This window comes from Clavelina lepadiformis, chromosome 9, assembly GCF_947623445.1.
Source record: "Clavelina lepadiformis chromosome 9, kaClaLepa1.1, whole genome shotgun sequence".
Taxonomy (NCBI): Eukaryota; Metazoa; Chordata; class Ascidiacea; order Aplousobranchia; family Clavelinidae; genus Clavelina; species Clavelina lepadiformis.
Window position 1 is genome coordinate 11,445,615 of NC_135248.1, and position 127,930 is coordinate 11,573,544.

General features: G+C 38.1%; 15 protein-coding genes and 1 long non-coding RNA gene across 19 annotated transcripts in view; 11 read left to right on the top strand and 5 right to left on the bottom strand.

Annotated features, from left to right (window-relative positions):
- The first annotated feature begins 4,078 nt into the window (after positions 1–4,078).
- Positions 4,079–7,260, top strand: LOC143471040 (uncharacterized). Its single transcript, XM_076969366.1, has one exon. The coding sequence runs from the start codon at positions 4,452–4,454 to the stop codon at positions 6,375–6,377; it is 1,926 nt and encodes a 641-aa protein (XP_076825481.1). The 5' UTR covers positions 4,079–4,451; the 3' UTR covers positions 6,378–7,260.
- Positions 7,261–11,449, bottom strand: LOC143471041 (uncharacterized). Its single transcript, XM_076969368.1, has 4 exons — positions 10,227–11,449; positions 9,644–9,870; positions 9,115–9,284; positions 7,261–9,026 (listed from the first exon to the last, which is right to left on the bottom strand). The coding sequence occupies exons 1-4, from the start codon at positions 10,421–10,423 to the stop codon at positions 7,881–7,883; spliced, it is 1,740 nt and encodes a 579-aa protein (XP_076825483.1). The 5' UTR covers positions 10,424–11,449; the 3' UTR covers positions 7,261–7,880.
- Positions 11,450–17,542: 6,093 nt separating this feature from the next.
- Positions 17,543–23,238, top strand: LOC143471392 (low-density lipoprotein receptor-related protein 2-like). Its single transcript, XM_076969853.1, has 16 exons — positions 17,543–17,574; positions 17,792–17,910; positions 18,190–18,406; positions 18,901–19,131; positions 19,235–19,375; positions 19,567–19,690; positions 19,808–19,982; positions 20,090–20,224; positions 20,292–20,399; positions 20,620–20,754; positions 20,841–21,006; positions 21,113–21,246; positions 21,330–21,483; positions 21,698–21,867; positions 21,951–22,094; positions 22,981–23,238. The coding sequence occupies exons 1-16, from the start codon at positions 17,543–17,545 to the stop codon at positions 23,034–23,036; spliced, it is 2,241 nt and encodes a 746-aa protein (XP_076825968.1). The 3' UTR covers positions 23,037–23,238.
- Positions 23,239–25,918: 2,680 nt separating this feature from the next.
- On the top strand, positions 25,919–29,111 carry LOC143470621 (mediator of RNA polymerase II transcription subunit 17-like). Its single transcript, XM_076968872.1, has one exon. It carries the CDS (start codon positions 26,639–26,641, stop codon positions 28,649–28,651), a length of 2,013 nt encoding a protein of 670 aa, XP_076824987.1. The 5' UTR covers positions 25,919–26,638; the 3' UTR covers positions 28,652–29,111.
- LOC143470622 (DNA repair protein complementing XP-A cells-like) lies at positions 29,108–31,272 on the top strand. Its single transcript, XM_076968873.1, has 5 exons — positions 29,108–29,572; positions 29,858–30,092; positions 30,195–30,314; positions 30,531–30,662; positions 30,881–31,272. The coding sequence occupies exons 1-5, from the start codon at positions 29,133–29,135 to the stop codon at positions 31,019–31,021; spliced, it is 1,068 nt and encodes a 355-aa protein (XP_076824988.1). The 5' UTR covers positions 29,108–29,132; the 3' UTR covers positions 31,022–31,272.
- Positions 31,273–31,439: 167 nt separating this feature from the next.
- On the bottom strand, positions 31,440–34,799 carry LOC143470623 (uncharacterized). The gene is made up of 4 exons (XM_076968874.1): positions 33,300–34,799; positions 32,904–33,127; positions 32,323–32,742; positions 31,440–31,820 (listed from the first exon to the last, which is right to left on the bottom strand). Exons 1-4 carry the CDS (start codon positions 34,775–34,777, stop codon positions 31,564–31,566), a joined length of 2,379 nt encoding a protein of 792 aa, XP_076824989.1. The 5' UTR covers positions 34,778–34,799; the 3' UTR covers positions 31,440–31,563.
- A 2,002-nt stretch (positions 34,800–36,801) lies between these two features.
- On the bottom strand, positions 36,802–40,636 carry LOC143471006 (lipopolysaccharide-binding protein-like). Its single transcript, XM_076969322.1, has 12 exons — positions 40,250–40,636; positions 39,960–40,056; positions 39,703–39,849; positions 39,390–39,489; positions 39,076–39,219; positions 38,898–38,961; positions 38,658–38,784; positions 38,330–38,474; positions 38,087–38,187; positions 37,814–37,955; positions 37,191–37,653; positions 36,802–37,038 (listed from the first exon to the last, which is right to left on the bottom strand). The coding sequence occupies exons 1-11, from the start codon at positions 40,371–40,373 to the stop codon at positions 37,585–37,587; spliced, it is 1,260 nt and encodes a 419-aa protein (XP_076825437.1). The 5' UTR covers positions 40,374–40,636; the 3' UTR covers positions 36,802–37,038; positions 37,191–37,584.
- A 1,709-nt stretch (positions 40,637–42,345) lies between these two features.
- On the top strand, positions 42,346–46,185 carry LOC143471007 (lipopolysaccharide-binding protein-like). Its single transcript, XM_076969323.1, has 13 exons — positions 42,346–42,565; positions 42,758–42,854; positions 42,953–43,099; positions 43,372–43,471; positions 43,667–43,810; positions 43,977–44,040; positions 44,121–44,247; positions 44,427–44,571; positions 44,726–44,826; positions 44,982–45,123; positions 45,247–45,409; positions 45,574–45,650; positions 45,831–46,185. The coding sequence occupies exons 1-13, from the start codon at positions 42,442–42,444 to the stop codon at positions 45,864–45,866; spliced, it is 1,467 nt and encodes a 488-aa protein (XP_076825438.1). The 5' UTR covers positions 42,346–42,441; the 3' UTR covers positions 45,867–46,185.
- A 4,823-nt stretch (positions 46,186–51,008) lies between these two features.
- On the top strand, positions 51,009–53,746 carry LOC143470382 (uncharacterized). Its single transcript, XR_013119358.1, has 3 exons — positions 51,009–51,486; positions 51,989–52,055; positions 53,530–53,746. It is a non-coding gene; the product is annotated as an uncharacterized LOC143470382 (long non-coding RNA).
- On the bottom strand, positions 51,625–57,441 carry LOC143470381 (solute carrier family 22 member 21-like). 2 transcript variants are annotated; one of them, XM_076968487.1, is made up of 12 exons: positions 57,391–57,409; positions 57,180–57,309; positions 56,924–57,039; positions 56,686–56,856; positions 54,724–54,827; positions 53,960–54,114; positions 53,556–53,745; positions 53,049–53,285; positions 52,722–52,942; positions 52,392–52,600; positions 52,142–52,305; positions 51,625–52,041 (listed from the first exon to the last, which is right to left on the bottom strand). In XM_076968487.1, exons 2-12 carry the CDS (start codon positions 57,304–57,306, stop codon positions 51,981–51,983), a joined length of 1,755 nt encoding a protein of 584 aa, XP_076824602.1. In that variant the 5' UTR covers positions 57,307–57,309; positions 57,391–57,409; the 3' UTR covers positions 51,625–51,980. The 2 variants fall into 2 exon arrangements, with proteins under 2 accessions (XP_076824602.1, XP_076824603.1); XM_076968488.1 differs by having other exon boundaries at positions 53,960–54,021; positions 57,180–57,441.
- Positions 57,442–60,675: 3,234 nt separating this feature from the next.
- Positions 60,676–64,224, top strand: LOC143471216 (solute carrier family 35 member G2-like). 2 transcript variants are annotated; one of them, XM_076969616.1, is made up of 8 exons: positions 60,676–61,039; positions 61,179–61,279; positions 61,936–62,276; positions 62,363–62,493; positions 62,725–62,876; positions 63,139–63,288; positions 63,393–63,561; positions 63,652–64,224. In XM_076969616.1, the coding sequence occupies exons 1-8, from the start codon at positions 60,993–60,995 to the stop codon at positions 63,863–63,865; spliced, it is 1,305 nt and encodes a 434-aa protein (XP_076825731.1). In that variant the 5' UTR covers positions 60,676–60,992; the 3' UTR covers positions 63,866–64,224. The 2 variants fall into 2 exon arrangements, with proteins under 2 accessions (XP_076825731.1, XP_076825732.1); XM_076969617.1 differs by having other exon boundaries at positions 60,678–61,039; positions 61,966–62,276.
- A 1,107-nt stretch (positions 64,225–65,331) lies between these two features.
- On the bottom strand, positions 65,332–66,462 carry LOC143471218 (uncharacterized). Its single transcript, XM_076969618.1, has 3 exons — positions 65,981–66,462; positions 65,701–65,868; positions 65,332–65,599 (listed from the first exon to the last, which is right to left on the bottom strand). Exons 1-3 carry the CDS (start codon positions 66,450–66,452, stop codon positions 65,532–65,534), a joined length of 708 nt encoding a protein of 235 aa, XP_076825733.1. The 5' UTR covers positions 66,453–66,462; the 3' UTR covers positions 65,332–65,531.
- A 1,918-nt stretch (positions 66,463–68,380) lies between these two features.
- Positions 68,381–72,923, top strand: LOC143471247 (uncharacterized). Of its 2 annotated transcripts, XR_013119518.1 has the most exons (5): positions 68,381–68,515; positions 71,272–71,465; positions 71,700–71,767; positions 72,114–72,214; positions 72,504–72,923. XR_013119518.1 is itself a non-coding variant. In XM_076969655.1 (4 exons), exons 1-4 carry the CDS (start codon positions 68,429–68,431, stop codon positions 72,143–72,145), a joined length of 381 nt encoding a protein of 126 aa, XP_076825770.1. In that variant the 5' UTR covers positions 68,381–68,428; the 3' UTR covers positions 72,146–72,923. The 2 variants fall into 2 exon arrangements, 1 of the variants encoding a protein (XP_076825770.1); XM_076969655.1 differs by having other exon boundaries at positions 72,114–72,923.
- A 22,488-nt stretch (positions 72,924–95,411) lies between these two features.
- LOC143471288 (uncharacterized) lies at positions 95,412–97,559 on the top strand. The gene is made up of 5 exons (XM_076969724.1): positions 95,412–96,129; positions 96,365–96,478; positions 96,563–96,660; positions 96,921–97,058; positions 97,125–97,559. The coding sequence occupies exons 1-5, from the start codon at positions 95,977–95,979 to the stop codon at positions 97,189–97,191; spliced, it is 570 nt and encodes a 189-aa protein (XP_076825839.1). The 5' UTR covers positions 95,412–95,976; the 3' UTR covers positions 97,192–97,559.
- A 1,997-nt stretch (positions 97,560–99,556) lies between these two features.
- LOC143471189 (uncharacterized) lies at positions 99,557–102,585 on the top strand. The gene is made up of 5 exons (XM_076969581.1): positions 99,557–99,733; positions 100,319–100,432; positions 100,500–100,597; positions 101,179–101,316; positions 101,398–102,585. Exons 1-5 carry the CDS (start codon positions 99,584–99,586, stop codon positions 101,456–101,458), a joined length of 561 nt encoding a protein of 186 aa, XP_076825696.1. The 5' UTR covers positions 99,557–99,583; the 3' UTR covers positions 101,459–102,585.
- A 2,617-nt stretch (positions 102,586–105,202) lies between these two features.
- Positions 105,203–127,930, top strand: part of LOC143470243 (uncharacterized) — a 23,416-nt gene continuing 688 nt past the window's right edge. Inside the window, exons 1-51 of the mRNA XM_076968249.1 lie at positions 105,203–105,333; positions 105,565–105,612; positions 105,706–105,799; positions 106,131–106,320; positions 106,432–106,560; positions 106,751–106,942; positions 107,116–107,253; positions 107,561–107,687; positions 107,770–108,034; positions 108,322–108,535; positions 108,645–108,807; positions 109,084–109,262; positions 109,395–109,521; positions 109,636–109,741; positions 109,884–110,112; positions 110,252–110,470; positions 110,677–110,814; positions 111,102–111,313; positions 111,625–111,807; positions 111,940–112,054; positions 112,236–112,382; positions 112,597–112,899; positions 113,018–113,143; positions 113,346–114,788; positions 114,872–117,747; positions 117,883–118,908; positions 118,984–120,588; positions 120,692–120,958; positions 121,048–121,375; positions 121,482–121,637; positions 121,740–121,848; positions 121,995–122,184; positions 122,294–122,416; positions 122,495–122,696; positions 122,822–122,950; positions 123,087–123,213; positions 123,310–123,541; positions 123,715–123,834; positions 123,917–124,100; positions 124,303–124,458; positions 124,534–124,684; positions 124,925–125,121; positions 125,206–125,313; positions 125,410–125,539; positions 125,676–125,849; positions 126,001–126,206; positions 126,322–126,483; positions 126,581–126,812; positions 126,934–127,082; positions 127,170–127,427; positions 127,802–127,930. The exon at positions 127,802–127,930 is cut by the window's right edge and continues 4 nt beyond it. Coding sequence (XP_076824364.1) covers positions 105,267–105,333; positions 105,565–105,612; positions 105,706–105,799; positions 106,131–106,320; positions 106,432–106,560; positions 106,751–106,942; positions 107,116–107,253; positions 107,561–107,687; positions 107,770–108,034; positions 108,322–108,535; positions 108,645–108,807; positions 109,084–109,262; positions 109,395–109,521; positions 109,636–109,741; positions 109,884–110,112; positions 110,252–110,470; positions 110,677–110,814; positions 111,102–111,313; positions 111,625–111,807; positions 111,940–112,054; positions 112,236–112,382; positions 112,597–112,899; positions 113,018–113,143; positions 113,346–114,788; positions 114,872–117,747; positions 117,883–118,908; positions 118,984–120,588; positions 120,692–120,958; positions 121,048–121,375; positions 121,482–121,637; positions 121,740–121,848; positions 121,995–122,184; positions 122,294–122,416; positions 122,495–122,696; positions 122,822–122,950; positions 123,087–123,213; positions 123,310–123,541; positions 123,715–123,834; positions 123,917–124,100; positions 124,303–124,458; positions 124,534–124,684; positions 124,925–125,121; positions 125,206–125,313; positions 125,410–125,539; positions 125,676–125,849; positions 126,001–126,206; positions 126,322–126,483; positions 126,581–126,812; positions 126,934–127,082; positions 127,170–127,427; positions 127,802–127,930 — 14,880 coding nt within the window. The 5' untranslated portion in view covers positions 105,203–105,266. The remainder of the gene's footprint in view (positions 105,334–105,564; positions 105,613–105,705; positions 105,800–106,130; positions 106,321–106,431; positions 106,561–106,750; positions 106,943–107,115; positions 107,254–107,560; positions 107,688–107,769; positions 108,035–108,321; positions 108,536–108,644; positions 108,808–109,083; positions 109,263–109,394; positions 109,522–109,635; positions 109,742–109,883; positions 110,113–110,251; positions 110,471–110,676; positions 110,815–111,101; positions 111,314–111,624; positions 111,808–111,939; positions 112,055–112,235; positions 112,383–112,596; positions 112,900–113,017; positions 113,144–113,345; positions 114,789–114,871; positions 117,748–117,882; positions 118,909–118,983; positions 120,589–120,691; positions 120,959–121,047; positions 121,376–121,481; positions 121,638–121,739; positions 121,849–121,994; positions 122,185–122,293; positions 122,417–122,494; positions 122,697–122,821; positions 122,951–123,086; positions 123,214–123,309; positions 123,542–123,714; positions 123,835–123,916; positions 124,101–124,302; positions 124,459–124,533; positions 124,685–124,924; positions 125,122–125,205; positions 125,314–125,409; positions 125,540–125,675; positions 125,850–126,000; positions 126,207–126,321; positions 126,484–126,580; positions 126,813–126,933; positions 127,083–127,169; positions 127,428–127,801) is intronic.

A 127,930-nucleotide genomic window follows, 5' to 3' on the forward strand; every position in this document is an offset into this window, starting at 1 on the left:
GAATATACCTAAGCTTTGGCCTAAGAATATTTTTGCCTGGGTGTCTGTGGTTGAAAACATCTTTGTCGAACATAACATTATATCCGAACGTTCAAAATTCTTACATGTTATTTCGGCTTTGGATTCTGGGCATATAGATCGTGTCAACCATGTAATTTTGCAACCAAACGCCGAAGCACCGTATCAACATCTGAAACATGAGTTAATCAAGCAGTTTATGGCCAGTGAAGCTTTGCGCTTGAACAAGTTATTGTCTGATACGGACATAAACAGCACGACTAGGCGTCCTAGTGATTTGCTGCGCGATATGCGAAATACACTTAATCAACATGGTCAAATTGATCCGATGGTGGAAACGCTTCTCAAAAAGCTTTTACTCGATAGACTTCCAGCGGATGTTCGCAAAATTTTAGCGGCTTCACCACAATTGACTTTGAGTGAATTGGCGGATAGAGCAGATAACATTTTGCAAGTATCTAACCCACACATGTTTGCGGAAACGACAGAAGGCAAATTAGACGCTAAAACAAGGGTTCATCAACCTCCACGGGCGGATGCTACGCAAATGCTTATTAATGACAATTTTGAACAACGTATTACTCAACTTACTACTGCTCTAAATCAAAGACAAAACGATACAAGAGGTTCAGCAGCAGATAACGTGTACCGTTCAAATCCGTCTTATCGTGCACCACAAAGATATCGACCTACGCAGGACCATGCAGGTCATACAAATTTTCGTCAGAGAGTTCCGTTTGCGCACCAAGCAACATTTCGTCCAGCTTTTCGTCCTGCCCAGGACGGACGTAGGGCTGGAAGTAGTCACTTCAACAGACCAGTTGCGCAACAGCATAACCAACCACCTGTATGCTATTATCATGCTATGTTCGGCCGAAATGCTTACAAATGCAAGGAACCATGTGTCTACCATGCCAGATTTGCAAAAAACGGCCAAGGTTCTCCTCCCGGCCCTTATTAAATTCGGTGGAGGAGAACAGAAGTCAAAGAGCTACCTTTTATGTATATGATTGTAATTCTGCCCTTTCATTTTTAGTAGATTCCGGTAGCGATGTCAGTGTCTTACCCAGTAGTTTTAAAGGCACGGGAGCCCGACATCCAATCACGATGCAAGGCCCCACTGTACACTCCAGCATCCGTTGTTCTGCGACAACCAAGCTCAAGTTGGATTTAGGTTTTTCTTTCTGCTGTCCATGGTCGTTTTATATTTGTGATAAGTTACGCCAGCCAATTTTGGGAGCTGACTTCTTACGCCATTACGGTCTTTTGGTAGATGTTAAGCACAGACGTTTACTCCATCCATATTCTCATGAACAGGTTTCCGCCCAGTATTGCGGAGGAATCAGGAAGAAAATTGGCATATCTAGCACTGCTCTGGATCATATTATCAGTGACGATGACGTGGGCATATGTGGACCACTTCAAGCTTCAGCGGCGAATACGTCACGTTGCGACCGAAGCACTTCAGAAGATAAGGACCCTTCGGCGACACAACCCGTTCTGGACGCGAACAACAGCGATTCTAAGCCACCTTTGGCGCTCCTGGAGGAGTTTCCAGAGATTACTGCACCCTTACGGCTAAAATTAAACCCTAAACATAACATTAAACATTATATCAATACAACAGGACCGCCTGTTTTCAGCCGCTGCCGACGCATGTCACCGGAACTGGCTCGCGTACTACGAAAGGAGCTGGACAAGCTGCTGGAAGCTGGAATCATCACACCCGTTTCACAGGAATCCCAATGGGCATCACCCATTGTTCTCGTCAAAAAGAAAACCGGTTCATATCGTCTTTGTACAGACTTTCGTCAGGCGAACCTTCAAATTCCGAGAGACACATACCCCTTACCTCATCTGCAAGATTTTCTCAATGAACTCGATGGTAGTACCATATTTTCGGTTTGCGATTTAAAGGCGGCATTTCATCAAATCCCCGTAAACCCTGCAGATGTCATTAAAACTACCTTTACTACGATTTTTGGGAATTATTCCTATAATTCGCTTCCATTCGGGATCAAAAACGCGTCACAGACTTGTCAGCGCTTAATGAATCATGTTTTTCAAGGTGTTTCCAACGTGGCAACCTTCATTGATGATATTTTGATCTTCTCCAAATCGCCGGAAGAGCATAGGGAGCATTTACGCACTGTATTTGAACGACTTTCCAGATTCGGACTGGTGATCAACAGAGAGAAATCCATTTTCTTCCAGGAGGAAATTAAGTTTCTGGGTCATATGGTGAGCAAAAACGGGATTCTTCCCTTACGAGACCGCGTAGCTGTTATTCGGAAATACCCATTGCCCGACACGGTAAAGGAGCTTCGCCAATTTTTGGGTATGTTTGGATTTTATAGACGCTTCATTAAGCATTGTGCTGCCTTACTCATTCCCCTTAATTCGATGTTGTGTAAAGTCAAACGGCCCAGTCAGAAATTGGCATGGTCTGAAGAAGCTCAGCAAGCTTTTCAGGACTGTAAAGAACGTTTAGCTTCAGCGACGGAGCTCTGTTTTCCAAAAATCAATGCAAATTATGTTTTGTCATGCGATGCTTCGGGAAAAGCAGTTGGTGCTGTGTTAGCTCAATGCATTGACAATAAATGGCAGCCTTTGGCATTCTTTTCAAAAGCGCTCAACTCAGCACAAAGAAACTATAGCACCTTTGATAGAGAACTAACTGCTTTGTTTTTGGCCACCCGGCACTTTGCAGATATTCTGATTGGCAGGTCACTTACCCTGGTGACCGATCATCGCCCCATAACACAGGCTTTCCAAAAAGCCGGCACATCAATGTCCCCGAGACAAACCCGTCAGTTCAGTTACTTATCTCAGTTTACCGACAAGCTCATTTACCAAAGTGGACTTAGTAATGTTATAGCGGACAGTTTGTCCCGTATAGAAATCAATACTTTTCAGTTACAGGACTATACTATCGACTATGAACAATTCGCTCAAGATCAAATGGCTGACGCATCTGTAACAGCACTGCTGACCGACCAAACTGGCCTGAAATTGGAACGCCGTAAACTCCCGGATTCGGACCTCTCGATTCTGGGTGACATTTCACAGAAGAGATTTCGACCGATCGTGCCGACCACGTATCGTGACGTCATTTTTCACAACATTCACTCGCTCTCACACAGTGGATACAAGAGCACACTCAAACAGATTGGCGAACGCTTTGTATGGAGTGGTATGAAAACGGATGTCAAAAATTTTTGTCGCACATGTTTGCCATGTCAACAAAGTAAAGTTAGCAGACATAACAAAACACCTTTACAGCCGCACAGTGAACCCACAGAACGATTTCGGTTTATTTTGGCAGATATTGTTGGACCATTGGTGGAAAGTGACAATTGTCGTTACATTTTAACATTTGCTGACAGGTTCACGAAATGGGTTGAAGCGATTCCTATACCAGACGCCACTGCAGCAACCATTGCCAGAAATTTCCTGCTGCACATTGTTGGACGCTACGGAGTACCTGAGCAACTTCACACCGATCGTGGTCAGGTGTTTATGAGCAAACTTTTCACAGGCGTATGCAGGACCCTTGGAGTCAAGCTTGTTCATTCCCTGTCATTCCGGCCTTCCTGTCTTGGATTTTTGGAACGCACCCACCGAACGTTGAAAGGTGCCTTGAGAGCGTGTGAATTTCCGCAGAATTGGACGGCCAACTTGGGACTAGTTCTTCTAGGTTTACGGACATCGCTGAAGGAGCATGTAAATTGTTCCCCAGCTGAGCTTGTGTATGGCTCTACCTTACGAGTTCCCGGGCAGTTTTTCGAAGCCCTGGACGATGACACGCCTTCACCTTCTCAATATGTGCAACATTTAACGGACTTTATGGCTACCTTGCGGTGCACACCGCCAGTACATCACGATACTCCGCCAGTGTACATAGACAAAAGTCTTGCGGACTGTACGCATGTGTTCGTTCGCGTTGACGCTTCTAGGCCTAGCTTATCTCCTCCGTATGCAGGACCTTATAAAGTTTTGGCCAAATATGACAAGTATTTCACCTTAGCTATTGTACGACAGCATCCTAATGTGTCAGTAGACCGTCTTAAAGTAGCTCATTTGCCTGTTTTTGATTCTGTAGATATAAGCATTCCGCCAATGAAAGAGACGGATATAGTTGATGAAGTGGTTCGTGATACTAATCATTTGCCTGTTTTTGATTCTGTAGATATAAGCATTCCGCCAATGAAAGAGACGGATATAGTTGATGAAGTGGTTCGTGATACTAATGATATCTCTATCGCTGCAGATTCTAACGTTGAGTTGAGTGGACTTCCGACCTCTCCGGTAGACACTGCGGAAGACATTGCAGTCGACGACATATATCGGGACGCCTTAACCGACATTCCACCTTTACGCACCACAAGCCGAGGACGTCAAATTCATTTGCCGAAGCGTTTTCAAGACTAAGCATGTACGTGCCACTTGCCTTGTACTTGATTTGCATAGTTGTGGTCTCCCAACCGACAATTGGCCTACAAACCTTTAACCTGTGTCAACCACATTACAAAAAGGGAGAATATTTTATACCTCCGCCGGAACCATGTTTGCATAAGAAACATACTGCAATTCACCAATGCACAGCCAAAATTTATGATCCTAGTCACCGCCTAATCGACATCGAGGTTTTTGTATGCCGTACGTTTATAACTACCTCAATAGCAACCCATTATTTCTTTGGATCCAAAAGTCACGATGATAGTACAGTCGCAGGACCTGCACCTAACCCGGATGCTTGCGATCTTTGGAGAAGAACTTTTCAAGCACCAAATGTTGGAGAGTTGAAGCAGCAAAACGAATTCACATGGGCGACCAGAAACAAAGTCAAACGCAGTTACAGCTGGCCCTCTACTACCACTACACGAACAATCAATGGCATCCTGAACAAATCGATTTTAAAGTATGATCCGGTAACGCAGAAACTGATGTCGAGTATTGCCACTTTATCGAAGTGCCAAGTGTCTTCGGGTTCCTGTATTGTGGGAGCCAGAACATTTATATGGAAATTCAAACAATCGTTTCAATGTCCTCAGACTGTTCTTCAGGGAGTCCATAAACTGTTACTACATTACCACAAAGAACATTTATACCGAGTGCAAATCAAAGCTCTTGGGATTAGTGTGCATCATCGTGCAAAGTGTGCTGAAAAGACATTTCAATGCTACAGCCAAAACGCCATTTGCACGCCTACAGGATTGATTCTGGTTCCGCAAAATTGTTCGGAGCTTGCAGCTTTAGACTTTTACAAACCCGCGACAATCAAACAGCAATCCAACGACGTACATAGCCGCTCGTCCAGTTCGGAAGCCGGTGCCCTTGCAAGATTCATGACGGAAAGCAATGACAATATGGCTGACCATGTGTCTAATCTAGTGGACGATATACATTACCTAGAGTGTCAAGTTGAAACACTCGTCTCATCTCTTTATGCGCTGGTCGCACGTCAATACCCCGGGGAAACTTTAACCGCAATTAGCGGACAGAAAAAAGCAGCCGTCACCATAGGTGATCTTATAACAGAAATTCAATGTTACCCAGTATCGGGAACCGTATTACGAAGTCTGGTATATAAGGGTCAGTTTTCTGCTAGGCCCTTAGTTGAATTCTTCTATAATAATGGTACCAAATCGCTCGGTCAAATCTACCGAGACGGAAATCTTTATAGAGGAGTTCGATATGTAGAATCCTATGTTCCTGGTCGCATATTCTCATTTAACATTGGTAACCAATTCTATCAATTTGAGAATTACTCTCTGAGTCAAATAGACTCGGATGTGCAAGCTTTACGGCCGTCTTTCGTACCAGTGAACTTTACAGAACCAGACATTGATTTTGAAACCTTTATCGATGATTATCCTTCAGAAGAAGACCAAGGATTTGAAGACATCCAAAATATGTTAGTGTCGATGAGCCATTTCAAGCTCGCACATGATAAATTTTACCATTTTCTAGATGCCAATACTGATCAAACTAGGGATTACGATTTCTCTAGCGTCAGACACACAATCGAGAATACCTTCTCCAATGTATTTTTGAGTGTTTTATCTTCTATCACAAATCCTGTTTTAGGCGGGATATTGGTTATTTTACTATTCATGGCAATGTTTTGGGGCTTTGTCTTAACTATTTGGGCAATTAAGTTTTACAGAGGACATGTAGTCGATTTGGCACGATCTCTCATCTCTCGTGTCCGTCGCATCCGTCAGCCAGCCATGGAAGAAAACGTCCCTCCCGACGATGCTCCAGAAAACAGAGAGGACTTAGTTGTAACGCAAGAGGTCCGGCATACCGATGAAAACCCCAATGAACCGCTATACCCCAATTTACGTCAGCATTAGGCCTTGTCGCGGCGTTGTCCTATACGGTTATGACGTAGGTACAGCGCGAACGTATTACCTGTTCATTTGCGTTTCCTCTGGTTCACATAGCTGATTCATACCTTGTGTTTGTGTGTTATTTTTTATATGTAGGTGTCTACTTATATGTAGTGTGGTATTAGGTTTTGTGTGAAATTACAATTACGATTCTTTTATGTTACTTTGGTTTGTGGTAAAAGCTATATATATAAAAAAAAAATAAAAACATAAAAAAAAAATATATCAAAATATTAAAAAACCCTTCTATATAACATAGTATTAGTGAAGAATGTTTACTGCTATTTTTTCTATTGCATGTATCAATTCGTGTGACCTGTGATGACTGCACAAATATGACTGGAGGGAAAACAAATTCTGCATTCACATTGCAAGCTGCCAACAACAATCTTGCAACCTGCCAACGCCAGTATCCCTACCTCGAAGCTTTTTGGGTTGGGGGAGTTAATTGTGGCGTTCGGACAATTTCATAATTGCAATAATTATATATATTGGCATTGCATAAAGTTTGATTTTTCTCCAGTCTAGATAATGTAATAATGTGCAAAGCTTGTAGCGTGCTGACATAGATTGAAGTGTTTCAAGTACCTTGTTTTCGTGGTGTAATATGCGACACGTGGTTTATGGTAGCAGGTATTGTTCTAGTATCTTTAATCACAAGCGTAGTTTTAAACCAATATGTGATATAGTAAGTGTGTCAAGTGGTTTTTCTGTACTGGTGTAAAATCGATTTGAATTCTTTGTGATGAAAAGCTTAGAATAACATGGACACATGTACACGTGTGATAGCAGTTAATTTGGCACTCGCTCATTGGTCAATATTTTAGTATATAAAACAAGTGTTGGATTTAAATCCCTCTCTTGGAAATTCTCTCTTCTCTGAGTTATTTCCCTTGTTCTGCTGAATTGAAGTTATTACTGAATTATTATGAAAGTGGGATCATGGTGTAAATATTGCTAATTCGATACAACTTATTCGGACAATATAACAACTAAACTTTATGAAGTTGGTGTTGATTTAAGAAGCAGAATAGAGAGAGCAAACGCAACGGAGTCAAAGACAATCATAGGAGTCAGACAATAAAACTGAAAGACTGGGTTTGGCTTAGGCCATCCCAAAACCATTACCACACCACGCAATCCCATAGTGTTATCATACGTTAGAAAGCGCTTAATTACGTCAGAATAAGAAAAAAGCGCCCTTAAATTGAAGTAGGCTGCAAGGAAACAGGATTTTACAGTGTTCATTAAACAAATCGCTTAGGAAATGTTGAAGCAGTGTATGCCTAACTGATTCATTCAGTTTAAATAATATTATCAAGCTGGAGCTATTGCAGTTGCGTAGATATTACACTCATGCACTGGAAAAAAGTAATCGCACAAAAGTATCACACTATAGGTTATGTTCATTCATATGTTACCGTCTTGCAAACTGGTTGTTAAATGAATATGCCATTCCTAGTAGATCTACTGAACTCGTTCTGTGCTATCCCGGTCGACTCCGCAGCAGCAAAATTTGCGAGTTATCCAACGTAGGCACCCACTGAAGGTTTTCTTTTTGCTCATGGTATCAATGGCTGTAGGCACATTGGAAACTTGACTGTTCCCAGGGACAGCTGGGCCGCTTGAGATGTGATAATTATTAGCTTGCATCACTGTTGCTGTTGGTAGGTGGCGACGCTGAGCAGCAAAGGGCAATTCGCTTGAAACAGATGTGTTTTGCTGGCTTGGCTTGTTATTGAACTGGTCCGCTGACGAAAAATTTCTTCTCAACGCATAACTACGGCTTCCATGTCTGGTGCGACTGATCTTGTTTCCTGCTTCTACTTGAATGTTGTCCAAATCGGGTTTGATCAAGTTATGAGGTAAGAAGTTTGCTTCATGCGTTTCACCCAAAAAGGTTGTGGGTGAACTATCAGCAACAGATCCCTCATTGAAAGAACGCAACTGCTTTCTTGTTGATTGTGGCGATATGTAATTCTCTATGTCAGACTCGTTATTGGACGATTTCGTAATTATCTGACGATGTTGATTGCCATGCATAGACTTTGGAAGTGAGTAGATGGCGTCATTGGAGATCTTGGGTAATTCCGCCTGTTTTTGCTGGCGTCGAGATATTTCCGCGATTCCAGCTTCGTGGCGCCTGGGTACTCCTTGGAATTGCTCAAGCTGTTGATTTATTTGCTGATCTATCTTCCAGTTATAGGTTGCTGAATGTACATCCACATCGGATTCGTTATCAGACGATTCCAAACTTAGAGCTACAGCATTGACGTATCCTTTCGGTTGTCGAGTTTGGATGTCGTAAATTGACTGGGAAAGTGAGAAGATGGTGTCAATGGAAGTTTTTGGAGGTCCTGATTGTTCTATTTGGCGTCTAGATGCGTCGGTGATGCTATCTTTGTTGCGATGGACCAATGCTTGGTCTAATTGTGGACCCATTGGTTGATTTATCTGGTTGGGGGTTGCAGGAGACGTTTCATTTCTACGACGCCCAAGTTGCACTTCTGTATGGTTTTCTTGTTGCCGATAAATCAAGCTTCTTTGATTTTGAATCTTCTTATTGCTTTCAGATTTCTGCATGACCTTAGGATCCTGACTCGTTTGCTGATCCTTAAAGAAAATTTCAAAAGTTGCAACTCACAACATTCAGGCTCTTAGCTTTGAAAACTTGAACGCAACGAGAGCTTAATACACTTACCATTTTGCTTGTACTGCATGCGACTGTTGCTTTAGATAAACCTTGAAAAGTATCTTCCGAAATATGATTCTTATTTCTGAAAGAGTTTAAACGCTCATTGGTGATGAACTTGGCGTCAATCGGGATTTTGGAAAGACTTCGATGACATTTCATGTTTTGATCCCACCATTCTATGTGTAGAAAAACACACATCCAAGAAATTAAATACCCATATACGGTACGCAAGTTATTTGCTACATATTTATGCAGACATAGGCCTACTATAGATATAATAGCATAGGCCTACATACTTACAGACTATATAGATTACAAAATACATTAATAGGTATTATATGAGATGGGCTATGCTTAACAAACTTATTATTTAAAGACGATATATTTGGCTTATGAAAATTCTTTTGAGAATTCACATATTGGCTGACCTATCAGCCTACAGCCTAACATTTACAATAAACAGCAACCGATCATGACACCGTACAGCGCTGGATCATGTGAAAAATGGAAATGCCACTTAGTTAACTAAAATAACCTGGGACTTGTGACTTGGTGAGCTGGTCCTCACAAGAGCAGTGAGAATATGACACGGCACGAATCCATTTTCCGTTATTATCTTTCTGATTCCGAATTCGGACATGACAGCCGTCGTTGTCAGTTGTGATTTCTCTGTCGAATTCATCGAACTTGCACACTGTAATTGCCCTTAATATGCCAAGCTTACAGAGCACTCGGAAGATATAAAGACGACGGTTGTCAACCCTGTAAAAATACAGATGACCAGCAAACTTAAGTAGGCTATAGGTATCATTTTTTGTGGAAAACATTTCACTTAATTTGGACAAGTTAATGGGCTCTGTAGAACGTGACTTGTCGTACTAAACAAATACAATGCGTCCAAAGTCCGCGTTCTGGTAAACAAAGAACAATATTCCATAACTGTGACTAGAAGAAAGATCATGCTTTAATTACGTCATAGAAGAAATAGTTTGCTACAGATACGGTGAACGTGCAGGCCTATTCCTACTTTAAAACGCTTAAATTTTGCTCGTTATATATTAATCAAACGGAATTAATTGTATTAACTCTGTATAGAGTAGTATGGGGCAAAACCTTACCCGTAATAATTGCCATCTCGAACGAGGACTCTTACGTTAGGAAAGTCATCTGCTGACAAAACTCCTCTGGCTATTTCTTCGCAAACTTCGTTTAGCGGCCTGCCCTTTTTAAAGCATAACGCTACCGAATCTTGAGTGAATTTGACCTTGGATGGCGATAAAGAAATCCTCTCTCTTCGCTTACGTTTTCTTTCCATTTGTACCTAGCCACTATTTCTCATATGACGCAGCAGGCTGGCTTATAAGTCTGATACAAATGTAATGTAGTGTATGTCTGAATGAAGCATACGTTCCCAGCATTTGTTGACCTTACCGTTAGCTTTGCTCATGAGCGTTGTTTGCAAAGGTTCTTGTAGGCAATATAAACGAAAGCACACAATTCGTGATTAATTGACCAAGACGAGATTTAAGTTTCGCTTACGGGACCGTCCCTAAAGGCTTTCTTTTTGGCCTCTTCTGGTCGTTCAAAGCATGACAACCAAGCCTAGGAAATTTACCCTTAAACAATTGTGCCATTATTGGACTTAAGTCACGCATTGTTATCCTATACCGATACAACGCTTCACTAAGTTTGCTCGAGTAAACAAGTTTTTCAACAGTGCTATGTTGCCTACCTATGTCGGAGTTTCTGCATGATGTGTTTTCGCTCAAGAAGAAGGTGGCTTCGCTACTACTAGTAAACCATATATTTCTAATGCATTATATCATCCCTACTTGATAATTCTCGTGAGGGTTCTGGGGCAATAAATCGAAAACTATATGAGCAAAGGGGTAACCATAAGGTATTGCACCCATGAACATGCCTTGCTGTGTGCCATGGAAACTCTTTTTAACTACTTTTTTGTTATTATTATGTCATCAGGTTGATTATGATTTGCTATCAGATTTAAAAGCTTTCAGTAGAACACATATGCAAAATTAACATGACTTCAATTGCAAGGGCCCTCGCAAATTTTAGCACATTTTAAATCTGCCATAGCGTACTTTCAGCGTAGGCCTCTCGCTAACATGCCTACAAGTAACCCGCCTAAATTAGCTATTTTCTAAAATTCTATTTCAGCGTTTACTTGTTAGTGGTGTTTCGCAGTTGTATAACGCAAAGATCCTTTTTCTTTTTCTCTCCCTGCGTGTATTGGTGAAGTTTCATCGCTGAAACCGTTGTTCCAGCTAGCACAAATAAACTTAGAATTCTTCAATTAAATATAAGGCGCACTATACAACATGCACCACACAAAACTAAAAAAAAACAACAGAATTTAGTTATAGGAATTCTACAACTTCACGCACCAAATACGCATTTAACTCGATGATTGTCAACCGTGACGTCGAGTACAGCCTGTATGTATCTATCCAAGATGAGTCAAGCACCAACTGCCACCTTAAAAGGCCGTTTTAAGTTAAAACGGGTCGGCGGGAACGTTTACCGAAGGCAAGAACGAACTTAAACCAGAATCGAACCTTGTAACAATACCAAAAGGCTTTTAAATATAATATCATAAACAACTGATTTCTAGCAACTTGCAACTGTAGTGTTTTTTAATTTTTTTAAAAAATTTTGGAATTGTTTACGGCGTTTTCAAGAACTGAGAATGCCGGCCCTGAAGATAAAACTTATATTAATATTTTAACAAACTGGAAGCATTACCGCAGCTGTGTTGGACCAGAGACCAATTAACTAAAACCATGAGGTAAAATAGGAAACAAAATAATGTAAAATTAACTACAAAGGTAAATCCTTTTTAAGCTGAAAGTCGATATAGATAAGTTTTCTCATGATTTAATAACCATATAAGAAAGTGTGCTTGTACAGCTAAAAACTTTGTGCCTAAAATTTCCGAGAATGCGGTAAACTTCACATTCAATTATTTCAATTTCTTTGATGGTGGCAAATATAATAAATACTTCGCTCTATTAACAAGGTTGAGCATAAGCAGAATGTCGAAGTAAAGGCTGACTACAACTCCAGTATTGTTTTGTTGTCTTATGACCAGCAAAATATGTATCGATAAAAGCGATGTTTAATGCATTCTGTGTAATGTCTGTACGCATGACGTGAAACTTATAGCGAGTTGCGTTGGTTTTCTTCTGTTATGAAGTTATCTTTGACAAATTATTTATAGGTCATTTACTACACAAATAAACAAAATTAATCTTAAAGCCAGCAAAATGTGTCTCGCAAAAGGGACATCGTCTCATTATTTGTGTACACGACAGTATAGGCTATAGCTGCGACAGCATTTATATGGCGAAAAATGGACTAACTGGACAACAGAGCAAAAGGTGTGCTTGCTACAACATCAACGTTTTTCCTTGGATTTTGATATGATTTTTAATTACTCACTTCGAAACCACAATAGATGTAATGAAATTATATAACTAACATACTGCAATAGAAACTTAATTTGCTGATAGAAACCTAGAAATATGGGCACGAGCGTGCTCCTTTTTTGGGAGGGTGAGTGACGTTCTTTTTTCAAGTTGGGAACGTTTGCGCGCTCCTATTTTATAGGTTTATCCGCCCGTCGCTCTTTTTTTTTGCACAAACAGTACTATGAAAGTAAAAAATAAAGAGAATTTTCATAAAAATTAGGTTAAATCGAAAATCTAAATTTTTTTTACTGCTTCGAGATTCTATGCTGTGAGAAAAGGAAGACTGCTTTGAGACTAACTCAAGGCAATTAACAAGTAACCACCTGACGTGATGATGGTGATAATGACGCGTATAACTTTGATTTTCTAAAAAGAACCGAAGCGGAAAAAAGAGCTCGCTCTTTCTCTGCGAGGAGCCTGTGCGACGTTCTTTTAAAAAGAGCGGTTGACAAGCTATGCATGTAGGCCCATAATCGATTTCTTTTTTTAACAAACAAACAAACACGAAAGAGTTCATTCGCAATGTTTGCCGATAAGTGAAGTGAAAGGTGAAACATCAACTAAACTAATTATATTTTTACAGGCGTTTGTATATTTGTCACAATTGCCCCAATGTATGTTGCATTTTTGTCATAGGCCTAATTGTAAATACATGACAGTGGTAATTAGCATAATTAAAATGAATTTAATATACTAAAAGGAAAAGTGAAGGTTATGGTCAAACTTCAACTTTTAGCGCACGTCTGCATGCAAACCGGTCGATCAGCTCATAACATCAACATAACATCAAGATCAAATAGCCTTCTGCCAGAGGTCATCGCCAAACATTTCTTTCATCAAAGTAATTTTAACTATAAAAGCTAATCAATCCAGCAAAACCTATAGATAAAATGGCCATTGTACCAAAGAAGTAGACACAATAAGGCAAGTTGTTTCAAGCCACATTATACTGCATATAGTATTTATCACAATTTTTAATATGTCTCTTTGCCTAATTGAGGCCAAATGTTCACACACGATGCAACTTATTTTTCAAAGTTCAGTTATAAACTGTTAGAATTGTGTTGTCTGTTTCTATGTACTTTAACTTTCATTTGCGTACTGGTATTCGGGTAATTTTCATAACTTGATTAATCAAGCGTAGTTTAAAACATTAGCTTTGGGCAAAATAAATACTTTTACTTCTGCTGAACTTACGCTATTAGCCTATTACATGCCCAAGCCACAAGCGCCCAAGTATCCTTAGCGTCGTACACATACGCTGACTCCATTAAACAAACTTTTGTGGAAAATATTAGGGTAAAAACAAACTCACATGACTGTACGCAAACTTTTTTCTAGCAAATATGCTTATTTTAATTGAATATAACTATTAAAATTAATTACTTTACCTCGAATGGAAATTTGTGATGGCAAAAGTTTATTTGCAAAGATTGATTTCTGACGATTAAACCCTAAACAGATTTCGCTAACATCGTGAATGTTAATGTTCTAAAACTTTATAACCAATTGCAACTTAAATTAAATTTTGGGCAGTCATTACGCAATAAATGTATCCTTCTTACTAATTATAATTATCTCTATATAAGAATTATAAATTTATTGCCTTTGTTCGTTATAGCTTATTACAATATACTCAAATTACAACTAACTTATATGAAGTAATTCATGCAGATTTGGCTTACCAGGTAGCATGAAATATAAGACTTGCTGCATGCATTACTGTAGTCGTATTTATAGGTTCTAGCTGATTACCAACATTGATTACCAATTTCGACACTTTTAGCATCGATGTATTTTATTCTATTATGCACCTGTGTAAAATTAATCAGAATGTCAGAAGGCATTTTCCTACATTTTTCCGTTTGTGGTGTTTTGAAAGTAGGGCTAACAAAATAATATGTTAGTTTTCATCAGCAACACGATCTTTAAGTGTAAAATTGTGCAAAAAATGTGTAAATGAGTAAAAATCGCGATTATTAATCGTTGAATTATTATTTAGTCGTTATTTATTTTTTAACATCTTATCTTCAGGCCCAAAGTGAATTGATAAACGGAAACTGAAGTTATTATGACCGACAAAAAACTTGGTATAGGCTACACAAAATTATTTATCAGAACATGCAGTAGATGCGGCTCAGTGTAACAGAAGACCTTACTTCGGAAGCCAGTTGCACTCAACGGGTATATATACTGCTGTTACTTTTACATGACAAGGACATCCTTATAAAGTGTTTTGTAGGCAGTTGTGTGCGTTGCCAAGTCTTAACAATGTCAGCGTTATGAATGAAAGATTCAGTTTACAATGTCAGTTCATAGACTATAAAGTCTTGAAGAAATAAAGTCCACGTTGTAAATTAGGTATCTACAAAGGCGTGGGCATACTCTTACTAATATTAGACTTACGAAGTTAGCGCATACTTGCCCGTTTCTTATTTTCAACAAAAATAATTAATTTATGGGTGTGTCACCGGTTGCAACATAGCTCAACGTGACCTTAGTGACGTTAGTGTCCGACCCACGCGAGCTACTGTAGGATACATATCTCTTAGAAGGAAATTTATTACCATATATGGGTCACTTCTTGACTTGTGGGATTTAAAGCACCTATACTTACAAATAATCCAACTTGTTAACATTGGTTGTGAACATCTTCTGAACTTAATTATAGATGTCTACAAGGTTTTAACGGCATACCCAGTTACCATGTGATATAAAAGAATTGCGATTGCAAGTTGTAAACGTTTGCCTGTGACTAACACCGACAAGAATTGCGGAAGTAACTGGATTGCCAATTGCCAGTGGCAATATTTGTTTTACTTCTTCTTGATCACAATGAAGTTACATGAAAAGACACTCCTAGTTTTCAATAGTGACAATTTTAGAATCAATATCTGCAAACTTAGCGCATTTGAAATAAGCGAAAGTTAAATGTGAAGCTTCGAAAGGATGGTTGCAAGAGTTATTTAAGTGTATATGGTCTGTGTATATCGTTTAAATACATATGACTATAAGTACCTTTCAAAGAAAAGTATTAAAAATTTTAATAGTTAGCAAACAGGTTGTGAAAAAAACAATTAGCTTGATTGTTGCTTAAGTTTATCGTAGATATTTTAATTTTGGTTGTTTTTATTGTTGTATATATGTTATGGCCATTTAAGCAAAATAATCTTCTCCATAAACACCAGGTTTAAGCAGCCTTTTAAGGCGACAAACAATTCAGTATTTTACTGAAACGTATTGTGTTAGTTATATTATAATTATAATTATGATATAATTATCATTTTTTTACTAATAATATTTTAATATCATATAGGCCTACTCATCATATATTGTATCATATATATATCATACTGCACAATATTCTATGAAAACACATAAGCTGCACATGAACAGAAGAAATATGGAATATAGAAAAAGTATTTGAAATCAGTGGATTTTCCTATACATATATATGCGGAAATTCGAATTGGCAATTCTTTTAAGCAGAGTATAAGTATATGACTGTTTTAATCACGGGAATTCAGTAAACATATAATTTCCTCTGGATACTGACAATGAAGGAACTTTTGTCCAGGATGAAGCTGTGTCCGCTACTTATGCTGCTTATTCTCATTCTTTGCGGAAAGCTCACAACCGGACAAAGTCTTAACCAAACAATACCAACGCCAGGTGACGACATGTTAAAAATGTGTAGCATTTTGTTTTGTGAATAAAGTGTCTTCAGTAGGCTTGAAACACGTTTGAAGTTAACTTTAACGAAGGTTAAAGGTTCTCATTATGGTTAAATTCAAATAATCTTTTCCCACATTCCCACGCGTCTAAAGTTGGATCATCAAACACATATCGGTTATTTATAACTTTGTTGTTCATTTTTCGTCAAACTCAGCATATTTCAAAAGTTGTATTTCTTACCGTTTATCTTTATTGGTCTTTCTATTTGGTCACCGCTGTTTATCGTATTTAAAAAAACGGATGAAAGTTTTCTGGTAACGTACCGTAATACAGCACAATCATTGCCATACGATCAAGGCCACTCGAAGTCCTCGCTTCTCGTTGCGGGATTATACCATTAAGTGAAAGGTTACGCAATCCAGAACTATTTCAAAATGTTGTAACAGTAAATACAGGGCGTATTTCTTATACCTATTTTATTCCATGTGTAAATTTATAATAATAAATATAGATAGAAATAATTTCTAACTCATGTTTCAAATGCGTAGCAGGTTGTTGATTTCTTGTGTAATAGACTGTATCGATGGCCCAAGCGCATGGTACAACGGCAGTCATAGCTACACAGAAAGTGGCACTCTATGCCAAAGATGGGATGTCTCATACCCTCATAGACCCAGAGAAATTCCTTCTGACGGTGGACATCATAATTATTGTCGGTAAGGAACCGCGTATAAGTATTTTGGTACACATCTTCTATTATATAGAAAATTATACAGATGATGTTACTAAGTACTATTGGGCTATGCCTTAATATTTCCCCTTTTATTCAGCCTATTCAATAGTTAAAGCAGGATTTGTGAAGCTTATTTGCGGTGTAGGTCTATATAACGATTTAATACAGAACGTATTAAACATATTTGAATCCTTAATATTTTGCCTTTACATATAGGCCTACCCTTTAAATCAGTGATTCTCAACCTTTTTAGTGCCAGAGCCAAATTTCAAACCTCAGGTTTGCAAGGAGCCGCATGAAAAACAATAGTCTAATTAAAAAACATTACTTAAGAAAGCAACAACAACTCACAAGAACACGAAAAAATATGAAAATCTGTTTAATGTGAAATTTGACACTGATTTTGACTTTTTACAAGTGTGTCAAAACGAGGCGTAATAGTAGAGGCTAATTGATTAACACTGCAGAAATAGCTATTTCTTTATTGCCATAGCTTAACGATCAGGACTAAATATATGATGACGTCACAAACCACAAAATGATTTTACACAGCAGGACGATAGTAACCTGGTAACATTAGTACTTCGTACACGGGATCCTTGCTAGGACAATTCACTAATTCTTGATTTCTTTTACTTCCTTTGTTGCAATTCTGGTACAAATAATTAATTTTTCACTAAGTTAGTGAGAGCCGCAAAATATACAGTTGAGAGCCGCGGTTGAGAATCACTGCTTTAAATAGTGAATATTTTAAGTAGGCATATCTTGAATTTTGTCATAATTAAAGCAAAGTTTGTAATTTTGTTTTTTCGAAAAACAGGAACCCTGGCGGTGATTTAGGAGGAACATGGTGCTATACGACCAGCCCGACCAAGCGATGGGAATATTGTCGCATTCCGAAATGCAGTAAGTACGAAATGTAACTTTTCTCACCTTTCCCTTAAACCCTTGCTCTGGTTTTCTTGGGGTGGTCCACCAGTTACCCCTGTATTCTTACCAGTTATGTGCGTGCTATCTGTTGCAAATTCGTGAAGGTCAGTCCACAAAGCGTAACTACAGATGTAAAAACTCTTAACAAAAGCCGCCAAGTACAAGTTGACTGGACAAAATTTAGATCTATAGTTTAACTGACAGAGTTAATTTTTATCGACAAATCAACATTTTTTATTTTTTACCCACTTTTAGGTGACGACTCTTTGTTAATTTGGACCAATCATGACACAACAAGCGAAAGCTCTCAAATATTATCAACTTATGCCGATCCTGAAATTATTCAAAACGAGATTGATTTTCCAGGTTCTTTCAATGCCACTACTTTGGTTAAGTCGAACGAGCTAGTTACAGAGTTTTGGTCTATCACCGGAACCTATCACAGAAATATTCTGTTTTACACCGATCAAAGGTATCAGTGTGCGTTTTAAGTGGGTTGCTTTGATTTATTGAGGCCATAGCATAGGGAAAAATTACTTAGAGGAACATTTACTTCAGGGACTGCAAAGGCTTGTGGGGCAGCTGAAAAATTTATTGTGTGCTAATGCTTTTCTGCTTGTACATTGCTTGTATCTGTTTAATGGCTGGAAGTTTTAAATCTTACACAAAGTTAAAAATAATCAGGAGACCACCAAAAATTATGTTTCCAAATTTTTGGTGTTGATTTATAAGTTTAGCCTATAACGAGATCGATTAACCGGTGTCGGATATCTCAGTTTTCATTAACATTTAAATTAAGACAAAAGTACTCAAAAGTTATTCAACTGTGTAATGATCATAGATAAAGCACAGTCTTTCTGCATTCATAAATACCGTAGTTTGAATCGACCTGCATCCATGCGCGATACGTCGTAACGGCACACTCATATCAAAATGAGAATGTTAAATGACTGGATCTTTTTATAGAGCAAACTACATTGGAGTGCACCATTTCAAGGACAATCTTATATTGAAGTTCTATAGAGGCATGGCACATGGAATCGAAAGCATGGCATATGACTGGATGACAAGAAATCTCTACTGGACCGATTCGAACTTTGGATGGGTGATGGTTTCCGAAAGTTCCTTTCGATACTACAGTCCGGTATATCGTGCGGCTGATCCAACACATGCGTTGGCTATTCATGCCAAACAAAGGTAACGAAATGTTTTTTTGAAAGGAACACCACGTTATTATAAAATAGAAAATCCGTTTCAAAATCAAAAAGAAATGTTCTGGAAAAAGCTTATTGCATTTCAGGCTACTTTATTTCTCTACTTACAAAAAGTTTAATTCAAAAATCATTGTAACTGACACGGCTGGCAAAAGTGGAAAGGTTTTATTCCAATATCCTGATGTTGCCGATGTCAATGGACTAACGATTGATTACACAGACGATAGGTACGTCCAAAGCATGTTCGTAATAACTGGTTCTCCAAGTAAGCCTAATAACGAATGTCCAGTATTGCTTGAGGCCAAATTTATAGATCAGGAAAAATATTTATAATAATACATCGCAAGTTATAGCAAGTTTTATCGCCAGTAGCGTTGTTCTCACATGAAAAACACGACAATGTTCGGGTTGTGTTCAGATTATACTGGACTGATTTCGACTTTTTGGGTGGGTCGGTATTAAGCAGCCGACTGGATGGAACAAACAAAACACTGCATTACAGGAGTGAAACCTCATATTTTTGGGGTGTCGCAGCCTATACTGTGAGTATACTCCCTGTTTATGTATTTATTCGCATACTCCCAAATTAATAATGTAATGGCAAACAAAGTAGGTTTAAGATTTTTAGGATAAAATTGTAGTAAACATATCTTTAACAGGACTTCTTGTACGTGACTGATATTTATGAACGATACAGCCAGAATTCACAGGCTTTCTATCCAATTTGGGTAATTAGCAAAAAAACTTACAATGTTTCCAACTACATCCATAATGGCAAGCCAAGGGGGATTACAGTTTTAAGCAAAAACGAAGAAAGAGATCCTTTAGACAACTGTGAGAAAATTCCACAAAATTCATTGATGAAATTGTGATAATAATATGGTATCGTCTGCTTTTCTCGCTTCTTTTGTAGTGACGAAATTGAAATATTGTACTTGCAGACGCAAACTACGGAAGTTGCAATGCTCCCGGAGTAAAAGGATGCGCCCATATTTGTCTTCCTCGTATTAACGCATTAAGAGAATGTGCATGCTCACTCGGTTATCATAAAGTCGACGATGTTAACTGTAGACCGAGTAAGTTATCAAGACTTGACATTTCCAGAAAACTTCTATATTCTGATCGTGTTTTTTGATTTCACAGGTCTTGTGGTCGACGAATTCATCCTTGTTGCTGATTCGGGGCAAGGAAAAGTTTTCCAATTACCGCTTGCATCTGACGCGACAAGTTACTCCATTGTTCCACTATCAAGTAAGATAAGAAAAAAACTCAACTGTAAGATGTAGAAGCTTGCACAATGTGTATACAAGATCTTTTTAAATAGGCTACTGTACATTTTTTCAGCACTCATTCATGGATTTATTCATTCATTCATTATTTTGCACTCATTCATTACTTTTTGGCTCTTTGAAACACTAATATTCGCTAACTTCTGTTTTATTTATTTTGCAAAAATACTTTTGAATTGCAGTTATATCTCGAATTACCACCGTCGCCGCTGACTCTAATAGCCAGTTTGTTTACTGGTCAGAAAAACCAGACGGTACTATTAGAAAAGGTTTACTAGATGGTACCCGTAAGGCAACACTGAAACTGAACAGTCACGGTGAGTTGTTCAAAAGTCTTTTATTGCTGCTGGTGGTGGTTTTTATATAACTTCCCTATTAAAAAATAAATAGTGGAATATTTCAGCGGAAAGTCTTATTGTGGACCCAATATCGAGAAACGCGTTTTTTGTGAACAAAAAGGATGAATCGATTTCAGTTATATCCACCGATGGACAAAATCACAAAACTCTTATGACAAGTACATCAGTTAATGCAAACATAAAGATGATTACACAAGACAGTGTTAACAGGTTATTATCATATAAACTTGGTTGTTTCAAAATTCGTAAAACAATATCAAATTGTGACTTGAGATCACTTAACTTGAAAATTAAAACAAAATTTGATATGTTTCAGAAAACTATATTGGACCGATACCAATAACACAGCAGGGCAAGGACAAGTCTGGAGAATGAATCTAGATGGAAGTCGACCTGAACTTGTCCTGAGCGATTTAGACTGGCCGCATGCATTGACTATTAACCATGAGAGTAAGTTAGTATACAATACAAACAATTAAACCAACTTTTCATTTGGAAACATTTCTGTCAATAAGTTGGTTTTGTTTCTAAAGACAGCAATCTGTACGTGGCTGAAGCAAAAAGCGCAATAATCTATGAGATTCCACTTGATTCTATCATGAATATAACATCGACGTCGCCGCAAGACATTACAAATCAATTTAAACTTGCAAATTATATTTTCTCGGATGAAGCCAATATTAAAGAGTAAGTTAAATAGTCGGATCTAAAGTCTGTACAATAATTAAGAAACTAATAATGCTCTAAGTAAACTTAACGTAACTACACCTACAATGACTTTGGTTTGAAATATTTTAGTCTGAGTTAGACATAATGGTATATCAATATGAATCGATTCTGAATAAATTGTGCTTTGTCATTTACAACATAGTTTGTCATAGTTGTATTATCTCTTTTTCAGCATAAAGGTACATCGCAGCAATCTATATTTCGTCGATGACAAGGTTTCAAGTGTAAAAACTTTTAACATAGAAAAAGGTCCAAGTTCTCTGACGTCATTTGGCTCATCCGATTTCTTTTCCTTGTCATCGATGGCACTTGTCAGCAAGGATTATTATCGATCATATATAGGTCAGTGTATTTTCGATTAAATAATATATTTTATACCGATTTTTTATTTCAAACATTTGACCAATATTCTTTATTGCAAACAGCCACCATTCCTTCGCCTTGCCAGCATCGCTCGCCGAAATGCAATGGTATATGCATAGACATTAGCAATACAGAGTCAAGCTGTATTTGCAGCGATGGAAAACGTCTCCAAGGCAGTACATGTGTAGATAAAGGAAACATAGCTAGTAAGTATTGCAAACACAGCTAAAAAAATTTACACAAAACGGAATCTTTTTAGATTAAAAAAAATCTTTGATGCAATCTAATCATCTCTATATCTTTAAATCTTCATTAAGCTCTTAGCTGCAGTTTCCAAACAAGTCCCTTTATACAAAATTTTATTTGCCCTGAAGACGTGAGTTTTGGGATGACTAGGATAGGCGTTCACATCCATTCTAATTATGGTTTCCATTTTCATGACACATAATTTATTTGTTCACAAAATCGTGAAATTCGAAACAAAACGTTTTGCTCTTAAAAAAAAAGTTATCACGTTTGAAATTTAATTTTGTAACTAATTTTAAACTAACTGGATAACAAGGAGGTGCCAAATTTCGGCAAAATTTGTTGATATTTGCCAATCTTTTCGGCCACAACAAATTTTGTTTCAATATTGCCATTGATTTCTGTTCCTTACAACAAAACTTCGTTACAAATGGAACATATTGTTTCTAAATATAAAACTTTGTTTAAAAATATAAACAAGTTTTAAAATCTATAGACAACCTTTATACATAGACAGATTTTTAATGCGTGGTCTTTGTGTAAGTAAACTAAATCTTATTTTATTTCAAGTTATTGCGTTAACTGCAGTATAGTATAGTTATAATACTTAATTTGTGGCAAACCTTTTTAGAAAAAAAATAATCATGGCTGCAAATTTGTCTCGTTCAAGAAGACACACGAAACTCCTGTTTTCAATAAAACCAAATCCTTTAAACTTGACTGTATAGTAAAGCTTAAATTTTTGACAAAAATTAGATTCGTTTGGTTTTTATCGACCACTTTTTCTCAATTTTTGCTTATTTTTTCAAATATTACAAAAAATTTATGAAATATTTTTAAACACAGAAATTTATGGTGGAACGCAATCTTTCAAATTTAAGAGGACACGTGGGGAAAAGTGAATTTTTACAAGTTGTTGTACACAGAGAATGATAGTGGCTGAAAATATTTGAATATGAAGCACACACTAGAAACTTACCTTGCTATTGAAATAACTCAACATAAACATGATAAAAATTGAATTTTTTTAATAGTAAATTTGTTTTTCTGTAATAGACGAATTTATTTCAGTGTATTGCTTAATGCGTCAGGCATTTTAGTCCTATAGTCAGGGTTGCCATACCGTCCTTATTTATAAGATTTGTCCTTATTTTAAAGGTCCGTGTCTTAGAAAATATGTTTGTCCTTATTTCTAAGAAATGTCCTTATTTTCACTTTCGTCCTTATTTTTAGGGCGGATGTGGGCACTTTTGTCCTTATTTTGGGCATTTTGTCACCTTACGATACCATTTTGTACCAAAGAGATACCGAAATTATGAACATGCAGATAGTGTCTTGTTTTTTTTTTTTTTTTTTTTTAGGAATATTGGTTGCTTTCTCTTGTTGTACACTGTTTAAGGTGGTATTCCTCGTTCACTTTCTAGTCGTCCTTATTTTTGAGTTGAGACTGATGGCAACCCTGCCTATAGTAGACCTATCACGCGTACTTTTCATAAATCAGTGTACACTATAAGCAGGGTTGCCATACAGTCCTTATTTCTAAGATTTGTCCTTATTTTGAAGGTCCCTGTCTTAGAAAATGTTTTTTTCCTTTTTTTTAAGAAATGTCCTTATTTTCACTTGCGTCCTTATTTTCGTCTTATTTTTAGGGTAGAGGTTCGTATTTTGGGCATTTTGACACCTTTAGTATACCATTTTGTACCAAAGAGATACAAAATTTAAAAACATGCAGATGGTGTCTCGTTTTTTTTTTGTTTTTTTGTTAGGAACATTGGTTGCTTTCTCCTGTTGTGCATTTTTTAAAGTGATATTCGTCTTTCGTTTCCTAGTCGTGCTTATTTTTGAGTTGAGACCGATGGCAACCCTGACTATAAGATATATGGTGGTTAAAAACCCTTGTAGTTCAAGTGGTATACTGAATGTATAATATATTATATTCACACATACTCAATACTATTCATACATACATATACTGTATTACTGTAATGTATATCGTATAATCATGGACGCAAATTTGCTGGGCCAAAATGTTCGTTGTTCAAGTATAAACAAACACGGATTTGTTGTACCAATAAACTAATGCCAGCATATAAACTTGACTGAAGCTGAATTCGTCATGAAAATCCATTTGTTTTCCTGTAATGGACGAATGTTTTTCAGTTTGCTGCTTATCGCGTCGAGTATTACGTCTGAATTTTGTAAGAAACTGTTGTACTCTAGAAATTATGGTAGCTGAAAAGCCTTTGCGTATAGAACAAGTAGACACAAGAGGTTTATGGTGGATATAAGTTAATGCCATATGAACTTGAATAAAATTGACATTTTTAATGGTCGATTGGTGGTTTTCCTGTAATAAACGGCTTTTATTCATTTTTTTTTGTATATTGCACCAACTCAACGACATATACAAGAATATGAATTCCAATAAGTTTGAGAAATAACAACCAGTCTGCGCTGTACGGTTTCAATGTCTCGAACTAATTATTCTTGTAACATTGGGCGAATGAACGTCCTTAATTAATGCATCTCACTTAACTTGTATCACTAACTACAAATATTATATGTTTATAAGTTATTAAAATTATATTAAATATGCTTAAATAAAGTTGTTCTATAAGGCATAGGCACCACATACCGTACGTCCAGGTTGTTACTTCAATATTTTTCTGAAAAGAGAAACAATTAATGGGAAGGATAGGCTGGATTTAAGAAGTATCTGCACATTTAAAAGGAATATCCGCGGAAAACTCTTTCATTTTGTGCAATTTGCAGTTGAAAAATAACAGAATTAACGCAGAAAATGATCGAGTCTTTGCTGCAAACGTATATGCATTTAACCGTGAAAACGTATATGGAAAAAGGCAAGGGAACCGAAAGAAAATATAGAAACAAAGAAAAATGAGCAAACTACAATGAAGTTTTTCGCCATGTTGTTTATCATAAAATACAGCTTTTCATGAATTTTATAAGAAATTGTTGTGCACAAAGGATCACGGTGCCTCAAAATCTTTGTAAATTAGTTCAAGCAGACAAATAAAATTTACCGTGCCATATCTAGTAGTGTTTTTCGTCAATTATTTTTGTTACTAAATAAAAATCGAAGTGATTATTTCACAGTATTTAGGTCACGCAGCTTTTTGTAGCAATTGGGCTCGACTGCCACATCAAAATATCCAAAGAGATGCGGACGATCCGCACTTTGGTGATTATTACCAATTGTCTAGTAAGTGCACAAATAAGCTGGGTAGCCTTCTTGATGTGACGACAGCGGCAAGCGCGATGCTATACTGTTGTTAAAGACGGGCTGTTAGATTAAAAGAATGGGATTTTAGCTGTTCAAGGTTTTATTGGAGTTAGATTTCGATTGGAAGGTGGCTATAGACTGCTATACTATATTATAATAAGTTAGGTTAACAAGAAACTGTGAAATAAAAAATAATGTATAAGGTGGCTTTATTAATGTTAGCTTAGTCAATGAAAAGCTAGATGAAAATTTCTTTCATATTAAAAATAAAAAAACGTTGTCATCTTTGCTAACTTTTAGCATAAAGATCGAATTTAATAGATCTGTTGAGACAGGTGTTTATATTTTTTTTGTTGGAAACACGTTTTAACTTACTGGAATTGTCAACATCTTACGGATACTATGATTCTGCCAGAATGATAGTGATTATGTTAGTATAGACTAGCTGCATGGAAGTATAGTGTTTGCCGCAGTTTCAGCCAACCAGCCCATTATCAAGTCTTACATTCAACCGTTGAATTTCAACGGGAACTTTTGGCTAGTTCCTTGTTAGTGACTTAACCCGTGTGTGGCTATCGTCAAAGCCATATTTATTAAAAGTGATTATTAAATTATTAAAAGTTCTCCTAACGGAATAGCATAAATTTTCAATTTTGGACGTCCGGGGCAGCTTAAACTGTTGCGCTCCTATTTTCGATAAATGTATAAATCCATCCACACCTATGCTTTTATGCCTGTTTCAAGCATTCTTTGCTTGAATTGTGCAGCATTTATATGGACGTGGTGGATATGTGATACAAGCTAATTGCTTGCTTGCAAATAAAGCATATGATGGTGACCACTACATTGCTTCTAAGGTGCATGCCATGTGAGTTACGTATTCGTCATGTATGCCAAACTGACCTTTAGCATGCTCGTCGCTGGAATGCACCCTGGTAGTGGTATGGTTAGGCACATTGTTGAGTAAAAAAGTAAAAGTAACAAAAATCATATATGCAATTAATTAACAGCCCCAGTTCGAAAGTCACCGATTTTAGTGAAATCTCTTTCTCTCTCACTCTGTATATAGTCAAAGGATTTGACTTCTTTCTACATCAGCATCACAAAGAAATTAACATTTTGACCACTGTAATGTTCATACTGTATTGTTTTATGCCTGTGTTTTTTTATAACAAGTATATATATTATATATATATGTTTTAAATGATGTTTTTCCATCTTTTATGCAGTTATACAAAACTTGACTACCATTAACTTGTGATGGCTTCACATCAGACTGAACAAAATGATAAAATATCCATAGCTTCACTTTCTGAAAACAAAATTCAAGAAATATCATATGATGGACAAGAAACTTACTTTAAGCCGTTCACCTTGTCAGAAAGCCTTACAGACCTGGCTAATCGCATCAATTTTTTAAACGAAAACGACAATGACTTCCAAGAAGATGGAGAAGAAGAAGACCCAAAGGGATTTCATCAAGCAAAACAGTGGCCATGGAGGGATATTCACAGTCACTTGCAACGTGCTCTCATTGAAATGAATGTGCTGGTTGACGTTATATCGATTACTCAAAACAAACCTACAACTTTGAAAGACTCTGCTGCTGAATCAAGTGATGCGAATCGCTATCTGATGTATGATCTTGCTCAGAAAGATTCTGAACCTACTAAGCCGATGCTTCAACTTATAACAAAGAAAAAATGCTTGGCTGGGGCTGCAAAGATTCTCTTAAATGGTTATGAAAGACTCAACAAAGCTTGGACAGAGACATCTGGCCAGATTAGTTTTCATTCGGAATTGTTGAAATTACGCCAGTGTTGGCGTGTTCGCCGGGTAGGGGATAAAATTATGGGGGATTTAAGTTATAGAACAGCTGGATCTAACTTCTGGCATAGTGGGGCTTTCGAAGTCATAAAAAGGTCTGGTGATGATACCGATGAAGATAGTTCATATGGGAGTGCCCTTCCTTCAAAATTGAAATCACCTATCAGTGTGGAAGTCAGTTCAGATCTACTGGGTTATGCTGAGATATTTGTTTCTGTGATTAACTTAGATGTCCATAGGGATTCATTACCTGACGACGTGAGCGAGTGTTTTTCGCTTAATTTTCATGATCTCATGCGGAGTTCTGTCTTGCAAGTGAATCAACCCCCTTGGCATCAAAAACTGGTTAATGCACAGAATGTTTTGTTTTGCAAAGAGTTTTTTACGCGCTTGACCAAAGAAGCCATTCAGCTACGTTGTAGGTCCCTGTACTCCCCGTTTGTTATAGTAGGTGATACCATATCTGCTTTAGTATTTCCACACACTCAACTTTCAGTTCATTTACGTTACAAGCAAAAGCCACTGTTGGATAAAAAAACTGCGAGTAGTAATATCAAGAGCTTGTTTAGCTTCAAGCATACTCTTTTGCAATTACTCCAGAAGGATCACTCGAAACAGCTCAATATCCCAACACCTCATCCAACCTCCGCAGTGCTTGGTTTAACTCCGGAAATGCGTCATGCCTCTATCCAGCCATGGTCGTCAATGCAATTGGACACGACCTTAAAACGTGACGATGATTCCTTGGCTCAAGCAATGGTGAAGATGGCAAAACATTACGAAGTCCGCAGACGCCTTGCAAAAGTCATCAAGATGATCTCGAATGAGTATTCGGATCCTGATATCCAAGCACATTGGCTAACTCTTTCTAACCAGTATGAATCCTGTGTTCGAATGACAATGGCCAGCTTTGGCTATGAGGCATGCCACCGCACTGTATTTCAGGCCACTGCCATGGCTGATAAAGTGAAATTTTTACATCGTGAAGGCAAAATCGTTTTTGTTGAAGTTGATGAATCTTGCATCTACAAGTACCTAGTTACCCTTATTTCTGGACACCAGACCTTAACAATAGACAAGCTAGCTCGGAACATGGGTTGGAATGTATTGCAAGTCACGCCCCGAAGTGGCATTGACTTTAACTCTAGTGTTATAAATAGAGGTAGTTTGGTTGCTTCCTCTCCATCTTTCGACAGTTATGTTGGCATTGTTTGTTCCACTACTTACCAGGGAACAGTAGAATATGACGTAAAAGTCAAGTACACTAAATCGCCTGAAAATAAATCCACAAAAACATCGAAAGATCCAGAGTTATTGGCGATGCAGTTTGACAAGTACATGTCTATTGGTGGCACATGGCAAAAAGTCAACTGGCAGAAAATTTATGGACGCAATTTTATAAACAAAGTTGAAACACTATTGACTTGTCTTGTCAATTATGATTGAGGCAACTATTTCGACACTGTATGATTGAGTTTGCTTTGTAGTACTGCAGTAAGTGGACGCGTAATTTGACCAGTTGATTGAAATTTGTTTGTGCAGAGTTGTGGCTACTGTGGCTTTGCCCTTTTTGCAATCATAAGTTTATTTGTAAAGTTGGTCATGTCTTTTATTTGATTTGATAGAAATTGCCATTTTATTACCAGTTGCTTTGACTAAATTACAGATTCAGTTTTTATTATTTGTTATATTTTTATTTTTTTTTGTTTTGTCAAGACGTTGTCGTAAATTGCTTGCTGCTACATAAGGAATGATGTTTTGTCTAAATATGTATACTTATGTAATCCTTTCTGCTTTTGACAAGATATTTTCATAGAGCCCAGTCAGTTTACTACGCACTATTTTATGTTGATATTTTATAAAACGCCATGTTATTTGGCATCTCCAATTATTGCATGTTTTGTAGGTTGCAAATTTTTCAGTTAGCATGTCAAAAGTATTACGTAGATCAACCAGAAATGCAGCCAAAGTTAAGTCCAAGAAGGAACTACAGGCTAAGGAAAGAGCTGATGAAACAATGGAATCAACCATCGAAAAAACACTTTCTGTAGACAGTACACAGGCTGAATCAAACGATAGTAATCAACTTAATCAGGAAAACATTGATGCTAAGGAAAAAAGTGCTGAGGAAACACTTAAATTAATCACCAATAAAAACTCCTCTGTTGACGATACACAAACTGAAACGAATGCTATTAGCCAAGTAAAAAGTAACAACTCTAATGAGGATGAAAAAGTTCGTGTCCTGACTCCAGCTGAAAAGGCCCGAATTGAAAGAAATAGACAAAAAGCACTTCTCCTGCGACAGGCAAGATTATCATGTCAACAACTTCAGGGAAGCAACACAAAAACATCTGGATGCAGCAGGTAGGCCAATGATGCTCTTTGCGGTTTTCTCTGTTTCAATGAGAGTGTGAATATGAACGTAAATGCATTGAAGAAAAAGTGAAAATATTTGTTATCTTTAGTACTGTTGTGGCTAAAAGCATACTGAACTGTGTATGACCTAATCTTAGGTCGACGTCAAAGCACTATGTTATTGTTTAACATCTTGACCATAACAATGGAATTAAATGAAAATGAAGTTGTTTGAGGGTGCTAGGTTAGGATTTCAAGAGAATCCTTGTTTGTGATGAAAGAAACATTTAACAGGATCATCGATACAGGTGGGGGGTTTTTCTTAGAAGAGGATGACAACGCGGTGCCAAAGAAAGTGAAACGAGTGGAGGAGCCTGCTCCGGTGATTGCTGGAGAGATGACATCGTGTTTGGAATGTGATCAACTGTTTCTCGATTCTTACTTGATGTCTACATACGACTATCCTGCATGTGATAACTGCAAGGATTTAGAAGAAAAACATGCGGTTATCACCAAGACCGACTCAAGGGTAAGTAATGTACTGTATATTTATGTCCTATATTGAGTACTGATTTAGTCATTTAAGGTAATGTCATTAAATTATCAAACCGTAAATAAAGCAAAAATTTAGGAAACTTATTTACTGAGTGAAACTGATTTGACCTTACGAGAGCCGATTTTAAAGTTTGTTGTGCGAAAAAATCCCCGAAATCATCGCTGGGGAGACATGAAACTCTATTTAAAGTTGCAGGTGATATCTTCACATTTTTTTTAGCATGTATGAAGTATGATAATATTTGTGATTGTGTATGCGCAGGTTAAACAGGCTTGGTTGTAAAAATATTAATTTTTTTAAACTACTTTTCATATTTATGCTGGTTACCTGAGTGGATATTGTATATGGAGGTATTTAAATACCCCTTGTTTGGGCAGGTTTGTAATCATGTTTTGCTTTTATTACATCCAGGTAGAAAAGAGAGCATTGGAGGTGTGGGGAAGTTTGGAAGCGATTGAAGAAGAAAGAGAGAGCCGTGAGAAGAAGAGAGAAATAGCGAAACGAAAAAAATTTAATAAAAAACTTAAACAATTACGACAGGAGGTAAAATTTTGTATTACTAACCTATCATCATCATTGATATACTTGCATTGGCCTACTTAATTTATTCGCACATCTGCATTAGTTATTTGCTCTGTTCATTAAGTTTATTCCATCCTGAAAGTACAATAGTTAAGCCAAAAGGCTGGTTTTAAGCTAATGAATGTTTTGCTACTGACGTGATAGTTTGCATGTTTGATTTTTTGCATACTGCATAACAGGTGCGTAGTAGCTTGTATGAGGCAAAAACTGCGGGGCATGTTCATGAGTACGGAGTTGAAGCTCCATGTGAAGAGGATGAAGACATGTGGCAGAAGATTTGCTCCTTATGTGGGCACAGGATGACCTTCGAGAAGATGTGATTGATTTCATGCAGGTTTTAATATCAGCAGGAATAAGATTGGTATTCGATGGGAAGACTACATGAAGAGGTTAGCCCGGGAAGATGAAGACATCGTTTGTGCAGGAGGAAACAAACCTCTTGAGTTGCATGATAGATTGTAGAAGTGGCATCCACTTTGTGGAGCATTATAATGGATACTACCATTGTTTATTTGATTGGAAATGCTTTATATTTAACTTCGAAATTTATGCAGAGTGTTACTTTTGTAAAAAAAATTTCCAGAAAAGCAAAAAATGCACGAAAATCTGGCAAAGCCCTTTTTATTTTTCGCAATATCAGAAATAACAGATTCAAGAAATTGCAACCCAAACTCTTTCAGCTAGTAAAACAAATTACCAGTAATCATACAATAAAGGTTGCAAACAGAATTACAGGATTGTGCTGAATTGTTTTCTAAAGATTTTCATGAATCTAACAACAAACATGTCACCTGTCTTAAAAACCAAAACAGTTCGGTCATATTTAATAATCCTGAGGGTTCCTCCAGGTATGTAATCATTCTCAAGAAGTGGGTTTCCTTCTTCGACTTGTCGATCTACGTCTTCGTCGTGGTGAACGACACTTACTTCTCGCGGCAAACTCGCCAATATTCCACTCTCTTCTTTTAAGATAACGAGGGCAGTGTTCGGCGTGGATCACCGCTTCCTTACAAGGAGCCATGTCGGCGTATTTTATTGCTGGCGCTGGTCTTAGTTGTGGAGATGAAAAACGCCTTGGTATCCTGTATTTTCCCCTTGTTCTTCCACTGGGCGATGGCACTGAAACATCCATTTAATAAAACAGCTTTAAAAATTTTTAATACAATTTATGGTTGGGAAGGCAAATCTATTCCTTTTTTGGATTGGGTGGAGGAGGATCTCACAAAAGTCAGAGGCAGATGACGTAATCATAGGCAAACATCATTCACATAAAACACAAATTTAGCTCTAAATATGACGTCACAATGTTAACGTGCATGACAGTGGTTTGAATTGCAATGAAATCGCTTTCCACCTTAAACGTGATAGCTAGCTTACTACCACCTAGGTCCTAGGACAATTTAGCCCAAGGACAATTCAACTTGTCGTTCTGGGTTTAATCGTCCTGGGCTGAATTGGCCGGGAACCACTTAATCCAGTTTGTATGATTGTGACAAGTAACCCGCACAAAACCTACTTCTTGGAACAAATGCAATTGTTGTATCGTGGAATCCCCAAACTATAAAGACTGGTTCCATAATTTGCAATTTCATTCTGCCAATGTCAGCTTTAAAAAACTCACCTTTGTCCTCGTCTGAAGTGAAGTCGTGATTGGACGGTTGGCGTGAACGTCTCGACTTTCGATTATCGTACTCGATATCAATCGGATTCGATTTGTTCCGCTTATCACTCGCCACTAGAGGTCGTGCCCTATCGCTGGTCATATTGGAGGCAAATTTCTTAGAGTATTTGGGCAGCTCAGATTGCGTGTTTGGTGCAAGTGGACTTGCCAATGTCACACTAGTCTTTGTTTTAATAGGGGGCGGACACTGAATGAATTGACGGACGCGATCGTCGTACGCTTGCCTTCGCTCATCTGGATGAGATGTCAGCTCATGCTCCTCGCTCATAATGTAATCCTGAGCAGCAGAGGATTGACGTCGATAACGGTGCCACATGCGATGCTCTTTCTTGAGCTCTTCGAAATTCATCCCAAGTGATTCTAAAAGTTACATAACTTAATTAGTATATATTTCGTTCTTTGATGAAGATTGAATTACAAGAAAATCTAGATTGTAACTGACCTTAAATCTATCTTAAAGGTAGCTCTTTGAAATCCTATAACTTATTATACTATGTTCTATTTAAACACATCCTGCCTACCGTCACTGACATTACTCTTGTTTGAGTTGTGAAAAGTTTCTTTCTTCCTTTTTTCTTTATTATTTTTATCAGTTGAACGATTCCATTTCTTTTTAACTTCTTTTTCTTCTTCTGTGGTTGAATCACTGAATGGATACTCTAACTGATCTACACAACGCGGTCCGGGTGACGAAGCGCGGTTGTCTTCTTGGGCGAACACTTCATCTTTGACAGCATTGCTCGTGCTGAAACAATATTCACTAAATTGCTTGGTATTCATTGGCAGCTCAAAAGTTATAGCCTAATCTTAATCCCAGCGCATGTCATGATACAAATTTAACGTTAAAGCTTTCAAACACAATCAAGCAATACGTTTTAAGCTTACCTCGTCGCAATACAAAGGTTGCTCAATCTTACCTACGATAGTTGTTTCGCTTTTCATCAAGAACCTGAAACGGGCCACTTGAAGCATTTCGTAATCGCCTTGACTTTACACCAATCTCCAAGTTTTCGTTAGGCTGATGATGAAAATTTAATGCTGTATCAATGTTATCATTTCTTTTCGCTGTAAGATTATCGGCCTCGTACTTTCCCATTGGACATCGCAAAGTGCTTGTAGAACGTGTCCTGGATCCTATTTTCATCTGCATCATCACTGGAGAAGACAAGGATGGCTTAAATTCCTTTTCTGGTTCAATTCGGCGTACACTGGGTTTATTACGGCATCTCCCTAGAGATACAGTGGGTTCTAGCGTCTTTGTAGATGTACATGACCCACGCACAACTTGGGCAGTCTGCATTAACGTGCTTGTTTTTGAATACATGCTGTGTTTAGTATTGCTTGTGAAGTTAGAATGTAAATCTTCAGAGCTACTAGTTGTCGAATCATAATGACTATTTGGAGAAAAACCAGTAGAGGGCGGTGGAGTGCTATTCCTTTTCCGACCATCCCTTCCCTGCTGATAGGTTGACCAGTCCTGTAAAGATTGCCTTTGATTTCCATTGACTTTTTTAAGAGTAAGGTTTGAGGGTAATGATTTTCTGTATGCGCTTCCTTTGCATTTACTTGGTTTCGGTTTCTCATGTGTAAGTGAGTTAGCAGCATCACAAGTTATTTTGGCTTCACAGTTGTTGAGGTTTTCCTTGGAGATTTGTAAATTAAACAAAGGTTTGCTGACACTATTGTGGTCGGTGAGACCGCTCTCAGTGGACGAATATTTACTGCTAAACTTCTCTCGAATTCTTCTCACCATCCCAGGTTCTATACTTTTAGTTTGTTTTCTCTCTCGTTTTTCTTTTTCGAGAATGAACCTTGACCCTTCTTGTGAACAGTGAAGCATTCCATTTGTTAGTGGACACTTTCTATCATTTAACTTACAAAACAAGCTATTCACTACCTGACAAGGTGCAATTTCACCTTGTTCTAACTTGAGGTTGTTTACTTTTTCGGTCTTTGGTATGGGCACAACGTAAACGTTGGATTCCTGTGTCGGGGAGTCCATGGTCCCGACAAAAACGCCACGTAAAACATATTCATTTGCTCTAGCTACGCCGCTGCTAGGTATAAGTTTCTTATTGTTATGTTGTTGCCACCCTGAACTGAAACCTGCATTTTGCTCATCTACCTCAAATTTTGATACTCGATCAATCAATGCTTCTTTTTCAATCCGGCCCAGAAGAAGATCATTGATAAAAGAGATTTTGTCATTTTCCGAATAACCGAAATCAGTAACATTGACTTTTAAGACGGAATGAAATCCAGAAACTTCGCATGTAAAACCTTGTTTAACCATTTTTGACCTGGTCTTTGAATGAACTGAAATCGAAAAGTCTTCTGTATTTAAACATTTCCATCTATGTCGTAATAATTGGTTTTGAATTGTTAATGACAACATATAACGAAATAAAGGTTTTTGTATGCATTGGCCAAGGGACCAGAATGAAGTAAAAAACGAATTCTCGGAATGTCAAAGCAAAATTTGACTTTGGTTTACTGAAAATTACCCAACGACCTGCTAGCATGACAAAGTCAGCGTGGCTTATGCTTAAAGGGGAACTGAAGTCATTTTCAAGATAAAATATACGCTGATTCCAAAGATATGAACAAAATATTTTACTCTTTCTTTAATTTATAAGTAAAATAAGAAACAGGATATAGTTCGGCACTCTTAAGTTTAAATTTATATTTTTCGACACGAGCTTTTGCAAGCATAAGCTTGCTTCTTCAGGTGTACTGCAAAATCAAGTTTATGAAATTATCAACAAGTTTTTTATAAACTGACATTATAGGATATATTGACTGACGATTCCAGGTCGAATCAACCCAGGACGATTGTCTTAGGTTTAGGACAACTATACGCAAGACAACCCAACCAACTTTGCTGGGTTAAATCGTCGGTGTATTCTATTGACCGACCACCATTGACTGACTAATGGTATAATGCGATTGTATTTTAAACAAATGAAATCGGTATGGGGGCCGTGTCACCTTGAAGGCTTAGCCGTAGAGCTAAGTTAGTGTCGGCTAGTCTACGTATTGGGCAACCACGCTGGCTTATATAAGACAAGCAACAAAGTTAGGTGTGTTGAGATCAAGTTAAGTTAGATACTACTATACAGCACGGTATAATGCTTCTTGGAAACGGACCCTGAGTGGAACATGCAGGCACGCCCAGTGGTGAAATTCAAATATTTTAATATCCGGTTCTCTCACTAGCAGCATACCATTTTGATCCGGGATCAATATATATAGACCTACACTCGACTCCGCTTAATTCGGACACTTTGGTTCCGCTCACTTTTGGCCGAAATAAGCGGAGAAACGGCTTTGTCCCATAGATATCCAATAAAAGACGTATTTTATAGGATATCTATGCTCTGTCCGAATTAAGCGGAAAATGAATTGTTCGTTTCATGGTCATGCGTAAAGGCAGACAACGCATTTAAAATACTGTAGTGTTGCGTAATAAATGAATTGCAGCTGCGCTATACTGCAGTAATTGGCACTGATCGCATAAAAGGTCTATGTTTACTTTAGTGAGCAATTTCACTTTTTCTGCTAAACTTTTCTGTACCATTCTCTTCTACAAGATGGACGCAATTGTACCCAAGCAAAAGCGACTATGAAGCTGGCACGGCCTTATATGAGTTCAGATTGTTACTGCATCGATCGTCATTGTTTCACCATAATCACTCATAATGCAATTGCATCTTGTGTTAAACCGACGAAGTACTGTTCATTGTGTCATAACCTAACGATAGGAATTATGAACCTGTGTCCGAATTAAACGGAGAATTGTCCTAATTAACTGGATTTTTTTTACGTTCAATTTTTACTTTTGTTCCGTACCCGAGCATATTGGCCGAATAAAGCGGTTGTCCAGGTGATCCGGTGTCCGAATTAAGCGGATTCGACTTATATACGCTTGTTAACAATCGGTTCGCGAAAGTCATTAAAATTCCAAGAACCTGTTCGCACAAACCGGCTGAATTCCACCACTGGAAAATACCCAGATCGCGCTATTTCATCAAAAGTACAGTAGGTCACGCAGCCCATTCTTAAAGATAGGCGTTTAGGTTAGTACAATTGGTATGCATATAATCGATATTTAAGCTATCCAACTAACTGCAAAAATAGCTTCAAACTTACGATTTTTTCCGGTGAAATAGTGGTTGCCAATTTTCTATAGCGTGTTGGCAATTGAATTGAAGTGGCATTGTAACAAAGATTAATTATATTTCAATCTCAAAGCAAAATATCAGCCAGGACTGATCAAACCGTTAATATGTCAACTGAATGGTCGTTAAAAAACTTGAGCAACGCGATGCAATTGTTAAAATAGCGGTTCTGTTCCTATGCCTATATAGAATATTTATGTATATAGGCCCTACTGTAGGCTAGAGCTTAACAACCGTCAACTATACAAAGACAGGATTTTTCAACCACGACAAATTTTATTTCAAAATTTTTCACTGAACTTGCGAAAGCATGAACTCATAAACAGTCGTATCACATGCTCATGGAAAAGGTTACTGCTAATTATAACTGCTGTAAACTGTAGTCTTACTGTGTTGAACATAAATTTTGACAAGGCGCAGAATCAATGTCACGGAATTCCTTTCACAGTCTGAAATTGGAGGCTACCTCAAGCGCATTCTGCAAAAAGCGGAAAATTATATCTAAATCTAATACATAAAAGTCTGTTGTACTCTTGTTGGAGATCCCATCAGGCTCACAATGGTTAAAGAATAGTTGCAAGTATTTTAAAGCATTACTCTTATATTTCTATTAATTCCTGCCTGACTTACCTGTTTGATTTCCACAACTGGATTGATAAATTTCAAACCGTACAAAGTTGGGATTTTGAAACCAGCTTCAACGACATCTATAACAAAAGAAAGCAAAACTTAAATAAAGTCAAGAATCAATTGAATTATTAATTTTCTTCGACAAGTACATTGGGTCTCTATTTGAGGGCAGTGTTTTTATTAAAATAGTAATTAAGGCAAATTACGCCATTGTAAGTGCTAAATCAGCTAAATACGGTAGGTAATCAGGCCATAAACCAGGCTACTTTGTAAAATGATTTCAAGGTTTCATGTAAGTTTACTGTTAATAGCTGAGTATAAGCGGCGGCAGGAATTCGTTCAGAAGAGGGTTGATAATGTCAACTGGAAAGCAACCACCATTGGTAGAATCAACTCAGACAGATTTAATCAAAGCTTTAATCTTTCCCTTTTGAACAGTGACTCCGACAAGCGCCATTGCACTCTATAAAGATCGAAAGATAACATTTTTACCATAGCTGAGACAATTAAGAACAATGAAAGCGATTTGTCAGATAGCCAACATTACAATAACAAACAAGCTTGCTAGCCTATGTGAAAAGTAGTGTTTGGTATAGCATTAAGCTTTTGTCTTATCTACTTACAAAAGAAAGGTCAAGCAATTTTTGAGGGCCATTTTCGCCAGCGGCACTGAGGGTAATTTTAAAGCTGCCACTAACTTCTACTCCTACAGGGGTAAAAAGTGCCCTTGGTGAGTCAGTGGCTTCAACAGTGAACTGCAATAATCTGCATAAACAGAGCGTAGATTGCATAGTTCTTTTTACATATATCTACATATGGATTGTAAACGTTTTAAAAGCCGCTTAGCTTAAGCAAATAAAATTACCAAATTATAGGCCTACTGTAATGATACTCACGAAGCGTAGAGCCCGACGGGGGGTAGGTTATCACCAAATAGAGGCTTTAGAAAAGGAACAATCGCACCAACGGGCAAGGAGACGTGAAATATGGAAGCAATCTTAAAAGATTAGTCGTACTTAAAGAAAACAGATCACAGTTATATAGCCTAGTGTTTATATTTTGATTTTGTTCTAATTATTAATTTAATAGTTAGGCTATACTACACCTGAAAAATAAAGAATTTAAAGCAAAAGCATTACATTTTCAGGAGTGAAGGTTTGCTTAAGACGGTTTTCAAGATACAATGAATGCAAAAGGGTGTTAGGTACATAGGGACTAATGCTGATGCGAGCCATGTGAGAAGAGGCGGATGTCATCGGGAGTTCAGGAGCTGCGAATGGAAATCTAAAAAGAAATGACAGGTATGAAATAAAACTACTACTACTTGTACAGTTGACATTTTGAGCACAAGTTAAAAAATTACTCTTACAAACGTAGGCTATTAAGGTTTTGTTTAAATGCCTTTATAATGCCGTTATGGGGCGCAAAAGCCATTGCAGAGCGCTTGTAAACCTGTAGGCTACTTACGCTACATCAGATTGACCGTCGGGAAAGATATTTCCGTTCAAGCAAACAAGTCCGTTTGATCCGGTTGAAGACGGATCGCAAGCCAATCCAAGGTCGATTTTAGTGCCCAAGAAAAGCGGGAATGTAACTTTCATGAAAAAAGGCTATAGTTCAATTCATTGAACTGAAAGGCTTGAATAAGGCAATAATACATAAATGGGCTATGTCATAAGTTTTACGCCATTGATGTGTAGAACTCACGTTCAAAATTTCTGGTCAGTTTTTGTCCGAGACTTTGAAGTCCTGGTCGAATCAACCCGCAAACCTAAAACGTAATTGTTGAAAATTTTACAAAAACCTTGTATGCTGTATAGCGGCTATAGCCTAATGGTTCAGAATGCATTCTGCTATATATTTTAGCCAGTAACTTACTGCTTACCATTTGCTGGATTTCCTTCTTGATTAAGTTTTCAAATAGGTCAACCAGTACATTAAGGGCCCTGCTTATTTGGCTAGGAAGCTTATTAACGTCAATCTTGCTAGAAAAGCTTCCGATTCGGACCGAACAATCAGCGACGGTGAACTTCGGATAATAATTAAAATTAGAAGATATACTTTTATAAATAAGATCACAGGCCTACGCAAGAAAATTTTTTAACGCAATTGATATTTATGTTCAGTATTTGGCGTCAGGTGTACATGCAATTACCATAAAAATATTGAGCTGTAAAAAAGCTTAAGGCATTTGGACACCTTAGGTTTTCCGGTTGCAGTTCTTTCTACAATGATGCTTTGTTGAATGTCAACATTACTGGTCCTTGCTTGTAATCTTCCCGAACCTTTCAGATTGATGCTGAAAAGAGTAATATGGTCGTTACGAGGAAACTGTGTCTGATACAATAAATTTTAAGAAAATGAAATGCTAGAAAGTTTTAAATGTTTCAAAGGTTGCCTATACTGCGTTCTTCGTGGCGCCTATAGTTGCGTACTTAAGTTTAAATTTTGGCAACTGCAAGCATGCTTTCTTGAACTTGACCATTAGCTGTGATCTTCCAAAACGACTTACTTTGGTACGAACGGAATTTTAATCTTCCTTGACACCTCCCATTCGGCATTAACGTCCATGCCGGCGCCGTTTGCTCTTGCTTGAAATATATTAGGTCTAATGGTACGCACACTTGTACCACCAAGACGAATTTTGCTTGCAACAATACTGCAAATACAAAAATAGCAATAAAAAATTTTGTAAGAATTGTATCTAACCAAAAAGAAAGAATAAATTGCATGAAAAACTATTGTAGTGTTGTTAGTGTATTCTTTTACTTTTTAATTTCGTAGTTGACAAAATCTTTGCCTTTCACATTTGGTAAGCGGACGCTTCGAAGTTGGTCATCGACAGCATCAATAACTAAATCTTTCACTGAAAAAAATAAAAGTTACGGTATAAGCTCATAAATCGAAAAGCAACTCAAATTTTATATTTTATTTCTAGTTCTTGTTATAGAATACGATACGATTTTTGTTATTGCGATATACTTGTGCTCGTTAATTGAGCAACAGAACAACAACTGTTCAAATAAAGAAGTAGAAGAAGAAGAAGTAAAATAACTCACAGAAATTGAGGCCAGAAGTGCTCACCCTCACTTTAAGTCCTGGATGTTCTTGGCCCTGACTTGCAGCAAAGTTGGCAATTACTGCAATGCACACGAAGGTAACAAAAACTTTGTAAATTTTCATTTTTCGCAGTCTTCCAACTTCAATGATGGTTAGTCCTCCGATTAAATGATTGCACAAAAATATCTCTTGTAACGTTCGTTGCTTTAATTTGAACGATGTGGTGAATTGTGGATGTCAACCTTCTTTTATGTACCTTATGCATCATCAGTAAAAATAAAAGGTGTTTTTCAGAACGCTTTAATATGCCGAACAAGTTTTAATTTCAGTTGTTTACATGAAGCGCTTTTTGTCGCTTCAAACCGCACAGGCTTTCCCGTCGGTTTTCTGCGAAAAGATCCATTTTTTGTCCAGTCATTATGACATATCTCACATCAGCCAAAACTTGTTTTCTTAACGGTTCCCCCCGGGTCAGGTTATTAATGACGTAAGAGGGGAATACCTCTTGTTATTGCCAATTAACTTTTCTGTTAAAGCATATTTGTTCTCATACCGACAAGTATATCAATAGCTCAGTGATATATTTTTTATCGTGTGTATACAACCATTACCAAAGCTTGTTGGTGAAAATATAGAGCAACGGGGGGGTTTTTCGGGAGAAAAATTTTCTTTACTAAATTTTTATTGAAAGCAAAATTGTTGTGTAAGTTTTGATTTTACGTCATACAATCTACTCACATTTACCCTGAGGGCATGTAATAAACCCAGGCCTCGGTTTTACTTCGACGATCGCTAAAATATTTTAAGAGATTTCAACTTTTCAAGACTAATTGCAAATTTTCTGCTGTATTAGTGCAAAAATATTAATTTTGAGAAACTGTAGAAGAAATTTAGAGACTGTTTCGGTCCCCAAAACCACTTTTAAATACACATAGGTTTAATGCTTTCAGATTCTTAAAATAAACCTTTAAATAATGAAGTATTGATAGACAGGTGAGAATTTATCTTGCGTTATTTAATTAAAAACAATTTGCGTAAAGAATTAAGCTACGAATTAGGAATTAAGAAAAAGCCAAGCTTTGACGAATTTTATATGTTTATGGCTATAATATAATCTTAAAAACTTACCTAAATACGTCAAATAATTCTATGTTGTTCATCTTACCCTATACAATCTATTATTTTTGCAGAAAAAAAAAACGATCGTAAATATCTGTAAAATCACATTTATGTTATGTTTAATTTTATTAGGCATACAATATGGACTTTTATCATTGCATTTCTATACGCGTGCTTAATGTAATGACCAGCATTTACATAAAGCAACAGAAATAATCGACGAATAGAACACAAAAAGGCAAAGATATAGATTAGTTCAAAATGTTGAAAGTTCAATTTTTGAAACCCATGGTGGAAATTATAACTCGTATACAGCGTTTTGATTGAGCTTTATCTCGAAAAACATGCGTGTATTTTACAAAAATCTCTATCTTTTGACTCCAATAGGTATTAAGCAAGAAATATTATGAATTAAAAATGCCTCCAGGGAAAAGAATTAATGCTGAATATGGCTAAGCGAACGATGTAATTACCGTGTTGTTTTCAAATTGCAATAAGTTTTCTTGTAGCCTACATGTGCTGGACAATATTATGGCTATAGAACGTAAGGTTTCATTTTAGTTTACGTTTAGGAAAACTTTAGTATTTCTGACGAGAGTGAAAACTGAAGCATATTATGCGTGATGAGGACGAAATTTACCCAATGGTGAAAATACCAGAGTCTCTATAAACATTTGCTTGTAACATTAATTTTAGTTTTACATCTGAATACGAGTCAGACTGCAAAAATAACAACAACAATATTACCCGTGGTCCCTTCTCAATCTGACAAATAAAAAGCTTTTAGAATTTATTTCATTTTGCTGCGTAAATGTGTGCGTACGTCATGATGACATACAAAACCGGGCGTTGAAATTAAGGTTTACTCATTTCTCCGCACTCAAAGCACGTAATTGGAAAACACCCCACAAGTGTTAATTTCATTTTTTCAATGAGGTGTTTAGCATATAAAAGAGGTGAACTATCTACGAGGCGAATCAGTTAAATTTTAGCAACAGAAGCTTACGGAAAGATTTTTCCAATCAGCTTAAAAATCCTTTGGTTTTATCGAGGTCATAAGACCGTCAAGAAAATGAAAATCTACAATGCTTTTGTCGCGTTTTGTTGCGTAACAGTATTTGCCGCTTTTGTTGCAAGTCAAAGCCAAGAACATCCGGGACTTAAAGTGAGCGTAAGCACTTCCGGACTCAACTTTCGTGAGTAGCTCATATATACTTATATAGGCTAATGTTAAGTTTATTTAACAAAAGTTTTTCAACGGGAAAGAAGCAAGGTTTGTTTCGGCATTCTCAGCTGATCTGAAATGTACTTAATGGGACACTTTTAGCCTTAAAACAATCTTGCTGTGGTATAGTTCGTAAATATTTACCGTTGTGTTGCGCTTTCAGTGAAAGATTTAGTCGTTAAAGCCCTCGATGACGAACTTCAAAACGTTAATCTACCAACCCAGCAAGGCAGCAAGGGTGTCAGCTATAAAATTGAGAAGTAACAAACTGTAATATAATGTTACTGATGCCAAATTTAGCCTGTTTTGTATAAGCAATATAGGTCATCATTTTTTATTTTACTTTATATCTTTCTAGCATTGTAGCGAACAAAATCCGTTTGGGCAAAACAAGTGTACGAACTCTAACACCAAACGTTTTTCAAGTAAAGGCAAACAACGCCGGCTTGGAAGTTAACGCCGACTGGGAGGTTTGGAAACGGATTAAAATTCTATTCCTGCCAGCGTGAGTTTTTTGTTGATATACGGAGCATTAAACAAAGGTCATATCAAACTTGGAAAGTTGAAAACTCGTAATAAAAATTATAAAAATTAAGGGTTTGAACCGCGAAAAATTGCTCCGAATTTCAGCCTTACACAAAGTTGCAAAATAAATCGGTTTTCATCTTTGTTCAAACGTTTTAACAGCATTATAATAATCAAACTACCTGTTGTAAACCAAAACTATTTCAACTCACTCCATGTTATAATAATCAATATTACTCGTACTTGTGTCAGCTTCACTGTAAGAGGTTCAGGAAGTATAAGAGCAAGAACAAGTGGTGTCAATATTGAGCAAAACATAATCGTAGAAAGGACAGCAAATGGAAAACCGAAGGTATTTTTAGGCAATTAATGTATTTTATACAATTAAAATTATTTGAATTAATATAAACAATATGTAAAATGACAATAAAAGGACTTGCCAAGTAAGTATATGAAATAAACGCATAATATTGTAATTTATCAAAGAAGCATATACATGTAGCATAGGCCAACTTATGTATGATATGAAACATTTATATGCGCGCAGTTTACTGTTTCTGGTTGTTCGATTCGAATCGGAAGATTTTCTACCCACGTTGACGTCGACAACCTTCCTAGTCAGATTGATAGCGTCCTCAATTTGCTCATTGACCCTTTTGAAGGTTTAATCAAAAGAGAATTGGAAAAGCGGGTAAAAAGGAATTACTCAAACCTTTAATCTAAAACTGTAGGAAGCAAAAATACTAACTATACCATAAGGTATAATTTTAATACACATTTAACTTCATTTTTTTTGCAAAATTACCTTCAATGTACTTTTCAGAAGCAGCAACAAACCGTGCAATTTTGTTTTATAGGTTTGTGGGTTGGTTCGGCCAGGTCTGCAAAGCCTTGGCGACAAATTAACCAGAAATTTTGAACGTGAGTTGAACACAACTTAAGCATTGCATATTGTTCGGACATTCAAAACTTTAATAACCTGTTTTTTTTTATATCAAAAGTTAATTTCCCATTTGTCTTCGACACCAAAATCGACCTTGGATTGGCTTGTGACCCTTCTTCCACCGGACATAGCGGACTTGTCTGTTTGAATGGAAAAAGTTATCCCGAGGACCGACCAGATGTAGTGTAAGTAGCAGTATATAGCATTATATGAGCCATGCTGCACTAAACGCCAAGACAATTTGTTTCTTGAAAACCTAAAGCCTCTAGGCCTACTAGGAAGTTAAACTCAACGGTTGGTAGAAGTCACCGTTTGAACATATATAGATGAGGACTTTTTTAAGATTTCTGTTTTTTCTTGTCAGGTTTCCCTTCCCTGCTCCTGTTCTTTCTGAGGTTTCCGACTCATCTCACATGGTTCGCATCAGCATCAGTCCCTACGCTCCTAACACTCTTTTGCATTCATTATATCTACAAAACCGTTTCAAGAAAACTTTTTCACCAAAAGATGTAATAATTTGTGATTTTAAATTTCGTCTTATATTTTTTCGTTGCAAGTTAGCTATTACAAAGTAATGAATTGTCGTAGGCACCCAGGTAGTTAGTATGCCGAAGAAATGCTAGAAGCCTTTGTTTAGTTTTTAATCTCGTCCATTTGTTTAAGGTTGCGTCAGTCTTTGGTGTCTCGTTGCCTGTTGGTGCAATTGCCCGTTTATTGAAACCCGTACTTGGCAGCAACCCGCCACCCATAGCTCTATATGCCAAGTAAGCTATTTTCATAATGCGGAGAAACAGGTTTTACTTGATTGTGAAGAATTCAATTAACTGACAATTCTTGACGCAGAATAGTAACTTAAAAGATTTTTTTTTAAGTTTACGTGCAATTTTGAGCATTTTAGCAACACTTCATGTGTTTCCAGGTTAGTGCAGTTCACTGTTGAAGCCAATCATTCACCTATGACGCATTTTACCCCTGAAGGCATCGAAGTCAGTGGAAACTTTAAAATAACAATCAGCGCGATTGTCAACGGTCAACCTCAGAAACTTGCGGATTTTTCCATCGTAAGTTCACGGAAGGTCACATCGATTTTGAAACAAATAAACAACCACTGTAACATCAAACATTGCTGTTGTTGTTTTTGTAACACACTTGACTTTGAATACTTTTTCATTCTACGTCAATAGAACGTGATGGCACTTGTTGGGGTCAGCGTTGAAAATGGAAGGATCAAGGCTTCAATAAAATCTCTTGGAGCAGATGCTTCGAGCAGTGGTGGTCTTCCGGTTCACCTTATCAATCCCCTTCTTAAGAAATTCCTACCGCAACTTATATTGCCAGCTATCAACGGTAAGCTCCGTTCTTTTAATTAATAGGCTTAGCCTGTAGCACCAGAAAAATTGTGTTTTGCGTATTCTTGATGTCTAAATATTCCGCCACGTTAGCGTTATTTGATTCACTAACAACTGCTTGAAACGCTTAAATTTACCAACGGCTTTTTCTTTTTTCTTCAGGCATCACTGAAGCAGGTTTTAAAATTCCAACTTTGTACGGTCTAAAGTTTATCAATCCAGTTGTGGAAACTAAACTGGTAAGTGGAATTCAAAATTAAATACGATGATATTTTTAAATCCCCGTTTTTTTCGAGATTTCATATAGTGAGACAATATTTAAGTCAAATATAGGTTAAGATTTATTGATACCTATATACTAGCAATTGCCGGAAAAGATATAATGTAATAATTTTTTAATTGTGTTCTCTGTGTTACAGAACGCTCTTGAGGTCGCCTCCGACTTTATGGTGTGATTGAGACCACAAGACGTTGATTTCGTTCTTTTCAGAAACCGGATGCTTTGAATACTGTATAGTTGTTTCTTGTGTTTCTTTGAATACTGTTACGGTTATTTCGCGTTTCGTGTTTGTCTCTAAATTTATGCCTGAATGCTACTTTTCGCAAAATAAAAACGACACATTGCAAGCATTTAGAATTTTTATGGTGCTTTAAAATAGTTTTCATCATTGTACTTTGTAAGAATTTTATTTTATGACCGTTGAGGAAATTTTTTAATAAGTTTGAAGCCGATTTAAGTGAATTTTTTATAAAAATATAATATGCCAAGTGGTTTTTGTCTTGCAGTAATTTAAAACCTAACATACACAATACTTGAAATGTTGAAAAGAGAAAACCCCTAGTGCAAAATACTTGAAGAGACCGGTTTTAGTGTTTGTTTAATTCAATTTGTTTCTATCAATGAAAGATTAATTGTTTGACAAACCACTATTTATTTCTATAAGTCAATTATTGAAGTCAGTGGAAAATTGAATCATCTCAGCTTATGATTTTATAGAAACTTGTTTACCAATTCATTCTACTTCATCAACATTTATCGAAATATATCTAAAAATTTTATATGCTTACGCACCATGACAGGCTGATTCTCCACTTATGGTGAACCGCAGTGATTTGGGGTATTTTATCTTTTCTTTGAAATAATATTGTATAATACACCGCGATAATGTATCTATTACCAGTTCTGCACAGCGGTTTTAGACACAAAACACATGCAATTAATTTTTCACCTTAAAATAGAGTTTCCAAAAGAGTCTCGAAATCTTACGGATAAATAGCGTTACAAGCCGATAATTTACCACTTTGTTAGTGCGCATTAAAAGAAATGCCGGCGGTAAAACGACGTTCACCGTAAACATGAGTACATTTATAGCATCGCGTATAATTATATGATAAGCTGAAAATCTCTAAAATAAAAAAGGTTATTACGAATGGAAAAAAATTACGTAGAGTTGTTTAAAACATTATTTTTTTTTTATTCACATGCCTACATATTAAGTTCGTTTAAAATAAATGCTTTATTGCTAAAATAAAACAACAATAATATACTTTTAATCGAAGCACAAAAGGAAAAAACACTCGGAGTGCGTTAAAAAAGGCAATATTTTGAACCTGTAAAGGAATTTTAGGCAATTTTTAGTAGAGTATGATCTTCACTCGACTTATAAATACGAAAGTTGTTGGTACTTTTTTCCTGGAAAAATTCCGAAAATGTTTTGCTTTTTCCAACTGCAACATAAGGTTCTAGTTGCTTTAATCAATTTCTAAATACGCCGGTCATGCCCCGAAGGATTGCGCTCATGATCGTGAACGTGAGTAGTAGAAACTAGCCATATCATAAACACAAAAAATGCCGCAATGGGAGAATAGTCGCAAATGAATCAGAACCTTTGGTCCTGTTTTTCCAGGCGCCTTCCAATAAAGCTTTCCATAAATACTACACATCATTTCTGGAAATATATCTATGTCGGAGTAGGCTTACTTGAGAAATATTGATAAAGGTTGAAAAAAAGTTGAAACTTATATTGGGTATAATACGACCTTGCTAGGTGAATGATGTTTTTTCGTCATTATGTCATTATGTCTTTATGTCGTTTGAGTCAGACATATTAAACTTAATTACAGTGCACGGATGGCATGCGGTCATTCTTCAACTCAATTGCGGCCGGCGAAATAATTCTGTTTCCACGGTTTTATCGGAAATGTTTAAGAACAAATTTAAGGCCAAATTTGGAGGTCTATACATGCTTTTTGCTGTTCTAAAAACGTGCTGCTTGTCACAAAAAGTTGATTTTGAAACTTGAGTCTATATTTGTTATTAACCATGTGCATTTACCGGGAAACTTTAATTACGTATAAGCTTGTTGTGCTTCGGAGGTTAATGCGGTGATGTCTGCGGACGTGATCACGCACAAATTGGCAAGAGTAAAAAAACAGAAAAACGCGTCTCATATTTGGTGAAGAATATATCGAATGAAGTAGGATTTTTGGTCCTGTTTCTTTTAGTGCGTTTCCATATATTACGCAGCTTTCCGAGATAACACATTAATAAAATACATGTTAACGGAGGTTTATTTTCAATGGATGACGCTAAGACTTTTACCTTAAAAACTCTGTTTGTTTTTTTTAACTCGTAAACATTTGGAGCCACAAATATTGTGGCGCCTGATAGCGCATCACTTTGTTAAAGATTTCAATTCACTCTCGATATACAGTACAATTGCTTCTTAAATCTATGCAACGTTTGAAAATTAAAATTAAATTTAAAACAAAGTTTCAATCATTGTTTAATCGTATAAACGAAGTGAACAATAGGTTACTCTGTTATGATTTAATACTTTAATATCGTTCATTATTTATTGCTTAGCAAAATGTTTATTTTGGGGACGTATTCGTTTATTTGGGGGATTTTCAAAAGGCATTTTTGCACTTTTTATATCTGAATTTCTACAAAATCAGTGACCATATATAGCGTGAAATGGAAGCCGCAAAAACTTTTCAGGACCATTTTCTAATTATTTTTATTCTTTTTATTCAAACCTTCATTTAGAACCATGGTTCATTTGGAACCATGCAGTCCAAAAAAGTTAATCGGACGTTATTCAACTGCTTCACCCTTTACACATCAGTGTACGTGTTACCGCGGGTAATTTAAGTTTCCTTTTTAACACATTGAGTAAAACAGTGTATTTACCTAAATATCTTCACAGGAACTGCTCGTTTTAAATCAGTGGTCTTCAACCTTTTCTGTGAAATCAACCCCTTTTCGGAGTTCTGGGTCAAAATCGCCCCTGTGATTATTTTTCTACGAATGTATTTGCTTCTTGCAATGTACAATATGCTTTGAAATTATCTTAAAAAAGAAAAAACATTTAGAAACAAAGAAAGTATGACCTTTTGCAATAATAGCGCGGTAAACAACAGGTACATAATTATAACATCACAACTTGGAAGACAATGGAAACAGCGTATTCCACCCCCTTAAAGACTAAAATCACCCCCCAACTTCAGAAATTGTCACAATTGCCCCCTTAATGGACAATAGTGCTCCCTGGTGGAGCGGTCACAAAGCGATTTGGTTTAAGCTTAAGGTGAGAGCTCGGTTGGTGGAAGGACAGGGTTTGGTTCAGCTACTTTCGTGTTAACAGACACAGCAAAGCCTCGACCACTTGTAGCCACAATAAACACTGCTGGTGATGTGAAGACAACAGACTTCTGTTCCGCTCACGACTGGCCAGGTTAAAGCGATTAAATTTATCATAAAAGTATGTTGTCAGCTTTTACAATCAGGCCAACGTCGTGTTGATGTGAGCACAACCCAACAACAGCCCGTGGAGCGGCATTCATGTTCCCGGCTACAACTTATCACACAATTATCGGTTACTTCGCCTCGCGCTGTAAGCACTTGTTTTGCGACTTTAATTAACTTAGTCAAATTGTGTTGATAATATTTTAGTTGAATGTTTTTATTTCAAGCTGAAATGTTCTTGCCTTAAGGCCCATACGCACCTGTTTGAACCGGAGCGGCCGACAAGTCGATTAATAGAATCGCGCATATTTTCATCGCGTTCTTATGGAAATCAGCGACACAGATCTCAACCGAAACTTGATCATTCTCGATCGATTTCCAGATGAATCCCGGTGGTGGCCCAAAGAATAGAGTCAGCTCAGCCGGAGATTACTGGCGCATGAGTTTGTCGAAAGCTTTACGGCGGCTGTTTATTAACTTCTGGTGATATTTCCAGATTTTTAACGCTTGGTGGGGTTAGTAAGCGCGCTGCACTTTCTTCGAGACGCCATCGCATCTGTAGGAAAGTGAGTGACCGCGCAACGCTCATGTGAACGCTTTAAAAACAAAACATGAAAATAAAATGTTAGAACATCTCTTTTATATCTCACACGAGTTTTTTAACGTGTTGTCAACAGTCTCAAATGGTTGACAGCTATAGCGATTTAGAGTGATCAAGATACATTTTCAAACCGTACTCTAATTTTGCTTTGTGTGGCAAACGATAGGCCTACTGGAACTGTACAGAAAACGTGAAAAATGATTCAGGTAGAATAATTTAATGCGCTAAAATGATTTTCCAAAATGGTTAAATACTCTTTTTTAAATGAACGGTTTTGAGACAGATGCTTGTGGTTATGCCTGGCGCTTTCGTTTGGTAACCAGAAATGCATTGGACTTTAATCAAACCAAACTTCAGTAATTATTATCAGCTGAAATTTGCTGGAATTCTTTGCGCAAATTTGATGACAGTATTATTTTTTGTGCACTTTATTGTGAATATTTTCTACCGATTTATTATTATTTAGACTCGTTACTCATATCAAATTACTGTGCAAACATATAGTTTCAACTGTCATGCAACTCGTAGTAAACCTGGGGCCTTGCATACCCACGTCATAAGTTTGAAACGTGCCTTCTTGAAATGAAATAAATTTTAAAACGATTTTTTTTGCGATTAGAAACGTTACGAAGATTTGGTGTACAGTTTCATCGCAAATTTTCAACAGCGGATGAGTCTCCTACGTCAATATTAAAAAAGGCACAAGATCAATGGGGTTAAGTGGCGTGAATCGGAAGTTGGAAAATATTCCGAAATATACTTCTCCACTCAGTAATTTATTTTCCTACTCCCTTAAATTTGCTTGACGGTTATTCACTTGTTAATTTTCCCATTGTAAAAGTGCTTGCCTGATGTTTAGTTATATTACTGAGTTACGTGGTTTTGTCACGAAATTTCACGTTTTCTAATTCGTTGTATAATAACCATGCTGACAGGCGTATAATAGTTCAGCATTGCACTATTGTTTTTAGATGTAGGCTAATTTTGGATGCTGTACATATTTAAATGTATCCCACCTACAATGAGTGACTTTGTGTAGTATCAATGTTTTACCAATGTGCCACTTGTGACCTTTTTTTATCGTTTTTAGTAAGTTTTAGATACACCCACACGTTTTATTCTATTCCCTACACCTCCCCCGAAGGCATATTACGCTGCCCGCGATTTCTTGCCTCCCCCATTAACTAATTATGATGGATTACACGGTAATTTGGTGAACAAGTGTTGACTTTTTATTCTACGTTTTGATTTTCTGAAGGACGGTCGTTTTTAATGACTATGATAAGTTGACATTTGCTTTTATTCTACACATACTCCAGTTTACAGAGTGAATGTTATTAAAAAGTTTGAAGTGCAAATATTGGCAAGACTAGACTAGATTAGATGACTAGCCGTTAAAGCGTGATATGCTGAACTTATATGAGTTTAGGGTGACAATTGTAAAATTCTGACTTTAGATTCGAAATTAGAATACCAAAGTTAGTCAAAATCAGATCCATTTGTTTTAGATTTAAACTTTTTTTCCAGTGACAATCAGCACAAAAAGTTCACGCTATTTGACTGATGCTCAATGCCTGACTATAGCATTTAGGAAGAATCTCCATGAAGTTTGACAATTTTGTTGGTAACAGTGACGACTTAAGCTGTGCATAGAAGTACACTGTAGCTTAAACTTCTATGCTGTGACATTTTGGCAGCAAAACTTCCATCAATTGAAATTTGTTAGGTATTTAACTTTAATTATTCTGACTTGATCCTTAATTTAACTTTTAACAGAGGTATAACATTGCCGGTTAATTCTGGTTCGAAGCATTTCACAAATGTACAGCAACCTCCAATATCCTTCATAAAATTACGGTTCGAATGGACAAAATACAGCTTTGTTTTATTACAAATGAATAATAATGTATCACGCTAATTTTACTATATTACAGTATACACTTAAGTAGTGATCACTAAAAGATCTGCCAATCCTGCATACAAGTATAGACTACTGCTTGTTGCTGTAGCCGTAACTTTGTTGATGTTAGCTGTATAAATAAATTGCAACATCTTGCACACACCTTAGAGTTTAAATGGCACCCAGCGAACTAATTTAAAAATATATTAAAAAACTTTCGCAATACTCAATGTGTGTGCTCTATTTTACAGGCTATAAAATAATGTCTTTCATGCTCAAGCTTAAAGTTGTTATCATAGTTCTAATCACGTCTCCACTTTTTACTCAGAAAGCCAGCTTTTCTTCTGGTCTTTTTCGTCAGCATTAGGGAATATATTTCCACTTGGAAAATACAAGTAAGGCAAATGTAGGTTATATATTGACTAGAACCCTTGCTTTAATCTGAAATAACACTGAACGGTAAGCAACTGCTTCCACTTACCTAACTTTTGGCAAGCAGAAAATTTTCGCCGTTACTGTTCCTTGCAAATGGTCTTTGAATTTCTTCTCCGCTTCATCAAAAGTGGTCGGAAGTTCCTGTCCTTTTGTTTCACGAAAGGTTAGCGAAATTATTGCCGCCAACAGGGACGTGATTCCAAAAATTGTCTATAATAAAGTAATTCAAACATGTCGTAAAATTTACACGTTCGTGAAACAAGAAAATGATGTTTTTGTCATTCGAATTAACACACCGGACTTAGCCAAGGTATCTCGTAATTTGTTTGAGCTGTGAAAGGGGAGAAAAGACTTCCAATTCTGGCCGCCATCATCGACAAACCAAAGGCTGTGCTTCGTCCGACAGTGGCGAACATTTCGACTGTGTGCTGATACAACACCCCGAATGCCAAGCTTGCACCAAACTTTCCAATCATTGCCAATGCAGTGGCGAAGCTTTGGACAGCTAAGCAACATTAAAGATAAAAGATCTTCTTGAACCAGCACGACAAACCTTTGCCCAAAACCGTTAAAGCATCGCCTAATTAATTAAGAAATTTTAATCAATAATTAGGCTTATATATTACCGATTATGTGGCTGCCAAACTGTAGTGCTACTGTCGAAGCAAGACAAGTTACACTAGCGATGAACAAGGAGTATCCCTTGGTTCTGGTGAACCCAATAAATGAAATAACTGGAATTGCAACAGTGTCAGCCAGCAATTCCATTAATCCTCCAATTGCGTTGTTAATGAAAATGTTTCCAACTAGTGAACCGGTGTTGAGAATCAATCCATAATAAACCATGCTGCATAATATAATATGTAAAAGTTATTATTTCAAATGGAAACATGTTCATAACGTGAATTAAAATAATGCAGTAAGCACAAAATTTTAGGCAAAAGCTTGTGTACCTTGTGATTGCCCAAACAAACATATCGGCCACGATAAAGAATCGAGTGTAAGGACGAGAAAATGTTTCTCTCAAAGAATTAATGTTTTTGGTTTTTGCGTTTTTGTTACTTCCAGCAGGTTCGAAGTTTTTCTCTGCTTTGCGCCAAATATCAGCGGAAAGCTCAGTGCCATTGCGTTTGGCCATAGTGACGCAGATTTTCTTCGCTTCGGCCAGTCTACCTTTGGTGCATAACCACCTGCAGCACGATGTAAAATCAAAATCAAAGATCAAAGGCTTCGTTTGATTATTACAAAAGTGTTATATAGTGTATTTAATTACGTATTACATCAAGTTAAAAAATCAATAGTTTGCATGGTGCTTAGACAACTTTAATAATTTATACAATAAATTTACTTTACAAGTTGTTTATAAAACGTTCTAATTTTATATTGCGCTTCACTAGAAATATACAAGCCTTGAAGAAAAATTAAATCATGCAGATACGAGTCACTTAACCACGACGTACCTCGGAGACTCCGGCATAAGCCAGGCCAATGGCACCAAGGGCAGAATTGACACGGAAATCGCAATCTCCAGGCTTCTCCAGTCTCTCCATGCGTACGCCAACAAGCTCAGAATCATGCATCCTGCTCCAAATATTGCGTTGAATCCAAGTCCGATGGCTATCCTCCAATTTTTCTTGGTTATTTCAGCAACTGCAAAACAAGACCTTATTGATTCTGTTAGTCATTAGGTGTCATATAGCTACCAGTTTTCATATGCTGAGCGCCCATCTAAAAGCGTATACAACAAAAAGCGTTTTTGAAAAATTGTTTCGCATTTTGTGAATAACATAGTTTAGATAAGGAAAAGAAATATATTACGGTTGTAAATTATCATAAGTTTAGTTGCCTACTGTACAAATCTTACCGAAAGAAAACGCGGCGACTATGGACACAAAATCAAAGAAGGCTGTAAGGAAACGGAAAACGCTGTAGAAGTAAACGTTGGGCGAATAAGCTGTGCAGAAGGCGGATATGAATATAAAAATGGGAGCCACACGAAACACTTTAATTCTTCCATACCTGAAAATACAGAAAGGTGAAATTGTTTGGTTGTTGTCGTTAAGACGTGCATATGGGACTTGTTAAACAGCCAATGTATTTCAACTTTTCGCGCTTGAAGACAGGAAAAAGCCGAAAATTAAATTATTTGAGCACCGGTAGTTTAGTAATTGAATTAACTAACTGTTACCGGTTGAACAAGCTCTCAAAGCTGTTTGTACATGCAAGTACAACAAACATGCCAGCAGCACTACTGAATCTTCAGACCAAACAAGCAAATAATTTTGAATTCTTTTAAAATTATTTCGCTGTACTGCGACAAACTTGCAGCACCCCGCTAGAGGGTCACTAACGAATTGAATGGATGTCACACAATGTTAATTCATCAACAAACATGTTTTTTTTATAGAGTTTCGAAGTTTTCACTGTAACTAACAGCATGGCAGCATCATATCTCACAAAACACGTTTGTACGTCAGTCTCAATCAAAACCTTTTTTCAGAATTTATTTTCTTTCGGTTTCGTAACCCATGGAAGGAACTGAAGCCACCAAATTTTTTTTTGCAACGTCAACGCGGTCCGATGGTTGAAAACCACTGACCGTGCAATTATTGACCACAAGAAATGTACCTGTCAGAAAGAATACCTCCGACTATTGATCCGCAAAATAATCCAAGGTAAAATGCAAAGCTGGAAACGGCGTTGGCGATGCCATTTGTGCAAACAAGGTCCCACTGTGTAGAAATAACATTTATTATATATATATATTTATATTTATATATTATATTATATTATACAGTATTATATTTACCATATATCCTGTAAGATAATAATTACGTCTCTATTTAACTTAGCAACAAACAGCTTTGATTATACAACCTGCTGTAACATTGGTATTTTAACCTGTTTTTAAACCAAAAAAATTAAAGATATCACATCACAGGAATTCATGAAAATTCAGGGGTTCGTGCAGGATAGCTCCGCTCGGGAAACGTCTTCAACTCAAAACCAGCTAAACCTGACAAACAGAGCAACCCACCCAGGACAATCAGCTGCAAGCGACAAGGGGTGCGCTTTATTTTAGGTCCAAATAACAAGCACCGTAAACAAAAAGTAGATTTTGCAGCTAAGTACCAGAACTTCAGCTGAACGTCGAGGGCACGACTCTGTGCAAGATAGTCAAGCGCTGTGCCCACAAACATCAGGCCGTTGTTATCCTCCACCTAGAGACCCACTATAACTCCGCAGAGAAGCTAGTTCTTTGTAACTTTTCGCTAACTGGGTTCACATTAAACAGTGACATAGCTTCGCCACATTTGCCAATGAGACACAAACAATGTCTATTGTCAGTAACAACCATGCAGTAGCATCAACGTCTGTAAGCCACCACTTTTGTCGCCGCTCGTCTTCAATTTCCCTAATCAGCAGCAGTATATGTTGGTAACTTCAACTACCAACCACCTTGATTGGAGATACAACCACTTCAGCAGCGACGGTGAATGTCTGATTTCCTGGGTATACCTGTAACAACCTGGGTCTTCGTTTTCGCGCAAACTACAAAGTAACTTTCTTCAACGGACGCTGGAGAACAGAAACAATGAATGAATTAACTGAATTGAATTAACTGAATTACTGAATTAACATTCAAGAGCGATAAAGCTGACAGCAAACTACCAAACTGATGTGTGCTTCAAAAGTGTCTGCGGTACCAGCATCTAAATTCACTTGTCACTGCTTGTGAACTCATGATATCAGTTCCGACCATACCAGTTAAGCGGTAAAACTTCAGAAAGCCCGATTGGAAGTGCTTAAGCTTTACAATTCCGCATCATGCTTATCATCACCTGATTTTCTAAACCAGGTCCAGGCTTACAAAACATTTTGGCGAAAACCCATTTGACGAATCGCTGTAACTACTCGCCGACATCAAGTCTGTTGGGCTTCGCCGCGAAGGTGCCACACTTTCTTTTCCTCTTGGAGAAAGGGAGCCACTCCATCGGCTCAAAGAAAGCTTTTTGTCTCAGCAAATAAGCATGCGCGGAGACTACAATCAAGACAATACGTGAACGAAGTCGGACTTTTCCGCTCAACTCTGTACGAAAGGAGTTCGAGTGGCAAACTCTGTTACCTGTAAGTGTGGCGAGGGAGAAACCCATGCTATATCCGACTGTTCAAAATCAATATACCATGCTCTCCTAGAAATATCTTTCTATTTATCATGCTCTCCATGTTTGCACGATTTTTATGAGAGCGCTACCAAGCAGCTGCTCGAAGCATGCCCAAGATTTCAGTCTTATTGTCCGACTGACATCTTGGTCATGCCAAGAAGAACCGAAAGAATTTGAAGCCTTTCTCCATCACGAATTAATAAGGTAATGGCATGACGTAATTGTCCATTATTTTTTCGAAATAATTGCATGTTCTAAATGTCGTTTTATCACTATAGTTGAAAAGGTGAATAATTTTATGTCACTTAAAGAAAGGCTTTGGCTTTCTTGCTCTGTAACGTATACCACTTGACAAGTAGTTTATAGTTGTGCAGAAAAAAGCAAAAAGGGTATAAAATAACAAATATTGACACAAGCATTATACCTCAGTTACAATCGTTGAGTCAAAGATGCTCCGATCATAAACGTAGCCATCAGTGCATTCCACAACGCTCACGCCAGTCGAATTAACGAGCTGACTAATGCAAGTTGAATTGAGATTGTTTGCGCATAAACCAACATCTTCGAAAAGATTCCTTTTGCAGCGATCGTAATCCTTTCAACAAACACAACGCTATTAGACAACCTACTTTTTATGAAATGAGCCTTAAGTTTAAGCAAACCTCTGCTTTTGGGTTCCAAGGAATGAAAAGCTCTTTTATAAAATCTTCGGTGAGATTCGGAAATGAACTCTTGTTATCGAATGGATCAATATAACAACGACTGTACGGAGTGTTACCTGCAAAACGTCACCCCAAATAAGATTGAACTAATTTTAAGTTAACTGCAAATTGAAAAAGAAAACTCGACCAAGATTTACAACGTTGAACAAAGAATTTCTACAAAGTGATGCACAACGTACAATGGTGGAAAACATACCAAGAAAAACAGCTCCGGTAAGAAGAAACGATCCAACAACCATCCCGTAATAAGGGATTGCAATTAGAAGAACTACATATTTTCCATTGCCAAATATGTCTTCGACGACGTCATCAAAGGAAAACATGACCTGGTGTGACGTTAAAACGTAAACGGCTTGACTTGTCGCTTTTGTAGTCAGTTAACAGAATTTTCAAATTCCAAAACTCACCAAGATTGTGAAACTACTCAACGTTTCGATACCAATGAATAGTTTAAGTTAAACAATAGTTAATAAGTTAATAGTTAATAGTAATAGTTAATAGTTAAACAAAATGACAAATGAAGTGTGTTATTGGTAAAACTCAAGTGCATTGTGCAGTGGCTTCGACTTATTGGCTATGGCGTGGTTGAGCATGGGCAGTTATGACTATTTGCAAAACGAGATTTAGCTCGGTCATAAAACCTTACACAGGAAACGGAGTACGTTAAATTATCTGGATCAACATATAAGCTAATATGCTGATCAATGTTCGCTGCATAATTGTCGTCATTATCGCTTTTTAGGATAATTATTAATTTCCGGGGCAAAGCATTCAAAAGAAAGAAAAATGAGGGAAATTATAGTTGCTTGAATAACGAACTACGTTATCAAAGTGAAAAGATAAAAAAGTTACCAATATTAAAAAATGGTGACGTAAGCGTTCGTATAGATCAAGGGCACCGCATTCTGGTTATAGAAAAATTATGGTGTTTACGATTAATAAGGAAACGAACCGTATGGGAGAGTGGTCACATTTTGAACACTGTTTTAACGTGTGGATTACAAGCACCGTAGCACTGAATCTTAAATCTGAACAACAAAGTTATACCAACAGAGAGTTAGCCAACAGAATGGTAACAACTATCCTAAGAGCTAGCAGGCAATTCATTGATGATAACTGTTGTAGTTTTATATTAGCGATGGTGTACCGGAAATCGAGGTTAAAATTTATTTCATCGAAGATTCATCAGTTATAGTTATATTTTAATTTTAGATTATAAACTATCTTCATCGTTCAAATTTCTTATTGGTGCAAATTAAAGAACTGTAAACTTTGTATACCTACTTATTTCACAAACAAAATCACAACTTTAAAGTAATTATCTTGCACTTTTCTGCTTTTCATACTACTGTACCAGTGCTGCTCTGAAAGAAGACAACAAAGTTTTAAAGACGAAGTAAATGCAGACTCAGCACTTCTAACGCAAATATCAGAGTGGGGAATGAGAGAGCAAAGTTTGCCAACAAATACACGTAAAAGTTAATTGTACCGGGACCAATATTGACCTAAGCTTTGCACATAGTGCAAAGTTGCTGTCTAGACGTGTTAAATTCAGGACCGACTTCCTGTCTACACCGGATAAATAACAAATTCGATTTTTGTGTTTCGCGCACAATAAGTGAAGTTCAAATCATCGCGATAGCTATATAGGACTTGTTACAAGAATCAATCTTCGATCTCCATGCTATAATAATGAAACCTCTTTGACCAATCTGCTATACATAATATTGGACGTCAGTGATATCGATGTTGTCAGACCATGTACTGAAGCTGTCGTCATCAATAGGTAAAGTTTGAACGCGACGTGTCGCGGAAGGAATCCTCAGGGTAACAGCAAACCACAGCGGTAGTTTTCAATTACTTTTCGTAGCGGTCTCTGCAAAAGAGCTTCATCGGTTACATTAAATATTCATGCTCGCTGATTGCTTGCATGCTCAGAAAAAGCAGTCGCTCTGATAGGAATCAATTTTCGTCTGAATATAACTTATTTAAAATCGATACGTTGTTAACTTATCTGATACATTGTAATAGCAATCTTAGCGGTTATACTTTAAAGAATGGCTTGCGGTCGTTGGCAATTACAGCACTTTGGGCAAACTATAATGTTGATGATAATAACTTCTGAAAAAATCGTGGTTTTCAAACGTTTTTAGCAATGAACTTTTATCAAAACTTAAGAGTGACTGGTTTTATCTGACAACTACTCAAGTTATTGAAAAACATTCTGCTGCTGGAACAAATGAAATAGCCGATTTCAGATTAGAATTGCACTTTGAAATGTGTTGTATGACTATCACATTTTTACAGCCGAAATTTTGGTTGTTTCTATGAAGCTGTAGCAGGAAGCTTTTAAATCTATTTTCTTTTATTTTCAGCTTTTTCAACTGGCTTTAAATGAAGCAACGACGCTCCAAAAATGCTTTATTTATGTAATGGAAATTAAACATGAAAGTCACAATGCTCTTAGATTGCAATAAACTCGTTCACTCATGAGCAAGAGTAACCTGTCATTACACAAGTTGAAAATCCATTAAACCCAAACTGTTGCTAATAGGTTTGTATCTAAGCCACGACAGCGTTCTTGTGTGTTGATCATTTATGTTGAATCTGATTGCTAATAAATGTGACGACAAGCAGACTAAAATATAGTTACACCGGTTCAAATTCGAGGAAGAAAACAAAATTTTTTACAGTCGGCATTCCATTGTGTACAGGTTATGGCTAAGCAATTTGTGAACCACCTATTGTGCTGTTTGTTTCACAAAGTCGTTGACAAATCTAGTTAGCATCAAGTTACGTCAGTAGATTTTTGTCGATAGTTAATTATAACCAGAAAAACGTTTGAGGTACGTCTGGGTACGTTATTAGGCCTATAAACAAAAGTCTTTCCAACTCGCATAAGCAAAAGAAAAAAACATAATTCTCAATGTGCCCCGGTATATAACGACTGTGGAGATGGCGTTATTGTTAGCATAAATAGGTCAGTTTATTTCATTATAAATGGCTTTAAGTTAACAGTTATGAACAGTATAGTAGTAAAGAATGGTTAGTGAATACAAGACGTGGACATGTGACGATTTTACGATTATACCGCGAAGATAATAAGACCGGATCGATAATACAAGCTATTTGAGTATTTATGACTAGCTGAAGGAGATTTAATGTTTCTTAAATATTTCATGGATCAAGAAAAAAGGAAAACCTTTGAAATTATCGACGCAGTGGATGATTATTATTCGCAAAAGATGACACTGACACGTTGATTTGGTGTCACGAATGTATATTTTGCGATTGGGGCTTTTGTAAAGAAAATGTTTATAAATGTCGATAAAAAAGGCATGTAGGCTACCAAAACAACATTGGTTACCAGACGTCAGGAAAGAAATCATTTTTTGAGAGATCGTTTAAGTCGGATTAATGCTGTCTATCAAACCCATCGAGAGTCATTGCTTTATTAACAAAATGTTTTAAGGAAACACATTTAGTTGAACAAGATAAAATATTACAGATATCATACAAAAGAGCATTTATAAGGTGAACCATTAGTAGCCTAAAATAGACGATTGAGAATATAGGCTATAGACTTAGACCAGCACACAGCAACTAAGCATAAGACGTGTTACTGGAAGAGTTATATACTTTGTATCACAACGTATAGTTGCCAGTACAGAGAAAGCTAAAAATATAGTCAGCAAGCGTACATAAAGGTTACACATTGCGTATGATTACGATTCCTTTTCCCACTCAAGCGTTGTTCGTATGCTATACTGTAAACAAACAAAAAAAAACGTTTTATGGTATCAGTAACAGAATATGTCGTTATCTTCCCACTCTGCATAGTTCGCCCAAACTAATTGTCATACAGCAGCTAGAAAAAAAATTCTCTTTTGGTCCAAATCCAAGCACTTCCATTTAGGAAGTATACTGGATATTTCTGTGGCCAAGTAAAGTCTTTTTTCTTAGAAAACACGTTTTAGTATTTTATCTAAGAATAGTGGCCACACGACAAATGGAATCAGATAAAACAGCAACCCGGGCAAAGATGAGCTTATTAAGGTAGGAAATATTATGCTGTTGCTAATTTTCATTTTTAATAATATTTTATTATACCTAAAGTTAACTGTTTTATTTGAAACTTGCAATAAAATTCATTATTGTTTGATTTAGAAAGTTTTTTATATACAATCATTTTCAGACAAAAACAAGTCTCAGAATCCTCTGAAAAGACACCACTGATACGTCACGAATGCGAAACAGACGACAACCAGGTTGCGAAAGAAATAAAAGACAAACCAGGTAAATTAGTAAATTAACTAAAAACAAAACCATGAAACAAATTAGCAATTCGTTTGAACACAAGTCGACAAACTTATTATCACTTTTCGTAATGGTGTTACGTGGTAAATGCTAAAGATGCAGTAAAAAGCCAATAAAGAATTACTTCAATTCCATTGACGAGCTATGCAGCCACACAACATTTGCTTTTCAATGTTTTCAAACTGTGCGTTTATGGATGTTGTGTGGAAAGCCGACCGACCAGGACTATCGCGGTGTGAGACATCGGCGATAAAAGTGCAAAAATCGAAGAACGTACATGTTTGATTACTCAGGGGGCTTAAAGCGTCATCCATCAAGCGCATGACTATCTCAGTTAGAATCAATATAGCTTAGTAGAGCAACTACAAAAAATCATTAATAAGCAGCTAAGCAATTAAGGCGAATCAATGAACGAAAATCCATACTTACGGCATTTGGAGACTCTTGTATTCGTAGCTTAATATAGTTTATTTACTATACAAAATCACTATTGCCGTCAAATGATTTTATTCACATAGGTTATCAGTTCAGCTACTACTGGACTAGAATATTTTTTTTTCTTTTGTAATTTTGAGATAAAATTTTTCCACAAGTATTAAGATATATTTTTTATAATTTTTTATCTTTGTCTTAAGTCGATTCTTCTTTTTCATCATCTTTCAAAGAATACAACTTTCAAGCAACAAAAGCCGTTACCAATAAAGGTGGGCAAAGCGTTGTCACGCTTCATCGCGGTTTGCTCATGACGCAATGGACGTCGACAGCGTCAGCAAGCGACACAACGTCACAATCTCCCAATGACTCAAATGACGAAAAAGAATCAACACCAATATCAAAAAGCGACTGCACGAAAGGAATTCTCCTGGCAATCATAGGCGCTGGGGTAATGTATGGGCTCACCGCGGTGTTTGTGAGATTGGCAGGCGACAACGGGGTCGGGTCGGCGGAGACCCTATTCGTTAGATGTGGACTGCAGGTACAAAGGTTACAGAGAAAATTTGCGAGGAACTTCCTTTAATTTAAATGTGGTTTTAACCTTAAAAAGTTTTTATTTTTCTTCAGTTTATCTTATTTGGGAGTCTGGGTGCAATCAGGCAGATATCGTTCTTTCCACCAGAAGGCAAAGCATGGTATTGCCTTCTCATAGCGGTCACCTACAGTCTTGCCACTATAACCTCTTTTGAAGCATTCAAGTTAGACCGCGATTGAAACATAACCTTACTTTTTTACATTATTATTCAGACGTTTGTTTATAGTTCGTAAGACTTTAAAAAGTTATAGGTAATTCCAACAAAAGTTCTGGGAGAAACAATTAACGGACTTAGTTTTCGTAATTTTGCTGAGCTGTCTGTCGTTAAATACTTACCAATCGAAAACAAAATGTCTACACTAAACTTACGCAACACTTGCTATGTTTATTATAGTGTTATTCCTCCGGGAAATGCGATTGCAACAAGAGGCGCATCCCGAACGATTTTTGCCGTACTCCTGTCCTTCTTGATTATGAGGGAAAAGTTATTTTGGAAAGATCTTATCGCCGTTGTCACTTGCGTAGCTGGCATCTCATGCATAATTGGTGATATTAAATTGGCTTTCTTATCAAGCCTTACTTTCGTTACTTATTTCATTTCATTTATCAGCTGATTGATTTGTTATATCGATTAAATTTAGCTATATCACATTCATACAATCAAGAGTTCCTGCATTTTATCATCTTTTCCCAGTTTGTAATTATATATTTGAACAGTAGGAAATGTTTTAACAAAAATCTTTTAATGTAAAATGGATCTTTAAGAAAATAGGAAAAGAGTAATCTCCATTATTCGATTTGTGTCCAGCATCCAGCTTGTCCCCCAACAACAACGATTACGTCGTTCCTCAAGGTTTGTCCGACAACCGGGTCTTGGTGAACGTCTACGGCTACATGCTCATAGTGTGCTCTGGCATCAGCAGGAGCGTAGGAATGATAACCGTTCGTCAGTTGAAAGGTAACTTTGCATCAGAACTGACGTTGATCGCAAATAGTTTATCCGGATTTTTGGTTTAAGAAGCCGGGAAGCGAATGAAAGTTTGTAATTCAGTTTCTACGCAGGCGAACTTCACTCGTTCACAATCGTCGGTTACCATTCTCTTTTAACCTTCCTCATCAGCTTCGTTCTTCTCTTCGTCCGCAAACTTTCGTGGCCTCCTACCCCTGCCGGCGTTGGTTACATTTTGGCAGTTTGCGTCACTTCGTCCGTAGCAACGTGGTCGTCCAACAGGTATAAATTCGCCTATGACTTTCACCGTACAGCATATTCTATCTCCACCGGGGAACTGTCACGCATAATTTATTATAACTTATTATTTAGGGCGGTTCAACTAATTCACCCAGCACTTGTAGCACTGGGACAAAATGCGGATCTCGTGGTAAGCATGGTACTGGAGCACACCATACTGCACATGGCACCCAGCATGCTGGAGATACTTGGGGCTTGTCTCATTCTTGGCGGCGTGTCTGGAATCACGTGGTTAAAGTGGAAAGCGAGCAGAGAAAACGCGGAAATAGATTCGAATGCAAAATAAAAAAACAGAATTTTGCTTCGGTTAGAAATTTGACAAAATTTTAATATTAAAATCATATTGTTGAGTGTTTTATATTTGTTCTGCTGTAAAAAGCTTTACCTTCCTCTTTTTCTTGACGTACATGTAGAAAAACTATTTAATCCTAAACCATATACCCCATATACACGTTAAAAGTATGCCAATTTTGACCGCGTTCTCGGCTCAGACGTACCATCCTTGTGTCTGTGATTTTATAATATGCAAACACTTCGGCTAAACATTGACACACTGGCTTGCCATGCGCATAATCACTTTTATTTCAACGTTTCACGGTGAAATTACGTAATAAATTTCTGAGCGAAAATAATAAAGTGCATCGTTTAACTCAATTCGACACGGAATAATAAATGGCTTTAACAGACTTAATATATCGAGATAAAAATGGAAAACGTGAATAGTTTGAAACCATCGATGTTGTAAACGAATATGAACCGACAGAAATTCAGAAGTTGTTAAAACCGAAAAATTGCGGGATAACTTACAAGATGATATGCAGCGAATTGAAGTCACATTTGCTTTGAACTTGTCCGCTGTATGGGTTGATAAGCTGCACTGAGCCTGGATTCCGGTTTTGCGAAGTAAGTTTTCGACGACCGCCTCGGCCACGTCACAGGTGGGAGCAGTATTGGCGTCAACGCACGTATACTTTTTGAAATAATTACTCATAATTTATCAATCGCGTTAAAAGGTGGTGACATTACAGACGTGTACAAGTAGACAAATTAACGTCAACAGACTCTGAACACTAATCAGTACAAAGCATAAGAATGTTGAAGTCATAAAAATCGATTTAAGGCAGTGCTTTGCTAAAACACATGAAACTAATTGGTAGCAATTGGAGTATGTTTCCCTGAGAGAACCCAAAGAATGTGACAATCTTGCAGAAACTCGTTCCATAAAACCGGACAACTTCGAAAAACTCATACCTTTGTAAGCACTTAACAAAAAAACAAAGGCACCACCAGGATGGGAAATTTCAGCATTCTAGCATGATTATCTTTTATTCTTTGCGTTGTCAAGGTGTTTTCCTTACACTATAACCGGTGTTTTAAAAACGCATCACCGAAAAGGGCCTTTAACTTTTGCACAAGCGTTGATAATAGAGGACAACGAAGCCTTGGGCACATAACTTTTTACAAGAGTGTAGATGGGGATTATTTCTTCCATTGCGTAAATTTTTAACGCTCTTGCATGATTATAGTGATTGTGAATATGGCCAACCAACCGGTTTGCATGACAATATATCATATGCATTTTATAAGCGCATCGCCAAAAAACATTTTAACTTCTGCACAAGTGTTGATATTGTGAAACATAGCTAGTGGTCTTGCTGGGCGCATAAGATTTTGATAGGAGCGTGCGTTAAGATTATTTCTTCCTTGGTGTGATGTTTCATCGTTCCAGCATGATTATTTTTGACTCTGGCCAAGGTCAACCTGTTTTTATTACACTTTATCGTGTGTTTTATGAATGCATCGCGCAAAACATTTGAATGGCTGATTCGATCAACCACGAACGAATTCACGTCTTGGACACCTTTGTTGTATTTCCACGTAATTTCCCTTCTGATTTTTGCATTGACAGTTACATAAATCATTGCATGCTGGACATCTTTGGAAAATTGTCATCAGACTTGATTCAAACACAATAAATTTTGGCTCTTCGGCTGCAATAATATCCGTTTAACTGATGTCCCTGGAAAATACATAATCATATACAGTATGAACGTTACATATCACATAGCTGACTCCACACAAAGGGTATTTGAAGACGTCTGTCTAGTATAAGTAAAATACATTGATGATGTGATTTCATATGGGAATCAATAGATATTTCAGGGAAAAAACTTTGATCCCGTGGATTATCAGCAACTGCAATACTGCTTTCAAAGGTTTCGTCAGCTTTCATTCGTTTTCTTTGTATTGATGTAAAAAGAAATGGAAGCAGTAGGTCGGTCTGGGTTGCTGCATAAAGGTAGTATCATAATAATTGAAATAAGTTTAAAATAATAATATAGAAATTTTATGAATGGCAAACACACATATGCAATTTAAAACTAATTATTTGCCCTTGAACCTGCGTCTGAACTATTTGTGGATATCTGTGTTGACTTTTCCAACTGCATAATGCTCAAGTTACATTGGATCCCTTTTTCTACTGTTAAAGGCACGTGAAGAATTCCCACAGATTTGGTGATGGAATCAGGGCTAGTGGTTGTGAAATCATCATCTTCCTCAACTTCAGCCAGTTGTAATTTTCTTAATACATTTTCAGTGAAGATAGATGGCACAACCGCTTTTTTAAGGCATAGTTTTGTTGATAGACCCATTCTAAACATTTCATAGTTGGTAAAATCATCTCGCATGAAATGCTGACTGCAAATGGTGCTTCGTGTGCGATCCGTTTTTCGATCCCATTCACGGTTTGCTGTCTTAACAAATGACGCCCATAGTTGTCTCACGCTCTCATTTTTTGGAAAAGAAAATATGCTTATTTGTTTCGCTTCAGCTTTTCCATTGCAGTGTTTAATCACACATCTATTTGGCATGATGCTTATCTAAAAAGTCTGAAAAGATATGGCAGTTAAAACGACTAGCCTATGTGTGTTCAAGAAAACCAAGGGGTAATGAATTAATTCACTAACTTAAGTCCTATTTTCAAAGAACTCCAAGTTTTTTAAATATCAAACTATAGAAGATAAACAATTGGGGGTTCAGAGGGCAATAAGTGAAAGTTTACCAAAATTTTAACTTTTACAGCTTGCTCAAACAATTTCTCATCGGAAACTTGGTTAAAAAGATACCATGATAATTTGGTCGAAAAGATACCATGATACTGCAATAATCATAAAAATTTCTAAATTTGTACTCATTAGGTAAATGTTCAAAAGAGAAATCCGGTAAGCTATGCCGGTACGATTCATAACGTACTTGTGTACTTTCAGCCCATAATGAATTTCTAAAAGACTTTCTTACTCCTGTTGTCCTGTAGCGTATAGAAGGTATAGGGCTAGGCCTATTCAGTTCAGTCATCACAAAGTTTTATACTTCCGCAGGAAAAGTAACTTTCCGCGCAAACGAAATGCCCGGTTTTATCCTTGAAAAGTAGCAGACACTACGCATATTCTGATTAAAAATAGGACATGAGCATGCGAACTGCTCTGTCAAAAATTTTTAAACTTGCACATGGACGAAACTGATAATTTTGTACTGACCAATTTTTGCCAAGCATTTTTGTGCGGGGAAAGGCATTCTACACACAGTCCAAACTTTACAGTCAGGCTGTAGCAGACAACATTCGCAAATTCATAAATTTAACAATACTTGCTGTATATCCAGTATGTATCTGTTATAGCTGTATAGATTGCTCTAACTGCTAGTAGCTTGATAGGTGACAGCCTATATTCTGAAAACGGCAATCCTGTACGGTAGCGGTTTTGACGGGTAGCCTATGCGGTCGAACCAAAGGATACTGTAACTTCACGGACGCAAATGGTTGGGTTACCGAATATTTCATGTTAAAGAAATTGTAATTTATTCAGTTACAATGCTACACGTTGCAAGTTTTTGCACGTGAAGCCTAATTGGACATAGGCTAAACTCCTATGACCTACAGTTCTGGCTTCAGTTAATTACCGCGCAAGGAAAGCAACAGCAGCAGCATGTTGTCAAGCCGCTTGGTATATGTACTCTATGAGATAACAACATCCTTTATCTACGTCACAATGAATGCCATAAACCGTGACTTTTGCGATTTTCTTTTGACAATAACTCCGTGACCACGAATTTATTTTCAAAAATATTTTACCAGAATGTTCAGTGAATACTGTTCTTTCATATAAAATCAACGTATTTGTGGACTTGCTCCTCACTTTAGGTTTTATGTAAGCCTTTTTATTGAGAAACATTGATGCCCTGGCTGTGCCTACATAATTTTTTGACATAAGTGTAGTTGGAAAGTATTTCCTTCCTGATAAGAATTTTCAGCATTCTAGTATCATTATTCCTGATTCTGGACATGGTCAACCTGTTTTCGAAACTGTATCGGGCGCTTTACAAGTGCATTTCCATAAAACCACTTCAATTTCTGTACAAGTGTAGATATTTCGAAACATATAGAAGCCCCAGGTACATAATTTTTGATAGGAGTGTAGCCTAAATAAGGAATACTCCTTTGATGACGTGAAATTTCAGCGTTCTAGCATAATTATTTCTAATTCTGAACATGGTCAATATGTTCTTGGTTAAACTTTATTGCTTGTTTTGTAAGCTGATTAATCAAATGGGTTTTTAGGTTTTATACAAGCGCTCATATTTATTCACAAAAAGATCCTTGAAACATAATTTTATGTTATAGGAAGGAAGATGCTCCCCATTCGTCAAGGATTAGCTCATAGGAAAGGGAAAAAGGAATGCACGGATTAGCCATTCGTATGGTGGGCTAAAAGGAATATTTCCATCTTTTAAAGTACAGTAATTGTTGTAAGGCTAATCGTGTTCGAATGAGTAATCCAACCAAACGGCTATGGCTGGTCATTGTACGGTACGATTGGATGGTTTAAGCTTCTGGTGTAGACTGCTGAGATCTAGGCGATATCGGTTTATGGATAAGGTTTGTATAGTGATTGATGCACACCGTGTACCACAAGATTTGATCCGCACTGCAGTATGATTACTGGCCAGTTTAACATATAGTATAGGTTTATCTATGGTATGGCATCGGTACTGCAGTTAAAACCGTTGGAATTCCTTGAACAAATTAGCCTATAAACGGATCTCACTAAAAATCTGAAAAGGCTGATATTAACAAAATAGCATAGTTCTCCATTTTAGGTGTTTGGTGGGTAGGCCTTTGGCATTAACGCTGCTTAATTGGTTCTTTTTCGTAGGCTGGATATTGGTTATATACCTCAGGCTTCTATAGGCACTGGAATATCCGTACATGCTTACTTACTGAATGTAGAATCAAAGCAAGTTTTAAAGACTGCTGAATTGTTGCACAGTGCAATACACAATCGTGTTTAAACTGGCAATCCAGCTAAGGCTATAGACCGGTACTCGTGTTTGCATTGCTCACGCACTGTATTAAATTGAGTTTTTGTAATTACATGGGGCTTTTGTTCAGGATCAGGTTGAAATAGTTATGCCTTCAAGCTGTAGTGATTGCATCAATTATATATACGCGGCATACCAGTGCTCAACATGTTATGGAAGGTCTTTGTCAGTGCGGTTCTTACTCACCAACTGTATTTATCCAGAGTCTCATTGTGGCATAAAGTCAAAGTGTTTCACAGCAATCGACATGATTTTCTTTATTTTGGGCCCGGGATAGAAGTATCTAGAACTTCATATATCAATTTAGTTCGCTTCCATTAACCTTAGGTTAAGCTGGGTTAAGTCAAGGTTAAGCTGGTCACAGGGTTAAGCTGAAACAGATATCTCCAGATTCCAGGCAATTTAGTTGCACCCACGCTCACCCAGTTGATTTTATTCATCCGGCATGGTTTTTTGCTGAGGCAAAAAGGGACTCTATCGCGCCGAAGCCCTGCAGGTGCTTGCTTACAAAAACAGAAAAATTGTCATAGGATGCTGTTTACTATAACAGTGTCGATTTGGTGCCCATTAGTCATTTTTTCACTTGAGATAACCAAAGATGTAAATTTCCTGCAGGGTGTCACAAGGTGAGCTGTTGTTGTTAGCTTTAAGCTCTCACTTTTTGCCACCTTGATGTTAGGGTAAAAGGATGCCAACACTCATTGTTTAACTTTATTATTGTCCAATTTTGGGAATAGACCATGGCTAAGCGATCATATCTCGGCCAACGGTTAGCTCACTGTTTCCCAGTTTTTGGCCGTGTAGACGATCGCTTGGTTGTACTTGTACACTGCATAGTTGTATTTAGACCACTTGATGTGTTTGGTCGATCATTACCACTTGAGTTCACTGACCACTTCGCTCAACTGTGATAGGCTATTTACCTCTTGTCGTTAAGAACAACAACAAGTTATTTTGGAATATCCCACTACCTCGTCAATTTTAGTCAGTGTTTTAAATGCCAACTTAAAGTGTTTTGCAATTGCATGTTTATTACATGATCTTACAAAATGATTAAAATTTGTCCCTATTTTAAATTTCTTGTTTGAGGGATTGTTAAATGCCACTAGTAAAAACTATGGCTATTTGATTACTAGCGTTTTGACAACCATTGTGTATTAGCATTAGTTTTACCATTACAATTTTGCCAAAGGTCTAAAACAGGGGTTCTTAAACTTTTTGGCACACGCCCCCCGTGACGGTACCTAAAAATTTCACGCCCCACCTCATTGCAAAATAAAAAAGCATTAAACAAAAAAACAATTTATTTTCAATTAACTTTCATTGATGTGAAGGATGTAGTTGTTTTTTGGAAACCAAACGTTTAATTCGAAGTTTTGTAGAAGATAATGCACGTCTTAGGTCGGCTACACAGTCAAGTTTGTTCCTAGGCTTTGTCTTTATATTCATGGAGATGACGCTGCAAACGACTTGGTCTCAAAACGTCGTTGCTTAGCTTTTCTAAGCATATCACGCATTGTGGTACGACTTTTCCGTTCACTGTGGTATCTACAAAGCCATACTTCAGATAATTTTGGTCATACTTTCTCTTTTTTCCACTCATGTTGTGTCAATACAATTAGTTTAATTACTAAAATACCTGGTTATTAAATCAATACTAAAATTAAATTTTGCTTCATTTTACGGTTTTAATATTGGCTGACGTTGGTTTTACCCTGTTTAAACCGGTGCGGTTACTATTTTTATTATGTGTGGCCGACACTGCACACAAATTTTCAATCGTTAATGACTCAAAAATAATACGTCATAAACTGATCGGATATTTACAGGTTAGTAGCAAAAACATCTGGCTTCCTGTATACATCATAATTGTAAAACTAAAGAAAATGCATTTAGTGTAAATTAAGTATTTCCTGCAAGTGATACATTTCTAAAAGTTTTTCTTGTTACGCCGCCCCCCGTTGTGAGAAAAAACAGGTCACCGCAAAAAGAGAACAGTTAGTCGAGCTAGGAGTGCATGAATGAGTAAACGAAAACAATACACCAAATATTATGATGTAACAATTGACGTATTTCAGAATCTAAATTTCAAAAATACAATTGCCATGGTGACACACTTTAAATGAACCTATAGTGAAAGTCAAGAAAGCATGTTTTGACATAGCTCATATAATAATAGACAGTTTGTCATCTCTCGCCCCCCCCCTTATGAATGTTACACGCCCCCCAGTTTTAGAACCGCTGGTCTAAAACGTTAATCATTTTCGAAAAAGAAGACTCACAGGCTACAATTTATTTTGTTTTTCTATTCAGGGACTGAAAAATGGTAGCTGTAATACACTAGCGGGATTTCTACCAAAATTTTCAAGGAAGAAGTTTGTACACAACATCACTTGTATTCCATGTAAGATGTGTACAAGGTCTGATATTCTGGCTGTTTTCCTTAATGCCGTCAAAGACACAATCGAAGTTCTCACTCAATATAACTTCACACCGTTTTTCACCTGGTAAGTCAGTGGTTCCCAAACTTTTTCAGCTTGTGGCACACTAGAAAAATTAGAAAACGCTCGCGGCACACTTACAAGAGAAGAAATGTTGCTTTAAAAAATTACCCTACTCTATCGACAATGCCATAATTGGTTTCATCGTCACATGTGCTTATTTCTCAGCTATTGAAGCAGCTAGAAAGCTTTTAAGTCGCATATGCTTGTCTGTATGCCTTATTTTAAATTTTTATACAGTTCTTTTCCAAAAAGATTCGCGGCACACCTGAGAATCTGTGGCGGCACACAGTTTGGGAATCACTGTTGTAAGTTGTATGCATTGACTTCAAGCTAACTTTGCTCTTTACTAAACCTGCCTGGGTTTGGTTTTGAAATTTATGTCACAGTGTTAGTTGGATTAGTATACATGACTTAAAGTAAATGCTATTTGTGACTGTAATGTGATATGTGTGTAATGAATTTCCAAAACTGTGTTTTACTGTTACTTGTTTATTGTTTGTTACAAAGCCAAAGATACTGATTGCACATCTGAAGTGCTTCATATAATGATAAAGTAAGGTCTTGCTAGTTGTCAGTGTTTCTCAATTTATATTTAGTGTTTTATTAAGCTTTCAAATGTTATGTAGTAATGTTTGATTGTTGTTTTTCAAGATTTCAAACTATGCAAGTGGAGAGAACTCTGATAACTCAAGCTGTAGTTTGCTGTACACCAAACATAGCATATTTCTTTGAGCAAACTGTTATCTGAAAAGGTAATTTTATTTAATTAACTGTGTCGTTTCTAAACATATACTGCAAGCATATTATAATGAAATTTCGTAGTACATTTTTGTAAACTTAACTCATAAATTTTTTCCTGGAAGTAACGTATTCTGTATATTTGTATTCAGCTGGTGATACTGATCAAAGGAATGTATATGGTAAATAAAATAGAATTGATGGAAATTGTTTCATCTTAGTTACATTAGGTTGTGTTTGTGCATGCGTTGGTAGAGAGAATGCACAAATTCCTTTGACGTATGCTAAAATTATTTTCTACAGCTATTGTCCAGTTGATTACCAAGTATTGATGTGCAAGAAAATACTATGTTTCTGAAAAGGGGGTAAGTGATGTGATTTCTGCATGCATAAAGAGATTACATTACAATTTTTACACTGTGCTTTTTCGGTTATCCTCTTTGGAGCTGGCAGATAGAGATCTTTTGATGATAACTGATGATTGTCAGAATGAAGACAATTGCACATTCCTGAAGTGACGCACCAACACATTGAAGTGTTGTATATACCAGAGTTGGATCAATTACATTAATTCAGTTCAATTACAATTACAATTACTCCCTTGCATGTTTCAATTACATTACAATTACAATTACTCCCTGTTAAAAATATCAAATTACAATTACATTACGTAATTAGCAACAATCACAAACTATTCATGTTTCATTCATGATACGTAGAATACCCTTTAATTAAAAAAAATTCGAATGTTTTCGAATATTTCAACTATTCCTAATCATGGGTACTGAAAAATACAAACACAGAAATTTTTTTTAAGTGACTGTTAACAACCAAAAGTTTGAGCGACTGGCAACGACTAACAACGAATAGTCTACAAGACAGGCAATGAAATGTTATCAAACGAATACACCAAGCTGATAGCGGTAAGGTGACAGCGATAAGGATGATAGCGATAAGGAGTGTAAAATTAAAATAAATGCAAAAGGAAAGAAGCTCCTGATAACTACAAATTGCAAAATTTTGGTTCGCATTTACATTTTCTCAAAAACTGTTGGATTGCATTTGATGAACATTAGGGTGCGTAAAGTTTCTGACCCCAGTAAATTTCTTCTTGCGTTACCCGCAATTGAAGATATTCTTTCTGACGGGGCTGATGTTGCTGTTAGTCCCAAATAATCCTTGGCTAAAGTAGCAAGCGTGGGAAGTTCTTCTGACTTCTTCTTCCAATACATTAGTGGGTCTTCATCGAAATGCATGGTTTCTACCCCCAAATAGCTGTCGACTTCACTTATTGAATTTCTTGGTCTTTTCTTTTTTAAGCCTTCCGCCATGAAGTTAAATAGCTTTGGCTTTTTTGCAGGGTTTTCATCCTCTGTGCTACAACTCTCTTCGTAATCCTTGCCACATGAGCTTTTAGCAAACGTATTGCTTCTTCTTTTTCAACGTCATCTTCAATCCAGCTGTTTTTAAATCGTGGATCAAGAAGAGATGCAAGTCTGTTGTCCGGAGAATTTATATATGGCAACAATCTTTTAGAAAGAGAGTCTTTAAGATTAGCTGCCAGTTTCTGGAAATTTGAGTTTTTTAGTTGTTCCATTGCTTTCAGTAAGCCAAGCACTACCGGACAAATGCAAGAGGATGTTACAATATTTTCTCCTTCAACTTGCTGCATTGCTTCCTTGAAAGGCAGTAGCACACTCATGAGCTCACTCAATGCCAAATAGTCTTGATTTGTTATTTTTTCCCGTGACTGGATCAAGGTGAGAGCCGCGTTAACTTCTTCGTGATCCTTTAAGACACTTTGCAACATAACAAGCTGCGAATTCCATCTTGTCACATTCTGTGCTCTTAACGTTATTTTTTTACGTTGCAAATAAGAGGTAGCATTTACAGATTTTCTTACTGAATTTACAATTTTGGCCACCTTTCCCAGCTGCTTCCCAGACTTAGCAAACTCCGAATTTTGCAGACAATCCTTAATACAAAGTAGTTGTGTATGAGCAAAACAGCTTACTCTTTCTGTTAAGTAATTGAGAAGAGCATGTAAATGAGCACCTTCCTCGATCATTTCTTGTTCAGGATCAGGAGTCAACTGTTTCTCATTGTCCTCATTGATTTCTTCACCAGTTTTATGCCAGTTATATACCAGTTTTTATGTGAAATCAGGAAGGGAAACCTGAAATGCTTTTATCATGGAGGAAGCATTGTCTGACACAACCTTTTTTACTTTTGTTGTAAGTCTAAACTATTCTATTACGTTGTAATAAGCCTCAGCAATGTTTTCAGCTGTATGCCGCCCTAAAAATGAGTCCACTGCCAGGACAAAGCTGCGTAGCTTCCATTCTGCATCAACAAAATGCATAGTGATGCCCAAGAAACTTGCCATGTTGCGGTTAGTCCAGAGACCAATTGTCAAGTAAAAATTTGACAAACGTGCAAGTTCACGTCTCATCTCTTCTTCCACTTGCTGAATAACAACTGCAATACATGTACCAAATTGGCTGGGATTAAAGCTGATGCGCGACTAGATATGACACAACGAAACTGGACGCAAGCATGGCTCATCGGCTCTAATGAAAGGAATTCAAGACAAAGAAACACGAGGCTAGAAACACAATGACAAAGCTATTTGGAGTTTTGGGCGACCCAAATCATATAAATCATTATCAGTTAAATCATATAATTGGAATAGACAACAATGCTAATTTGGACGTTCCACATACAGCACACCAGGTCTCAATAACAATGTAATTGAAATTGTAATTAGGCAAAAATTTTATCAAATTACAATTACAATTACAAAAAATAAAAATGCTTCAATTACAATTACATGAAAAATGTAATTAATTACATTCAGCTCAATTACAAATTACAATTGATCCAACTCTGGTATATACAGGGTTGCCATAAGTCTCAACTCAAAAATAAGGACGACTAGAAAATGAAAGACGAATACCACCTTAAACAGTGTACAACCGGAGAAAGCAACCAATGTTCCTAAAAACAAAAAACAAGACACTATCTGCATGTTCATAATTTTGGTATCTCTTTGGTACAAAATGGTATCGTAAAGGTGACAAAATGCCCAAAATACGAACCTCCGCCCTAAAAATAAGGACGAAAGTGAAAATAAGGGCATTTCTTAGAAAAAATAACAAACATATTTTCTAAGACACGGACCTTTAAAATAAGGACAAACCTTAGAAATAAGGACGGTATGGCAACCCTGTGTATATAACAGATAACATTACATCATTTACTACAAGTCTTATTTTTACATTGTGGTACGATGGTGCAATGATTTCGAGGGAATAGTTACTGTTCGTTCGTTGTTTTTCCATATTTCTACGGTTTTAAATAAGATAGTAAGATGTTTTATTAACTGTAAAATAGTTTAATTGTAAAATCATTACACAGTTTTATTGTACACGCGCAGTAGGAGCGAATTTAAGCAAATGTAATTGTTCACTGCTTTTGCAACGGAATCCTGTAGACGGGACCGGAGTTTTGTAACAAAGAGTCCACATGCACTGAATGCTCTTTCTGCTTCCACAGAATGAGAAAGTCTTCTATTAAAAGAATCATTCATTATCCTTTCTTTGTTACTTAATAGTAAATTTCACTGCATTGTACGAGTACCGTAGTTGAATAGAAGTGTGAACAAAGGTTTAATTGCGCTCAGTGGGAGTCAGCCTCTACGTAACAAAGAATGTTCAAATATTGTTGCTTTGTGTATTATCCAGTATCTAGGTAAATTTGTTGGTGGCTAAAGTTTCCAGTTATTCAACTTGTTTTATAATTTAATATGCTACGGTATATCATTACCATGATTTCCTATTGTATGCTTTAAATCCCTCGTAGCCTATGCATTATATCTTAATTGAGTGCCCTAAACGCTATCACTGAAGTGTTTTTACTGAAACGTTTGTTTTATAATATCAATAAACTTAGTTCACGTCAGTAAACATTTTTAATGTAGGTTATGTAGTCTTTTACAAAACTTTTGCCGCACAGAAGTCCATTAATTCCGGTTCGCTATCCCTCATATGAACTCAACGTGCGTGCGATATTCCACCCATTATATTGCTGTGATAATGCAAAGTTATCAGAGTCTGCAGTAGGCAGTTCCGTTATAATATTTTTCTGTCACTTTTATTTATGACGTTGTGATGTTTGTAATCATTTTTTGGTGTTGTCTTTTTCCCCACGCTTTGTATCAACAACAGATAGGCTATCTAAGATACCTTCTTAGCCTACACCCTGGCTAATGACACTGATTGGTAGCGTTTGTGTAATTCATGACGTGTTTGATTACTGATACGGTTGGTGTTACATAACCTTGATTTGTTTCTGCATGTTGTGTTTTCTCCTTCGGGCATTTTCGCTTTCTAGAAACGTGTACACGTCTCACTTGCAATAATTAACTTAGTGTTTTTTGAGTAAACTATGGTATTTTCGCATGACGCGAGCGAGTAAGTATCTTATACGTGTCTGAGTTTTCCATGGTTTGTTGGTCATTACTAGGGCCATTTTTATTTTGACCACAAAAAATTTTGTTTTGACTTTATTTTTATCACATTTTGACTTTATTTTGACCTAACGAAATTGCTTATTTGTAGAGGCCACAGTTCTTCCTCCAGTTACCCAAACATAATATTTTGTCGATTTCAGACCCAAACGTAATATTTTGTCGAAAAGTCAAGGTGTTTTATGGATTATAAAAAGTGCGTCATGTTTTTTGGCGATAGATTTAGGTAGCTTGTGTTATTTTGTCCTTGTGAAAAGGGCACTTTGCCTCGATTTTCTCAGCATGGTAAATTCTAATAAACAGCAAATTAAACAGAGAGTGCTTGTTGTTGCTCCAATCCAGCTTGATGGCGTTTACTTTTCCTGTGGCCTTCAACAAAATACTTTTTATCGCACTTCACTATAACCTCGCAAAAATTGCACCTTAAATCACCCCCGGGAGTTGCATTAAATTCATCAGAAAAATCTCGACAAATCTGTCTAACTTTTGCTGAAGACGATTTAGCTTGCTTGGGCATTTTTGTATTACAGAATGTCAGTAGGCTATTCCTAAAATCCAAACTGTTGATCTTCGAAAATACCACGTTTATGAAGAGGAAGTGTTTTATAAGAATTATTTAAATACGTAACAATGAATAAACAATGGACAATTTGCGATAAAAGTTACTGCTGATCGAAGTGGGCATTGTGACTTATTTCCTGCTTTTATAGGTTAATATGGTTTAATTGTGTCGCAGTTCCTGACTTACAATGCTTCCACGAGGATTTTTACAAGAATTACTCTCAAGAAACAGAAAAACTTTGTAAAAAGCCATATTTTGACAAATTTTGACTTTATTTAAAAACTTTGACTTTATTGTAAATTTTGACTTTATTTTGACCTATAAACTTCTTAGAAACAATCCCCTAGGTGCTGAAAACAACTTTATTCTTTGATTCGTGGTCAGACAAGGTCCTTAAAAATTTTTGACTTTATTGACTTTTGCGGGCCCTAGTCATTACTCATTTTGTTGTTTTTCATCAATTTCTAGTTTCTGTACCACTTGAAACACAACATCTTTGTTAAACGAATAAATTGAATGTTACCACATATTATTCTAAATCTGACTTCAATTGAAACCCAAATGGCTTAAATTTTTGCCTCCTGTTCTCCAAACCTACTGACATCTACGTATTTCAAAGAAAGCAGGTCACGAAACCCATCGTTAAAGATAGGCGGTTAGGTTCGGAGAATAGGAGGCAAAAAGTTGATTACTTTCTAAAAAATTAAAATCGTCCGTCACGATTACGTAAAATGTGACCTATGGTAACCCCTCGACCTCACGTAACCTGAGAACTCACAATCGAACTCGTTTCACCTTTCTATTCTCAGTTTGCGCTCGACAAATCGCGCACAGAGCTCCTAAAGCCGAGGGAACAGTACAGGCAAGCTCTTCTGGAGCAGAAGAGATCAAGAGAAGAAGTGGCCGCCGCAGCAGCAGCCCTGAGCGCATCGGAGCCGGTCAGTCCCGATCCAAAAGGGAAGTAGAGCGCCGGAAAAAGGAAGAAGTAGAACGCGCGATGTGTTTTGATGACGTCGATGTCTCATCATTTTATCCTATCTTCAGTACTGTATACATATGAATCGGTTTATAATAAAAGGGTTTCCATTTCGTTTTAGCATAAAGAGTTTATTCAACTACGAGCCACCTTAGCGAACAACTTTCACCGTGAGTGAGAACTCGACAGTTTGACGATTTAAGAACATTGTTTTCGTTTTATAAAAGGAACAATGAACTTATAAAAAAATAAAACTCGATGTAAGTTGTCAAAAATGAGGTATGAATACAGTAACATGCTTCTTTTGATGACGGCATTACGCCTTCCGGATATTTAAATCATGAAAAATTAAGTAGTGGAAATATAGGAAACACGTAAAAGCAATAACACCAAGATATACAACTCCTTTCTGCAAGAGATATCGGTCCGAGGATTTTGTTGTTAAGAATGTTACATGTATGGATTATTCTGGCATTGTGCGGATCCGAGTGAAAATGGAATTTGACTTTAAACTTTACGGAGAAGTTGATCGCTCTTCATACAAAGCATTCTTCTTAACTCTTCAGAAATTTTGAATTAAATTGTCGAAAAGAGTTTAGAAGCAAAACCGATTTACGGATGGAACAAAATCAGGTAATCTACTAATCTATCATCTGGATCAGTCGTCATCAGAGACAACTTCACAGTCGTTAAGAGTAATCTGAGCTATTTCCAACAAAGGTCACGTGATTTGTAAGCATCAGTTGTTGATGACATTTGTAAACATTGCCTGATCGTTAATGACGTAACACCTATGATTATGAAGCAGCAGCCAAAGACACAGCATCAGGTTTGACTTCGGCGAAAGCTAAAATATTTCAAAAAATTTTAAAGGTCTACTGATAATTTTAATCTAATAAACCGAAAACTGGAACTTTTGCTCCGTCATTCTTTTATCTCATTTATATTATAAATCAGCGCCATTTGTGCAGCTCCGCTTCATCGTCTAGCGGACATTTTCTTTAGCAAATACGATGTATATAGGCACTGTCATTCTGATGCTCGAATAATTCGTCGTAATTGGTTTTCATTTAATGTTAGCAAGAGTATTTCAATACTTTGGAAACTCGGAAACCATTTCGTTGTTCCGCTCAAACCAGTTTCAAACATTTCAGTTGAATCGTAATTCACAACAATATACTATAATATTGTGTAGGGCTGTGGCATTGTTAAGCAATAGGAGAGCTTGTCGCAAATTTTCTAGCAAGAAGCTGGCACTTTTTTGCTTCGAGTCAACCTTGGAGCAAGTTTCGTGCTTATTTCATCAGCTAAGGAATTTGCGCGAGATTTCTCGAATCTTCACTGCGCGTGTTCGTTCCATAATTTCATTCTTTTACCTCGTGCAGTTGAGGTGGTTGGTTGGTGGTTATGAGTAGTTTAGAATTTACAATACAATGGATGCAATACAATGGATTTACAATAAAGCGGAGTTCAGTTTGGTGTGACCGGTTTGAAGTAACAGCTTGTCTATGCTGATTTGAAACGTCACTGCTTGGCTTAAGGCCCATATTTGTTGGCCGATTAGTCTGACTTGTTTAATAACGATAAATTTTTGGTCAGGACTGCAAGTTGTATTTTGTTTGATGCTGAAACACAGCTCGCGCTTGTTGTTGAGTTTGGTATTTGTTTGACCTTTGTTGAAATTGTTGTACACTTCTATGTTCTTGTTGTTAACCTTTGTTCCTGCTTTGTTGCAACTGCTCTCTGCGCGCGCATTAGCGTCTTGGTCTCGTTGTTGCGTTTCCGCGCTTTGGCGTTTGTACAGTTTGTGTTAAAGAGTATTTTTGGAGCCTGTAAATTGGTAATTTTTTTGGATTTTTTATGAGTTTTTTTTGTTGGAGTTTATTGATTTATTTTGTCCTGGCCATGCAGTGACCTTCAGTTTAAATATGTTCAGTTTCTCTGGATTCTGTTCAAAAGTTGAGCTCGAGATATCTGGCATCTGGAGTTTCAGGAGAATTTGTACCGCCAAAGCTGATCTGAAATCTTCAAATCTGAACATTTCTTGCTGTGAACTGAACATGTCAAAATTTGTACCAGAACTACAGTATACGACGTAGGCAGCATAGAAACTTACAAATCTGCTTTGGCTTTGTTCAGTTCAGTAAAATTGTGTTGGGGGTGTATTAAGCTTTATTTAACTTTACGGTCACGTTGCCAAAAGTTCCCCTTTTTCAGATGACGCAAGTGGTGACGTGTAAACATGACGTCTATTCTACGACGGCATTAATATTTGCAAGGTATGTTGTAAATATTTCTAGGAATTTTTCTATTTCATAAAAGTTCCAGGGCCTTAATAATTGCCAACAATACAATTATGGTGTCATTGGAGCCCAAGTTTGATAATGATTGTGTCCTCCCCATCGCCCCTTTGTTGGTCGTCACCATCCTACGATAATTTATAGTTCAGGTGAGTTCGTTTTATTGCTGAAAATAAAACTGAAATTTTTTCATACTCGTTTCCCAAGATATTTCTTCCATCAGCTGAAGGTTCTACTTTGAAGTTCCAAGTCTTCTAATCACTTTCATCTACTTCCGTGCAACCAGTAGCTAATAGTGGTTACGCCCATAGTAAGTGGTAATGTAATGTCTTTCTTGGGCCCGTATCTAATTCTCACCATGTTAAATATCGCTTTTCCCGAAAATCGCTGTTGATATTTGTTTATTTTCATTCCTGGTTTTAATTTCTTGCAGGTCATTTCCATTTTCATTTTCAACATTTTCACGTTTCACGTTTCCCAAACATTGTGACATCTTACACAAGCTTCAAGACGTACAAGACTTCAAAACAGTAATGAAATTATTAGACACATAGCTACGATTAAAAGCTACTTCAAAGTTTTAGCAAGTGTATTCGATCGTCAACTAATAATAACAATATTGTTTCAGACTCTTTCAACATTCAATTCCACTTCAATAACTTCGATAGCGTTTGTTCAATATCAAGAAGTTGGCGGTGCGGCATCCACCCAGCTATAGCTCGCCATCGGTAGGTCTCGTTTAAGCAACTAGTTTCCTGAATTAAACTAATCAATTGCTGGTGTCAAGCTATTAATCATGGGTGATGGTTTGGCTGTGTAAGCATGGGTTGACCCTTCTGTTACTTTTAAGGTCTCATGGAAGTCCAACCACCAATCAACCAACCAACCAACCAAAGCAATATTTAGTGGCAGGGCTTTGTAATGTTAGGAGCGCGCTGGTAACCAACGAGGGACGATGAGAAGAAGTAGCGATGAGACAAACACGGAAGGGAGAGAAAGCTTCCGACGACAAGTTGCCGGCGCGCCAGTGCATCGTAGGTTACGGTTCAGGCGGCATTACCATCGCACATTGCGCCCCTGGTGTAGAAATGTTAAACCATGTAGTGCAGCAAAAAGGGACATTATGTTATCAGACTAATATAACTTCTATAAGAATTCATTAAATTCACCTCCATGAAAGACAGGGACATTTCGTATTTTTGTGTGTTTCTACTTCCTTCCTTCCTTCCTTCTCTTTTTCTATTATTTTTGTCGTCGGTATAGGGCGTCAATGCAAATGCGATGGTAATTTTTTTTCAGTTAGGGTATATCCCAAATGTGCCTGAAGTAGTACAGTTTGGAAGATCCGAGGTAAATTTTCAAATATCTTGTTTGCTTAGGCCCTTTATATGTTGCATAATTTACAATGATATTATTTTTGTTACAATAATTTTGCTAATAATTGTGGGTGTTAACATAATAGCAATAATAATATGGAGCAGATTAACTATTGCTTATTTTGATACCTGTTACATTTACATTTTACCATAAATGCAAAGATAATTTTAAACAATTTTTCAATAAAACTGTTTTGCAATTACTGGGATTACCTTGCATACAATAAGATAGTGCAGGTGCTGGAGTCGATGGCATAATGACTTTCTCTATCTCTTAAAATTGATGGGATTGTTGTTGTGTATTGTTTTATCGCTTGTCTTATTCTCTCATAGTCTGAATCAGTGCGTTCTTCTGTCTTATATTGTTGTGTGTTGACTGTTTTATCGTCGGGAGGGTGCAGGACCCGATGCAGCACTGGGTTCGCCAAGCCCAAAGCGATCCAGTGTCCCCGGCCCAAATTAAGAACATTTTGCCCTCGCGCCCCTATACTAGCCTGCATTCTCATAACCCTATCCTAGGGGGACAAAGTGCCGTGTAGAATAGGGTAGGGACCTCCGACATTTCGCGCCTCCCCTAGATGGCGGCACTCAATATAACAAGTAGGTCCGACGGGGCATTAAGCCACAGACACAAACAATTGGACGCTTATGGAGTTTGTTTGTGGGTCCTCAGATAAAATAGTGCTCCTAGGGTGTAGCTCGTTTAGGTTATCCAGCACTATTTTATTTCAATCTTGCACTCCCTAATGCAGCGGTTGGATCGGTGCCTTCGCGCGCAACACAACCTAAAACAAACACTATCTTAAAGATGATTCACATACTGTATGGCCGGTTTGAGTTACCGGTGTTGGTTTCAACAATTTTTTGTTTCAGGTTATAAGGTAAAGTATTACAAAGTAAAACAATCCTAGGTTGACCGCACTTCGGTCTGGTTGACTGAATTTTCAGTCAAATAAAATTGAAACAACAACAATAGGCCACAACATCTAACGCGACCATATGCCTTCTCTTATTGCCTTGTATAAAATTCTCACAACACACCACACCGCGCGATACCGGCTAGCTCCCTCCAACATTTCTTAGATGAGGTAGGGTCATGACTTGTTTTGTTTTTGCCTTTTCCTCCATAGAAAACTTTTAAAAAATTTCTTCTTGGGTCCGCAAATGCTTGTCTGCCCAACCTCGTTGTTTCATTTTGCGCGATTGCGGCGGTTATTTACAGGTTACAGGTAATTATATGAAATGAAACGACGATCAACGGTTGGGCGGATTCCCCCTGGCTTTAAGAGAAGGAGGTCGCATCGTAACGTACCAAATTCTATACTAAAAAACTATAAAGTATAAAACATAATATTCGGTATTTTCGGTAGTTAAAAGAAGAATTCGGCATTTGTTTTTTTTACAACGGTCTTTATCCTGCTTCTCTACACCCATCGGTAGCGAAGTGGGGGAGTCTCACCGTTCCCAAAGAACCGTTCCGACGACTGCCACCTTGACGCGGTGGAACGGCTTCAAAAACTAAGAGCAGTCGACTTGTTGTCAACATCGCCAAACGAATTCAATTTTAAGCTTTTACCACCATTAATCGTTTAGAATTTTTGCGAATTTTTAACGTTGGCGTTACAGCAGGCCTACATCAGCTTCTATTCTATGGCTTCGTACTTTTAATCAAGATTTTGTTCTATATTTTCAGATGGAACGACAACAACATGACTTTCTATAAAAGTGTTCAATATTATCTATGCAATGTTTATACCGTTGCTGTGTTTTTAGTTCTCACATCATGTCACTGCATTGCACGTCGCAGTGACTATTACGTCACAAATCCTAGCATGTTCCATTCTAAATGGTCTTAATTTCTGACTGGTGGTCCTCGGCACTTAATCGTTACAGGTTCTGGCTAATCTTGTAGACTACCCTCGTTACCATCGGTTAAAAGATCACAGTAACTTAATTCTTACAATAAAATACACAAAACAAACACAAAAAACAGAGATTCTATTTACGAAATTCTTCTTACAAAATTCTAGAAATAATGAACTATACATAATAAAATTGAAATCGTCAACAAACAGCAACATTATTGGTTATTAACATTATTATTACAAAGCCTCACGGTAACCTAATTCTTTTAATAAAATATATGAAAAACACAATACTAAAGCAATATAAATGAAACAAACAACATAATAAATAGCAAACTTGTCACTTGTTAAAAACCGCAACCGAAATTGATGATGGGAAATAGATTGAAGGTTATTTCCAAATCTTTCCTGTGTTCTGGAGTCCCAATGATGATAAGAATAATATGATAAAATAATATATAGCTCGTACGGATTAAGTGTTTCCGAACTTGTGGCCGCAAAACAGTATCAGTGGTTCAATATAATAAAATATAATGTAGTAAATTTCTAATAAAGAATGGTGTAACAATATAAATATAATAAATCGACTAGTTGCGGTGTCAACAAAGTTCGTAGCAAATCGTTCGATTTCCGACCATGATTATTTGCTGGTATGCTGATGAAACTATGACTTGCGATTTGGCATTTTTGCTGAAACAAACATCTCGTCAACTTAACTTGCCCGCTATCGTCCGCAAAATAATACCATTATTTGTGCATGTTTTAAACCTAGGAAATAAATAATAAATTTGTAGGAACCTCCCGATGATTGATTGATAACGAGCTTTCATCAGTGACACTGCGCATCACTTCGTGAGTAATGGTGGGATTGGAAAACATGTCTATCGAAAACACATAAACAATATTTAACAATTTGGGAGTATAACAGCTTAGTGGTGGAAGCTTTATTAATAAAACATTGGAGCCCGCGTCTTTATAAATGGCACGGCTTATTAATAAGTAACAATTAAGTTTGTTATACTGTTTTCTGTTGTCATCATATTTATTTTGCATCTATTGCGCTTATTTCTGTTTCATTGTATTCAGTTTGACATTTACTGTGTACATTTTGTATGTTTTGTGTGTGGGTTATATTAATTGATAATGTTATGGTTTAACTTCTGTATTTCGCTCTAAAATCAGTAAAGTTTCCAACCTGACTGCTTAAAAAGTGAGAAATTTATTGTGAAGAATAAAACCTTGACACATGTGTTTCAAGAATCGGTTTCTTAGAATGAGTCAACTGTCACAACATATATAAACAAAAAATAACCGTGTCAAAGCAGATCCCAACAGCCCTAAAATGTAGTGCAAGCACACATGCACTGTCTGAATGGGATTTCCAATAGTAGGTTTCGGGTTCGAATCCCTTCCAGTCTGGGTATATTTTTTGTCCATTTAGATACCGAAATTAACGGCATTGACAGAAGCGGGTTGGTAGCTCAGGCTTTAAACACCTCCTCGTCGTTCAATAGGTCACGAGTTCGATTCCTTGACAGTCATGTTCCTTTTAACAGTTAAAATAATTCCTTTGAAAGTTTTAATATCATTAACGTGTAGACTACCCATCAAGGGGTCGCATTAAAAATGTAATAGACACAATGTGATGTACCAAAACCAATGCCCTGATCCAATGATATAGATTATTTTATAGATTATAGACGGTCAGCTCATGGGTGAATAAAACGCAATGCAGGGAGGAGAAATCTGGTCAACTGCCCCAAGTCACCTACGTTTTTGGAACTGATGCTCCTGCTAGGACGGGTTCAATTGGGTTATGGGGCGGTGCAGTAGGGAGAATTTTTTTGGATCGTCTATTCCGAAACACACATGTTTGCAATAAGACAAAACAAAAAGAATGAATCTATAGCAGGGTCGTGCAAATTCTGCCTTCTTGCATCAAGACATAACATGTGGTGTTATTGCATGTATACCTTTCATTGTCGTCGAGTGTGCTGGTACTACCTTTTAAAAATGACGACTCTATGGCGCAACGGTAGCGCGACTGACTACAAATCAGAAAGTGGCGTGTTCAAATCTTAAGCGGGCACTTGATATTTTATCTCAGTTTTTGGTACTGACGAATGGTTCCTGGACGACTCAACCTACAAGTCGTTGTTTACATCAGTGCAAATGTTCTGGAATCGATTTTTTAAAGTCTTGAACTTAATTTATTTTCAATTTTGTCACCCGGTGAAGATATGAGTGTTGATTAAGGACGCTCGTTAGACGATTTGTAGCTCGCGATAGGAATCGCAGGATTCGGTGCGAAGGATTCTGGGTTCAGATCCCCCTGCCCCCAGTGGAATGATCGAATGATCGTTTTCGAACTGATGCATGTACATTGGTCACATTTGTTACATCACATCGTTTACATGAGTTAATTCGTAGCTCATGTGACTCGACACTGCACTCGGTGCTGGAGGTTCCGGGTTCGATTCCCGGCCTTAAGCTCTTAAGCCACTCATGCGTGAATAAAACATAAGCAGTCTGGTCCACGGCCACAAGTGTAACGTAATACCGACTGATAATAACCTTCAAAACTGGAACTGAGTCAGCAAAGTGAAAATATGTATTTAACATGATCGTATAAACTTAGCTTTCTGACATCACGACATAATGAGTGTAATGATTACATGTATACCTTTACATCATTTATCTTGGTACAAGGTTTTGTCAACATTATGACTCCGTGGCTAAGCAGTAGCGCGTCCGACTCCAGATGAGAAGATTTCGTGTTCAAATCACGTCGGAGTCACTTATCATTTTCTATGATCTTGATGAACGGTTTCAGGTGAATTCGATTTCTGTACAGTCGAGGAAGATACTTCTAGAACAATTAAACTCAGGATGACCCAACCAACATGTGTGGATTGAAACCTTGGACTCAATTATCCATGGTTTCATCTTATGTTGGTTGAGTTCCAGAGTTGAATCGACCGTGAGTTGAAATGAATGTTATCCTGACGGACAAAGCGTCATACGCAGAGCAGGAGCAAGGCATACTTTACAGAAATGGTCACCTCTTCCATCATTGATATCGGTGCAAAGGTTCTTGCTTTGATTCCTCAAAAACTTCAATTAATTTTTTTTAACTGATGTGATGATGGTATGTGTGCTAACAAATGTAGATTAGGGCAGACGCGTTGTAGCTTGCGACGTTTATCACAGAAATCGGAGCAAAAGTTACCGAGTTCAGGTCTCTGTGGAGCCATATGACCTGTGTCTTTCCCTTTTCAAAATTTAACAACTGATGCATCGTCGTTGGTTATATTTGTTACACCACATCCTATACGTGTGCAACTTGATAGCTCGTGTGCTTGGACACTGCACTCGGTGCTAGAGGTTCCAGGTTCGATCCCCAGCTATGGTAGAAAAGAATGCAATACAGGAAGGTGAAAAACCAAGTTACAGGATGTAGAACCGAAGGTCCTGCAAGAATGGGGATGGATGAGGGGATTCGATTCAGTGGGTACAGTTCTTTTTTATTTTTTGAGTGTTTTCGATTAATATATATTTGAAATTCTAAGCAAAATAAATTCCTGTGTATAGCTCTTTTGGATAAAATTTGCCTGCTAACATGCAGGTAGCGGGTTCGATACCCAGCTAGTGCAGTAAATTTATTTATGGCGCCAAATGTTTAGGCATCCACTAGATGGCCACCATACGAAACATATCCCGTCCAGCCGCCCTTAATCTAAAAGGTGCCTACTCGCTAGCTGATTGGATTGGGTTAACAAATCCTTTCGTAAACTAGACAACGATCCTGCGGATCCACCGATCACCGTTTCTACGGATGACGCTACGACCTTAATTGAATACGTCGGTAAAAATTAGCACGCCTGTTGGTTACATGTTTCTAAACCTATCTTGGCTGCCAGCACTGCCTTTTCCCCTCAAACTAATTTGTGTCCATGTACGAGCCCGATAAAGTTGTATACTGCCTAAAGTCTCAAACTAACTGGACCAGAGAAAACTTAAAAGCGCTACATCGATCGCAACACCACTGTGCATTAACATCTCTTAACAGTGGAGTAGGTGGAGGAGCATCGAGAAACAGACCAATGTCTGAGCACGAATCCGCAAAAGGTGTAACGTTGTTTTGCAAATAATTTTGAAATAAGTACTGTGATGAAACGGAACAGTGGCAATTAATGAGCAAACAAAAACATGCTGGAAGCAAAACACAAAGTTTTCCACCGATGCACGAGCTTAAACAATTGACAACTCTCGAGGAGCTGAAAAGTGCCGTGGCAACAACAGCTACTAGAAAAACTTGTAACAACCGTAGAGATATCTCTTTGCTGAACGTTGTTGACGAAGTTATTGCCAGAGTACAATTTGAACGTTTATAAATCTTAGCAGACAGTTTTTATCCCGAATCATAAGGCGGCTTTATAGAAACAGGTCATCAATTGACTTTATTTTCTCTATCCGACTAACCCAGAAAAGTATCGAGAACAAGGACGACCCTTAACTGACGGCACGAAAGTTTGTGTACAACTAAAGGATACATTTTAGAGAACTTTGCCTAAGTGTACAAGCGGCCTTACACTCATGAATGATTTTGCAAACAAATGCGGGAGGTTCTCAATGGTCATCAGCACCAACACTGATGCGCAGCATCTGCCACGAAATCGTAATGAAAGCAAACAACCTAGTAAATGAGATGTCTTACATATACGTGACAGAAGAGAAAGTTGAACGCTTTAAGGTCAAACACCAAAAAATGCCATAAAATCTTTGTTTGTTTTATTATACAGTGAATTTACTAAAAGACTGTTTACTCGAAAAATCCTCCATTGGGCTCACTGAAATTTTTCATGTCAATTTAGTATTCTTTGAACTGCCATTCCATAAAATGCCATCAAAAAAACAAAATAACAAAGGCCCAAAATAAACACTAGAATTTTTGGTCTAAAAAACCCAATTTTAGCTACCTTCATGCTAAGTTTTAGCCAAATTTTGTTCGCGAGCTGAGATATTGAAGCACGCCAACTGCTAGAGTAATTCCCAGGCTAGAAAACAACACCAACCATGCTGCCTTCTGGTTGATTTTTTTAAAGCCCTACGTAGGACGTCCAACAAATTCATAGAGATCTTAGATTTAGGTGTTTGACACCTTCATAGGCGCTACCTGCGACGCAGTTAAGGAGTCACGTGGCGCACCAAGATCAGGAACAGCAGTGCGACCGAGCGCACTGGCTGCAGCTCTCTACCCTATCACATGAAAGCACGCTAGCTCGAAAAGCTAAGGCAAGGTCGCTGACTTCCCGATGTCGGAATTTCAAAGGACATCTCTCACAGTGAAGTCATCTCTAGATCCAGGCCCATTGGTCGACCTCTCCTGCGTTTCAACCACAAGGTGAAGCAGGATACGACGCAGCTCCACCAAACCAATATGTACGACATCCAGGTCAGCAAACGACAAGCTTGAAAAAAATTTGAACAGCGTTTTGTAGCGTGGCTAAACCTCATAAACATGGAAAATTTCTTGAAAACTCCAAAACACTATTAGTATTGAGTGATTCGGTGTCCACTAGAGGCCCACCATATAATTCACACGGCTTAAACGTGTCTTTAATTTTGTTAAACGGACCGCAAAAAAATAACTGACTGTTTCACTCTCAGCCGAACTCGAAATAGGTCACGCAGTCAGTCTTCGAAGCTGCTTTGATTTTACTGGGTATTTGATTTAGTCTAAAAAACATATATAGTTAGGTTTAGTTATCAACAGTATATGATAAAACATTGAAGTTTAGTTAACGTAAGGTATGGAAAGGTAATTATGAATGTACGATGTTTTCGTTGAAATAGAGAGAGCTCAAAAATTAACACCAAAAGTAGTTGAAATTTCATGAATACATTATGATTGGAGAACTTCACTAATCACATGAACAAAGCTGATCCACTACAGAAAACAAAGTTTGATTATGTGAACTGTAATAAACAGTTCTACAGTTTGCTACAGCCCCTTAATTCTGAGAATTAGCTGCATAAGAATGAAAACTTTGTTCCGCTGAAAGACAGAACCTTTCTAGAAAGTGTACGTCATTGGCGGCTTGTTGATCCGAGAATCACCGCTTGAACCTACAAACATAATGGCTCGATTGAAGATATCATTTACGCTACTTTGCATCTAAAGTTTCCAAGTTAAAAACGTATTATATTTTACAACAAAAACTTAAGCCTATAATAGTAGATTACAAAATTTGATCAAAAATGTTGTCATATTGTTTACAAAAATATAACAAGCCAAAACCAGTTTGAAAGCCAACTTGTACTTATATAACCTAGCAAGCTATAAACCAGTTTAAATAACAGATATAAACGTCAACCGAAAATGTATTCAATAAACCAAAACTTAAAACTGACAGTCTCATAAACTTCAGCCATTTAGTCATAGCACAATAACGAACATGCTCTCGCACAATTAACGAAAATGAAAAAGTGGTAAAACTCGAACTTTTACAAACATGCAAGATGCCAACAATACAATTGTGCTACATCATATTAAGTTAGGATCAAGCTAACAAGTTTGGACAAAATATACCACTATCATAAGCATGTTTATCGCTATCAACAAAATACTGAATGTTCAACTCACCAAACGTACCAGAACAAGCTTTCACTCAACTCTGGAAATGTTGAACTGACCAATCCAACACACAAGTTCTTACAGCTGCGACCTTCACAGCCACCATCAAAATAAAATGACCACGAGTTTCTTTATTTGTTTGTGACGTCACCTGGCATTCGGCGCGGCGCGCGTTGATTAAAGTCTGGCTTCCTTCCAAAATTATCCGCGTAAAAAGCTGAGAAGTAATTTTGAGCCTAAACCCGCAATCTATGATGTCTGTGGAAATGAAATGAAAATCAACCAAGTTGACGCAATAAACTTCAAAATACAAACATGGACGTAATTATTTTGTCGTACCGAAGGGACATTCTGCTATCGGACTAAATAGCTTATATAAACGTAAGTTTTGTATTTTTGTGTGTTTTTCTACTTCTTTTTTCTTATCTTTTATATTGTTTGTCGTCGGTAGAGGGCGTCAAAGCAAATGCGATGGTAAATTTGTTTCAGGTACCCTGGGTATATATCAGTTGTACCTGAGGTGACATTTGGAAGATCCGAGGCGAACTATCGAATAGTTTGAACAGGCTTGGCCCTTCTAACATTTGCTAGATGAGGTAGGGTCATGAGTTGTTGTTTTGTTTTTGCCTTTTCCTCCATAGAAAAGATGTAAAAAATTTCTTCTTGGGTCCCCAAATGCTTGTCTGCCCAACTTCGTTGTTTCATTTTTGCGCGATTGATGCGGTTATTTACAGGTTACAGGTAATTACATGAAATGAAACGATGGTCAACGGTTGGGCGGACTCCCCCCGGCTTTAAGAGAAGGCGGTAGCAGGGAAGGTTTAGCTGTAACCTACCAAATCTTTAAGGCAACTTTACTTTTGTTTCAAGCAATACACCACTTCATTTTAATACCTTTATTTTTTAATAACAATTTTATATACCTAATTCTCGTCTCTTGCACTACAAGCTTTCTATTCACAGTTCTTCCAAACATTCGCTCATTGCTAATGGGTCAGTGTGCTGTCATAATTGCCAACACCTGTTATCATTTTACTGAACTTTCCTTATTTTGATTTTACGATTTTTAATATTTACGATAGCCTAGTAATAATTCTGGCAATACGTTATATCCAGTGCGTTGGATTCAAACCGCTGTAAAATAAATACTAGGCAACGTATTTTCAATGATTTGTCTTTATCGTGTAAAGGAATTCACACGGCACCCACCTGAGAAAAATCTTTACAATCCGATGTCCAAAACGCTTGCAATTTAAAAAGAATCAAAGTGGGTCGACAATTTCCATTGTTAAGTATAGGCAATCGAAAAAGTTTTGCCATCCCAAAAAAGTGGCGGTCGTAACTCGGAAAGGTTTTATGCCGCAGCGCAACAATAAAGAAGGAAATTTGAATCTAATGCCGAATAATAGCTAGCAACAAACACATTCCGTGTCAGATGATAATCATTTTTTAATATATGCACTCAAGAAAACCAGTTTCTATAGTGAATTAGTTGTGTTACTTAACATGGACAAAACATTTGTTCCATTGAAATGCGAACTATAATTCATAGACGGAGAACCGTTGCCGAGACTTTTGGACTGGGTAAGTAAGCTAACAAATCGTAATTCAACAATTATGTCGATTGTTTTAAAGCACTTTCAACTTCTGCCAGTTGTCGCCAAACGTAAACTGTCCTGTTTAGGACAAGATTATTTGCGCATAAAGTCCTACCGGGAGGGCTAATTTTTTTATATGTTAAGTTAATGAGTAGTAATGAAAAATCCTTCTTTGTATTTCTGGGATGTAAATGGCTTCAAACTCACAAGCTGATGTCATAAAACAGGTGATAAAATTTTTTAATACCGCTAAACTTATAAGCTTAGTGTCTCAAGATGACTTGTAAAGGTTAGGTTTGGACAGAACCCTGCGTTGCTAGCTTTGGTTTACAATTGTTCTGCGAAAGGTGCAAAATTAAGAAAGATATTCTAATTCCAGCTCTCTGCAAAACAAAGTTTGAAAAGAAGCTAATCTGCTATGACCGGGAAAATACCTCAACGTTATTATAACGAAATAACTGTATTGGGGCTAGTAGCAATAATCAAGGATCGCTCCTTGTCATAACCTCTCGACGGATAAGAACAGAAATTGATGACTCAAATTTAATAAACTTAATAACGACATAACAACCTATGGAAATACTGATTCAATAACATACAACACACCCGAGCTTGGCTATATGGTAATTTACCTAATATCCATATTTAAACGCCAAACACCCTTTAACTATGCAATTGAGCTTTAGCAATATTGCTTAGCATCGTCTGCATCAAAAAACGTCTTTCCATTTCATAACTATTTTCCAATGTCACATAATCTTTTCATATGTTTCATTCAACACATATGCGCCAGAGCATTTCTGGTCGCAAATGTTGACAAAATGGCGGACCCATACTGGCTTCACTTCTTAAAGCGCAAGCGCAAGGTAGTTGGATATCTAGTTATTATAAATAAGATATCTATGCTTTATACCAGGGATGTCCAACCTCTTATTATACTGGGCCGCCTTGTCACTTGAAGTAATTCAATGGGCCGCAGAAACTATTAATTTTCAAGAAAAATCGATGAAATTAACTACTTTAGCAATATCAGTCATCAAAGTATTCGGAGTGAAAATGACTAGCGGGCCGCACAAAAATCTCTGGCGGGCCGCAATGTGGCCCGCGGGCTGCAGGTTGGACATCCCTGCTTTATACCTATCAACAACAATAACTGCGTGGCAATCATCATAGACGCAATATTTAACATTCTGACCCTTCTAGGCCTAGCTTATTTGCAAACCTTTCATAGTGTGTGGTTCATATTTTACTAGAAGTAGGCCTATGAGACTATTTTGGATTCCTATCGTCAGGGACAACTGAAGTAGTAAGACACCAAGAAAAACTAAAATAATGCATTTTACTAGGAAACAAAACAATGTTCAAGCATTTGTAAATTTAGATAATCGTCCAATCATACTTTTCTGTAGAGTAGACAATACTTTCTTCCAGAAGTCCATATTCGACTTTATTTTCTCATAAAAATCACAGCAGGAAAAGTCAGTTTTAATTTTGCAGGTGATAAGGGCTTTCACATTCAAAGGGTTTTTGCAGAAGGAAATGCAAACAAGTACCGGTACCGTACGAAATAAGTTCTTTCAATAACATAACGTAACTGCAAAGAGATCATCTCCTCCTCCTAGCCTACTATTACTGAGCAAGCGAATGCGCTAACAATCAACTCACTACTGGACCAATTACCCGCTACAATGACTTAATAATTACTTTCACATTTAACACAACGAAACAAGAACACGCATCAGGCATCACTTTTCAGCAAGTTAGCTAAACAGACCAATCACAGCATGCTAATATTCGTCTAGTGTGGGGCAATGCTGACTGACTAAATGCCAAAGCGGGACTTTTGGTTGACTGACCGGGACGCCGGGACAAAGCCTTTAAAAGCGGGACTGTCCCGGCTAAAACGGGACGTATGGTAAGCCTAGCTATTGGCCTATACAGGGTATATGATATGTAGGTCTAGCGCCATACCTTATGCGAGATAACACTAATTAATTATTATAAATGCACTGAAGTCACTGCAAATTCGTGTATGCCGTATGCCATACTGTATGTTTTCTACACAAGTTCTACCAATATATCAAGTGACAAAAGGGATTACTCATTCGAACACAATTAGCCTTACAACTATTACTTACACAGATGGAATTACGGTATTCCTTTTAGCCCATACGAATGGCTAATCCGTGCATTCCTTTTTCTATTTCCTATGAGCTAATCCTTTACGATTGGGGTGGAAGATGAAGAGTGTTTCTTTCGTGATGTGAATTTTTAACGTTTTATTGTGTTTATTTCTGATTCTCGATACGGTTAGCCTCCTTTTAATACAGTAATATCGGGTGTTTTATAAGCGTATCGTCGAAAACCAGTTCACATTCAGTACAAGCGCAAATGTTTAGCCGCATGTTTAGCCCTCTCGACACATAATTAATCTTTTGATAAAAGTGAAGAATGCTAAAGCATATCTCATTTTGGAGTGAGACCAGTTTTCTTAAAAGTGTCATGGGCAACTTTCCACCTACTTTGTTGTGAGTTCATCAGATTAAACGCTGATTTTGTGTAAATTGTAAGTCATTTGGGTATATAGGAGCATAGCGACAAATGCAAATAAGTTGATAGGTTGAACATTCCAACGATCGACTCGTGAGCGCATAAAACCTTGCTTGAGGTAACGAAGAAATGTTTGAATGACGTTGAAAAAATATTGGTTTTTGGTGTCGTCATATTTTCGTCGTTGGGGTCACTTCAAACTTTAAATAAGCGACGCTCCTACAGATAAGTGTAAGGTTGTCTGGCTTTATCAAGACAGCAATTTGAAAATGTGCTAAATTTCATGACTGGGAAATCTCGAGTCTGATATTATATAAGCCGCTATATATATAAAGTAAGACGTTTATATGCACAAACGTTCTGCCAAATACGTCGGTTGATATTCGTCGAATACTATACATAGCAAAAGACGAGAACAGATCGTTAACTGCGCTACTACAGAAAAGAATTCGATTAAAAAGATACGCAAGAGTGCTCTAAAACAGGAAAGTTCTTGATGTGGTTGGCATGATGGGGTTCTGGGTGCGTCCGCAAAGTTGAAATATTTCTTTAACCCAATTTTCATTTTTAGACCTCCGTCGACTCGCTTTTCTAGAAAACCGCCAATTAAGATTAACGGCACATAACCGAACAGCCTACTACAGCCAGTGTTGTTGGCGTAGTCTCCAGTATATGACGTATTATAGATTATATTGTTTTGATAATTCATTCGTAATATGTTTCTGGCTTATGAACCATCGCTAGTTTCCGTTTGTTTATAATTATTAGTGGTGACGTTATTGGTTAGGATATGTACACAAGACAGCGTTGCTATAGATAGACTGTGCAGAAAGGCAAGAGACTTGTTTATAATTTCCGATTAGCATACACGTAGCTCAATTCAATTTTACGCCTTTTGTATAGTGCAGTTCGTGGCTAAAAGGCAGGAAGTAAATATCTTTATTGTTAGAAGTTTGTTTATAGGCTTAAGTGCGTGTATCGCCTACGTTCAAATTAGCGCAAGCAGAAGTCTGACAACGATTCAAGGGTCTACGTCAGCAAAATGAACATGAGGGTATTCAATGTATAGGCTATCATATGTATAAGTACAAAGTGTATGTAAACCCATATAATTATACAGCCTGCATTCGAAATCTCTAGGCGTGCTTCTCATGGTGTCTTGAAAGTAGTATTTAAAACGCATACACGGGTGCAAACAATATTGACTTTTCGTTTAGTTGGTTCATGGTTCGGTTCAGATAATATTGTACAGTGAGCTCTACGCTTCTACGTGAGCCAAGGAAAAGTTTCTTTGTAGTGGTTCCGCCTGATAAATAATGCAGTAGTGTAAATAAAGCTATCCATTCAGGCATTAAAGTTTCAGACTAACATAGTTGAAAACATAATGAAGTTAGGGTACTTTGTACTGTTTTTTATTCTGTTCTCGGCCGTCTGTGGAGAAACTGCAAGTACCGAAGAGAAAATTAATGAAACGAAATGTTTGAGGTCAAACGAACATTCAACATGCTCTTGCCCTTTCCAAACGAAGCCATTGAATGTGAGTTCATTTGAAGTAATGTGTCAACTTGTCTAATGAAGTCGACCTATACTCTTAGTCTTAACTGTCATTCCATGTACAGTCAAACTTGTTTTGCACTGGAATCTTAAACAATTTTTTCTCATACATACGCACATGCGTTTTACATTTGTTTCAAAAAAGAATAACTAACAGACTTTTTTGCACAATATTCTTGAACTGTTGAAGACAAACATCGTAACGAATTACTACGTAGACTTTCAGTTTCTGGAATGCTGAAAAAGATATTCGTGAATTTGCACAAACCTGTGAACCGCTCAACCTTCCCTTCAACGAAAGTACTTGCAAAATTTACCCCATCAATGATGAAGTAAGTAGGCTACTAAAGCAACTTACTCTGTGAAATTTTTCTCATATCGAACAAATACTTAAGCGTGCTTGTTTCCGGTTGCAGGAGAAAACCGAGTATGAATACCTTTGTCCAAACAATGGGTTTTTGCAAACCTGGGGTGCTTTCGCTCCGCGAACTGGCAGTTACAGCATTCGGTTGTGGTGGGTGTTGTTTTCGGTCATTAGCCGTGCATAGGGGCTGTATGATGCATAACTAAGGGGTTGTGTTGTATTACATTTGTGTGTCTAAAACTTATCTATATTATCAGCAAGTAGCTATACGTAAATGTGTTGCAGATTACTTCAATAGATAACCTACATGGAATGTACCTATTAATTATTATCATATTTAATGAACATGCAAAATTGCTTTGAATAGCGACTAGAGTTAAACAATACGTTGATGCCCGTACTTCTTTCAGGTTTCGCTGCTGTGAAGTGGAGTGCCCGAAATGGAACTGCATGTGGTCGCCGTACACAGAGGCGGAAAAAGAATTTATCATTCCTCTAAAAGATGTCTTTGCGGGCGGCGCAAGGGGGCGCTACGTGCACGAAAACAAGTAAATTGTTGCTGTGGTGATAATCTCAATATTTTAGTTCTATTAATAACCATTTGTTTTTTTTAGGGATTCAGTCTGGTCTATAAAAGTATGTCAATGTGATTTGTCTTCCGACCCACATAGTGAGCTCTAGGCATATGATCTTTAAGGCATAGAAGACAACCTAATCTGTCAAGTATCTATAACGCTTTTGTGGTCATGTATTAGGAACACATTTGTCTTAAAATGTATTAGGCTCTTTTAAAACGTTACGTTAAAAGACATTTTCCGAAGCCTACACATTTGTTAACTTATTATGAAGCTACATAATAAATTTGCGTCGTTTGAAGTAGTTCAATGAGTTTTGTCCGTCTGCATGTGTAGATTTTTATTAATATGTTATTAACAGCATTGTCGATTTCCAGTTTTAGTTATACAGTTTATCTACTGTATCATGCCAATGATTGTATCGTTCATACAATGTTTTCACGGTGAAGTAAAACAATATCCTTGTATCGAAAATGTGGTATATTTCTTATGCTTTATAAAATACGAGCACAGCAGAACGTAATAATATCAAACAAATGTGGATATCGCGTATTGATCTTTTTCGAGAGTAGAAGAATTAACCTCATATTAGCGACGTTGCTTGTAGAGCGCCCAATAAAATGATAACATAAGATTTGTCTAGAAAATAATCGGCTTAGTGGGAGTTTGGGAAAGGGAAAACTGACATGCTATGGAAGCAGAAACTCCGTGTTAACTGGAAGGCGGTGTCATGTGGAGTGTGTTACGCTTGCATACGTCTAAGTGTTTTCCAACAGTAGCGTGAAATGCGGTAGAAAAGCGTCTTTAATATTTAGTTTCTAAACAAATCGTAAACGAAGGGCCTTGCAATCAAGACGTGCAAACCGAACTAAATTTTAGATGTAGTCAAGGGAAAAGTTACTAAATAAAGGAAAACAACGACGTTGTCGTGATATTAGGTTTAAAACGACAGCCCGTCACGTATTTGTTTTTTCTCGGGTCCATTTACTTCATATACCATAGCCCGGGCTAGATTGAGCCCATTTAACACTGTGAACAAAAAAATAGTCAACAGTAGTCATAGCGGTTTCATTCTTGAACTAAAAGTTTCATCAACAATCTGGTAACAATGGTGACGATGTTATTCGCTGAACCATCAGTCCCCTCTGTTTGTTCTCAAGCTTTGGAGTACAAATTTGAAATTTTAATCTATCATCATTGTTCATCTACTGTTAAAGATAAATTTTTACCTATATATAGGTAATATATGATGAGGGCAAAGGGCGATATAATAAATTATTATCAATACTCTACGATCACTTCTAACCAGAAAACAATCTAAGCCTCCTTATAGAACTGAATAGTTTCTATGTGTAACTTTTTTCCTCTTTGTATAGGTGAAGTTGTTTTCATTCATAGTAAGTAAGACCACTTTCACTCCTATATACGGGAGTACGTATGTTTTGCAGAGTTAGTTTTTTTCCAACAGTAATTGCCGGAAAGCTTGAGTTTATGTGGGTTAAGTTTCACTTGAATGTAACGCAGTTACAGTTCCATGTGTTTTGTAAACTCCGGTACGTCCAATACCTTAAACTAAAATGTTATTTGGTATTATTATAAGATTGAATTAATTCAATTGAAATGCATTAAAACGTGTCGTATGCAGACGTACCTGCTGGCTGAAAGCATGAGCATTGCAAATGAGTTGGCGTAAAATAGAGTTTTTTGCAGATTACGTTTACAGCTTTAGTGCAATTGATTCAAGGCATATAGCTGCTGTATATTGCTAACAAACTAGGGCGTAGGTGAGAGCACGTCAGAATGTTGGCCTTTATCTTTAACCAATACATCCGGCCCTGACAGCTGCGCATGGTCTACCGATCACGTGCATTTTTGCTGGCTGTTACCTGTGACCGAGATAACCCACGTAAAACCCACAAATAAGTTTCTGTTGAAGAAAAGACCTCGTTAAAAATTGCTTGATTGCATACTTAATATTTGCTAAGGTAGACTTCTATTACTTGAAGGCATTGTCTAATATTTGATGAAAGACAAATCCGCCATCCGTGAAGGCGCTTGTGTATAGATCCATCGATAGAATAGGTTGGGCTATATGCTCAATTGCTGATATTTGCTATAGACTAGCAGCGGGAATGTATTTAGAGATCAACGTACTAATAGCATGTCAAGAGTCTCGGATTCGGCTTTTTGCCATTTTGCAAGGTTAAGCAATAAACGTTGAAAGATAACTTAACCTTTTAAGAAAATAGTACACGGCAGCCCATATCCTCAAAGGAAACAATTGAAAAATGTTCGAGTAGACAATACCCGATGGACATACAATAGACCTATACAGACAACTAAATGAAAGTTTCAATACTGAGTTAGCTTGCTTCAGCACAGACCGGTGGATAAAATATAAATACATCTAGAGAAAAGTCTCCAAGTGATTTTGTAAAAAAGCTATTTAACTAACTAACCTATTAAGATATTTAGATATAGGGGTTAAAGGTCAAAAAATGTTACAATACGTCGTCGTAGCTTGTCTTTTGTGTTTTCTTGTAAACGGAGATCCGGCAAAATCCGGGGAAATAACGGAGAAAAAAATATGTTTACGATCTAACGAGCATTCTACCTGTTTCTGCCCTTACCAAAACAAGCCATTGCAGGTGATGTAAAATTTAATACATTTTGTTGAATTACTTTTAGTTTATTTTCTGACCAATATTTTATAAGAACAATGACGTGATGGTTATGTATTTGGTTTCTTGGAAAGTTTGCAAGTTGTTTTTGTTCTTATTTCTAAATATAGTAAACAGAATTTTTCCTTCAACGTAACTACTTCTTACGCACTGCTTTCCGTTTTGACGTTAACTGCTAATTTTAGAAATTCCGTTTTATACATTTCTTCAAACTTCCTGGTATGAGCATTGTAGAAGCTTTCGCAATTTAGGTAGTTTTACTATAGTCAGTGCACAACTTTTGGGAGTTGGCCGGCTTTTCAGAACAATACGTTGCCAAAGCTTTAAAATATAGACGGTCGACATACACCATGCATCGATCTATTGCTTTAATTTTCGTCATTGGTAACGAAAAACCTGTGCTAGGTGCTGGCAGAATGGTGATGGTATTCACTTACTGAACACAGCTTGCCCGACCACTAATCTTTTGCTTTGTTTGATTACGCTAAGTTTTCGTTTGAATTCTTCGTTTACCTGAAAATACTGTTTTAACAATAACAATGCTATCTATAGACGTTCAGCTTCTGGAATGCCGACAAAGAAGTTCGTCAATTTACACAAACCTGCGAACCCATCAACTTGTCATTTTATGAAGACACTTGCAAAATTTACCCAGTCAATCCAGACGTAAGTGTTTGAGACGATTAAAAACTTTGAAAACATTTTACGTTTTGTTGTTTGTTTTATGTCGTAGGGAGAAACAGAGTACGAGTACGTCTGTCCACACAATGGATTTTTGCAAACCTGGGGGGCTTTCGCACCATCTAGCGGCAACTTCAGTATTCGATTGTGGTAGGTTTCAAACATCATATGTGTCTAAACTTCTGTAGTTGCTTATGATCTTGTTTCAAAACAAACGGAGAAAAATCTTGGTGAATCTGAACGAGTTAAATTCCTTGTAATTCATCAAATGCAAAATAGTAATGACGTGTTGCTGAGAAACTAAGATTAATTGTAGGCCTTTTGACTTTTTTAAAACAAAGCGTTCAAATCGAACCACCATAACATGGTTCTGACGTGCTTAGTGTTGCGTATTGTATTGCTTATTTTTTGCCATAAACTTTACGGAGCGAAATTTGAGCGTGGACTTGTTCTTAAAGTAGCCGATTTTTACCCTGTACAAGAGATAGCAGTATCCAAAATCTAATTTTTTTAACTAAATCCTTTGTATCCACTTTGTGTATTCACAGCGTTGTTTGGGAAAAAAAAGAGCGATTAGCAAATAATTCAAAAGGAGCGCGCTCGTAGCTCCGCTCCCACATTTGTTGAAAAATTAGATTTGCTTTCGAGACCGCTCCAAAAAGGAGCGAGTTCGTGCGCATTTCCGCTTATTCGTAACTCTTCAATGTGTTCCTTCTATGCTTTTACGGTAGGTTTCGTTGTTGTGAAGTGGAATGCCCAAAATGGAACTGCATGTGGTCGCCTTTCTCTGAAACCAAGAAAGAATTTCTCATTCCGCTGAAAGACGCATTTGCAACCGGTACAAGGGGGCGATACGTGCACGAAGACAAGTAAATTATCCTGTTAAAAGAGTGCAAGAAAAGTTTTATTAACCAACTAAGTTTCTGATACAATGTTTGCTTTGTTTTCAGAGATTCGGCTTGGTCAATGAAAATATGCCAATGCGATTTTTCGTCACGTGAAGAACTCTAAACTCATACATTCCCAACCTTGGATTTACGGACCACTTAGAGTTCTTAAATATGTTTCAGCGGTTCCATGACCATGATGTCAACTATAGGAAGTTATTTAAAGACTTAATTTGTCCATTTATTGTTCTAATTTGATACTTTGTTTATTAAAAGTTTTTTGTCAACTAGACAAAGTTCTAAATGGATTACTGAACTAATTGTTGAATAATGTGAACGGTCATTTTGGCTCCATGCAATACAGTATAGTATATATCAACACCATGTAGAATTGTATATTTCTACTTTGTTAAACTATTTAGTGTAGTGGTACAGTAGGCTATGGAAACGACTCTGTATTACGATCTGCAACTTTTGGAATACTTCAATGCGATCAGATAAAGGTTGAAAACGAGTGTTCTAAAGTAGTAGTTGGTCACAGAGCATATAAAAGGTTTTTAAAGCCTGAAAAGTCTGATACTAATAGAAGGACCCGAAATTTTATTTATAATTTGTGTGCTGTCGTTTAATTGCTTTATTATGGTGTAGCTTAGTTTTTTTTGTAGTTGTTGACCCAACATACGATTTAAAAAATTTCTGATCTGTCGTTGACCGTTGTCGTTGTGTGACTGCACAAAATACCAAATTCAATGAAGAAATGAAGTAAATGATCTATTTTCAATTTACTTTGTAAAGTTCACCATGATATACAGGAAACGTTTGAAAGCTTTTCATGGACTCCCGATTAAAAGTCACTGTCTCAGAGCATTGTGTCGCATAGAAATCTTATACTTCAAATAAATGTATATTTTAAATGATTTGTTGTTTAGTTGTATTAAATACTGCGATTAATTGAGTTTTGCGTTTTGTAAGTAAATGCTTTAAATTTATTGTAGCCTATAGTGAATTTTAACCGATAAGCAATATCTACACTGTAACCATTACTGTATTTACCAGCTGTACTTTGCAAACTTTGGTCAGTTTTAACATAACTTATAGATTTATATGTATACAATATTTAGGTCCTTGGAAAAGTTCTTATACAGTGCATACAACTTTCGTTCAGTAACGATCATGCTTTTCATAATGCACTACAGGAAGTACTTGTTTGGATGTTATGTAATCAAAAGCAAAAATAAAGCTATGATTAGAGTCGTTTGATGACACAAAATATAACAAATCATCGTTTGCAATTCTGACATATCGGAAGCAATGAAGCCCTGATGAATCACGTTGTAGAGTTGCTGTGTATTTGTGAACGCCGGTTCCAAACTCTTTCTGTAGTGTGGGCTACTCTCCATGTCGCTTTGAACAATTACGTGAAACAATTGAACTTTTACTAGACCAGTGGCATAACTTGATGTTTGGTTAAATTTAAACAACAGTGATGAGATTTATAGCTACTGTACTTTTGATAAATTGAACAGATTATGCTGCTTATGCCAGTGAGATGCTTGCATGGCAAACCTGGCATGGTTCGGGATGATCATAATTTTGTGACCATAGTAGATTCGACATCACACGTCCTTGAGCGATCTAACAATCCTTTTTTCAAGCTGCTACTATTTCACCGAAAAAAATCGTGCCTTCAAAGCTCGCTTTCACAGTGTTTTTGTTTGGCTAAGGTTAATGTTATAACATAGTCACCTAAACCTAAATCTTTCTTCGAGGCTGAATTTAATTCCAATTAAACTAACTAAAATCATGTCTTTGCATACCAATTGTCCTAACCGTCTGTCTGTACCTACTGGCTACGAGACCTACTTACGCTAAAATAGTCACTTTATTTTTTATTTCAATAAAGTTTGGTTTCCGGTATATTTTTTTAACCATTTACCGGCGGTGACATCATAGTATTAATATATTTTTGAGTTACAACGTAAAGTTGCCCACAAGTCACAAAAATGTCCACGGACCGCTTGCAGACTTGTAGTTGGGCCACTTTGAATTCAAGCACAAAATGGTTCGGTCATTACATTAGCCACAGTAACTACTTTTTATATATGGTATATGTTCCTTACATCAGTTACGGTACTTATGTTACTAAAATTCCAGTGTTTAGTATTTAAATTAACAACACTGTTAGTTACATAAAGTAAATCCAGTGCAAGTTGGGTACTTACTGTACCGGTAAGTACAGAATGGTTAACCGGTGATCTAGCACATATAGTTCATTGCACGTTGTTATGGAGCTATAAGTTGACTCAAGCGATGCGCTTTATGATATGCGATGACAGTGTTGGTTGTCAGTGCATCAGCAGTTACAGCAGATGGACCAGCAGTTACTTTGGATAATTGTGGGCCTGCAGCTAAGTTCAGGCGTCACTATTCTGTTTATTGCTGCTTGGATTTCGTTGCCACCGCTCTGAGGCGCTGTTTTTACCTGATGACAAAATGGACAGATTTTTGTGCATTGCATTGTATCTTTTAAATTGATTTCACTGTATTATTTACTGTAATTGCTAATCATAAATTCAATCTTTGTTTATGATTTAGCGGTTGCATTTACTTGCAAAAATTCGGTTTTGCTGCTCAGCATTCATTTGGACTTCGTTCACTTTTTCGCCAACATTCTTCAGCTTTTTCCCTTCCATTAAATTTTATTTTGAGGTCGGTGCTTGAAAGAAAAACTCCCCCCGTTATTTTCAGAGTAATCGGAACCAAATTAATTACCTTGTTGTGTATGAGTATATGAGCTTGGATTACAGCCATGGTCAAAGTCTAAAAATGAAACAGTCTTAAACACCTCACAAAATTTCTAACATTTTACTCAAATTGAAATTTTTCCAATGAGGTATTCCAGATTTTTAAATTGAAAAGTTGATAAAAGTTATCATTGTTTCTTTGTTTTGCAAAAATCATAACATAGTTTTCTTAACTTTGATGATTCATTTACAGTTGTATTTGGCGATAAATACATCTCCACTTTCTTCAGATCGAAGTGTCACGACCTACAGCAAGCTATAGAACCAAAATTTCAATTTCTGAATACAACACCATACACCTAACGAATAAAAGGAAAATGATGTGAAAATAGTTGCGATTAGTTTTTCACTTGAGTTTTAGAAATTTTTAAAAGCGTTAGATATGGCCGTATAGGCTATATAAGCCTATTGCGTAAAACACAAATCGGAAAAAGATTAAATAAAAATCTGCCGGTGTGCCCTGCCACGGTGTCTGTGCAGGGTTTACTTCGTCTGCATACGCAGCTACAACGTCGCCAAACCTGTGTGCATTTCGCCATAAAGAGCGCCAGTTGAAACCTAAGAATAACCACAAAGTAAATTTATGTGAAATGCATTTTGCTAACTTGAACTAGACGGGTTGAAAATTGGCACCGAAGTGTCAACAACACATGCGGCTAATCACATGTTCTAAGTTTACTTTGTACCGCAACGTCATGTTTACACACACTGATTGGTGAATAGAGAATTGCACTATGCCAACATCGTCAACCTGGGTAGTTGTGAAAAACAAAAACCTATCAAATATTTCTATTGGCATTTTACTGAAGGAGAAAGAAGCAAATTTTTTTGTGATTAAAATGTCGCCGCTTGCATTAGCGGCTGTTGACCGAAAATTGCACAAAAACTGCAAGTAAACTACAACCGCAGCAAAGCATGTTTGTCTTTCCCGCTTGGAAGGCGTCCTGAAACCGTCTGTAAATCGCTCCGTTGGCCACGATGACGGCAAAATCGTGCAGCAAAGTCCAAAACCAACTAAATAAAACCGTCCAAAGTCCGTCGATGAAAATGTATAAAAGGTAGATGTAGTTGCCGAGATTTTCATCCTACTTAGGAGGTTTTGATTTGAACGCGGACTAAGACAAAGAGATGAAGCAAATTCTCTTCTTTGTCGTGATTCTGCTGGTTACAGTTCAAGCAAGAAAAAAACATACAAGTAAGAAGTTTTTTTTATTTTCCACAGTGTGTTGGTTTCAAAAAGATATGTTTATAAAAATGTAGTTTTATCTTTTACAAATTAGTTTCGAAATGATGATTTAAAAAATTTATGATAATTGTTCTGATAATTAATTATTTCAAAAGCCGAAGGAACTTCTCTGTGGCGAAGTTACATTAATTGCAGAATGAATAGTTTATTAAAACTAACTAACTAAAACGTGTTTTTAAGGAAAACATCAGCTACCTGGTCAGTTACCACGACCCGAAAGTTGCGAAAGTAAGTTTGAAAAGGTGTTTGACTATTTTGAACTTGAATATTTAACCAGGCTAGGATAGTTACTTTTGATTATTTGTGTTTTTTTGTATTTAGACATTCAAAGCTTTGAAAAAGGCTTCAAATATACCTACGTCTACGATGCACTGATTGAAACTACCAACGATGTGGCTTCTGGAATGCGTTTGAAGTAGGCGTTATTACGTAAAACTTACAAATAATCTCATTAACGTTTTTGTATACCATTAAAATCTAAAGTTAAAATACAGTGTGAGGAGAGCGTCAAACAGTTAATTTAAGCCATTTAACACAAGCTTGTGACTTAACACAAGCCATTTAACACAAGCTTAACACAAGCTCTAACACAAGCCATTTAAGCTTGTGACTGCATCGAAATAGGAGATTAAATTCGTTTATCATAAACGCAAATTCTAAACATAGAAATTATACGAATGATGGCTGTTTCAAGAGTTATACTCGGTTGTTTATGGCCTTACTGATGATTTTCATTTTCTGATCAGATGTGAGAACGTTGAAATACGTGTTCCTGCCTCCTGTACCGCAATGATGCTTGTGTCCGAATGCTCGGTGTTTGAAGGTACTCCTCGTCAAGATGGCACACTTGCCTACGACACGGTGTCCACTTCTAACACCGCGATGGAGAAGAAGATGAGAAGAAATCCAATCTATTTCCACTTTAACCAAGGAAAGGTTTGAAATGATACATTTTTGTTGTGTCTGAGACATATGAATTTGCGATAATGTTTTACATCTAACTGTTTTTGTGCCTTACAGGGGTTGAGTGTGTTATGTAATTTTTAGATTGGCAAAGTCTACTACGACGATTCGGATTCCGTCGATATCATCAACATCAAACGTGGTATGCTGACCGCCGTCCAACTGGAGTTTGATGGAATTGGCTTGAAAACAGCTGAGAACATCAAAGTCAAAGTAAGATTATTATGAGCACTGAAGCCTGTACAAAAAAGCGACCTTCGTGATTTCAATCAACCTGCAGTTAAACAGGGAATGTTTAAAAAAACGAGCTTCGTAAACTACATTTTATCAATTGCTGATTAGTTGAAATGGAATGAGTTAGAAAACAAAAAACTTTAAATTTCATTCGAATATCCCTGCACAGGTGCAAGAGGTCAATATTTTTGGAGCGGGAACCGCTGAGCGAACTGTTACCTCTGTCGAGGGCGGGTTTGCCAAACACGTTCGCATGCACAGAGACCTGACTGCCTACAAGCTTCCTTGGGACCGTCGGCAATGGAGTACCATGCACACTCCATACGACGATATGCAGTTGGTCGACTTCGTGTCAGAAATGGTGAGTACAAGTGTCCGAAATTTATAGGAATCTTTAGTTGCGTTCCGGGGACTTGGTATCATAATCTTTAACGTCGCACTGAGGAATGTCTTTGCAGAACTTAACTTGTTACGCTTCAGTAACGTTGCCTGATCTTTATTAAACCACGTTTATTGCTTTTCGTTGGAAATTAGTTTGAGGAATACGCTAATACCGAAGCTGAAAATGGAACTCAAACCTGTAACTACACTCTTCAACGGGGACGGCACGTCATCGAAACAAGTTGCGTCGAAATTCGCTCCAGCGAACTGCCGGTCAACTCTATGCTTCAAGTAAGTGCTCGAAGCTCAGTGTTCTGGTTATTATTGAGTAACTTTGCATCGTATTGTGCTGTAATACAGTAATAGGAATAGTTATAAAAATATGAATGTTCTTATAATTCATTTACTATTTAAGAGTACCCAATGTATTCTTCAAATTAGTAAAGGATTCATTGATGTTAACAAAATCTTGAAGTCGCACCAAAAACAACTTCCTTTGAAAACTTTAACTCAATAACGATGACAGTTTTTTTCCTGTTTGCCACTATTGTATATGACTGTTCAAAAGATTTTATTTAAAATAAAATCAAACCTTCAGGAGCTTGCTAAACAAATGAGCGCGAATTTCAACTTGACTGATACAAAGATCACTTTGACCATGCGACAAAAACCTGCTTCGAATTCTGGAGCAGCAAGAATGCTTGCTGAGGACAAACTTAAAAGGAGTAAGAAGATTTTAAATTTCTTCGTTTCAAAAATAGCCAAATATTGATATATTTTTATATTATAATTCCTCCCCCTTTTCAGTCGACATGGCTCGTTTCAAGAAGTTTTACCAGGAGGATTCAATCATGTTCGAAGAACAATGGCAGGAAACGGTAGGTGAATCGTTCCTTGCCTTCAGTCCAGTGGAAGCCATGCGCAGGTTGGTGGTGGAGAAAACGAACAGCATGACACCGGCCCTGTACGGTAAACTTGCCCGATATATGTCGGTAAGCTCGAGAAGTGATATCCAATTACTTTGGAAGAAAATTTCCCATCGACACATTGATCAAGACATGGAAAAAGCGAGGTTTGTTTGGAAATAATTTTTTCACATTTATAAGCGCGTGTTAATTTTTCTTAACATAACGTATCTAACTTCGAATGCATGCATTTTGTCATCAAACTTTTATTTCAATAGTGAAATAAACTGTTTATAAACCATATGGCATTACTGCAACTGTACTGTACTACCTGAACCAACGTACAATTCCTTACAAGGGAAAAAAGGATAAAAAGATTTGGCGCAAATAGATAAGAATATTATCTATTTTATATGTGATTAATTTTTAATTAATTTTCTTGCAAACGTTGCAGCAAAATCTGGGTCCATCTGCTCCACGAATGCAGCAGCGCATCGTATCTTTGCCCTCTTCGTCACTGTAAACCTAGTGTGTCGTGCCAGGAAGCCCTCGAGAACTTTATCTCAACAACTGAAATGACGTCATGGACTGCAAACGTTGAAAGTGGAATCCTGAAAGCGCTTGCGTCAATTCCAGAGCCGAGTTCCGACATTGTCAGATCAGCCCTGGTAAAATTTAAACAAAAGTTTGCTTCTAAGTGAAAGTCACCTGGGTCTGGCCACATTTCTAAGTGTTCGACCGTTTGAAAATGTTGAATATATTGAAATGTATCTTCAGAGCATTTGCGAAACGAAGACAACTCCATCAACGGTGTCTATGTTCGGAAACGTTTTTGCCCGCTACGCAGCAAACATTGAGGACGAAACAGATCAAACTTACGTAGATGCACGTGACTACATCCGGTCTTTATTCAACACTAACTGTCAATTGCAGGCATCTGGTAGGTGATCATTATTTTTGTAATGTATGTTGAACCGAAATGCTTACTACTTTAGCAAAGAATTTTTTGCGCAGCAGTTTGTAAGTTCAAATCAAATTGGCAGTGACCACGTTATTACAAATGAGTCTGTGATGGCTTGTGTCACATGTTATTCTTTATCCACACCCTCAATCTGCCTCAACTCTAGTTATTGTAAAAGAACGAACAATAATAACGAATCCCTTGTATTTGAGCTGCGTTTATTAACCTTTCCATATCAAACGTTTTTCTTTGCAGAACCCCAGAGCAAAAATATCATCCTTGTGGCCATACAATCAGTGGGTGCTCTGTCAGAAGCTGGCGTCTTCGCCATGAATGATCTAATCGCATGCGCTCGTAACACCAACGCTCCGAAATCAATTAGTCTCGAGGCTATGCGTGCACTCAGCAAAATGCCCATCGCACCAGAAAATCATGTAGGTTGTTGGTAACACGTGCATTGATGTACAATAAATGCATGCACATGCTATGTTTAAATTGTGCTATCGTCAAGTCAACTTATCTTAGCACTTTGCCGATTAAAGTAATGTAAAATTCACTTTGCACAGGCTCGTACCGAAGTTCTGGAAATACTCGTCGACAGTGAACGTCCAATTGAAATTCGTCTGGCCAGTTACCTTCTCATTATTGAACAAGAACCATCAATAGATGAAGTTACAACCATCTCAGAAATAGGTAAACGAGTAAAGTCTCAAAGAAAAAGCGCTATCTCGGCTCCCTGTTATACCATAGCAGTTAAGGTACATAGAAAATGCAGTCGTGAGTTATTTTCTACAGTTTTTTCTTCAGCAAAAGAGCAGGCTGAACAACCACGTGCCCTCAAATTCTACATCAACGAGCACCTGAAATCCCAAGTAACTCTCAGAGGTACATCTTTCTGCAGTCTACCACAAAGGTAAGTCCGTATAAAACAGATGTAAAACAAAAAATTGTTGATGAGCTTTTATGTTGTAAGAGATAGAGACTTGAAGGCATGAATTCATTGCTCAAGTTAATTTTAGATTGGGGGCTGCTATATAATCCTTTTCGTTTTCCAGCACAATCGATAATGTCATTTCTGTGTCTCGGAGAAATAATTGGGAATTCGGCGTGGACCTGTCTCGCGTAAACACCGAAAACAGCGTCCAAGAGAAAAAGTACGAATTCCAGCGCCAAGTATTTCTTCCTTACTTCAACAAGGAGGTTAACTGCACCGTAAAAACCAACTTGGTTTATGGCCGGAACATGTTGATTCCCATGCTGGCAAACGTTTCGATATCTACCGAGGTTTGTTAACTAAATACGCTTCTGCCATCTCTTTTGTTTGTAAGTGGCTTTTTATAGAGCTACATAGCAACATTTGAAGATTGACAAATGACATCGATGCAAATCTGCAACGTAAATCATACCATTACTTTCTTTATAGTTGCTCAATAGTAACTGGACTTTGTTGGAATTAAAATTGGACTTGGTCGGAATTCTCTCCGTACTCCAACCATTGTTCGGTGAAAATGGAATCTTGCCAGACATTGGTTTGAAGGAGTTCCTCCAAACGCCAATAAGCCAACTTTTCCGACCTGTGACTCGCAACCTGCCGGCTTTATCGAGCGACGAACAACTCAGACTCGCCAAAATTCAGGACGAAGTGAGTTATAGCCAAGTCATTTGTTGTCACAGAAAGTTCTTGTCTGCCTTACCAAGAAGATAATAACTTCCATGGAGGGGCTGCAGTATGATAGATTTCGTGGTGGTCTGTTGGTATTACCCGTTCGTCTAAAGACTTTTGAATTAGCCGATGATTTTTATATTGTGTCTGAGTTGAAATGTTAAGACAGACTTATTTCGGTACAGGCTTCCATGGCTTACAGCATGTTCGCAATGAAGAACCAGATGCCATTGGAAATGAAGGTCTTCGACATGCCGGTAGATCTGAACACGCTGATGAGGTTGTCTTTCCTTCGCGATCTCAATTTGTTCAACTTGTTCAAAGTAAGCGTTTTTAATTTTGCTAAAAACAAATAAAATAAAGGAAAGACTTATTAATAGTTGGACAAAAAGAGAAAAATGTTCGTAATAGATTATGTTGTTATAATATAGACGAGCTGTTCAGAAAGTTTGAAGGTTTATATCATGGCCAAGCAAATTTTTTTACCTGTTTTCATTTCTTTAGAAAATCATCCAACTTTGTACCATTTTGTTTTCAAAGCTTTCGGACTTTTGTTAAAGCATTTCTGAAAAAACAGTGCTTTGTTTCTCAGCCGTTTATTTTGAACTAGATCGTCGACGTACTCGAAGGTTGGACTTTCGACGGGTTACATGCGGATCAGCCATTACTTGCTCACAGCGCTTACCCGACTTCCGCCGGCCCTCCCTGTGTCCATCACATTGATGCTGCTTATTTCTTCCGCACGCACTTCCACACCGCCGCTCAGATCAAGAAAATTATCATGACCGGAAAAGGAGAGATTTCGCTTCAATCTAAACCCGAGTAAGAACCGTTCGTTGTGTTTGCGATCATTGTGAGTCCTTCTATTTAACATTTGTCAGAGAAGATGTTCCATAAACGTTTGAATAACTTCCCAGTAATTAATTTTGTGCTTTAGAAAGAAGAAAACTCTGTAACAGGAGATTGCTTCAAAAATAAACTTAGCATTAGCCATTTATCCTCTGAAAAAAGCTCGACTGTAACGGGTGTCATAAAAGGCAAAAATCATAACGTCTTCACGGAACACATCTATCGCTGGATACTTTTACTCTCGCAGCTAAATGCTGTCATGTCATGTGTTTGGCTTGTCTTAGGCTGCAAGCGTCTCTCATCTGGGCTCACGATATTCAACTACCAAACGGAGTATCTTGTGGCAGTGGAAAGCGTGTAACGGTTGGCCACGACAGTAACCTCGACGTCTCGTTCACAGCCACAGAGAATAATATTAAGGCCAGTGTTGGAACGTTGCCAGCAAGAACAGAACTTATCAGTTTCAAGTTAGTTGTTTCAATATTTTGTACGACAAGTTTCGAATGACGCTTTTCCATGCGTAGAACGCATAACTATATTCTGAACGTTATTGCTCGTTTCTATATCTGAGATTATTGTATCTTTGTCTACGATTCTAGAATCGAAGAAGTAAAATCGAAAAATGGAGCTTTTGTAGTTGCGAACGATGAAGATATATGCAACTTGATCTGCCTTTACGGAGATTGTCGAAGCGGAGCTAACCTAATGTACAAGGTCTGCTGCAAACTGCCGATATTTTTCATTTTTTCAAACCATCGTATTAGGCGTTGTCGTGCAAAGAAAAGTTTAGCGCCTTGAATGCTTTCGTAAATCATATTTGAACGTCAAGTGTTGGAGGTATTTTTCTTTCTTTCAAGCATCCTTTTTTATTTGGACGTTTTATCTTTTTGTGCAGGACTGCATTCAACCCAACGTTGACTTTGGCCTTTACCTAATTAATAGTGACGTCAGTTACATTTATGACGTTTCTCTAACGTGGGGTGCTATGCTAGCTGTTGTCAATAACAACCCAGATGTCAGGTGTCGTGGAATTGAAGTGAAGGTTGGGTCAATAAATTTAAAACCCGATTTAAATGCTAGTTCCTTGATAGATGTATAATGTATCGATTCTGTACATTCTCTCACTACCTTTTGGTCGCTTAAACGGCAAACGTCAGACACGTACCAATTTTGGCAATAGTGAAGAAAGTAGTACAAGTTTATCTACAGTATTTTACTATGTTGGGCCCGTCTTATCTTTCTTGATGCTTCCTCAGATAAACTCCAAAGCAAATCCAACAGCGGAGAGCGTAGTTACCTTCAATGTTGCAGCAAAATACATCCCGAGCATGAATGAAATCAGATGGGAGATGGCGTACAGGGATCAACGACCTTTGGTGATCGCCGCAAACGCGCATTTATACGCGTCACAATCCGACAACGGAGTACAGGGTGTTTTGGTCAGCGCCAACGTAACCCAACCGAATGGTGTCGTCGTCTACACGAACGTCATCCAGATTAACAGGAAAGTTCACAACGAACGTGTGATGAAAGGATTGCTGGAAATGTTTGGCATTCATGTAAGTACAAGATAGCGCTAGACTCACCAAACGTAGATGCCAAATGAAGCCAAAATCGTGACGTCTTCTCTTAAAACAGCAAGAATGGCCAATTAACTATATACAACTCGTTATCCAGGGAACAAGGGAGCAACTCCACTATTCGCTGAAATCTGATTTGCAGTTGCCCGTTATTGGACAAATGAGTGCAAGCGGGATGATAACCCAGATGAGACAAGAACAAGGTTACATCGCCAGGATCCAGGTTTTAATATTTCATAAAATACCTCTGAAAATATTTGTACATGAAATAACCTTAGCTTATCGTCAAATTAATAAGGTTAACTTGGAAATCATGTGTCACCTAGCTTGCACATTACTCACAACATATGTAGTTGTTAAGGTGTGTTTAAGAAGTTTAAAAGTAAAGTTACTGCATCGCCATAACATCTAACCGATTTATTCAGGTTAAAGAGGGATCCTCCCAAAATTCCCAAGCTCGTCCACTCTTTGTTTTCAACATCACCACGAACCCAGTGACCGAAGGCTCTCAACAGGGCTATGTGGCCAACGTTCATCTTGGCAATCTGAACATAAACAGCTTTCCGTACACCGACATCAACTCTGTTTTCAAAATAGGAAACGACAGCGCAGGAAACAGCTATCAGCTCGTTCAAGTGGAGGCAGAACGCGGCAACTATCAACCGCACTTTTTCAGCTACCGCTCTGACGTTGTAAAGTCTTCTTCCGAAATGGCACTTTTCAATTTCACATCGACAGTCACCACCAACACTGGACAAATTCAGTTTGACGTCTTCGCACCTAACATATCCAGTCTCAGTATCACGCCGCGCCTGGTGTTGCCCTTGACCCCGATTGCTCCAGCAACAATAAAGTACACAAGCCAGGAGGAGCTGCGCTCTGCCGTTAACAACCCTACGTTGAGTCCAGCCGTCTACAATATCGAGGTAACCGCTGGTAAACTGAAAAACGATGCCACGGTGATTTCGATCAACTACAATTTCGACACCATCGCTTCGTCTAAGAACACTCACTACAAAGCTTACATGGAAACAAGGCCAAGCCAATGTATGACCTGCCATATCTTGCACGTAGAAACACCTCTTTTAAACATAAGCAGCAAAATGATGGACGAGCAGAAGCATATGGGACACGAAGCTTACCTGGACTTCCATCGCGATCTGCTCTCATTCCTCCCCTTGTCCAAAAATAGCAGAAATTTCATCGAAACCAACGCAAAGGACCCATCTAGCGATAGGATTAAATTAGGCTACACAGCATTCTGTAAGAACGACAGTCATGCTGAATTCGGTTATACACTCGCCAACAAAAAATTGAGTGGAAAGATTGAAATTTTAGAATCAGAAGATCGCGAGGATATTCGTGGTACGCTCAACATCACCTGTGAAAAATGCTTGCCATTCCTTCAAACAAGCTTCCACATGAATCTAGGCGTTGATGCGAACGCACCATTTTTCCAAACTCGCGACCGGGGACATTTATTGTTGGACTTCAGTCTAAATGAAAAAGATGGGATGGACTTCAGCATGGTTGTGCAAGAAGCCTTTTTACGGGATTCTTCTGGCCTTCGAGATTTTAACGCCAGTTTGTCTATGAGACACTCCACAACACCAAATTCCTACTACACGCTGTTTATCCTCCCTAAGGATAACTTTGTGCTAAGCACAGGAGTCGAACTCGTGAAGAAACCTCCGACTTCATTTGGTTCTGAGGTGTCGAACTACGATGTTTCTTATTACGGTGGATTTGAAGAAAACCCTCCGCGATTCGAGGGAACCGCTTCTAAAAGTGAAATCGACTCTGACAGTTTTCTGGACTTCTGTGAGTCCGGTTCATCTTGTGGACGAATAACTTTGAACCTTAATCAGGTAAGACAAATTTCTAATACGTAAGGAATTTCATTTTTGCCTTCAACTACCAACTAATTACCAGTTTGCGATTTCACTTTCAGATCACCAAATGCGGAAACTTTTCCACGTTCTACGACAACAATGTGGATCAATCTGGTTTTGCATCAATCCATTGCACGACCATCAACGCTACTTATATATCGTCACGCTCCGCTGTTAGTATCAGGGCTTATTACGATGGAAGTCGAAACCCAACCAGCTTGATCAAGAACATAAGTTTGGTAATCGAGGATGACGTGCGCGAAAACCTAAAGCTGAACTTGGTTTCCGATCTTTCTCGTCAAGTTTCCTTCATTCCCGCTCAGATGAATGTGTCTTACAACGTACAAGTTGATCCTGTTTACCGCAGGTCGGCCGCGTTTCATTCAGAATCGATCAACGTGGATATTAGAAGCGCACCTGAAGGTGGCGCCCACTTCAACATAACCACAAAAGACATACCGCTACTCGTTAAATGCTTTGGCCAATTCAATCAACGGACATCTGGTGTAATGACGTACAACATTCGTACTTGCAAATTAAGCCACCCTACTCTTCTTCCGGGTGTTCCAATAAACGTCGCGACTTCTGGAAGCTTCGAATCTCTGCATACCAACCAACTTAGCGTCGACATCACCAGAGCAAACGTTCTGTTGTTTGTCATGTCTTATAAAAGTACTGCGAGCGGGAAAAAATTTTCTGCTTCTTGTGGAGCTGCCACCGATACCAACGTTCCGTGCAATATAGTACTCAACGTCAATTCTAATACCTTCAACATGAACTCTCGTATCACATCGGAAATGTTCCAACACACAGCGCGAATCACCGTCGACAGATCGTCCGGATTCTGGAGTCTGTTGAGAAACCCGCTAGAAATGACCGTGGACGCCAAGACCGAGACCACCCTCACGATCTACAAAGTTCCAGTGAAGTTCAGCCTGACGGCAAGTTACATCGACCTTCGGGACTGGTACTTCGATACCAGCTTCAACGTAAGCAACATTATCATCAACCGCGTTGTCTTGAATAACGTCGTACTAGAGACATTACAAGTGAGTGGCAAGAACGTCCATCTTCCTCTGATGACGTCACCGCTCTCATGGAAGTTGTTATACTTCACTGATGAAAGCACAGTTGCAGGGGTGGATGTATTAGCTTCACTCGGCGGTGACTCTGTCGAAGCTAGCTTTTTCATGGGTGAAAACAAGGAAGGGAAGTTGCTTTATCTACCGAGCGCACAAAGCAGATCCTACATGAGGGGAGTTCTATTCAGATTAGAAACCTGCCAGAAATATTCACTTTTCTCATCAAAGAACGTCTTCGACGACAATGGCGCCCTCATCAAAATGGAAACTGACGCACAGAGCAACATGTGGCCTTTCGTTAACGGAATGATGAACCAGTGGTTAAGGTCTTGGCAGCAATACACGAAATGCGTCGAATGTAGTGAGCCAGCAAAAGTGTTCGCCAGTTACGACGCCCTGGACGACAACAGAGTAGTGGTGGAACTGGGGTCTCCAGATAAGTCTGAGGCTAAAGTTAAATTTAGCATGCGGTCTCTAACCGACGCGACATTAAACGCATCTTTGACCGATTCCACGCTTGCAACTGTCGCTTCTCTCGATGCCGGGCTACACCGCACGGAAAACGGAGGAAAGATTACCGCCATTCTCAACGTGGCTGCCTTTTCCGTCATCAACGTCACATTATCCCGGGATCGCAATACTTACGAAGGATTGATCTACTGTAACGATGAGAACGATCAGGAGTCGCCTTGCAAGATCAGGGCATTCTTGAATCGATCCCGTTTATCGGCCACTGCCAGGATTCAAACGAAGCTGGTCAACCTCACGTCTAACGTCACTGTGCATCTGCCGAGCGAAAACGTGTTTACAAACTTGAATGACATGCAAATGGACATCAACACGACCAGTTCTATTTTATACAAGAGCACTCCCATAGAATATGGCTTTATGGCGAAGAGAACCGACAGCCAGCCTTTGAAACTCGATTTCTCCTTCAACGCTACAGAATCTCTGATCAACGTGATTCGCGTCGACAACGGCCGACTGGTTCAGCTTCTCTTCATCGGAAATGACATCAAGCTGTCTTCGCTAGGCGCGAAGTCTTCTTCGTGGAATATCAGTTTCGTCTCAACCAACGCTGGGCAGCTGGACATGCGCGCATACGCTTCGATCGCTGAAAAGACGACGCTGTCCGCTTTGTGGCTTAGAGGACGAGAGACGACACCGGTTTCTTCTTTCTTTGCCACACCTAAAGCGCACGAAGTGGAAAATATCCACTTCAATTTCACCACCTGTCAACCGCTCGTTACATTCGTATCGGAAGGCATTTACAGCGATGGCAAGACCTTGAAGTTAAGGAGATACACATTTGTAAACGTGTGGCCATTCACAGATGAAGTTGCTTGGACCCGGGAGTTGAAGCCTTTAGTTTCTCTTCCGTTGCTATACTGCCCTCTTTGTCTGGGAGAACTGGAGATAAAGGAAAATTTCGACATCGAGCAAAGATACTTCCGTCGGTCATTCCATGTCGGAAACACATTTGAAATGGAAGCAAACTATGTCTGGGTTCAAGGACACGGCGACCGCCACACGTCAACTGAAGGAACAACCACGTTTACTTTCAATCTCGAAAGCGCTGAACCATTGATCTTCAAGATTGATGAGAAATGGGTACTTGAGGGCTATCTGGCCGTGACCAATTCTTTTGCGGATTGGCTCCGACTTTCCAACCCACACTCTGGCGATGTCAAGTTTTATTCAAAAGGCTTGGGAAACAACGACTTTATTCTGACCTACATATACGAATCTCAATCCGGACAACACTCAAGAAACTCTATCAAATTTTTGAGCATCTGGTTTTCCATGCAAACTTCAGTAGAAACCAATGGGGAAGAAACCAGCGTAATGCTGAGGTAAGATTATGACGGATTTCAATTCATCGATGACTATTTCTTTCATACACACGTTAAAATTTTATTAGCTTTTAATGGAAATTGTTATTTAAAATAACCAAGTATTGTGCTTACGGGCTATCGAAATTTTCGCAGATATCCCGACGAGAGAGTGGCAGCAATTGAAATTGACATCTCCATAAACGGTGATCATATCGAAATACGGAACTTCACTCTTCCCACTCCCATCTTTACCAGCCACTTGGAGCAGGTCGAGATTGAATTGTTACGAAACGAAAGGCAACAATGCAACGGATTCAACTTCCCCCACTTCAATCTGACCGTCATCATCCTGACGCACGATCCTCCCATCTTTCTGAATGTTGCCGGAGATTTGCGAGCCCAAGTACAGTCCTTGAGTCCGGCATCTATTTTCAATGGAAAGTACGAGTCTCATTTGACAGCTAACGGTTTCGCTGGGAAGAAACGCATCCTCTCTGCTAGTTGGCTTCGTGGTAAAACCCAGACTAGATCCGCTCTTCTTCAGGTTGTCCTTAATGAAGACTACCACGAGATCATCAATTTCGATCTCACCACGTGCGGACTCGATGTCAATGTAACTGCAAACAATTTGATATCCGACGGAGTCTTGCAAAGCGTTAAGTCAAATGTTTTGCTCGACGTTCACGATGCATCGTCCCGATATTGCACTAGCTACTTCTGCTCCGGCAAATTCGAAGCCAACGTTAACTTTGACGACAGCATGAACGACTTCTCGATACTGACCCGTCTAGGAGAAGCTTTCGAATTGTTCATCAACCAAACAGATCGGTTAGACGCAACACAATCAATTGAAAAATACGATTCCTTCTCCAGTATCTCGTTCAACCCCAATGGAAAGCAAGCTTCGAAGATCATCGTCAAAGAAGAATACCAGTTGGATGCGGCTCCCAAGAATTTACATCCTATTTTGTTTGGCACACCGACCGCTAATACCGTTCTGTATTTTGCCCATGTGAACGTTTCCAGCGAAGGGTTTGGAAGCAACGATTTCAGCATCTTAGAGAAATACCAATACCAACCAAATGAACTTCAAAGTAATCTGTTCAAAGTGAAAAGTAAATGGTTCTCAGTGAACAGTGATTTTCAGAAGAGAAACGACGACACCAGAGTTATTCTGAGGTTAGTTAAAGCAGCACCAATGAGCATCACTCATTCACATCGTTTAGCTTTTAACTCGATTTATTTTACACATAGGTATCCCGCAGATGAAAATCCTATCCTTGGATTTGACATCACCATCAGCAACAATCAGGTCGAAATTCAAGATCTCACCATCAACGCTCCTCTCACGACCTTCTACGCCGATAGGATCGTCGCCGAATTGTTACGCAACGATATGCACAAATGCATCGGGTTCAACGTGAATGATTTACGCGTAACCGCCACTTTCCAGACCGACAGCGAGCCTGCCAACGTAGATATTCGCGGCCACGCCCGGGTCGAATTTGCTGGACCTTGGAATATCGCCATCAACGATCCGAACAACGACGTCTTTGACTTGCGCGTTGTCGTGACGACAGAAACCGAGAAGACTGCTGTGTCCCGCTTGCGTATCCGCCTTCCCTTCATGGAAATGAACGCGACCGGGGAAACCGAGCTCTCCACCAGTCAACTGTCGAACAACTACATGATGGCTGCGGCTTGGATGCATTCCTCGTCTAGAAAGATGGTCCCGGTATTTAAGACGTATTATGATGACCTTTGGCAAGTCGTCGACAACCGCTACGTTGGCAAAGCAAACCTGACAATGGACGTCTGGAATCCGATGAGTCCGTCCATGCAATGGAAACCCAGAGCCAGCTTTTCCGTTCAACCGACCGCCGATAACACCGCCAGAGATATTCACCTGAGGTGCACGCCAATGGATGGCTCTGTAATTAAGACAGATATTACAGCATCGAATGACTGCCAAATGATCGAGATCTTACCCGGCACAGACTGGTGTGTGTCCAATACCGGCACCATGAACTCAACGGTGGACATGCCCTTTTTTAAGATGTCATACAACGCCAGTGGCAGCAGCGATAACTTGATGGTCGCCGATCTGAAAATGACCGCGCTTCTAGCGAACCCAATTACCTCTTCCATGATGCCGGTCTGGACCCTTTCTGAGCATATTAATCTGGATAAGATGAGCGTGGGCGAAGCCTACGTCCCAGTAGGTAGCCTAAACACAACCTATGGCATGACGTGGCCAGTTGAAGCACCTGTGAAGATGGACGTAATTATGGCCCCCAACGCTGACCGCACAGCTCGCAATTTCGAGATCATTTTTGGTGTCGGCTCACTCCCAGACATCCAACTTTCCATCGGCTCCCTAACACCTGCGGGAAAGCGATTAATCGCTGTCAACAGCCTGGGTAGAGAGATGCTGAGTGGGTTTTTCAAATCGTCTGGAAGCGTGTCGTCTATCGCGATCTTCCCGGGAATAAGTCTTAATGTACCGTCCGCGATCGAATTCTCGAACGTCAACGCCGACATTCCGCTGACAAAGATCCTGCGCCTAGTCCCAGTTCTGCGACCGCTTATACCAGCAATCCGAGCGATGGACATCGAGCTTGCAGATTCTTCGATGACGATTCATATTACGAAGGACGACATGAGCATGGGCTTCACAGCGAACATTCATCTTTCCGGTCCTCGAATCCCCGAAGGCGTCGACATCGATGCGTCGCTGATGTACACTGCAGATACAATCACCGCCCGGGCGACCATGAGCAAGTGGGATAGTCATGTTTCTTTCGAATTGGTACCCGACACGATGTCTTTGTCCTTTGACGTCGGTATGACATGCGAATAGTAAGTCCATAGAAAACTTACGTTGCGTCTCTCGCGCACTCGCGTTTTATTGTAATCGACGTTATATTTTTAAAGTTACAATAACTCTCCTATCACGTTACAGCATGATCAGTCGCATGCGCCTCGACATGCCGACCATCTTCAAACCGACTGAGATTCTTTTCCAATTGAAAACGGTCGGAACACTTCACGAATTCGTTCCAGTCGACATCGACTGGCACTACGGAAGAGATTTGGATGCTCACACCTGGAATTTCAACCTTCGTTCGTTCGCGTTCAACTTCAACCCGTTGTTGGCTGGAAACTTTTCGATCAAGTTTGACCACACTTTGAGCGACATCTTCGTCCATTGGAACATTACGTCGGAGGAGTACGTCTTAATATCGCGATTACCGCTACAATGTGTAGTGGGTTATGCCTTAGCGTAATATTCAATTAACCAACACGTTAAACATTTAGATACCCGGCCATAAATCAAATGTTAGATTTGGAACTGAAGAAAGCGCCAAACAGTGATGAATGGACTTACAATTCCGCCCTGAGCAATATCTTCTTCTGGATGAAAATGACTTCTACTGAAGAAGAAGGAAACTTTGTGATGCAATCTCTCACCGTGGGGATGTCCGACGATTCCTGGGGTATTGATGTCGCCTACGTGCCATCTGGGAATGACCAAGACTGGGGAAAGATCGTCGCCAGCATGGACGACACTGAAAGAGTCTCTTTTAGATGCGAGATGATACTCAGCGAACCTAACATCCTGCACACAACGTGCAGCAAACTTCAGGTGCGAAAATAGATTCTTGATTCGTTGATTTTTGCTCGAGCTGTCTTCAGATACACATGATTCGGGTTCATTCAAACGTCAACTTTGATGCTTGAAATTTTTTCAGGCTCGCACCGCCCGCGTACCGCCCAGCGAAATAGTTATCGGCGACATGGATGTGCAACTCAGTTGGTCAAATCTGATCACATTGGCGCGAAAGGCCGTCTCATTTAATTACAGCAAATGCTTGAAAGTGACTTGGTGGGATCAAGTTCTCGAATCGGTAAGCAAGTTCGATCACCTTCTTAAATCAAATGCACTCTTTACTGGCTGATGTTCGTACCGGTAGTTTTTTTGTCATTTTTAACCGGCAACGTATTTAAAGAAATTTCATATGAACGACGATCAGCTGCGCGGCAGATTGTCTCGATATCTCTGCGCGGAAGCGGAACGAATCAGCGACACTTTTATGAAAGTTGTCTACACGCCTATGTGTGAGTTATTTATCGAATGATATGTAATGTATAAAAGTATCGGCATTACATTCTTTTTGTCATAAAAGTGACATTTATAAGAGAAAATACGTTTTCGAAATATCTCGTCTCAAATTACTGAAACTTGATTTTCCACTTCGTTTCAGACCTCGATCACGTGGTGAACTACATGGAAGACACTGTACTTCCGGCTATGGTGTACGTCAAGCAGCCTGCGGTCAGATACCTCAACGTGATTAAAAATGCAGTCTCGACCATGACAAATGGCGTTATCTCCATTGATGTTATTAACGAAATTAACTCCGTGGCCATCCAATGCAACATTACTTGCCCAGGGTACAGATTTTCACGTTTTTGGTTTGTAGCAATCCTTTCGTTTTATTGCTCTTGCGTGCAAAGGAGAATAGATGTCAGTTTATGACTTCACTCGCTCATCTACTCGTAGTTGCGATTCTTGGAGTTTGATTCAACTCGAAACAAAACTGACGATAGTCGAACTTGATGATCTGGTGGCTACAATCACCATCGCAACACCCTTTTCCATTCAATACATCAAAATGGCGACAGGGTAATCAAAGCCGATACACCAACGATCTCTTTTGAAAATCAACCGGTGATATTCACCACGTCCATATTTGCATTTTAGACTCCCGATTCGGCCTCTGGAAACGGGATTTAAAAGTGCAAAGTCACGCGCAGAAATCATTATCGACTATGAGATCACTCAAGCGGGACTGATGGCTTTCAACACCAACATAACGATGCCAAGTGGAACGCAGTACACCTGCCAAGCGACGAGAGAGAACGCCGAGTCAACCACCATGCACTGCACTTGTTTTAAAATAGAAGTAAGCTTTATATTGTTTTCTCTATGCCGTCGTACATTGCTTCAACGGTGTGACATGCCCCGTTTCCTTTATGTTGCCAATTACATGTTTTGCTTCGCTTCACAAATTCGTTGATCATTTTGTAGAACGGCGAACTCGGACCAGAAGTGGCAGATTTCAACATCGCTTTACCGACTCTAAAATCGTTTGCGAAATCTATGTACGACATCATCAAACACCTTGTGCCGAACAACATGAAGCCCTACCTACGTCAGGTTTGTCGCTGCTGTCAATTCGATAAAGCGACGATAAATGTTTTGGCTGGTATAATTGTTTGCTTCACCAAAGTTCCAATCTCATGTAAAGAGTTAACCTGACCAAAAGTCTTTAAAAATCTCTTTTCCCAATTAGACCTTGCGCACGGACGACTCGATCCTGATCAGAGACGTTAATGAAGTCATCCAGCCTTTCCGGCGTCAAATGGTCGAATATTTTGACAGCTTGTGGTCTTCAGATCCAACCTATGTGGTTTCTAAAGGTAAGTTTGTGTAAAGGCAACTAATAATAAAGAATTAGATAGTGGAATCTGTGAACTGTGGCAAGTAAACTTCGATCGATTATTATATTGTTTCAGTTATCAGCAAACTAAGCACCACTGAGTTATTCTCCTACACAAACGGAAACTCTTTCGAAGCCTGGAACGTGATAGAGAACCTTCATCTTGCGATGCTCTCCGAAGCGGGAAATGAAGGCATGAAGATCCCGCTCATGAAACTGAGACTTTGGATGATGGATCTGAATGTTTTCTTGGACATTGGATTTGAGCAGAGAACGGTCGGATTGGTCGCTTACTTGAACTCTGAAAAGTAATTCTGCCATTTCTAGTATTTCGATACGGCTTGTCCTGGTGATTTTATTCACAATCCACTTTCTACCAGTAGTTTTAAATCTATATCATACAAACAGTGCAGACATTATTGGGAGACGTTCGCTTAAAAGAAACATATTTTAAACAGCTTCCTAAATAAATACTTAACAGGTGCTCGTCGATCGATGAAAAAATGCGACTTGATCTGTGGTTCAACGACGAGAGCATTCCGGTCGCCCGAGTTTCAATTGATGATCCGCTCGTGTGGGCGTGGTCCAAGTACAACATGAAGTGAGTCAGCAATTTAAGGCGCTTAAATATTCTGTCCGAGAAACGAGCGCATTTTTGGCTCTAACGTCAGTAAATTCCGCAGAACCCGGAAGTTCTTGAAATGCAGTATGGGAATGAAAGACAGTGAAAGTTCCGTCAATATCACTTCCGTTCCTTTGCCTTCCGGGAAAACCTCATTAGACGTGGAATTTGTCGACACTACAGGATTGCCTTACGTTTGTCACGTGATCAAACAGAAGCTCGGTCACATGCGCGTCGAATGCTTCGTAAGATATGAAAAAGAACGGAATCTGTTGTTTTAGAAACGATGTAACATCAGATGAACTGATGTTTGACAGCAAATAAGGACCGGTGTTACGAATCTTTGATTCAGAAACTAAATCTTTCCAACAAATGTAGACAATCTATTGTTGTGAGGTGAAGATAAGCAAAATAGTTTTGACGGTAAACAACCGGTTTCTGTTACAGGCGCGTGGTTCCGGACATCCTACACCGGTCTGCGATTTTGAAGTCCCCTCCTTGGCCTTCGACCCCATGCAAGTTGCTCTTCAGGCATTTCTTCTTCCTCCCGAGATTTACCTGGCAGCGGGACATCCAGCTCTTCTGAAGAAAGAACTGCGACGGGTATTGCCACTGCTGGAGATTGTAGAGCTTCAGCCGCTGGCTGTACAGTGAATAAAATTTACGTTTAATCTATAGGTCTTTCACTTTACCAACTCGGAGGCTCTTAACGTCATTTCCGCTTACATTTCACGCGAGTGCAAAAAGTGCTTGGATAGGTTTCACAACAAATACGTCAACCCTTACGTAAACGAGATGATGGGAGACGCCATAACATTATATGACAACGGTGAGCATTGTTCGATTGATTCGGTGACTATTCGAACTTAAGATGGGTTAAGACGTTTGCTAAGATCGAAAGCGTTCCGTTGACTTCGCTTTAAATCGAGTCTTTTATTCCTTTGACTGTCACGCTTGTGCCGGTATATTTCGGATGCAGAAATAAATTAGATATTGAACGAATGTCATAAAAAATAGGCCGCTTCCCGAAAATGGACGCAATCCGAGTTATTCTAGTATATTTTTGCAGAATTACCGGCTTCGATACTTGAGACAATAATGACCGCGACCGAATGGAAAGACTTACTGTTCAGTAACCATACAGGTCGAGAGACGATCGTCAGTTCTGCAGAGCAAATGTTTCATCGCATCTCAACAGACCTGATGGAGCGAGTGTCGTCCGAACTCGCTTCAACTTATAGACGAATCATTGAAAATTTCAGACAGGTATCCAAGCGAATAACTTCGGTTCGTATTTATGACTCACGATGCATGACGTTGCAAATTGTCAATATAATCATTTTTACCAAGATCGAGCAAGTCATGAAGCAACTATTACCGACAAACGTAAACCTAAAGCTCCCTTATCGGGATACATCCGTCGGCAATCTTGTCCATGTCATTTACAACTCGCACTACGTAAGTATATAAAGTCAGTAAATATAAGCGCAAAGTATGGTCGCATACAGAATTGTATTATCTCGCTCGTGTCTGATTTAAATTTCTGTTTTTCAGCATTTCTACCAGTCGAGTTATATCATGCAAAGGTTGATCTGTGAACCGCAAAAATTGCCCGAAATTTGGAACTACGTATACGAGAATTATCACATGATGGATTACCTGTTGTCTTATTTTGCAATGAGAGGTAACTCGCTTGAAATAAGCCGGAACGTAAAATTGCGTCGCATTTATGACACTTTTCGTTTCGCAATTTTCCACAACCCACATTGAGACAGTACATTTATCCCACTATGACGTCGAAAATTTTGTTGAATGACAAGGCTCTACCTACGACTGGTTCGTCACGGCAAGCAAGAGTCACGTTATAACCTACAACGGTCGGAACTTTGAATTGCCACTGGACGACGCTACGTCCGAATGCATCTACGTCCACGCCACCGACCCTCGCTACAATTCCATCAACATCATGTCGAAGGGACATTCGATCGTTTTGGGTAAGCATCAATCGTTGCTTCTGGATAACAGTGTTTCCGTATTAAAATGTACTGGACGCAATAGATATCCCATGGTTACGATACTGAAATAAATAGTGAAGTTCATACTTACGCTGAGTTTAAAATTCTTTTTCTGTCGTTCTCTCTTCAGCATTCCAAACAAATCTTGTTGAAATCCGTCCGAACGGGCGTGTCTACGTCACAGCTTCCAACGGCGACACCAACGAGTTCAGTTTTCCTTACTTATCCGATGACGTCGTATGCAAGAAACAGAGGAACGAGATTCGTTGTTCTACTCTGGAATACCAACTCGTCCTCAAGTACGCCGATAACAACCGCCTGCTAGCGGCCGTTACCGTGAGTGCCCGAGATTACATTTCGTTTGTTATAGGAGCAAATCAGCTTTCGCTTCGTCTAAATTGTTGCTGCAGTCGTCATTTCGCGTGCAATAAAATCATCATTTTTTGAGCAGTTGAGATCGGCCGATTTCGCGACCGGAGTAATGGGTGTGTATAGCTACATCTCCGACTTCCCGACCACCATGTTGCCGAATGGAAGCTTAACGACTAATAACGCCAAGTTGATGAACGCGTACGAATTGACCAGAAGACCGGAATGCATCAAGACCGACATGGTGGGTCGTTGGTTCTAGGTTCTCTGAAGCCATACGAGTATGTGCTTCTTTGGATCACAGGACTTTCTTTTATTGTGCAACTATCGTTCTCATGTAGATCGCGGACGTTCACTCGACTACGTCCGCTCGCGAAATGTGCTCCCGTGCGTTTTCAAGTCAAGCACTGATCGAGGCTTCGAGATTGCAACCGGATCTGAACGCTTCTTACCACCGGTCCTGCGAGTTGGGCATCTCCAGCAGCAACATGAAAGAAACCTGCCATTACACGAACGCCTTTGTAGGACGCTTGCGGTCTTGGGGATATCCCATCACCGAAAACAACGAATGCCGTAAGTAGAAACAGTTTTTCTGAGAAAAAAGTTTTATATGTGAGACAGTTAAAATCGTACTGGACGTATATTTAAAACTTCGTAAATAGAGGAATCACGATTTTCTAAATGTTCTTCACAGTCCCCTGCTACTCGACACCAGCAACTGACGTGATAAATAGGGTGGAAGTTTTCGTTCTCGTTTCACTGAGTGAGAGCATGCGTCCGTTTCAACCAAAGAAAAATCTGAGGAAGATGGTGGAGAAAACGATGTCAAAGATGAATGAAGAGGTACGGCGCTTAACTCGTCGCAACATTAATATTTTGAGGTTTTGATTCCGGTAGGTCCCGGTCAATCGAGATTCTTCTTGTTTGCAGAGCTGGACCAAAGCCAACTTCGGCATCGTATCGTACGGAGGTCAGGGTGCTTACTACGAACCGATGGTCGATGGGTTAGAACCCAGTGACAACTTCGATGCTTTGGTCAACGTCATGAACAACTTTGAATACGACGGACCTGAGTATTCGCCACAGACGACGGTCGACGCCCTTGATTTCGTGACGAAATTTGCCAGCCGGTCTCCCGCAGGTGTCGCCAAAGTTTTTGTGGTGATGGCGCCCGAATCCCAAGAGACGGTGAGAAAATCTTTCCGACGATTTACTTTGATTAGAAAGATACTTACAGGCCTTAGATAGTCTGCCCGTCAAAGACAGTCGCGCTTTCGGGAACGAGCTGTTATTTTAGAGCAGCGGTTCTTAAACTTTTTTGAGCGCGACCCAAATCTGAGTTTCATGATCACCTCACGACCCAAACCTATGTCGCGACCCATTTTAATGTCCTATAGACCTATATTATATTATATTAACCTATGTCGCGACCCACCTATGTCACTATGTCGCGACCCATTTTCTGACCCTCCGCGACCCATGTTTGGGTCGCGACCCATACTTCAAGAACCCCTGTTTTAGAGCAACGACAGTTAATTGAAAAATTTTTTTCTATCGTTCAGAACTGCGCCACCTATGGCATGAAGAAGGTGATTGACGAATGCAACAACGAGATGGCGTCTGTGGTCATGTGGTCGTTCCTGTCCATGGCTCAATGCTCCGCTGAAACGATGGACATTGTCCTTGAAACA

Bases quoted from the DNA above. Each gene is read 5' to 3' on its own strand.
- LOC143471392 (XM_076969853.1), top strand. From the start codon at position 17,543: ATGATTTTACACAGCAGGACGATAGTAACCTG. The intron at 21,247-21,329 runs GTAAGTTAGTAT...TTGTTTCTAAAG, and splicing joins ATTGACTATTAACCATGAGA to ACAGCAATCTGTACGTGGCT. The intron at 22,095-22,980 runs GTAAGTATTGCA...TTTTAAACACAG, and splicing joins AGATAAAGGAAACATAGCTA to AAATTTATGGTGGAACGCAA.
- LOC143470622 (XM_076968873.1), top strand. From the start codon at position 29,133: ATGTCAAAAGTATTACGTAGATCAACCAGAAATGCAGCCAAAGTTAAG. The intron at 30,093-30,194 runs GTAAGTAATGTA...GCAAAAATTTAG, and splicing joins TCACCAAGACCGACTCAAGG to GAAACTTATTTACTGAGTGA. The intron at 30,315-30,530 runs GTGATATCTTCA...TATTACATCCAG, and splicing joins AACTCTATTTAAAGTTGCAG to GTAGAAAAGAGAGCATTGGA.
- LOC143471006 (XM_076969322.1), bottom strand. From the start codon at position 40,373: ATGAAAATTTACAAAGTTTTTGTTACCTTCGTGTGCATTGCAGTAATT. The intron at 38,962-39,075 runs GTAAGCAGTAAG...ATTACGTTTTAG, and splicing joins AGAAGGAAATCCAGCAAATG to GTTTGCGGGTTGATTCGACC. The intron at 37,956-38,086 runs GTGAGTATCATT...CTGTTTATGCAG, and splicing joins CCCGTCGGGCTCTACGCTTC to ATTATTGCAGTTCACTGTTG.
- LOC143471216 (XM_076969616.1), top strand. From the start codon at position 60,993: ATGGAATCAGATAAAACAGCAACCCGGGCAAAGATGAGCTTATTAAG. The intron at 62,277-62,362 runs GTACAAAGGTTA...ATTTTTCTTCAG, and splicing joins TCGTTAGATGTGGACTGCAG to TTTATCTTATTTGGGAGTCT. The intron at 63,562-63,651 runs GTATAAATTCGC...CTTATTATTTAG, and splicing joins GCAACGTGGTCGTCCAACAG to GGCGGTTCAACTAATTCACC.
- LOC143471247 (XM_076969655.1), top strand. From the start codon at position 68,429: ATGGCTGGTCATTGTACGGTACGATTGGATGGTTTAAGCTTCTGGTGT. The intron at 68,516-71,271 runs GTTTGTATAGTG...TTTTCTATTCAG, and splicing joins GATATCGGTTTATGGATAAG to GGACTGAAAAATGGTAGCTG. The intron at 71,466-71,699 runs GTAAGTCAGTGG...ATTTTTATACAG, and splicing joins TTCACACCGTTTTTCACCTG to TTCTTTTCCAAAAAGATTCG.
- LOC143471040 (XM_076969366.1), top strand. From the start codon at position 4,452: ATGTACGTGCCACTTGCCTTGTACTTGATTTGCATAGTTGTGGTCTCC.
- LOC143471007 (XM_076969323.1), top strand. From the start codon at position 42,442: ATGAAAATCTACAATGCTTTTGTCGCGTTTTGTTGCGTAACAGTATTT. The intron at 43,811-43,976 runs GTAAAAAGGAAT...TTTGTTTTATAG, and splicing joins AAAGAGAATTGGAAAAGCGG to GTTTGTGGGTTGGTTCGGCC. The intron at 44,572-44,725 runs GTAATAATTTGT...CATTTGTTTAAG, and splicing joins AAACTTTTTCACCAAAAGAT to GTTGCGTCAGTCTTTGGTGT.
- LOC143470623 (XM_076968874.1), bottom strand. From the start codon at position 34,777: ATGTTGTCATTAACAATTCAAAACCAATTATTACGACATAGATGGAAA. The intron at 33,128-33,299 runs GTAAGATTGAGC...ATATTGTTTCAG, and splicing joins AAGCGAAACAACTATCGTAG to CACGAGCAATGCTGTCAAAG. The intron at 32,743-32,903 runs GTAGGCAGGATG...TGTAACTTTTAG, and splicing joins CAAGAGTAATGTCAGTGACG to AATCACTTGGGATGAATTTC.
- LOC143470621 (XM_076968872.1), top strand. From the start codon at position 26,639: ATGGCTTCACATCAGACTGAACAAAATGATAAAATATCCATAGCTTCA.
- LOC143471218 (XM_076969618.1), bottom strand. From the start codon at position 66,452: ATGCCAAATAGATGTGTGATTAAACACTGCAATGGAAAAGCTGAAGCG. The intron at 65,869-65,980 runs GTTCAAGGGCAA...ACCTTTATGCAG, and splicing joins CACAAATAGTTCAGACGCAG to CAACCCAGACCGACCTACTG. The intron at 65,600-65,700 runs GTATTTTACTTA...TGTATTTTCCAG, and splicing joins TATGAAATCACATCATCAAT to GGACATCAGTTAAACGGATA.
- LOC143470381 (XM_076968487.1), bottom strand. From the start codon at position 57,306: ATGTTTTCCTTTGATGACGTCGTCGAAGACATATTTGGCAATGGAAAA. The intron at 54,828-56,685 runs GTATAATGCTTG...ATTTCTACACAG, and splicing joins ACTCAACGATTGTAACTGAG to TGGGACCTTGTTTGCACAAA. The intron at 53,286-53,555 runs GTACGTCGTGGT...ATCGTGCTGCAG, and splicing joins CTTATGCCGGAGTCTCCGAG to GTGGTTATGCACCAAAGGTA.
- LOC143471041 (XM_076969368.1), bottom strand. From the start codon at position 10,423: ATGGAAAGAAAACGTAAGCGAAGAGAGAGGATTTCTTTATCGCCATCC. The intron at 9,285-9,643 runs GTTATTTTAGTT...TTCTACACATAG, and splicing joins CACCAAGTCACAAGTCCCAG to AATGGTGGGATCAAAACATG. The intron at 9,027-9,114 runs GTAAGTGTATTA...ATTTTCTTTAAG, and splicing joins CATGCAGTACAAGCAAAATG to GATCAGCAAACGAGTCAGGA.
- LOC143471288 (XM_076969724.1), top strand. From the start codon at position 95,977: ATGAAGTTAGGGTACTTTGTACTGTTTTTTATTCTGTTCTCGGCCGTC. The intron at 96,130-96,364 runs GTGAGTTCATTT...ATTACTACGTAG, and splicing joins TCCAAACGAAGCCATTGAAT to ACTTTCAGTTTCTGGAATGC. The intron at 96,661-96,920 runs GTGGGTGTTGTT...TACTTCTTTCAG, and splicing joins AGTTACAGCATTCGGTTGTG to GTTTCGCTGCTGTGAAGTGG.
- LOC143471189 (XM_076969581.1), top strand. From the start codon at position 99,584: ATGTTACAATACGTCGTCGTAGCTTGTCTTTTGTGTTTTCTTGTAAAC. The intron at 99,734-100,318 runs GTGATGTAAAAT...TGCTATCTATAG, and splicing joins ACCAAAACAAGCCATTGCAG to ACGTTCAGCTTCTGGAATGC. The intron at 101,317-101,397 runs GTAAATTATCCT...CTTTGTTTTCAG, and splicing joins CGATACGTGCACGAAGACAA to AGATTCGGCTTGGTCAATGA.